The sequence below is a fragment of the Phascolarctos cinereus genome, unplaced genomic scaffold (genome assembly GCF_003287225.1).
Source record: "Phascolarctos cinereus isolate Bilbo 61053 unplaced genomic scaffold, phaCin_HiC Scaffold_1;HRSCAF=81, whole genome shotgun sequence".
Classification (NCBI taxonomy): Eukaryota; Metazoa; Chordata; class Mammalia; order Diprotodontia; family Phascolarctidae; genus Phascolarctos; species Phascolarctos cinereus.
In genome coordinates, this window is record NW_027555514.1 from 217,278,222 (window position 1) to 217,419,127 (window position 140,906).

The 140,906-nt window shown below is 47.5% G+C and overlaps 4 protein-coding genes and 1 long non-coding RNA gene across 11 annotated transcripts; 2 read left to right on the plus strand and 3 right to left on the minus strand.

The window, feature by feature from the left end:
- The first annotated feature begins 6,370 nt into the window (after positions 1-6,370).
- Positions 6,371-27,933, plus strand: COPZ1 (coat protein complex I subunit zeta 1). Its single transcript, XM_020966251.2, has 9 exons — positions 6,371-6,478; positions 17,417-17,485; positions 18,921-19,002; positions 19,615-19,706; positions 21,271-21,326; positions 24,265-24,342; positions 24,764-24,815; positions 26,848-26,886; positions 27,653-27,933. The coding sequence occupies exons 1-9, from the start codon at positions 6,461-6,463 to the stop codon at positions 27,698-27,700; spliced, it is 534 nt and encodes a 177-aa protein (XP_020821910.1). The 5' UTR covers positions 6,371-6,460; the 3' UTR covers positions 27,701-27,933.
- An 11,818-nt stretch (positions 27,934-39,751) lies between these two features.
- Positions 39,752-41,804, minus strand: GPR84 (G protein-coupled receptor 84). Its single transcript, XM_020966247.2, has 2 exons — positions 41,646-41,804; positions 39,752-41,156 (listed from the first exon to the last, which is right to left on the minus strand). The coding sequence occupies exon 2, from the start codon at positions 41,122-41,124 to the stop codon at positions 39,937-39,939; it is 1,188 nt and encodes a 395-aa protein (XP_020821906.1). The 5' UTR covers positions 41,125-41,156; positions 41,646-41,804; the 3' UTR covers positions 39,752-39,936.
- A 2,858-nt stretch (positions 41,805-44,662) lies between these two features.
- ZNF385A (zinc finger protein 385A) lies at positions 44,663-73,921 on the minus strand. Of its 6 annotated transcripts, XM_078145619.1 has the most exons (10): positions 73,829-73,895; positions 67,097-67,167; positions 64,997-65,133; positions 55,117-55,227; positions 52,691-52,853; positions 49,316-49,348; positions 47,267-47,509; positions 46,578-46,747; positions 46,197-46,292; positions 44,663-45,997 (listed from the first exon to the last, which is right to left on the minus strand). In XM_078145619.1, exons 3-10 carry the CDS (start codon positions 65,081-65,083, stop codon positions 45,767-45,769), a joined length of 1,134 nt encoding a protein of 377 aa, XP_078001745.1. In that variant the 5' UTR covers positions 65,084-65,133; positions 67,097-67,167; positions 73,829-73,895; the 3' UTR covers positions 44,663-45,766. The 6 variants fall into 6 exon arrangements, with proteins under 6 accessions (XP_078001745.1, XP_078001740.1, XP_078001756.1 ...); XM_078145614.1 differs by lacking the exon at positions 67,097-67,167 and having other exon boundaries at positions 73,829-73,920; XM_078145630.1 differs by lacking the exons at positions 67,097-67,167; positions 73,829-73,895 and adding an exon at positions 65,267-65,620.
- Positions 73,922-76,472: 2,551 nt separating this feature from the next.
- LOC144454209 (uncharacterized) lies at positions 76,473-85,989 on the plus strand. Its single transcript, XR_013482531.1, has 3 exons — positions 76,473-78,389; positions 84,869-85,071; positions 85,362-85,989. It is a non-coding gene; the product is annotated as an uncharacterized LOC144454209 (long non-coding RNA).
- On the minus strand, positions 78,497-112,156 carry ITGA5 (integrin subunit alpha 5). Of its 2 annotated transcripts, XM_078145610.1 has the most exons (31): positions 111,664-112,156; positions 109,130-109,195; positions 105,401-105,531; positions 103,370-103,482; positions 103,148-103,268; positions 102,669-102,730; positions 102,528-102,573; positions 102,235-102,360; positions 101,449-101,493; positions 101,265-101,308; positions 99,426-99,482; positions 99,217-99,269; positions 98,512-98,720; positions 97,875-98,066; positions 97,042-97,087; positions 96,748-96,849; positions 96,461-96,516; positions 94,575-94,729; positions 93,909-94,046; positions 92,926-92,993; positions 91,748-91,898; positions 91,516-91,608; positions 91,047-91,126; positions 90,811-90,891; positions 90,608-90,713; positions 87,540-87,686; positions 83,987-84,067; positions 83,721-83,834; positions 81,040-81,141; positions 80,732-80,854; positions 78,497-79,635 (listed from the first exon to the last, which is right to left on the minus strand). In XM_078145610.1, the coding sequence occupies exons 1-31, from the start codon at positions 112,062-112,064 to the stop codon at positions 79,552-79,554; spliced, it is 3,393 nt and encodes a 1,130-aa protein (XP_078001736.1). In that variant the 5' UTR covers positions 112,065-112,156; the 3' UTR covers positions 78,497-79,551. The 2 variants fall into 2 exon arrangements, with proteins under 2 accessions (XP_078001736.1, XP_020821813.1); XM_020966154.2 differs by lacking the exon at positions 109,130-109,195 and having other exon boundaries at positions 111,664-112,155.
- Between the last annotated feature and the right edge of the window lie 28,750 nt (positions 112,157-140,906).

The window sequence follows — 140,906 nt, forward strand, 5'->3', positions numbered from 1 at the left end:
TTAAAAATGATTACATCAAAAAATACTCTGAAAACACATGTACTGCTTCACACCTGTGGGCCTTCTCTCTTTGCAAAGTATTAAGATGGGGATGTCTTCTCATATCTCTTCTTTGGTGTCATACTTTGTTCTTTGTAATTTTGCAACATTTATCTTTGCTCTCCTAATTTGCTTATGACATCACCCTTTATGTCTAAATCATGTACCCATTTTGACTTTATCTTGGTACATGGTGTGAGATGTTGCTCTATGCCTAGTTTCTGTCATACTCTTTTCCAGTTTTCCTGGCAGTTTTGTTAAAATAATGAGGTCTTATCCCAGAAGCTGGAGTCTTGGGGCTTATTAAACTGCAACATTTATTTCTGATTGTTCCTATTGTCTTTCAAGTCTCAGCTATTGCCTTCAAGTATCAGCTAAAGTTTTACATTCTGCAAAAAATCTTTCTTGGTCTTAATTTTAGCGCCATTGGAGAGAATGTATCCACAATTTATCCACTACATATCTTGTTCAACATAGGTATTTGGTTCTTGTCTCCCCTAATTCGATGGGGACTTCCTTGAGGGTAGGGACTTTTTATTTTCTTTATTTCATTTTAATTTTCTTTGCATCCTCAACCCTTAGCACAGTGTCTAGCACATAGCAGGCACTTAAGAAAAAGCTTGATGATTTGACTTCATTGGAGATTGTTTTTCTTTTCCATTTACATTATTATTGTCAGCTGCTATGTTGTTTTCTTGACTCCACTTCACTCTGAATCAGTTCTCACAAGTCTTTCCATGCATTTCTATACTCATCATATTCATCTCATGTGTTTTTTGTAGTACAGAAATATTCAAGTACATTCAACTCAATTGAGCCATTCATTCTCCAATTCATAGATATCTACTTTTCCTCCAGTTCTTTGCTACAACAAAAAGTGTTATTTTAGTTTATATGAGCATATTCTTGTATCAATGACTTTCTAAAGACATATATACCCAGTAATGGAACTTCTAGATCAAAGGATATATCAGTAAATTTATTTGGATAATTCCTCATTCACACTTAAGTTCCCAAATGTGTGAGACCCTAGTAGCTAAGGAGTTGGTCAGTTACTAGTCTTGTGTGCTATAGAAAGATGTGACCTTGGATTGGCTGAGAAACCTCTGATCCCATGACTCTAGATGTAGCGGGAGGGAAAGAAACGAAAGGATCAGAGAGAAGTGGTAGATGAGAGGTAAAGTGAAAACTTTGAATGGTAGAAGAAAAACTTCATAGGAGTTCCCTACTTGTGGGGGGAATGGCTTTCCAACACGTCCTTTAATCCCCCGGCACCAACTATCCCAGAGACTACTTAAAGAAACTATGTCCAATGATTGAATTGAGATCTGATCTTGATTCTGAGTCAAAGTAATCATTTACTCTTGTGTATTCTATCATCTACCATAATCTTTATCCTGCTTGTATGGGAAAATATATTTTCTCATTATCAGTGATTGTGTTTCCTGTAACAAGTACTTTGTAGGAAGGAGCTAAGCTGTCTCAGTGCAAGCTTACCTTACTGTTGGGCTTGCACCTTTCTGCCACAAACAATGAGACAGGAAATTTTATTCTGAACCCCAAAATAGAGATTTCTGAAGAAGTGCTGGTCAAGAAGGGGTGTTCTAGGGACAGCTAGATGGTGCAGTGGATAGAGCACTGACCCTGAAGTCAGGAGGACCCGAGTTCAAAAATGACCTCAGATCAAACACTTGACACTTTACTACCTGTGTGACCCTGGGCAAGTCACTTAACCCCAATTGCCTAAAAAAAAGGGGGGGGATGTTCTGGCCAGGAGTTAAAGGGATGGTGAGTGGCAATTCATTTACATTCCCTTTCCAGCAATATCAATGTTGATTTGATTGCTGCTTCCATAGCTAAAAGTGGGAAGGATAGGGAGCTGAGTATACATGTTGCGGCACAGCATGAGGATAACTGGAAACCAGCAACATGGTAGGTATGAGGAGGTTACTATGGCAAATGCACACAAATCAGGAGGAGGAGGGGAAGAAGAGAGTTATGTGCTTGGGTGATCACCACCTAAAGCAATCACATAGAAATTTCTAAGAGTAGTTCCTCCCCACAAGCATCAGTTTTCCTGCTAGCTAAATTTTAACTTGTTTTGTTTTCTTGCATTTAAGTAGAAATCCTGATTCTTGCCTTTCTTCTGGTCAATAGTTTAACAGGGAAAGATAAAATTTATGTTCAATCGTTTCCATAGTAACCATCTCTGATTCATCTGCTTTCCCTTACATACCTATCTTCTTTTAAAGAGACCCTAGCCCTGTCTAGCTATCACTGTTTAAAAATATTGTACTATATAGGCAAATTAAGAATTTTTTTCAACAGTAATTTTGACTATATGTGATTTTTGCCTTATAAAAGATGCCAATTTTTAAAAAAGAATTATGTCACAAAAGCTAAAACCCAGAATGAGCAAAGACTTATGAAAATCATAAAGAATACCAAAAGGGCTTTTAAAAAGCAATGTTTGAAGACTAGAGAGAGACAGAAAGACAGCCAGAGAGAGAGAGAGAGACTTTTTGTTGAGCAAAGAACTAGAAATAAAGTAAGTGCTTACCGACTGAGGAACTGCTGGACAAATTATGATATATAAATGGTGTAATTTTATTGCCCTGTAAAGAAATTTGTGGGATAGTGACTTAAGGAAAATGGATAAGGATAAGGTTTGCTCAAATGAGCAAATAGCTCACTAGAAAGTCAACTGGTAAAGAATTAAAATATTGCTGGACAACAACAGGACCTAGATGATATTACATTGTATGATTTATAGTGGATCCAATCCACTATACATTCAGTGTGATATTGAGACTTCCTCTAGCAGTGCCTAGAATCCTTGGGCAGGGACATAAAAAGGGGATAATTGAGGTTTCCTCTTGATGGGGATTAGCAAGGTGGATACAACAGGATCAAGACTGCAGGATGCCCGCAAAAGCTGCTGCTTCTGCTGTTATTGTGGATTCTTTGTTTTTGAAGAGGAGCAATGATATCATGGGGTGATGTCTTGATGTGCTCATGAACTGAATTTAAGTGAGGCAGAGTTAGCCTCATTCTCTCTTCCGAAGTCATGGCAGTTCAGCGGCAAGACAAAAGCCAAGACAATTGGCAATAGCCCAGGATGCTCTGTTAAAATGATTGACCATGATCTTTAAGGTCTCTTCCAGTTTTAAAATTCAGGTTCTGTTAGTCTTGATTTGGATCTTCGAATAGGGGCAAGACACCTCTCTTACACATTTCAGAACATTTTCCTGGAGCTCAGCATACTGCTGCTTTTCCTCTCCAAGGAAAACATAAGCACAACTTACTTAAATGAAGATATATAAGCTATTGACATCCACATAAAAACATACTTGAATTCTATGTGAGGTCTCTCTATAATGCTAGAATCACATCTCCAATGGCCCACGAGACATCTTCACCAAGAAGTAGCACTACTAGTTCAAACTCAGTGGGTCCCAAACGAAACTTATTTCTACCCCACTCCATCTCAATCCCCTCCTTCTAACTTTACTCTTTGTTATGAATATAGTTATCCCTTCCATATCTCAGAGGTTAGGGGCATGGCATCCCTCTTACCTCCAGCAATCTGGAAAATCCGAGTAAAAGTTTTTTGGCTCTCCCTTCGTACCAAAAATAAAGTCTGATTTTTTTCTTTCTTTTATGGGTTGTTTATAGTACCTTATTGTAAAATTTGGGTTTAGTATTTGGTTATAGGTTCTGTGTCATCTGTGGCTTCTGCAAACTCCCCCGAAATTCCCATTTAATATCTTATGCCAACCTGAGATTATATCGAAATTGGAACGGGAAAGTCAAGATATGGAAGGGATAACTGTATCTTATTTATAGTAACTGTTTCCCAAGTTGCTCATGCTTGAAACCTCAATGGCATCTTTAACACCTTTCTTTCTAGAACCTTTATTGTTAGCCACCAAGTCCTAGCAATTATTTTTTTTAGACATTCTAGTGGTACTGTGGCATTTCTCTATTCTACAATAGTCAAATGGCCTGGGCTCCCATTCTATGGTCTCTCTACTCCCTCTGTGCTGTTCCACACCATCCTACATAAAGTAGTTTAATCTATGAAGATTACATTTTAGAAATTTTTTGTTTAAGGCAATTGGGGTTAAGTGACTTGCCCAGGGTCACACAGCTAGTAAGTGTCACATGTTTGGTCTGAGGTCAAATTTGAACTCAGGTCCTCCTGACTTCAGGGCCGGTGCTCTATCCACTGCGCCACCTAGCTGCCCTGAAGATTACATTTCAGAAGAAACTTTTTTTCAAGGCACTCCTCTGCTCAAAATTTTCATTGGTTCTCTATTAACTTCAGAAAGAAGTTGTAACTAGTTTGCACTCTGTAGTTACCTTACCAGATTTCTCTCCTACTATTTCCCTTAGTGAATCTTCTGTTCAAGTCAAGCTTAGTGTTCCTTTCTACAGTTTGTACTCTCTTTTCCATGCTTTCGTTCATCTCATGTTTCTCACTTGACATTCTCTTGCCCTTCTTTGCCTATCCAATTCCTACCAACCCTTTAAAGCCCAGCTCAAGTATCACCTCCAGCCTACAATGACCTCTCCCTTCTCTAAACTCACAGGACAATTTTAAAAATCATGAAATGCTAAAGCTGAAAGGGAATAGAGAGTTCATTTATCCAGACTTTCTCATTCTACACTGCGGCCTCAGGAAGAGAATTGGCTCAAAGTCGTTTGGTTAATTAGTCACCAAGCTCAGATCTCCTGACCCTTAGTCCAATCATCTATCATACTACACTGCTGACTGTTTGCTCTACCCACTAGTAGCCACACAGCCCATGAAAAGGGATGGGGCTGTTGCCATCTGGGGGTGCAGGGAACCCCAAAATTCAAGGGCAAAAGGTGAAGGCCCTGCCTCAAAAGAATTCAACTCAAGCCTTGTCAAGAAAGTCATTGTCCACAGTGTGTATGGAGGGGAGTAAAGCATAAGAAGCCTGAAAAGGTAGTGAAGGGCTTTAAGAAGAAGGGTATTTTGTATTTGATCTTGGAGGTTATTAGGAAGCCGCTGGAGTTACTGAGTCAGGAAATGACAAGATCACGTCTCTAGAAAGATCTTTGCAGATAAGTAGACTGGAGTGGGGAGAGACCCCAGTGGGGGCAGGGAGATCACCCAGCAGTCTCTTGCAATAGTCCAGGAGTGAGGTGATACAGGACCTGTACCAGGACAGAAGCTGTTTCAGGGGAGAAAAGTCATTGATGAGAAGATAATATACCCATTTTAATATTTATGTGAAATTTGCCCTGTCATTCTGTGGTCATTGTGGTTCAGTACAAAAAACATGGAACTTTCCTGATGAACTCAGAAGTTACAGAAGGGGAGTTCACTTTGAAACTCTGCCATTTACTACCTGTAGGACCTTGAGTAAGTCACTTATAACCTCTCTGGGCCTTGGTTTCCCTGGGGAAGTGCTGCAGGGTTCTGTCTTCCACCAGCTACTGTTCAACAATTTTTTGGACACATTGCTTTGTCAAATTGACTTATGATATGAGTTGGGAAGAATAGCTAAGACATGGAAGACAGAACTGAGAAACAGATCCAGAATGGCTGAATGAGTAGAATCAGTTAAGTTTAAATTTAATAAACGATAAATGTAAAACCCTGAAACTTCCTTTTTAAAAAAGTTTTTAATTAATGTCTTTTTTCACGTTACCATGATTTTCCCCAGTATTCTTCCCCTTCCCCGTCAGAGAGCCACCCCATATAGCAATATTTTAACAATGTTTTAAAGACAAAACAAATAAACAAGTGAATGAAAAGAAGAAAAATAATCAGCCTACGCGATCAAGACATGGAAAAAGCATGAAAATATGTGCAAAGTACACCGCTCGTTGCCCTCCCACCTCTGCAAAGGGCCTGGAGGGGGAGGGGGGTGGTCGAGCCATATTTTAAACTTTGGTTTTGTTTGTTTGTTTGAAATCTACAGCAGAAGTGCAGGACAACAGGAGGATTATGAGAAGGCCACAAAAGGCCAAACAGAAGTGCTCAGGGAATGTTTCCGAGGAGTCCACCTTAGCGAGGAAGTAGGAAGTATTAAAACTTCTCAAGTTAACACCCCCTGGGCTGACTTAGAAGGAAATTGCCTCATGGAAATCACGTGGCGTCACTTCTTCCAATTGAAATTTAGCTGTCGCCGCGTTCCCTGATCCCCATGGAAACAATCACCGCCCCTTCCCGATCATCCCGCCCCCTCGGTGGTCTGCGTAGGCTGTGCTATTGACTCTTCAAGATGACAATCAAAAAATCCGCGCTCGTTTTGGAAAGACCTGGCTGAAAGCGCTTCCTTCTCTAGGGAAGCTCTACCTTTTGATTCGTCAGGAGAGCCGGGGCCTGGAACCAATCAGCGGCTTCGTCGGCTCAGCGGCTCCACGTCGGCACCATCTGCGGGGCAAGATGGAGGCGTTGATTCTGGTAGGAGTTGGGGAGGCACCTGGGACACTGGGGTTCCTGGGGAGGCCTGGAGTCGAGGCCAGTCCTAGTCATGGGGAGATGGGAGCGGGCGGTGGGAAGGGATGGTCAGGAACCTTCTCTAGGGGACTGGCATCGCCTCGTATGCTGCACGGCATGTGCGGCCTAGTGCCCTGGCCGAAGCCTCGGACTCGAGTAGAAGGCCCAGCCGGGGAGGGAGCGCGCTGGCAGGAGGGTGTGGATAGGTCTGGAGCCGTGATGTTGCAGGGAGAAGCAGGAGGAACCCCTGGAGCAGCTCTGGTCTTCAGGGGACCAGGATTAGGCTCCCCCCACCCACGCTCCCCGCCCCACTCCTCCACTCCCTAATAGCACTTCTCATCCCGGGGGGGGGGTGTCTCCATGTGACTGGGACTTCTCGGAACTCCCTCCCCAGATTGTGAAGGGAGAAGATCTTGTCATCATGGGCTCGCTGTTGTTCTTCATGCCCGGGCCAACGGCGTCTGGGTCTTCCTCATTTCGTGGGTTTTTTTACCATATGGAGTTTCTGCATCTTTCATACTTAAGGCCTTGATTTCAGGCTTCTTCCTATCTTTATTCTCTCCACCCCATAATATCCTTTATGCTTCTCCTCTTTATATATGAAGGGCCTATCGCTCATACACGAAAATTGGCTCTTCTGCCAAAAGTGCAGTTAGTACAGGTAGTCTAGACTTCCAGAGCTGTTTTTTTCTTTGTCTCATTCCCCATGATATTTGTAGTTTCCAGACAGATAACCAAGCCAACATCTTTCCTCTCCTCCAAGAGCTTGAGTGTGTTATCATGTACATATGTTGGGAATTTTCCTTTTAGAGCTGAGCCACTTCCCAGAGAAGCATCAAGCTATAATCTAACCTCCAGTAAAGAGAAAAACTAATCTGTCTGATCATCCTTGGGTATCAGAACACCACATTTCCACCCTTTTTTCCCCAAGGTATTTAGTCCAGGGGATTCCTGTTTCTTTTCATGACATAGCTGTGAAACTTAGAGTTTGATGTTGGAAGAGTCCGAGCAGAAAATTTGAAAATTGAGCTAGGTTTTTTTTTTAAAGACTTTATGCTCCTTGAGATTTGAAGGACATCTTTGTTCTTAACTGGTGAAGGGGTTAACTTCTTTCATAGAGATCTTTAAATATTAGTTGTTTTCCTGTATTACTTTTTAGAAGATGTCTTTCTTGAAGGACAGGTGAAAATATGATACCTAGAGGGCCCTTTCGAGAGTGTATATGTGGTGGTTGAATAAGAAGGCTGAAATTATTGTTTTTTCGACTCTGACTTTCCTCAGTACCTCTCAATTTGTTGTTTTTCTGATATAGCCTTCCTCCTGATCTGTATTTCAGCTATTCTAGTATCATAGTAGCAGTAGGTGTCCCCAGCCCTTACTCTGGAAATCATTCATCTTGTTATTCATATATATACCTATGTGATAGAGGCTAAAAGAGAAAACTGAGGTATGATAAAGAGTTTATCTAAGGAACACAGTAAAAATAAAATTATGAATTAGACCCCAGTTTTACCGCACACCTTCCTTTCCTAGAGCTGTATTCTCCCTTTTATTTAAATGGTCTTTCCTTTGAGTACCAGTACGTCAAAGTCATCCTCTCAAAACATGAGTTCTTTTGGAGCTCATTATTAGCATGTGGTGTTCCTGGGCATTGTAACAGTTTTCTGTTCATTTGGTCATTAGTTTCTTCAGTTTTTACCAAATTTTCCTTTCCTTGGATTAGAGATTACCACAATATTCTGCTCTTTGCATTAGGTTTTAAAGTTTGAACTCCCTTTGGAATGTTCCCTCTTCCTTGTTCTCATAGCCAAGGTTTTCCTTTCCTGTCAGGGAATATCCTCCCTTTTTTGCCCTTAGTACTGCCATATACTTAACAAAATTAATTCATGTTTTGCTTTTTTCACTTTAGAATCCCTTCATCAGATTCTTTTGATTATTGAATTTGATTCAAGAAATATTTACCAGTAAGAGTAAGGCACTGTTTTTTCTCACTGTCTCTAATGAGCAGCACCATCTGGTCTTCAGAACGCTCTTCTGGATCAGTCTGTGGTGCTGAGCTAAATAACTGTCTTACCTGGGTAGTGTTTGACAGGCCACACTACCTGGAAAGGGCAGATTGCTTTCTGAACTCCCTCTGCATCTTACTCTTTCACATTACTTCCTGGTTTGATAGTTGAGGGCCCCAACCCAGCATCTGGAGAAACCTTTGGTTCTTGACCTACGTATATCATATCCTGTCTGTACTCCTATTAGCACAGTTTTTATGTGGTTGTTCAGTCATTTCAGTCATGTCTGAAAATCTTCATGACCCCATTTGAAGCTTTCTTGGCAAAAATACTGGAGTGGTTTGCCATTTCCTTCTCCAGCTCATTTTACTGGTGAGGAAACTGAGGCAGACAGGGTTAAGTGACTCACCCAGGTCTTCCTGATTCCAGGCCCAGTGCTCTATCCACTGTACCATCCAGCTGCCCCTCCACAGTTTTTATAGGGTTTGCTCATTTGGATGGACTCTGGACCTAAAGTCAGCAAAGGATCATTGGGCAAGGTGCTGTCCTGGTTGTGGCAATTTCTGATTTGAATACACTCCTATTATTTAGGATTCTATCTGTGTTGCCTTTCCTTATTAGAATATTAGCTTTTTGAGAGCAGAGACTATCTCATATTCCCAGCACTTAGTGAGCACTTAATTGATGCTTTTTCATTCATTCATTGTTTTTATTCATGGAAATCAAAGCTTTGTAGAATCCTTGAATAACAGGGTCTAACCTCCTCATTCTCAGTAGGAGTGTGTCTAACCTACACTAGATCATCTTAGGAAGGAAAATCCTCCCCCATTTCTGGTTCTTAACAATTCTGTTGGCTAAGTCAATGTTGTGATTAATCACTGCTTGCTCAGCTGCTAATGCAATCCTTTTCTTTTTGTTCTGATTGGAAGAACAGGTTTCTGTCTCCCATTGATAACCCTTCAGACCCTTAAAGATGGCAGTTCAGTTTCCTCTTCCTCTCCCTCTCCTTCTAAGCAGTGAATCATCTTTCTCATAGGATCATTGGTTTAGAGTGAGAATGTACCTTAGCGGTCATATAGTCCAGTCCCTTCAACTTGCAAACGAATAAACAGGTCCAGAGGGCCTTCCTCTGATTTACACAGGTAGTGAGTAGCAGAACTAAGATTTGAACTTGGGTCACTGGTTGCAAATCCAGCACTTTCTATTGTACCACACTATCTTTTGGATTCTTGTATTTAATCGTTACTCTACTCTTTTTAGTATCAGTTTCTAGACTTCCAGAGCTATTTACTCTTTCTCTCCCCATAACAGTACTATAGTCAAACAGTTAATAAAACCCAAGGTTTGTTCAGAAAATTAGGCCATTTAAGGTCAGTGAAGACGTGTTATATAGGGAGGAGGGGAACTGAAAACAACTCAGTGAACTTAAGGGTTGATGTTAGTCTATGCACCTTGGTTCCTGAATCATCTTGATGGGTTTTTTGTCTAATTCCTTTGGCACTAACAGTGGAAGTACTTGGCCTAGAGGACCCCTTCCCCTGATCCAGCAAAGGTATCAATTACATTAAGCCCCCAAAGCATTCCCATCTAGTTCCTGGCAGCTCCCGGTACCCCTCTCCCAGCTGTGTCCTTGCTGCTGCCGGGCCTTTCCATTTAGTTAGGAGAAGTAATCTCGTCGCTCTCGCACCGTGGAGATATATTTCTTGGCTGGGGCGAGAACGGTGCCAGCACTGCCCCCGGTGAGGTCCCTGGCAGCCATAAAAATTTTTATTGTGATTATGCTGGTGTCAGGGTGTCCATCTGGGTTATTGCACACCTAGTTTAATTGATTGAAGTTTAATTTATTGACACTTCAAATTAAATGATCAGAATAAACTGTGCTGTTACTCTGACCGGCTTGTTTTAATGGTTGATTGCTGGAAGCAGACCTCAGCTTGAACTAAAGCCCCTGAAGAGCAATTGATGCAGCTTCTAACTCTCCTCATGCCTTGCCCTCCGAGAAGACCTCGTTATAGATTTCCGACGTATTTATATATTTTGTTCCCCTCTCCCTCGCTGTGGTGGGAAGGAGCCGGTCCCTGGCAAGGTGTAAATTACCTCAAAGGGCCAGGGAAGTAGTCACATAGTCAGAGGAGAGAGAGAGAGAGGCCTCTAGATTGGAGAAAAACCGACTCCGAAGGGGCCAGATCTACTAGTAGAGGCAATTATCTGGTTAATTAAGACAGTCTAATAGCTTTGTCTGAATTATCCTGGGTTGGTGGGAAAGGTATTGGAGGCGCCACTAGTTGAGAGAGAACAGGGAAAGCCAAGAGAGAGAAGGTAATTAAGAAAAAGATTTGGGCTTGGAATTATCCCCATGCTTACCGCTGCTTTTCATTTTACTCCTCTTATATAGATATGATCATTAAGAGTTACGGTTTTTAACAAGGAAAGTTGGGGGGTAGTCAGTGAAGTGCAGTATTAATAAGTGGCTGTGGAGAGACAATGAATCAACCCCTCCTATCTGCCCATGTTAGTTTCTGTCTCCAGTAAGAATGACAGAGGGCTGGGCAGAAGTTGGAATGTCTCATGGGGTAGTTGATGGATTTGGCTCATGAATGCATGCCAGCCATCATATCCTTGGGCTCATAGGGCCCCCCCAAATCATCTTATTCTTATCTGCAGGTAGAACAGCTTTAGTCTAGATCTCTTATTTCCACTCCATTGTTGGACAGACTTTCCCTTCAAAATATCTTCCTAGATCACCAACTTATCCAACCTAAGTCACTCCTGTTGCAGTTGAAACTACTTTTCTCCTACTGTTTCTCCTCATCGTTTTCGACCACTCAGGTTTATGATTCCATGCAAATTTATGATAGTTGAGATGTTTAAGGTGATCTCACTACCTACGCTGTCCATGGCAAACAAGTTTTCGGAGAACAGCTCTTACCTCTGTTCTTTCCCTAGCCATCAGGAGTCATCCGAGAGCCCGTGTCCCTGTGGGAAAGGGAGCCACTAAACTCCCAAGCTCCCAGCTCTGGTGCTGTCTGATTTGGGCCTAGGGCTGGCTTTTGCTCCCTCGGCTGTCTGGTCCTCCATTTAGTCCTCATTCCTCCTGTTCTTCGTTCGGCAGACTGTAGACATAATTCAAATTGTGGGGCCCTTTGAAGTTTACCAGTGCTTTTCCCAACAGCAGCCCCGGCCCGTGTGATACATAGTAAAGTATTACTCCCCTTTTCCCAGTGAAGACATTGAGGCTCAGAGATGCAAGTTACTTGTTTAGGGTCTCACAGCTGAGGCTCAGGTTTTCTGAGTCCCAGTCACTATGGTGACTCTTCTACTATCTCACACTGCCTCTGCAGTGACAAATAACACAGAGTCCCTTCTTTAGAAGAAATTATAATCTAGTAGGATCATTGCTTTAGAGTGGCAAGGGACCTCATGCAGTCCAGTCCTTCATCTCATAGATGAGAAAACTGAGACCTACTGGGGTCCAGGTGAAGTGACTGCCCTGAATCGTATACACAGTAAATAGCAGCACTGGGATTTTAGCTCTTGATAGCATCCTCTCTATAGTTCCTGGCACATAATATTCACTCAATGAATATTTGAATAAATGAACACTATTTTCATGATGCTTCTTTCTCCTGACTCTCTTCCTACATTTCTGGTTGCTCTTTGGTCTCATTTTCGGGATCTTTTTTGCTTCTCCTGGGTCCTCTCCCTCTCCCTTTCTCTACCCTCTTCCTCCACTGTTGGTAATCTAATCAGCTCCATTATGATCATTTCAGTTATCGTCTGTCTACATAGATAATTCCTAGGCTATATATACACAGCTCCAGTGCTATATCTCTAGTAAGATATCGCATAAGCATCTCAAACTCAACAGTCCTAACAGCTGCCCAGATTTGCAGCCTCAGTTTTACCTCTCTTCCCTTCATGGCTTACCAGTGCTGAGGCTTGTCCTTTCTGCCTCCACAATGTATCTGACATGTGTCCCCCTTATTTCCATTTATGTACTCACAGCCATAATTCAGATGCTTATCATTTCTTTCTTTTTTTTGGTGAGGTATTCAGAGTTAAGTGACTTGCCCAGGGTCACACAGCTAGTAAGTGTCAAGTATCTGAGGTCGGATTTGAACTCAGGTCCTCCTGACTCCAAGGACAGAGCTCTATCCACTATACAACCTAGCTGCCCCTGCTTATCATTTCTTGCCTGGACTATTGCAATAACCTTCAAATTGGCCTTCTTGCCTCTATTCTCACCCCTTCCCAATCTATCCTCCAGACAGTGTCAGAATGATATTTTTAAAACACAGGTCTGACCGTGTTACCCCTGCTCAAGATGCTACAATGGCTCCCTCTGGCTCCTCAACCTGGAGTGCACTATGGCTCCAGCCTGCCTGTCCATGTTATTGTCCGGTACTCTCCCTTACGCTCTTAATCACTCACCCACCTGGCTTGCTAACGTGTGTGTGTGTGTGTGTGTGTGTGTGTGTGTATGTGTGTGCGCTGTGCCAAGAGACAGAGAAGCAAGCACACGTACATATATTTCCATCCCCCACCTCCCCACCTTTGTACAGGCTGACCCCCTGTGCCTGCAGTCTGCTACCTTCTCAGCACTTGTCTCATAGGTTCCTGTCAGGTGCAGCCTCTTTCAGGAACCTTATCTTTGCCCTTCCCCTGAAAATTACTTTGTATGTATTTTGTATCTGATTTTGTATTTAAGTATAGTTTCCCATTCCCACCCCAAGAAACACAATGTAAGTTCTTAAGGAAAAGGGCTCATTGATTGTTTTCTTTATCTCTTCATTAACTAGCACAATGCCTGGCACATAGTAGGTGCTTAACAAATACTGTGTGGTAAGGACACTCACTCTCAATTCAGAGAACCTGGGTTCAAACCCAACTCTCCCACTTCTTGTGTGATCTTGGACAAGTCATCTTATCTCCTTGGTCCTCAGTTTCTGCCCCTGTATAATGAAGGGATTGAACTAGCTAACCTCCAAGGTCCTTTTCTGCTCTAAACCTGTCATCTGTGACTACAGTCAGGTCTGCTCGCCTTCTGGGAAGGTGTCTTCCCATTGGATTTTCTCACAGTGTTCTCCCCAGTGTCCATTTTCCTTCAGGCCTTTCCTTACTTTCCTTTTCTTGCCAGTTTTTGGTCTGATCTAAATAGATGTCACTTGAGGAAGATGTATGAGGCCTCCCACTTCTGGGCTCCCCGTGTCTGGACAAGGTACTGTTGTGTGTGAAATCTGCTCCTGTCTAGTGGCAAGCAAGGACTGAATTTGGAGGAGCTCCAACTGGGTAAAATAAGAAAGTAGGAAAGAAAAACATTTGGCCTGGCCACACAGGACTAGGATCAGAGCTCAGAACTCCCCACCTGTCTCGTGCACATACTTTTCTTATTGTTTTGACAGGTTTAAGTGCTCATTCATCTGCAGGGAAAAGGGAAGTGGTGGATGGTAGTATAATGTCCTCACTGGGGGTCCTTTCTCTCATGGCAGGTGAGCTCTGTGAGTGGGACCTAACTGCCTTCATGGGGTGGGGGGGAGCCAGCTTGGCCCTCCTTCCAGTCCTCACTTTTTCTCTACCGCCATTTGGATGGCATCCCCACATTTTCCAGTCACTGCTCTCTCTTCTTCTCGTGGATAGATCAGTTAATTAGTTATGGACCCTCAGCTGTCACATCAAGGTCCTTTCTCAGCAGTGTTTTCTGAATACTTACAGCATGAAATGAACTTAAATCAGTCTTGAGTGTGCTTCTCACCAACACTGCAACTTTAGGCAAGTCAGCCTTTAGGTGCCTCTTCTGCAAAATGATGAGGTCCGACTAAATGACTTAAATATCTCTTCAGATTTCTCTAATTATCTTATATCTCACAGCTGTCTCCTCTTCTGCTTATTGAAGCCTGGCAAAGAAAGGGTTAAGAAGTGTGGTTGCAGGTGGGCAGCGAGACCCATAGGGGGCAGCATTGGGAATGCCTGACCCACTGGCCTTATCTGTACTGCAGAGGGCATATGTGGAAGGTGCTGATGTTTTCCACCAGCCCTTCAGTTGAGATCAAAGCCTTACTTGCTCGTTCTTTCAGCTCTGCTGGAGAGAGCATCCCAGTTGCTTCCAAGAGAGGGACGTGCTTGTCTGAAAAGCTCTCTGACTCCTGGGCTCCCCCTCAACTTCCTTCCACCCACCATTTTCCAGGCATCATTAGCATTTGAGGTGAAGTTCTGTTATACACTCAGACTGTGGCTCTCTGAAAGTCAGTGCATCACAGAACTTTGTCTCGAAAGCTTTCAAGCAGCTGTCTTTTTTGGGGGAGTGGAGCAGAAGGACAGACTTCTGAATTCTCCAAACATCTCCACAGGCCAGTAGTGCTATCTCAGCAGCCATCCCTTAGCCTCTGTTCAAAGGTCAAGCCTGGTCCATTGTGCAGGAAGTACAGTCCTTCCTGATAACAGGCAGTTATTTATAAACCTGTCCTTTTGCAAAAATTTCATATGAAATGACATTATCAGTAATGACTTCCGAAGGCTTTAGACCAGTCTGTTTTATGGCAGGAGAACCCTGGGTCTTTCTGCTGTTTGAGAGGTAAGGGCGCTGCCCCAAGAGCCCACCAAGAAAGAATCAGACTAGCACAGGGAGCTGCTTGCTTCAAAGCATAGTTGAGAATGAAGGTGGGGATTGAGTCACTGGGGAGACGTTTTGCTGGAATTACCTGGAGAACTCAGTTCCTTGCTTTGTTTCAACCTCTGTTCGGTTTGAACAGGCACACTGACTCGTAGGACCTTCTCTCTTTACAGAGCTTTGGAGAGTGACATTCTTTATCCTCTGCTGTCATTACCCTTCTCCTGTTGTTTATAGTAGAACATAAAGTGTATATATATAATTTCGTATGTTCCATTGCTGAGACTTTGCAGTGAGCTTAAGAGCCAGGTGAACAGCTGGACTTGAGTACCCAGACGTCGTGAAGATTGTGGTTGACTCTGCTAGGCACAGCTGGCCACAACACTTTGCCTCCCTTTTCTTTCAATGTAGTCTCTTAATTGGCCACAGAGAAACAGCCTCTTATAAGAGAGGAGCCACTTAGGCCCTTTTCTCCAAGGTTGAAAACAGTGGGCAGGGTTCGAGGGTCCTCGAGGGCAGTGAAGAGTGGGTCAGGACCATAAGATTTTAAGAACTCTCCAGTCATAAGTTCCCTGTATCCTATGCCCATAGGGATTAGTGTTTGGAAAGTGGCTGTTAAGGGAGTTTTGCAAGGGGTGGAGAGTAGTTGCCTTTTCTATATAGTCAAAATTGGGATTGATGGTAATGATTTGATTTATCTAGACAAGTAGATTTGCCCAGCAGGTTCATCTAAATTTGGAGATTTAGGTGTAGAAGGATTGCTTAGATCCCTCAGTACTCTTCCTTTTACTGAGTGTGTCTTGATGGATGCTCTTTACTCTCCCCCAGATCATTCCTATTCCCTCGGGTCAGGCATGTTGCGGAGGTGACCCAAAGCTCCTTAGAGTCCTGTTTCACCAGTTTACCTTCACAGAGGCCTTAGGCTCTTGGCTGTCTTTTCCTCTCCCTTCCATTAGGTTATTGTTAGCCTCTGACAAGAGCCAGGTTTGTTGGGAGGATGGGCCTGGCCCCTTCTAGTACTGGGTGGGGATTTACTAGGCTAGGCCAGGCAATATCTTTTTTTTTTTAACTTAAAGTTTTATTGAATCCTTTTGTTTTCACTTCATAGTCATCATCAGCTTCTTCACAAACACTGGGGCATCTCCGTGAAGGAGTGCTGATTAGAGAGGGAAGTAGTAGGAATCTAGGAGCCCCTTCCTCGGGTATACTCTTTGCTTCACCCCCCAGTGGGCCTGTTTCCTGAAAGCTTCAAGGGAGTCGTCTCAGGCGTCCGTGGCTGTGGGGCGTTGTGGGGCAGGAAAGGAGCTGTATTATGTTTGCAGTAAAGGAGAGAGGGGTTCCTTGAGTGCCTTCCTTCACAAAGAAACTGGTGTACTTAAAGCTTGGCAGCTCAGAGTGAGAGGAAGCTCCCCTTCTGACTGCCTCTCAGTCTTCCTCAGATAGGTCTCCTCTTTGCTTATAATCCCAGAACTGCAGGCCAGCTTGTGTACCTGCATTTTTGGTAGTGGTGATCTGAGTCCCTAGTTAAAGATTGGGATTTTTAGGGGAGGCCCAAGAAACTGACACAGGAATCCCAGGTAGCATTACAGTTAGAGGGGGAGGGTGGGGGTAGGGGACACTACCATCAGAGGAATGGGGGGGGAGATGATGTGGCAGCACACACACACACACACACACACACACACACACACACACACCATCAGTTCAGAATGGAAGTGGCTTTGTTAAGGGTTTACTTTCCTCCTCCGCATTGCTGCCGCATTGTAGGTCTGCATTGCTGCTGCAGCCAGAGCATACTGAGTATGCTTATCCTCATCCCTAAATTGTTCCTCTGCAGCCCTTGTTAATCCCACAGCAAAGAATATTTCTGATTGACATTCGGTGGTTATATGCAGGTGGTGTGTTGGGGAGGCCCCTTGAATAGGGGTTCAGCATGTTTATTGAATAAAATAGCCTCTCTGATCTGCCTTGTCATTGCTCAGTGGTGACTGGGACCTGTCTTGGGCTTTTCTCTGGGGAAATGTGCTTTTCTAATGCTTATTGAGAACTTTCTGCTAAAATGGTACCTCACAATTCCCAGCTCTGCATATACCCTTCAGTCATGCTCAGTTGCTTTTGAGCTCCTACTCACTGTGATCTGGGGGCTTTTAGCTGAGATGAACCTGGGATAGGGGACTTGCAAGGACACTAAAATCCTCCATCAACAACCCAGTAGGGGAGAGGGGTGGGATCTGGGCTGTCAGCATTGGTGGGAACCCCTGCAACTAAAAGCAATCCGTGTCTCTTCAGGAACCTTCTCTGTACACAGTCAAAGCCATCCTGATCCTGGACAATGATGGAGAGCGGCTCTTTGCCAAGGTGAGAACACAGGCAGATTTATATGCCTCAAGAATGCTGCCCCTGCTGTCTCCCCTCCACTCTCTCAGGAGTCAGAGCTTTGGAGCGTTTTCCCTTCCTTGCCTTGTAGGCCTCCAGATATTTCCTCACAGGTGCTCTTCTTCCACCTCATTTTCTCTGCCCGTTAGTCCCCTCCTTTAACCTGTTTATTTTCTCCTTTCACACTGGAGAGAATGCATGCTGCATCTTTGATGGTTTTTTTTTTCCAAATGGGGAGATGTATCACAATCTGAACAAAAATCATCTGTAGGGAAACAGAGCGCCCAGAACCTCAGGGTCCCTGTCCCTTCCTCCCACCCTTCATGTGTAAGCCCAGGATTTCAGCTTTGTGTCTAGAATCACCATTGGCCCAATTACCCTTCAACCACCGCAGCATAGTGTTTTGGATCTGGTGAATGAGAAGGGAAAGGATGCTGCTTCCCCTTCCCTTGTTCCACCCCCAACCACCTTCTCCCCCTTCTGGAGAAATTCCTTCTGTCCCTGGTGTATTAACTCTGGGTGAGCACAGCATAAATCAATCAGCAGGTAGAGATTAGTTTAGAATTCACCAGCTGTTCCTCCCTGTAATTGGATGTAACTATGCAGGACACCTTTTGAAACAGTTATCCAGTTACTAAATGCCAGATCTGTCGTAGGTCTTCAGCTGACTGCGACGGATTGGCCCCTAAAGAGCAGAACGATTTAGCAGTCCGGGTCCCTGCCCCCTTGTCAGTGGGCTCAGTAATGTGTCAAATTGGCTCCTGATTCAATTGCTCTTAGAAGTCAAGATCTGGAGAAATGGGAAAGAAAAGAGAACGGTTTGCTTCTCGTTTGGGAGGTTATCAAAGCCTTTCCCTAAGCTTTAGCTCCCCGTAGCGATGAGTGGGAACTCAGATCTGAGAGGGACGTGCATCACTGTCTCCCAGGGTCTTTTGTGCCTGTTGGTGACAAAGGCACAATGTTTATTGAGCTCCCTGGAAATCAGAAGGGGCCAAGCTGACATTTCTGCCGGCACTGCAGTAGCTCCCAGGAAAAACTTGACTGGAATGGTCCCAGGAGCTCTTGCTTGGGGTGTGGAAAGGAGCCAAGCCTTTTCAGCTGCCTTCTGGTGGGACCCCTGGCTTGGGGGCTTTGTGGGAGGGCTCTTCTCCCTCTGCCCTTCAGCAGAAATGTACAAGGTTACCCTGCCTTTTCCTCACCCCTCATACTTTTTGGTTAAGTGTCTATTTCTCTCTGTTTTCAATGTCCTCTCTTCTCTTTGCTGCTCCTGTAGAGGTGTGGGGGGCATGTGACAGAGGAGGACTGTCAGGTGTTAAGATGGAGAAGCAAAGCAGTCAACACTCAGTTGTTTTTCCCTAGGCACCCTACCCACCTCCCTCAGTTTTTCTCACTGCCCCTTCCTCTTCCCTCCCACCAGTACTATGACGACACCTACCCCAGTGTCAAGGAGCAGAAGGCTTTTGAGAAGAACATTTTCAACAAGACCCACCGGACTGACAGTAGGTTGTTTCCCTCCCCCCCTCTGGAGCTAGGATGGGAAGCAGGGGCGGAGAGGTGGGGCTGCCGCACTGGAGGAGAAGAGGAGGCTGCTGCTCAGCCCCCTGGTTTTTTCTCTCCCCCCCCATTCCTCCCCAGTAATAAACTCTTCAGAAATGGAATGGGGAGGTGAGTGTACCTCACTCGGGAATACTGTACTGGAAGGTTGGCTGTTAGCTACCTGTCTGCTCCCTGGATTTATGAGCCTCACTTGACAAATTTAACTGCAGCTCTGCTTATTGTACCGCATCCATTAGGGCAGGTAAATGGAAGTCTGTAAAGGTGACCGCTCTGCATTTTCACCTCCAAAGGATTGACTGGAAGGAAATATGGGGAGGAAGTGGGAGGATCTGGCTAAACTCCCCTTGGCTCTACCCTTCCACCCCTAACCCCTGTCTCCAAATGGGAGAAAGAACTTCATTTTAGGAGCTTATCCCCCCTGCCTTGCCCAAGCCCTGGGAGGCCACTGTACAACAAACCATCTTTCAGTTGTTTGGGTCCCTGCATGTTGGCTCCTCTTAGCTCCTCCCTTCATTGCCCTGGGCCCTCAGGTCATCCCTCTATCTGTTCTCCAGGTGAGATTGCCCTCTTGGAAGGCCTGACTGTGGTGTATAAAGGCAGCATTGACCTCTACTTCTATGTGATTGGCAGTTCCTATGAAAACGAGGTAAGGTCCCTCAGTCCCTGGATTGTTGACTAAGTCCACCTGTTGGACCATCTCTCTTTTCCCTTCTCAACCCAGAAGACAATTTGGAGCACTTTCAGTACCCTGTCTACTTTTAACAGGGCCAATGAAGTCAGTATTTACAGCCAGTCTTACAATTTCTTCAATACTTTGAAATGTCAGTAATTTCCCAGTTGCAAGTACCCTTCGCCAGTTGAGATGATCCTGTCTCCCCCATCCTCCCTTACTAAGAGAGGCAGTGAGGTCCAGGGAACAGAACTTAGCTTGGAGACTGGAGACCTGGGAGCTGTCTTGAACAGCCACTAGCTGTGCAATCCTGAGCAGGTCCCTTAACTTCTCTGAGCATGGTTTCCTCATCTGTAAAATGGGGCTAATAATATTGATATAATAATATCTACCTCACTAAATTGTTATAAGAAAAACAGTTTGTAAACCTTTAGAGTGCCATAGAAATGTGAGCTCTTTCTTATGTTAATAGTTGCTGTCTGTTCTTCGTTAGTTGCCGTGGCCAACCTTCTGGTAATGAGCCTCTCCAAACTTAATTAGCCAGGTCCTTGGATGATGGACTATTTTTCTAGTCTGGTAGGACATCCTTCCCTCCCCAGGAGCTTGTGCTCTACTAGCATAACCTTTGCGGGGTCATCTCCACACCCTGAATAATACATTGGAATAGGCCTTGATTAGTAACTATTATTATGTCAGCTTGAAGGTTGATAAAGTATTTTGCATTCGTTCTCTTATTTGATCCTTGGGAAGTGTAAGAATGCTAGTAGTATTTTCTCCATTTTATAGATGAGGAAATTGAGCTCAGAGATCACCTAGTTAATAAATGGCAGTCAGGATATGAACCCATGTGAATTCCTTGTCTGGTGCTTTTTTTTATTATGCCACATTAATAGAAGTTAGCCTCATAAACAAATTCAGAAAATGGACCAGCCAGAAAGATCTTCCCAAAACAATCTGTCACCACCAAGTAGGAAACATTGTTCATATTTTCACCATTTACTTCTGTGTACAATACACAAGCTTCTTGGTGGTGAGTGGCCATCAGCATGCTTTATCGGGATAAGGAAGGTAAAGTGATGAATGAGTCTTTTCCAAGCTTTGAAATGGCCAACCTTGGATCACATTTGCTGGAATCTGGGTCATTTTGTCCACTCCTTGGTTCATGCTGGTGGTGAACCCTCCCCCTCTCGTTGCAGGATGATGTTTCACCTTAACATATCATCTCATGGGTGGAGGGGACATGTAGAAAGTAGTTAATTGTTCCTCACAGGCTGAGGTCAGACCTTCCATCCAGTCACCTCAGTTGAGGGCCCCCATGAAGGCAAAGGCATGACCAAAGGGTTCAGACTAGACGTTCTGGGTAAGAGTAGCTAACGGTCACAGAATCCTCTCCCTCTAATCAGCTCTTTCCCAACTTTGGGGCTTTTCTGTGTGGACCATTTCTGTCTTTCAGCAACATTAGAGGATTTAGTTCTCAGAAAGAGCTGATGGTTTCTAGGCCCCTCACCAAACCTTTGCCTTCCTCTGTTTGCTCTCACAGCTGATGCTAATGGCTGTTCTGAACTGCCTCTTTGACTCTTTGAGCCAGATGCTGAGGTAAGTCAGGCCATCTCTGGGGGTTTGGGGGAAAGCATGTGACTGTCCTTTAGGACCCAGTGCGCCCTACTGGGAGTTGTTTCAGCTGAAGTTCCTAGGGATGAGGCAGATCTACCCCGTCGATTCAGATTGTGACAGAGTGCCATCTCCTATGAAGATAGTCTTCCATTTAAAGATAGGTACAGCAGCGAGCCGAATCTGCAGCATCCTTTGTACGTCCCAATCAGAGAGCTCCTAGTAATTTAAAGAATAATGGCTCACATTTCTGTAACTCTTTACACTTTACAGAGTGTTTTACATACATTCTCATTCTGTGATGCTCTAATGAGGTAATATCATTAGTATCCCTATTTTACAAACAAGGAAAATAAGGCTCAGGTTATGAGATTTGCTCATTATCCCAGATATAGGTCTCTGAATCCATATCCTCTGTTTATCAGTTCAGTTTTCTTTGTATTACCTGCTGCCTCTTCTTCCTTAGGTCTCAGTCTCTTCCCTGTGGATGTCAGGGGAAAAGAAGAAGAAAGATTGTTACAGAGAAGTCATTAATGGACTAGTGTTTGATACTTTGAGCCTTGACCCAGTTTGGCTGTGTCATTTCTGCCTTCTGACACCCAGTTTTCCCAGTTAGTGGAATAGGGGTGCCCTTTGCCCTGCTCTTCTTACCTAGCTGAATTCATGTGGAGGATATGGATCTGCACAGGAGTACAAGAAACCTTTTAAAGGAAGAACAAATATAAGGCTATGGTGTGGGGTAGTAAAGTAGAAGCTCCAGGACTTTAGGAGGGGAGGATGGCAGTGACCTGATTAGAACCCACAAATCTTTGCTACCCACTACTGGTCTCTCTCCTCGATAGACAGCCTCCATTTCCTTTCAGCCCCAGATTATATTATCCATTGCAGATGGGTAGGGATAGACATTGGCTTCTTTTCTTAAAATCTCTAGTTGTTATTCTATAGTTGTCCATTATAGACAAAGCGGGGAGGTGTATAACTCCCTTTTGTTCAGCAAGACGGTGATTTAGCTTCCAGGTGAAAGAGTAGATCAGGGCTAAAGACAGAATTCAGTGGAGTGATGCTACTGGCCAAATACACCCAGCACCCAATTCAGTTCAGTCAGGGGGCCTCAGCTCAGGTGTTACTTGGGAGTCCTCACTTCATATCTTGTGAAAACCTGGCCAGTGTGCTTCAAGGCTCATTTGGAGTTCTGAGATCCTACTTTTAAATAAGGTCTTTGGGGAGTTACATGTGGGAGGTAGTATAAATAGATGATCATTTTTCCCCCATTCAACTTGGATCTCCTTTATTTCCCCTCTGTGCCCACTTAGGGTTTTAGGTCACTGCAAGCTCACCATGAGACCACAGTGTGATCTGGCAGCTCAGAGGTTTAAAGTGATGGTAGATGATGGTGACAAAAATATCAAGTCCAGAACAAGAGGATTACGGGGCCACCTCAGTCTTCCCTAGTCGGGTCACATCTGGAACATTGTGTTTAGTTCTGAGGAGGATGCTGACAAACTGGAATGTGTAATGGGGGAGGGTCATCGGGATGATTATGAGTCTCAGAATCCTGTCTTAGGAAGATGAACTGACGTCCTGGAGGTGTTTAGTTTTGAAAAGCAAAGAATTAGGAGTACTGTGTGTGCGGATAGCGATTTGAAAAGTTGTCCCATGATAAGGGATTCTCTGGGTAGCTGTAGAGGACACAGGTAGGATTGTTGAACAGAAGTTGTAGGGAGGCAGATTTGGGGTGGCAGAAGGAACTCGAATAACTGGAGCTGAAATTAGTGGGGCTACCTCAGGCTCTTGGAATGTTCAAGCAGATGCCAAACAACCATGTTTCAGAAATATCCTAGCAGGGATCTCGAGAGATGTCAGTGTTTATGGAGCACAGAGGGAAGAAGCGAGGTTGAGCTGCTCAGGAACTGACCTCATCTTCAGTAGCACAGGCTTGATAATCCCTGATTCTGTGTTAGGAAACAAGCATGGGAAGGTAAAGAAGAGAAGGAAAAGCAGGGGGGCATTGTGGAAGGAGCACTGCATTTGGATCCTCATTCTGTTACCTAAAACCCTGTGTGTAAGAGGCAGGAAGACTCTTAGTAGCTTTGGGACCCTAGGCAGGTCCTTTTACCTTTCTCACTCAGTTTCCTCTTGGTAAACTGGGGATGATAATAGTACATACTTCTTAGAGCTGTTGTGAAGAGCTAATGAGGTAACCCTTGTTAAGCACCTTACAAACCTCAGAGTGCTGTATACTGATGACTATTACTATCTGAGGCATTTGACCTGGGGCAAGTTGGTTACCTTCCCCTGGCCTCAGTTTCCTTATCTGTAAAATGAAGTGGTTTCTAGCTCAAATTTATTAGGACAAGAGCCATTCCCCAGTTGATGAATGGATAAAGGATATGAATAGGCAGTCCTTAAGGGAAGAAATCCAAGCTATCTCTCTAGCTACATGAAAAAAAATGCCCCAAATCACTAATTAGAAAAATACAACTCTGAGGTTCTACCTCACTCCCATCAGACTGACAGAGTTGACAGAAAGGGAAAATGACAAATGTTGCAGGGGCTTCAGGAAAACAGGCACATTCCTGTACAGTTGGTAGAGCCATGAATTGGTGCAGCCATTCTGGAAAGCACTTTGGGACTTTGCCCCAAGTGAGGGTCTTCAATTGTATGATCATGAAAGTCCTTCCCAGCTCTAAGTCATATGATCCAGGTGTCTGAGGAAGGGCGGGAGAACTAGGTGCTAGTTTGCTCAGCTGTGAGAAGGTACATTCTCTTTCTTATCTTGCCCCCATCCCCATCTGGGTGTGTTGTGGGTGAGGGATTCTTGGTTTATCCTGAAAAGACTGAGTAATTCTACAGGCCATTACAGTTAGTGTCTCCAGATTCTTCCTTCCTATGACCTGGCTTCCTTCTTTTCTTTTGGTCCCAGGAAGAATGTTGAGAAGCGAGCACTGTTAGAGAACATGGAAGGACTCTTCCTGGCTGTAGATGAGATCGTAGATGGAGGGTGAGTCTTGTGGGCTGGCTCTGGATTGGGAAAGGAGGGGATTGCTCTGATTCTCTCTCTCTCTCTCTCTCTCTCTCTCTCTCTCTCTCTCTCTCTCTCTCTCTCTCTCTCTCTCTCTCTTTTGGCCTTTTTGATGAGGCAGTTGGGATTAATTTACTTGCCTAGGGTCACACAGCTAGTAAGTGTCGTGTGTCTGAGGCCATATTTGAACTCGGGTCCTCCTGACTCCAAGGCTGGAGCTCTATCCACTGCGCCACCTAGCTGCCCCTGCTCTGATTCTCAAATCCGAGAGTCCCCCCACCCCCACCCCCCCAGTTCTCCTCTAATATAAGGCATTGTGTCAGTGGAGACATCCTTGTCTTTCCTGGGTGGGTCTTGTCCTGGGTATGGTGGGTGCAAGTTTCCTGTTTTATCTCCACAGGGTGATTCTAGAGAGTGACCCCCAGCAAGTGGTACACAGAGTAGCATTGCGGGTAAGTACCTTCCTGCCCTGCAGGGCCAGACTCATTCCACACCTGAATGCTTCTGACTTAACTCTGTCCAAGAGCCTAGACTCAAAAAACCTCCCTTCCTGCAGTCACATTGAAGGGGACAGGAGGGAGTTTCTCTTTAATGTTTAGCAGAGCTAAGGCGCCTTACCCATAGTAGTTGCTCAGTGTTTGCTGCTGCTGTTGCTCTTCCTTCTTGCTGTTTGTTCTTCATTCTCAAAGGGGACCATGGCATCAGGGAGGGGATGCCATGACATGCAGGTGAATTGGATTTAAGTGAGAGAGAGCTGTGCAAAGTCATCAGCCTCACCCTGTCCTCCGGAGCCATCGGAGTCCAGTGGCCAGATATGGATCAGAACAACTGAAGATGCAATGGAGGGCCTTGGCCTTTTCAAGCTAAGGCCTTTAACATGTCTCAGTTTGACTGAGGCAGCATTTCAATGATTAAGGCTTAAAAAAAAAAACGAGGCAAGAATGGTCTCTTTAAAAACAAAAAATTAGATCTGGGAGGGGAAGACCCTCAGGGTTTCTGACCAAAACAGAAACGATTGTTATTACATTCATTCTGAGCCAATCAGGGCCCAAACAGTGACCACCAAGTAGGGCTTGGTCTGGGACCAGAGTGATTTGGGGTTAAGGTTGGTCTTTAAAAGAAGACAAAACAAAACAAAAAAAGTTTCAGAGAGTAAAATTTACATTCCCTTTGATCAGAGCACCAACAGGTAGGGGTGGATCAAGAAGAAAGAAAAAAAGAAAGAAAGAAAAGCAAGCTGTGTTGCCCAACTCGAGGTTTGGCCCCCAGTTCCTTCTCTGCTCACAGAGGTTGCAATGACATGAAAGTGAATTCTCCACTTGTCCTGATCCATATCTGGCCAGTGGACCCAGAAGGCTCCGGAGAGAAAGTGGGGCTGATGACTGCACAACCCTCCCTCACCTAAATCCAATTCTTTGCATGTCATAGCTGCTTAATGAATGTTTAAATGATCAGTGGATTTATAGTATTCAGAGTTTTGGAGCTAAAAGGAACTTGACAGGTAATCTCAGTACTCAGAGATGGGACAGCATTCCAACCATCCCAGATGGGAACTTTCACTTTGTTTTCAAATCTATTGAGTTAGAAACTCAGTCATCTTCTGAATTACCTTTTCTAACCTTTCTAGCAAGAAGTCTTTCTCTGCATCTTTCCTTTTGGTGGAAATCCTGAAAGGGGACATTTAGGGTAAAGAGGAAGCATACTTGTATTTAGCACTGGGGGCAGGTGCAGGAACATCACAATAGCAAGTTATAGTGAAGGAATGAAGGAGTTGGGGGAAGCAAATTTGACTCCCCATTCTAGGAATGTCCCGACTCTGACCTCCACAGAGCAGAAGCTGACAGTGCTGGGTAATGGGAAACGTCTTCTCCCTTAACTGTCACAGGCTCCATTTGCATAGTTTAATCTTCTTCTCTAACATATGTCTCCATGTGGAAAGAGGGAGGGTCTTCCCCCACCCCACCCTCACTCCCCCCCCTTCCCTTCTTGGGCTGCTGTTGCAGCAGTTTATTCAAATTAACATGCTGTTGTTACCCATTAGGCCTTGCAGGATCCATTAAACTATACCCCCCCACCCCAGCCCTCCCCTCATCCCTTCCCCAATGAGATTGATATTCATGGAAAAATTTTCTCTGACTAGGAAGTCAGCACCCCCCTCCCACCATAGGCTGAGGGAAATGGAGATCAGAACACCCAGGTGGGCTGGATCTTTTTTATAAGGTCATCCTGCCCCTAAAGCGGGGGCTGGGTAAAATAAGTTCCTTAATCAGATCTGTGCCTGTGAGAAGGTACAGCCTATTTTATACCCCTTTCTCTGGGGTGGGGGGAGGGACAGAGTTGGAGTTATCTGTCTTCTAACTAGATTTCAGTTTAAGGAAAATCATTTTTCCCATCCCTCTTCCCCCCACCAAAGCCTGTTAGGCTGCTTTCCCTCAGGAGATTTTTGTTCTAGCTTTGTACTCTGACTGCCTTTCTCTATTATAGGGTGAAGATGTCCCCCTTACAGAGCAGACTGTGTCTCAGGTATGTTCCTGACTTCCCTCCTTTACCTCTACCTAGTACTCACCAGTCCAGGGGAGAGATGGGAGATGAGGAATCTCTGCCCTAGAGTAAGACAGCCTCCATCCTCCACTCAGCCCCCACCATTGCAGAGACCTGAGATGTGCTTTCCACTGGGATCGCCCAATCTCCTTCCCCTCCAACCCCACACCCCAGTTTTCTGTGACCGATAGCTCTCAGCCTTTCTCTGTACCCTTCAAACCCTCCCAGCCTGCAGCCTCATCCGGTGATTTACTCCCCAGCAGAGGCTTGCCTTAAGCAGATGGTCTTTGTGCTGCCTCTCTCTTATTATTCAAATGAGGGCAAAGCTGGGAATGCACATTCCAGAATGTGCAGGTTTGACACATCCATCCTTCCTTGGTTTTAGCTATCACTTGTCTTACCTGATACAGGGGAGGGACTTTGTTTTCTGCCTGCTGGGAATTTTTATCAGGAATTGTACCTTAGAGCCCATTTTTCTTGGCATTTTCCCCAGCTGATATGTTCTTTTCCTTCAAGTTTTTTTCTTTGAAGGATTCAGAAAACTAACAGGCTATCCATAGTTGCCCTGCATCTTAGATTGGATGTAGCTTCCCATAACCCCCACAGTATTTTCAATATCCTTTCATAAACTAAGGAAACTAGACTTTGGAGGGAAGTAAAGAGAGTAGGAAACTCAACCCCAAGAAAAATGGGAAGGCCCCCATTTCCCCAACCAAGCTCTCACTGTGGGGTGCTTCTGTGTCTGCAGGTACTGCAGTCCGCAAAGGAACAGATCAAGTGGTCACTGCTTCGGTGAAGACTCCATTACCCCCCCTGCCCCCATCATCCCTCCCAAAGCCATTTGTCTACTGTGATGCCTCCACTCCCCCATCCTCACCCCTCTTGCACTGCACTGATGATCTCAGGGCCTTCAGGGGAACAAGGGCCTTCTATTCTCACCACTTTTTTTTGTCTTCTCTCTTCTTTTTCCCCCTCTTCCCAAAATTATCCTGAAGACCAAAAACTAGGATTAAACAAAGAGAGAGGTTATGTCCTTTCCAGCTTTCTCATCTCTCCTATCATTCAAGCAGTGAGGTTTCTGGAAGTGGCTCAGGCCCTAGCAGAGCTGGGAACAGAGCAGGGGACCAGGATGGTGCCCCCAGATCAAAGTTTTAGAAAGAGTATGCTGTTTTCCTCTTCTGCTCTCGCCCTGCGTGTGCCCTGGCGCTCAGCCCAATACAGGGAGAAGAGGAATACTTCTATCCAGATGCCCCCACATTTTATCAGTCTCTCATGTATTTCCTTTTACTCCTGCTTACTACCCCCAGCCTTCTAGAGAAAGGAAGAAAGCAGCTTAGGGAAAGAGAGGCAGGCAAGACAGCTCCTGACACCACTCATAACTGGGATGGGATGGGGGTGGGGAGAGGAGGGCGGTTAGTAGAGGTGGACACTGCTTTTCCTCAGTGATTCACTCTAGCTCTCCCTAACCCCCATTCCAGGCCTGATTTATAGGCCCAAACTGTTCTGTGGCCTGGGAGAGAGTACATCTTGGGGGTCTCTGTTGCCTACTCAATCCTTGGTCAATCTCCAAACATGGGGTCTTGTATACTATGTTCCCCAATTCTGGGACAGAGCCAGTTTCCTGGATGAGAAAGCTCAGCCTCCAGTCTCTGGAAGTTGGGTTTTCTGCTGAGAATTTGGGTGGGGGCCAGATTTATGTCTCCCATCCTCTGGGTTTCTCAGCCCCCATTGTAGCCCTGTACATTTGAGATACGTGTTTCAGCCTTGTGTCTATAAACCCTGATCTTAACCCTTTCCCCATCTTGCTGGCCTTTCCTCAGGCCTGCTGGGCAAAAGGATATGGGATTCTTTTGGGGTTGGGGTGGGGGGTACAGCCAGTGACAAAAAGTTAGAATTACCCTTATGAGACTCGGGTTGGGGTAACGTGAAGATTTATCTGCAAGGACACCAGAGGGGGCTGGTTTGGAGCTTTGTTCTCCCATGGTGAAGCCTCTGTCAAATACAGTCCCCTTCAGTTAAATCAGTGAGCTTTGAGGTTCCCTGGGAAGGCAGAAGATCGACCACCACCCTTTGGTGTGACCTTGCTCCTTGATTCCCCATACCATAGGCTCCCCTAAGAAGCAGACCTCTGTTCCCTCTCCTGCCGTTGTCCTGAGTCTATGAAACATTCACAGCTGCCCACCCCCAATTTGCAACATTCTGAGCAGAAAAGAAGATCTGGAGAAGGAGATGGCGACAGGGGCAGGTGCGTGGGAAATGGAGGGCAGCTGCCCACGGACCCTACTCTGCACAAAAGACTGGCAACAAAGCATTTTTTTTCCTGAATTGTCTTTGGTGTATTTTTGGGGAGAGGTGCCCCTCTTTTGGATAGCTACTGTGCTCACTCTTCCAGCCTTCTCTAACCTTTCAACATTTCTTCCAGCTCAGGAATTTCCTTTACCCCTTTCTCGAAACATAATTTACAGGGTTTTTTTTTTCTTGGCATCCCTCTGTCCCTTCACCTAGAAATGAGCTTAAAGGGTGGGGTGCAGGTGGTGTTTTCTCCTGTCTGGGGTCTAAAGAATTGAATTCTTCCTCCCACCTTCCCTTCTCCTCCCCCTCCCCCCAGCTGCCTCCTTCCTGTGCCATCAGTAACCAGGAGACATGCACCTGCATGGGGGCTGCTACAGCAGACAGGCTCCCCTTCCTGCACCTCCTCCCCTTCCCTGAGCCCACTACCCCCCCTAAAACGGTGCTGAGCGGGTTATTTATCGGAGCCAGCACTGCTCCAGAAGGTCAGGACGGTGGTGTAAATAACCTCTTCTCACAAGCTCCCCTGTGCCTCCTGAGCCCTGCTTCCCCTCCTCGACAGCCCCCTCCCCCCACCTTTATTTCGCGCAAATGAATGTGGCTTGGGCTGGCGCGGAGCCTGGCCCTGCATGTTAATGGGGCGGTGAGCTCACAAGATAGATTTAGCTGGAGGTTTTATGGTTGCCTCGGTGACAGAGTAAGCTTTGTTTCTCTTCCCACTCCTATTCTCCCTCTTCTCTGTTTTTGGGGGGGGGGCGGCGGCGGAACTATCCCCTCCTATCGTACTCATTTAGTTGTAGAGTTGGATTTTCCCCACTCAGGAACTATGCGACTGGCACCGATAGTACGCAAAGCTGGCTGGATTTAGGATTTGGGGATCTTTGGGAAACGGCAGTAAGAGAACCCCGGGCAAAATCTGCTTTTCGGGGGTCCTTAATTATTTGGCCTCGCTGCTTTCTGTGCAGTTGACTCTGCTCCTTCTGAAGCCTCAGAGCTGGGCCAGGGGGCAAGCTGAGGAAGCCTTAGGAATTGGACCAATTCCCATTACCCTCCCCACCCCTCCTGCATCTAAAATGTGGGGCTCACGATGGGGTAGTCGCTGCTCGGCGGGGCTGATGGTTAGCTACCAGTGCCCTCTCCTGTCTGAGCTCAGGAAATGCAACTTCCCTCCAAACCCCTTCAACCCCGACTCTGATTTGCCCTGTTTGCTAAGAGGGCACCCCGCTTCCATCCCCCAAAAGCCCTGAATTTATGCCTATAGACATCTGGATTCTGATCAGACCCATCCCCAGTTTCCCAACCGAGTCAAACCTCAACTGTCTTCCTTTCCTGCCTCCACTCCCTCACCAGTACTGGAACCCCAGTATTTGTCACCTATGTCTTACTTCTAGCTGTCAGTATTCCCAAATAGGTCTATCCATAGTGGATTGAGGAAGGAGACTGGAGAACAGAATGCCTGGGTTCCAACTCACCAAGCTACTTTCATCTTGAGTTTATCTTTGTCTGACTGTTTCTGTCAGGTTTTTTTTTTCTTTCTTTCTCCATCTCACTGCATGTCTGCCTGTCTCTGTGTATGTCTTCTCACCCCTCTTCAATTCAGCTTTATAAACTTAGCCTTCATCAACTCTGGCAGGTCCTCTCCCCAACCCCAGCTTTTTTGGCTGGGAAATCAACTGCAGATTTAATTGTGCCAAACACCTGCCTGCCAGATGTGGCAATTCCCCCATTCATCTCCTCTCCCCCCAGTTCTACCCTTTCCCCATCCTACTGAGCACAGACAGGGTGATCCCCCCCACAGGGTGATTTAGTGCTCCCTAAACCCCTTAGATCTCTTTCCTCAAGTTCCCCCGCAGCCCCTACCCCTCTCCCCGCAGTGTCCCTTAGCCCTAGGCCCCCCCTGTTTCCAGTGCTGCTGGCCCCTCTTCCTCTTTACCATTATCCCCCCAAGGGCTCCCCAAGCCCCTGCTCTTCTCCCTGGTGAAGTCTTTCCTCTGCCTTTAGTTCACCCCAGTGATGTGTCATCAGCAGAGCCAGTGGGCCACTGGGGGCAGAAGCAGCCAAAGCTGATGTCATTGCGGTGGGGAGGGGGAATAGGGCAAGGGGGGAAGTCTGGGAGGGGACAGGCAGCTTTAGTTTCTGTCTGCAGAGGAGACAAGGGTGTCTGGAGTTTAGCCAGACCCAGCCAAAACCTGCCTCTCTTCAGACCTGGCATCTGGCTCCTAGCAGAGTCTGAGTTTGTGTTCTCTATTTGTGTTTGTCTACCTAGATCTCAGTCTGGCTCAGAGGATTTCTCTCAGCCACTATCTCCAGGGGACCACCTCCCACCACACTGGACCCTGTTCTGCTTCATCTCTTATTCTACTCCTCTTTCTTACCCCTCTCTAAGTTTTCTGCCTTCAACACTGGCTTTTCCAGTCTCTTTCCTCCCTCCTTTCATACTTTAGTCTCTTCCACTAGGACAAGTATTCTTAACCAAGGGTCTATGGACCCTTGAGGAGTCCATGGATAGATTTCAGGAGTCCATGAATTTGAATGGGAAAAAAAATTACATCTTCTTTTTCAATAACCTCTAACTAAAATTTAGCATTTTTTTCAATTGTTTAAAAACACGATTCTGAGAAGGGGTCCATTGGTTTTATTAGACCACCACATAAAGAAAGGTTAAGAATCTCTGATCCAGACTGTGCTGGCCTGAACCCTTTATATGACTCAAACACAAAAGTTCTCCTATGGTACCTGATTCTTGGGGTCTCCCTGAAGCTGTAGGTGCTAGGGTAGAGGAAAGGGGAAAGGGAAGGCTAAAAGGGGCTAAGAAGGAAGAGGTTAGGGGGATGGTTTGAGTAAGGAAGAGGCAGGCTACCAGATGGAGAAACAGGAAGAAAGGGGGTAGAGGGGAGAGGAAAATACAAAAGAGATTGAGAAAGGAATAGATTGAGAAGGCATAGGGGAAGTCTGAGAAAGGGGACAGAAAAGATACTATTAAAGAGGGGCTCGAAGGCCCAGTGGGAAAGGTGGGTCTCCTGGGGCTGGCTAGTTCTGATGACCCATAAATCCTATGTGTATTTTGGGGGAAGGCGCAGCACATTCCCACAGTATTCCCATTATATGGTGACCTTCCTTAGCTTTTTTGCCTCAAGCCCACCCCTCTCCCCCATCTCCCTGGCATTCTTCATGCTGTGGATGCTATTCCCATGTTTTCCCATCTCTTCCCAGAAATTTCGGGCTGCTCTTTTGGAATGTTGGCAGGCCAAATGCTGCAGCCTGAATCAATGAAGCAGAGAGGCCCCATTCCCCCCGGGAGGGGGTGCACTTCCCTTTCGCCTTCTCCTCCCTAGCCCCTCAGTGCCTGCCCACCAGCTGTTTCTGACCATCTCTCCCTCTTGTTCCACCTTCCTTCTTTTGCTTCTGTTTCTCCTACACACACCAACCCCTCCCCCTACACATACACACTCACTCCCAACCTCTGACCCCCAGCCTACTGGGGCGGCTGGGAGAGAAAGACAAAGGCAGGATTTATTGTTGGGGGTGGGGAAGTGGACTGCAGGAAAGGGTTGGGGGCAGTGACCCCGACTGGGGTTGGGGAAACTGGTCAGGATACTGGGAGACTAGATGCCTCCTACTCCCTTCTAATAGCTCACTCCTTCCTGTCTAATTCCCTCCCTCCCTCTCTTGCTCCTGAAGTCTGGGGGAGCAGGGTGGGGAGAATGACTCAGTGGTGTGTAAGAAGCCAGGCTAGAAAGCCAAAGGTGCTAGAGTGATTTCAGACTGGGGTGGCAGAAATGGAGGGGGAGAGTATTACCATGACAGCCACTGGCTTTCCAAAGCATAGCACCAGTGGAATGTGACAAGGAAGGAGACACTTTTCTCCATCCCCATCCAGGGCTGGGCAAAAGAAATCAGGCTGATACAGCAGTGGGAGAAATAGAAGTTAGTTAGGGGAGGTGTGGGGTGAGGGGCTTCATGCCACAACCAGGAGTGGAGAGCATGAGGGGCTGAAGCAGCAACAGTTTACCCAGAGCCCCTAAAAGCTGAGAAATAGTCCTTCCTGGATACTGGCAAAGGGATAGAATTGGCCTTGTTGGGGCCAAAGCTTAGCCACCTTGAAGCAGCCCACAAAAAACCAGCCCCCCACCCCCACCCCAGACCCTAGGCAAGTGGGAAGGAGCCGCTGGAGTGTCTGTGCCTTTACAGTAAATAGACTGTTGGCCTGAATATTCTCTTGTCAGCAGGCTGGGTGGGGGGCGTAAGGGTGGGAGTGGGAGGGGGACAGAGAGGAGGGAGATGGGTTGGTCTGGGAGTTTCCAAGAAACTGGACTATATATCTCTCTCTGGACGGCTCACGCCTTTTCCGAGCTGGCTCCCAAATCAAACCAGCCTCTAGAGTCCCTCCCACACCCTCCAGAACTCGAGAATGGAAATGTTTCACACACACACACACACACACACACACACACACACACACACACAAAATCACACACCCCTTTTCCCTCCTTCCCAACCCTACCCCCCCCCATTGCTTTTGTGATTGAGCAGACCTGAGGCTCCCTGGCCCCTCTATACACAGTCAGCTTCCTGAAGACTCCTCCCCCTTTCCCTGGCCCTTGACCTTGGGGGCCACACCGTTTTTTCTCTCTAGCCACCATAGTGGAGCTATGGAGAATCTGGGGGCTGAGGGGAAAGGCTGCTTGTGATCCAGCCAAAATGGCCTGAGAAGAAAGGCATTGGGAAACTGAATTCACCAGCCCCCCCACCCCACCCCAGGCTCTTCAGGTTCCTCTTCTCAGAGGAAGAAATTATCCTCACCTCCCTTTTCATCTTGCTGTAGACCTGCTATTAGCCAATTCTCCCTGCAGTTTACTCTCAAACCCTTCTACTGTAAATGTTCCCTTTGCTTGGAGACTGGGAATTTCAATGGATGTAGGGTTGAGTATGGATGAATGTGTGTGTTAGTGGAGAAGGTTGGGAAAAGACAAAGGAAGTTGAGGGGAAGAGGGAGGAGGATAGGAAAGGAGAGGGAGAGGGAGAGGGACACGTGTCTGGTCCCCTCCCCAATCTAGGCAGCAGATTTACAGCCCTGGTTTGCAGTGGGGTGGGGGTGAGCATAAGGAAGACAAATTTGCAGTTCTGCCCTTAGAGTGTCTGGGTACTTAGCTTTAGCTCCCCCATTAGCATCAATCCCCATCTTGCTTCCCATCTATCTTCTGACATCAGCTCCTTCCCTTCCCTGTAGCCCAGGCTCTCTGACCCTAAGTGGCTCTTAAAGGGCCAGCCCAGATCCCAACTCTCATCTTCTATTCCCCTGTAACCCAGTTTTCTTGTGTGTACTGACCTGCCTCAGAGAGCGAGGAGGTTAGGATTAGGGATGAATATGATCATTTTCTGGAACAGTAGCTCTCTTTGTAGGACCTGTCTGAGTAAGATGCCAGACATGGCTGAAAGCACTGGTAGTGGGTCACTCTGGGCTCTTTCTACTCTCTTTGCACCTTTTCTCACCAATCTATCCACCTCCTGCCACCACCATTTGCCCAATCCCAGAAAAAGCCCTATTTGGGTTAGAGGGCTAGATTGAGAGAATCAGGGATACCTGGGCACAGAAACAGAGGTGGGGGTGCGGATGAGATTTGAACTAGGGCTAGAGAAACATAACTTGGCTCTCTGATATACTGGTACCAATGGAAAAACCTTTGTCTTTTTCCATTCTTTCAGTCAGCAGTAGGAGATGATGGGGGGGGGTGTTTCACAAGGCTAGAGGGGGGAGGTAGAGACTTGTAGAAGATACATGCCCTGGGCCCCACATTCCCATCCTCTTTTCCCAGGGACCAGACCATAGGAGGGTGTTGAAGGATAGTGTTTCAAATCTTCCTCTCCATAGGAGACAGCAGAAAAGGCCATGGCTGTGTTTCTAACCTCTTCTCAGCTCCTCAGCAACCACAGCGCCGAGGATAGAAAGAAACTGGAAAGCCTAGGATCTCTGAGTCATCAGCCCCTATCCTATAGACATGCTGAGGGAACATGAAAAGTCTCTAGCTCTACCTTCAATTTTGCTGCTCCAAGAGCTCCCATGTCCCTCTGGGGAATTTCCTGGAATGAAGAGCCCTCATGCCCCACTTCTCTCCCATAGTTCCACAATCCCCACAATGAGCCAAGTCACATCTCTGGCCAGTGGAAGAAGGGGCAAGCAGCTAGGTGAGGAGCCCCTACCAGGGACTCCCACAATGGCCTCCTATTTCTTTCCCTCCAGCACTGCCCACTCCCCCCACCCCACACACACATTCAACATACAGCTATTATCTTAGAGGTCTCTCTTTCTTAGTCAAACTCCCTGAAAAGGCCATCTGCTCCAAGTACATCCACTTTCTCTCCTTTCACTCTCTTCTAAACCATCTTCGATCTGGCTTCCTACTTTATCACTCAAACTGCTCTTTCCAAATTACCAATGAACTCTTAATTGCCAGATCTGATTGTCTTTTCTCAATCCTCATCATTCTGGGCCTCTTTATAGTATTCAACACTATTGATTACCTTTTCTTTCTGGACAGTCCCTCCTGCCTGGATTTGCATGACACCACTCCCTCCTGGTTCTTCTCCTACCTGTTTAACTGCTCATTCTCAGTCTCCTTTGTTAGATCATTCCTGATATGTGTGAGTATACCCCAAGACTCTATCTCAGGCCCTTTTTTCTTCTCTTTGAACACCTGGTGACATCATCATTATGATCCTCTTTATGCAGATAACTCTAGTCCCACGTTACCTATTGGACATTTCAAAATGGGTGTCCAGGAAGCATCTACAGCTTAACATGTTTAAATTATTTTTTCCCTCCAAAACCCCTCTTCTAAATTTCCCTTTACTGCCAAAGGAATCACCATCTTTCCGGTCACCTACATTCCCAACCTTGAATCAGGGTATCCAACCACAGAATGCCAAATCTTTTCATTTCTAATTCTACAACATCCCTCCAATATAGCCTCTCTTTTCACACAGGTATCACCCTAGGTCAGGCCCTCATCGCCTCTCACTTAGACTATTTATTACAAAAAGGAGGCTATTTTCCTATTTGGCCTCTGGGGTCTCAAGTTTTCATCTCTCTGCCAGGAAGCTGCCAGAGTGATTTTCCTAAAGTGCGGATCTGACCACATCACCCTGCTCTTCTGTAACTCCGGTGGTTCCTGTTACCACTAAGATCAGATAGAAAATTCCTCTGTTTGGTCTTTAAAGATGATGCCCCACCTCGCACCTCTCTGCCTTTGTACCAGCTGTCCCTCACATTTGGAGTGATTTCCTCCTCACTTCTATGTCTTGGGAATCCTGTAAAACTCCAGCATTTCCTGACCTCTCCAGCTGCCAAACGCCTCCCTTCCCAAGCTACCTTTTATTCATTTGGTATCCATTCTGTATGCTTTCATCTATGTACGTGTTGTTTGCCCTATTTCCTACCAGCTCCTTGTGGGTGAGCACTGTTCAAACTTCGAATTCCTAACTCTTAGTATTGGGGTGAATAAGAAATGCTTGTTGATTGCTAGAACCCAAACATTCCCAAATCCTGAAGACTAAACTTGAAGTCATAAATGTGACTGAGAAGGGATCGGAACAGAGGAATACCGGGGTATGGTGCTAAGACCCCTTGGCCCTCACCAGGTCTCCTGGTGTCAAGGGGTGCGGAAAAACCCACTAGGTGTCTTTGGGAGGGAAGGAGGAGGGAAATTGTTTGGGGGTAGGGAAATTCTCCTCCCCAGTGCTTTTCCTTTAGGGTCTGACATCTTCATATCAAGCTGCTTTCCAAACCTAACCAATTCCATCTTTGCGTCTCTCTCTTTTCTTGTCTCCCCTGCTACTCCCTCCTATTTCTGTCTGGGGTATATCTGACTCTTGTTACCCAGGGTGGAGGGTGTGTGTATGGAGAACAACAGAGCTGAACAAGAAAGTCCCAGTCTCCCAGTCTATGTCTAGGCGGGTAATTAATTCCTCAGCCCTCTAAATCCCTTTTCTCTTCCTCATCAGTTCCCGTAATCTCATCCTTCCCCAAGCTAGCTCTCTTCATTCTCCCCATCTTTCCTCCTTGGTTCCCTTGCCTCTTCTCTTTAACTTCCCCATATTTCCTTTCTAACCTCAGAATCCCTATTTTTCCTTTTCACTTCCCTCATCTTTTTCCTTCAGGCCGCCTTTACCCTTCCTATCTCTGCCTTCTAGCCCCCACCTCTGTATTCCCCCCATCTTGCTTCCTAAGTCCTTCCATCTTTCTCCCTGAGAGAGAGGAGGAGGGAGCTGAGGAGGGGGGTTGTGTTTGAAGAGGGAGGGAGAGGAAAGAGGAGCGAGGCGGGAGAAGGGAGGGGGGAGGGGAAGAAAGGAGGAGCATCCTCTCTCCAGCCCCCCTCCCTTCACCCCCCACTCCCCCATCCCCCAGCCATAGGACCATAAATCAGAGCCTGGGAAGCTTAGCCAATGGCAGAACAACTCGTAAATCGGCCTGTCAGGCTCAACCAATGGGGCAGGGCGCTAAATCAGGCTCTGTCAGAGCTTAGCCAATGGCAGCCCCTGAAATGACCATAAATCTGCCAGAGAGAGACAGAGAAAGAGAGAGAGAAAAAGCAGCAGAGAGAGGGGAAGAGGGTAGAAGGGAGGGGGAGAGAGAAGAGGGAGGGGGAGGGAAAGGAGGGGAGAGAGAGAGAGAGAGAGAGAGAGAGAGAGAGAGAGAGAGAGAGAGAGAGAGAGAGAGAGAGAGAGATGCAGAGACTAACAGAGAGAAACATACATATGCTGAGAAGAAAAGGAAAGTGAGACAAGGCAGGAGAAGGAATCTGATGAAAAGACACAGAACTGCAGCCCAAATAAGAAACAGAGACAAAGAAGTATTAACATGCACCTCACAAAAAAAACCTTGTGCCATGCTCCCAACACAGAAACACACATGCACGCAGAAGCGCTCGGAACTTAATGAATTCATCCATTATCCATCATGCTTACACTTGGGCATACATGCATACATTCACTGCCATCCATATTTTCACTCTGATCACATAGGCTGCAGCCATTTGAAGCTCAGAAGGGTGCTGCTGCTTCCTAGGCACCCTCTTCCGGAGTTTACATGAGTCCTTTCATCCTCTTACCCAAGAAGGGGTGGAAGGGCTATTGTAACCCGTTTAATTTACTTTCTTACCCCGTATTGGTTTCAAATTCTCCCTGCCAACTGAGATATCTTTTCTGGAGTCTAACCCCAAAGCCTATTGCTGCAATGGAAGATCATGTTCTCTTGTTTCTACCGATTACCTCTGTGGAGACTTTATAATTATCCTGCCCATCTTTCTCTTCTCTCCCCCCTTCCCTTTTCCTCTTCCTTTTCTCACATCTTTTCCAAGAGTGAAGATTCTACTGTGTTTATGAGTAATTTATTTTGAGAAGGGGGAAATATAGAAGATTAGATTGGGAGGTCACATCCTTGAGTCCCCTGAATTTCCTATATGTGATACTGTCCATGTGTTTGGGGGCAGGGGTGGGGGTGGAGAAAAGAAAACAGGAAGATCTGTGTCTGTCTCCATTTCCCCCTGAACTGGCTTCTCTCTATGAGTTCAAGTCTTCTTAACCCTGGGGGGCCTTGGCAGTGTTTAAAAGAGGTAGATCTCAGTGTCTAACTTTGCTTTGATTATAGGAATCACCCTTCTTCATCAGTTCCTCCATGGCTCAGAATGGGAAACTTCTCCCTCCAGTCTTTGGGAGATAGGAAAAGAACTGAGGAAGGTGATAGAACTTCTGAGCAGATGCCCACCCCCACCCCCACCCCCATAGGTGGGAAAATGTGAAACCAGCATCATCTAGTGGCCACATGTGGTCCATGGACACACTACCTTCCCACTTCCCTCTTCCCAGCATGGGGAGGCCCTGGTCCCCTGTATGGACTCCCCTGGCCCCTCAGGTTCCTTCCCTGTCGTCCCAACTGTTCCTTTTTCACAAGGCAGGATGATGACTGCAGCTGATGGGGGTGGGGTAAACAGCAATGTGAAGGCCAGAGTAAGGGCTGTAAGCTAGGCATTCTAGCTTCTAACCCTAACATGCCTACTCCCAATATCTGTACCCAGTCATTTCTTGATCAGTTTCCTAGTCAAAGACAGAACTTAGACATTCTACCCTCAAGTGATGTACTACTCAAAGGTGTCTCTGAATAGGTTGTGACTAGGACCAGTGACACTAGAGCTCCTGCATTTCCGGGATGTGTCCATTTATCCAAAGAAGCTGAGGGACCTTAGGAGAAAAGGAGTTAGGGCTACAAGGTGGGGCATTCTGGAAATTTTAACCAAAAAACTTGCAACTACATGCAAATGGATATGCAAAATGGCTTTAATTAGTCTTTGAAATCTTCCAGCTATGAATCCTGGTTATCTTTCCCTTACCCTCCTAAGATTATAGGATTTTAGAACAGGAAGGGACCTTAGAGATTATATAAATGAAAGGTAAAGTGATGGTCTCAGGGTCAAGCCTAAAATTCAGGCTTCCTAACATTCAGCCCAACTTGAGCCCCAGCCCTGGTTCCTCTTTGTCAGGACCCAAATTAGAGAGACAAATATCACCAAGCCTGTTTATTAATAGTAATGCTAACACAAGGGTAGAGGATGGGGAAGCTAAAGAGATGGGCACAGAAGAGACCCAATCCATGATGATGTCCACATGTCCTGCTGGTGCCCATGGCCATGATGCCCCCACTTCGTTGGTAGTGTAGGTGGGACCCATTTCCTGCCGGTGCCTAAAGTGTTACCGGAGTCTTCGGAAACTCTGGGGTCCCCGTCTCAGGATGCACCCATATGCCTCACGGAACTGACGGTTCATGGCTGCATAAAGTACAGGGTTGATGCAACCATTGAGCCAGGTAAGATTGGCAGCAAGCATGTGCAGGATTCGTGGGGCCTGAACCCGAGCATCAAATATATTAAGAAGCAGAAAAGGGATATAACTGAGGGAGAAAAAGAGGAACACCACAAAACACATCCGAGTCACCTTCCCAAACTCCGATGGGCCATCCTGGGCCTTCTTAGTTGCTTTAGCAGGTGGCATGCGGGTAGCCACCCCTTGGCTGCTCTTTTCTGCCCTAGATACTCTGTTGTTTTCCTGGCTTCCTGTTTTAGATGAGTCATTCTCCAAGGTGTGGGTTGTTGCAGTACTGCCTGGCTCAGATGATGTCCCCTCACTGGCCACCCCTGATGCCAGACCACTGTCCAGCTCTTGAAAGTGTCCAGGTAGGGCTTCTCCAACTCCAGCAACATTTCCAGTTCGGAAGCTGGCCTGGCGAAGTTTGTACTGGTCCAGTGCCCGGGCTGCCCGCCTCACTTGACGGTGAATGAGGCAATAGAAGATGCCAACAGAACTGAGCCCAAGCACAAAGTAGATGCCCATTAGGATGGTGGTGTAAGGACGACCCCGGATTCTATCAAAGCTACATGTACAGACGACAGGCACCAGGATGTAGATGGGCCAGAGTGGGGCAAAGCTCACCACACCCACCACCCATGTACTGACCAATGCCAGTGCCACCCTCTTGGCTGTGAAGATCCGGGGGAAGAGGGTAGGGTGGGCTATGAGAAGGTATCTGCCAAAGGCAATGAGGCAGAGGGTAAGGATGGAGACAGAGTTGGTGGCAAAGAGCAGGAGACCAAAGATCCGGCAAAAGATAGCCCCAGTACGCCAACGAAGATAGAGGTAGGAGTCCACAGAGAATGGTTGAAGAAGAGCACAGTAGATGAGGTCGGCCAAAGTGAGGTTGGCAATGAGAAGGTTGAAATGGGTACGGAGCTTGGGCTGGACACCCAGGATTATCAAGGTAAGCAGGTTGCCAACAGTGCCAGTCACTGCCACCACCACACCCCAGCTCACAGCAACATAGCGATAGCCCACTACTGATGGGTGGTAGCAAGAAAAGTTGGCATCATCAGAGGTGTTCAACATAGTTGAGAGTCCAGAGGGTCAGAACCGGGTATCTGCAGAAGGGAGAAAAGATCAGAAGTTGGAGGCACAGGCTCTCATCTTGTGTAAATCCCCTTTTTGCAGTTCAGTGACATTACTCACCCAAATTTTATCCAAATTTTACAACTCAAAAATTCCCTCACACCTCTTCCTAGGCCTTTTCACCTTTCTTCTCCCTTCCTAATCCCTCCCACAATCCTTAACCTTCTCATTATCTTCCCAAGGACTCTCTTTATCTTCAAAGACTGTCAAATTAACTTGTTGAACTTCCAATGCTTTCTTCTTCCCTCCCTCAATACTGCATCCAATGGAATGGGGGTCAGGATGCCCTCTAACCACTTCCCTGGTTCTGTCAGAACCTCCAGTGCCTCAGTGAACCCAGGTCTGTCCCTCCTTGGGAAATAAAACATAAAATAGAAAGGATATGTAGATCTTCCCTGGTTGGCTCCCGTACCCCAGTATACTTCCCCTTTTTACAATAATATAATGCAAAGCCAACTTACCTAACTTATAGGCAACTGGTGGTTGACAACAGTGAGCGATGTCTAGTCTTCAGCATCTGAGATGGATTTTATACCCAGAAAGTATCTAAAAAGTCCAAAGTTGCCAAATTCTCTGGTCACATCCTTCTTCCTCTTCACCCATCTCTGGCCTCTTTTCTCTATTCCGGTATGGCTGATGAAGTGCTGGCTGGCTCCTCTGTTGAAATACCTCTACCCACTTCCTTGCTCCAGACCCCTCCAATTCTTGTCTGTTCCCTTCTTAGAAACCAGATTCTTCATTTCCTCAATCTCCATCTTCTCCCCCCACTCCAACCTCATGAAGCAGGACTCCTAAGTTCAATCACATCTCAAAGTGGCAGAGGCCATCTTGTCTCACCTATACCTGTGTGGGAGGCCCCTCTATATCTCCTCTCCCAACATATGGTCATCTTCTAGAAGACCTCTAGAAAAGGGAGCTCACTAGGTGTCTTTCCAACATCAGATGGCCCTACCCCACCCCATTTTATATATGAGGAAAGAGAGGTCCAGAGAAGTGAATTACTCAAGGTCACAGAGGTAATAGGTGGCAGAGTCAAGATTTAAGACCAAAATGATGGCTGCTTGGTGGCATAGTGGGTAGAGTGCCAAGCCTGGCCTCAGACATTTACTAGTTGGGTGACTTTGGACAAGTCACGTAACCCTGTTTTCTTTAGCTTCTTCATGTATAAAATGAACTGGAGAAGGAAATGGAAATCTCTTCCATTAGTTTTGCCAAGAAAATCTCAAGCGGGTCATGAAGGGTCAGACACAACTGAAAAATGACTGAACTGATGCCTCCAAATCCAGGTCTTTTCCCATTATCCAGAGATATTATCATAAGTTCCTCTCCTGAGGAAGTGTTGACTTCCATTTCCCTAAGGCCAGGAGGCAGCTGAAGTTTCTTTTTGTTTTTTTGGTTAGGCGATGGGGTTAAGTGATTTGCCCAGGGTCACACAGCTAGTAAGTATTATGTGTCTGAGGTGGGATTTGAACGCAGGTCCTCCTGAATCCAGGGCTGGTGCTCTATCCACTGCACCACCTAGCTGCCTCCTGAGGTATCTTTTCTAGTAATCCCTCCTGTCCTAGTAAGGGAGACCAGGTAAGATGGTAAACTGAGACAAGATTCAGGCGTCCGGGATCTCTCTCTGCAATCAGCCAGCATTTATTAAACATTCAGCAGTGTGCTCTATACTTCCACAGAAGTGCAAGTTCCGAGCCAAGTGTCCAGAAATGTCCTCTACCCCCACTGCCCTCACTTCAGCCTTACTTTGAAGTGTCCCACCATCTCTCCCCAGGATATTTCCAAACATTTGCCCTCTGCTTCAATGGCATTTCTCCAGCCCCTGACTTTCTCTCCTCCAGTATTCTCTGTCCTTTCTTTCCTCTCTCCATCCCCACCCCAAAGCTCTCCAGCCCTTGTCCTTCCTTCTCCCTTCAGCTGCTTCCTATCTTTCTCCAATGTCCTATTTCTCATTGAGACTAAGGCATGAGTAAAGGAGCATTTGTGGGGTTCTGAGTTAAGCTCTCTGTTTCCAATCTCCCTTCTCAGTGTTTAGGTCAGGGGTTCCCAATCTATGGTTGGAGTATCCCAAAGGGGCGTCAAGAAGCTTATCAAAAGGGCTCAGGGAATATTTAGTAACTCACTATTGTCTTACTGGAATTAATCTTTTCATTTTACTTGTGTGCATATGCATGGTAGATTCTAAAACGTATTCCTTTCATATTGAATAGAGGATATGGGAAGATTACTGAAAGCCAGGATGTAGACAAAAATGTTGGGGAATCCTTAGCAGTGGTCCTCAAAGTGTGATCCTTGGACCCTTTCAGGGAGTCCTAGAGGTTAAAAACTTTTTATAATGATGCTAAGGTTATTAAAATATTCATCCCTTTTCTAACTACATATCTGTGTGATTTTCTTCATATATTACAACCAAAATAACACATTGCAACTGATTGATTGCAGGAGCAAATATGAGGAGCTAATCCAACTGTCTTCTAGAAAGCCAGTCATTAAAGAAATTTGCAAAAATATTTTTAAAACAATGCCGCTCCTCCCAGTAATTTTTTTGTTTTAGAAAATATAGTTATTCTTCATAAAAATGTTAACATGTAATGAATTTATTATTGCTCATTTTTAATGACAATAAATATTTTAAATTACCAGTCTTCATTTCTAATACAGAAAATATCGATAGATGTAACCCACATAAATAAAAGCTCTTTTGGGGTCCTCAATGATTTTTAAGTGAATAAAAGGATTCTGAGTCCAAAGAGTTGGAGAACACCTGGTCTTCTAGACAAAGATGGGACCCGTTTAATAAGAGATTGGGGAGGAGAACATAGGGCTGAATTCTGAGGGAGAACCTGGTTGAAGACACGACTAGGGTTCTCTCATACAAAATCTGAATGTGTGCACGTGCGCTTCTTGTAACATGCACACACACACACACACACACACACACACACACACATGTCTCAAAGTGTGTTGATTGTGTCAGGTAGAGATGAATGTGGGTCCTCGTGGATCGTTGTGTGTGATCGTCTCCCACAAGAAGCTCAGTCACTCGGGTGTCCCTATCCACGCATTCGGAAGTTGCGCATCTCTAGAGGGATAAGAAGCTTCAGCTAGAACTGGGGAAGTACTGTTTTACAGTGCTAACTACGCTTCTCCACCCGCCGGTGCCTCTGAGGGCTGGAGCTAGCCTCTATTTGTGTGTCTCTGACGCCGCCTTGTGGAATCGCGGTGTCTCTGAAAGCAGGCAATTGCCTTTCCTGGATGGCTGAGCTTAAGTATTAGAAGTTGTGGGAGGAGGAGGAGAAAAGCGGGGAGGTGTTCCTCACTCAACTGCTCAGCTGGAGATACCAACCATTTCCACCCCCTCCACCCTCTGGCTCCCGGTGCCCCCCCCCCCGACTCAGTAGCCCGTCCAAGGAACCAACCACTCAGGGGAATGGTCACCGGGGGTGGGGGGAAAGAGAAGGAAATTGAGAGACTGAGATTTGGGGAGGGAAGGGCAGAACGGATCTGGACTTTATTGTTGGGAGGCGGAAGATGCTACATCATCAAGCAGAAACAGGTGATGGTGGTGGTGCAGATGAGGGGCCGCCTCCCCAGGACTGCAGGAATTAGACAACACCGAGGACACTGAAACACAGAGGCCCCGCCCCCGCCCAAGTTGTGCAGTTGAGGGAGCTGGAGGGGAGGGGAGTGAGGTAATTGGGCTAGGGGTCAGGGAGCAGGGCTGCAGCTCTGGGTGCGAATCCTTCAGCGGGGAGCAGGGGGAAGGGGCTTCTATTGCTTTTTGCTCGCTCACAGTTTTGCGGCAGGCAGGGCCGGGGTGGATTCGGATTGGACGGACACCCCCTGCCCCCCTCAGTACCCCCACGGACCATGGGTGCTGGTGAGAAGACAGTGGAAACCCGGGCTGGAGGAGAGAGTACAGGCTAGGGATTGGGTGTGTGTAAAGGGGGAGGGCGGAGGTGTCACGGGATGTGTCCACCCCCCACAAAAACTGCCCCCAGTACGGGTTGGTACAGGTGTGGGGGTAGGGTGAAGGATGGGCCAGGTGGACACAGTGAGGCTGCAGGCCAAAATGCCAAAGTGCTTGTGAGGGACCCCGGATCCCACCTGTCCCCGCCATGGGGATGTTCACGGAAGCGCTTCGGTTTAGGGGTATGAGATCCGGAGTCCCAGAGTCCGATTATTGCCAAGAAAATCCGTTCCTGACCCTCACCCCTGACCCCGACCCTGGACATGGCTTGTGAACCCCGTTTTTGTGCTAGGTTTGGGGGTAGGGACTGGATGGACATGGCTTTTGGGAGAGGGGTAATCTCCAAAAGGGCTAGGGATGAGATGCCCCCCCTTTTATGAGGGAGAGGGAGGGGCAGGGGTGGGGTTCCCTGAGATCTGGGGTGCCCCCCCTTCTGAAGCCCCCCTCCCCCGCTTCCCCCTTCCCATTCCTGGAACCCCGTACCTCGGGGTGGTCTGGGGGAGGAAAGAGAGACCCCTTCCCAGGAAAAGCCAGGAGGGGGCGGGCTTGGGGGGGCCCAGAGCCTGGGTCCCAATAGGAATGGGGGGGGAGGTTGGAAGTTCAGGGTTGGGGTCAGTAGGGAGAGAAAAGGATGGGTCCGTGCGCAGTTCGGATGGGCCCAGGGGCCGGGTGGAGCAAGGGGTGAGTGAGAGGGGGCCCCTGGAGGAGCGGCGCAGCCGGGGCTGGGCGCAGGGACAACGGGGAGCCAGCCGCTGCCGCCATCACTGCGGCCACCGCCAGGGGGCTGGGGAGAAGACCGCCGGCCAAGGACTTAGGCAACTCCTTTGAGAAAGTCAGTGTGCCCTGCGGGAAGGAGAGGCAGGGGTTACCCCTTGCCTGCTAGAGCCCTGGCACCCTTTCCCCATCCATTATCTACCCCCAGAACGTCCCTCTCCACCCTCAGGCCTCGGAACGCCCCTCTGCCCCTCCCCTTAGGGACCTCTTCCCCTCAACCCCTCCCATTACTCTCATCCTCTGGCTCTGTCTGAGCACCCCGCCTCACCGCCAGTTCCCCAACGCCTCGTGGCTTCTTGTGGCGGCTCAGCAGGGGGTTAGGTTTGCCAGCCATGCCGTCCCGGTGCCGCCGGCTGGAGATGTGCTGAGGGAATGATGAGAGGAGTGTATATGGGACGGGTCAGAAATTCAAAAGGAAATTGGGGTGGGGGTAAGAATGAGGGAGGAGGGAGCTTTGGCCCGGAATGTTGGGGTGTGGAGAGGGTGGAGTTATCCACTCATTACTCTTTAAGGAAAAAAGGTACTCGCCCTGGAGGATGGAAACCGAGGCCACCCAAGATCTACTTCTAGGGGCTTTAATCCTTCCTAGGAAGCACCTCTTCCCCAACCCTGGGGGAATAGACACCAGACATCGGGAAGGCTAACTTACCTGTTTTAACTGGATCTCAGAATTGACCTTGACATTGCAGATTTCACAGTGGAAGGTCCGGTCCTGGGAAGGAGCCTCAGGTTCCCCAGGGGTGGGGGGGCCCAGCCTGGGGTACGCTTTGATGGGGCCCAGCCCACTACGTGCCTCCAGGATTGTCTTGTGCTTGGTACCTGCATTTGAGATTGGGGGGGCAGAGGTGGAGAGAGGAGACTGGAGGTTAGATTCCCCTTGGCCCCCTGCTTTCTCCTCTAATCTCCCAGCTCCTAAAGTTCCAGGGAGCACCGGGCCCAGAGGCTCCTAATGAACACCTCAGCACCTCCCTCCAGGCCCTAACTCCTTAGGTCCCTCAATTTTGAGACTCTTGGGGATGGGGAAGGGGAGAAGGGAAGGGCCACACTGGGGTTGAGGGAACACAATGCCTGGCATATCTTAGGCATTTAATAAATGTTTATGGACTGACTGACCTACTGGAGAGAATTCAGAAAGCCAGAGTTTGTTGAGGGTTAAGAATGAGAATATAAGACATTTCAGGGTCATAATAGAAGTGAGGTGGGGGTGACCCAAGGAAGCCTAAGGATAAGGCTATATGATGTGGTGACCAAGGTCCAAGGCTGGGAGGAGGGTCCTGGAGCAGGGTCAGCTGAGGTCTGGGGATTGGGAAGGTCAAAAGGTTGGTGGAGACTCATTACCTTTGTTATGCGCCTCAAGCTGGGACAAGGAGTTCACAGCCACCTTGCACAGAGCACAGTATAGCAGCCTCTTGGCCTTTTCCTCCTCCTCCTTGCTGCCCCCTGGCAGTGGGGCTGGCGCTGGAGTCCTCCCCTCACCCTTGGCCCCTCCCCGTCCAGTTTCTGGGACATTGGGTGGGGAGGGGACACCAGGTTGCTTCTCAGGGGATCTGGGGGGCAGGCTCAGCCCGTTCTCCACCACAACTAGGAGGATGGGGAAAGAAACACAGGGGTTACAAGGATTTGCCTCTGAAGAAAAGGCTCTGGTACCAGGGAAAAATTGAACTTCCATTCCTTACCCTAAATTTCTGCAGACAAAAGAACCCAGTCTCCCCACCTCTGGGTGGAGCTCCCAGCTCTCTAAGGTATGCACCTAGCTTGCATTTCAAGGTTTCTACCCTACTAATTGGTAATGACCAAGTGGTTCCCCTCTCCCCTCCACTGTTCTCCCCTGCAGGGAATGAGCACATCCCTCCCTGCTTAACAGAATTCTGGCAGGCTGCCTGGCTAGGCTGGAGAAGCGCTGCTGATCCGGGACCCGCCCGGCCTGGCCTCTCTCAGCTCGGCTTGGGGCCTGGTTGATCCCTAGGGCCCTGCCCCACCCCCATAGAGGAAAGCTAGAAGGAGGGGGGGCAGGAAGGGGAAACGCATGGAGAGGCATTGAGAAAGGGGGAGATGGGATCAAGGAGATAGCGATGGGATCAGGGATAGTTAGAGACTGAGAGACCTGATAGACAAAGATAGAGAGAGTGAAGGAACAGGGACCATGGCTGGGCTGCTCTATAATTCATGGTTCCATTAAAGATGCACAGGGTCTAGTCCTGGGTCTGGGCTTCAGCCTCTCAACTCTCAACAGGGGGAAACTCCAGCTCCTACAGATGATCCAGTTTCCGGGTCAGAGGGAGGCCGGGGAGTGGGGGTGAAGGAGGTTGAGTGAAGGGAACCAAAACCCTGCAGAGCCATCCAGGGCAAAAGTCTGTCCGTCCAGCCTACTGTTTCCTCTCTTCTCTCCCTGTTGTTGTCTCATCTAATAATAACGATAACCATAGCTGACATGTGGATCAAACTTTACCGTTTTCAGAGCTTTATTTCCTATGATCTCATTTGATCTCCACAACAGTGCTGAGAGGCAGATAGACAAAGAAGGCATCGCTCTCCCTCTCTATGTCCCCCGCCACTCTTTTCTTTTTTCAACAGATGAGACAAGATGAAGCCAAGAGAGGTAAAATGAGGTTCAAGGTCATGAGGCAGTAGTAAAATACAAGCCTTCTCTCTCCCCCATTTTGGTATCCCTTCTTGTCTAAGCTCCAATCCTAGTTCCCTTCTTCACATTCAGCTTGGGGATGTTGAGTCAAGGAGAGGGAGGAGAAATAGGGATGCCTGGGTTCCTTCAGATCAGATTGTGACTGATAGCTGATGCTGTGATATCAGGATAATGGTGGAAGGATGCCCAGTCCACGTGTCTCCTTCCCTCCACCCATTCCGCTTTCTCTCAGATTCCTGACTCTAAACTGGATTTGGAATGGGCAGCTGGCAGGCAGAACTGAGAGAGACCTTCGCAATCATGGGATCATAGATTTAAAGCTGGAGGGGACCTCAGAGGCCATTTAACAGATGAGTAAGGTGAGGTCCACAGACAAGTGACTCGCCCAAAGTCACACAGCTAGTTAATTGAAAAGCCAGATCCAGAACCCAGGTCTCCCAACTGCCAGTCTAGTTCCCCTTTTTTCACTGTTTCTGAAGAGAGAAGAGTGGGCTACAGAGGAAAGACAACTCAGGATTCTTGAACTTCCCCTCCCCTGTGAAGGGGCCTCTCTTCTTGGGGAGGGGAGCCAGGTCAAGACATTGCCAATTCTACCTCCTTCTCCTCTGAGTCATTGGGCTGGGCTTCAGGGAAGACAGAAGGGACTCTGTGCTGAGAAAAGCTGGAGTGGGGTGTGGTGGGGCTAGGGGGTGACAGGATGGAAAGTCTAGATCACTGGGGTCTCTGGGCTTAGCTCATGGGCTTACCTGGGTAGGGAGTGCTGGGAACAGAGAGAGAGACTGAAACAGAAATATAGAGAGGATAAACCACTCATTATGTATGTGCAGTGGTGTGCAAATTACTTGGGACAAGCAATAATTTTGATACGTTTTCATTTTGTGACAGAACTGATCATTCTTGTGTGCTTCCACTGGCTCTAGGCTGCCTTAGGATCCTGACCTTGATCATGTGAAACCAGACTGAGCTGGTTTCCCCATCTTTAGTTAATTCTGTCAACTCAATGCTCGATTTCATATTACATATACATGTTTTATTTCTATTTTTTGTTGTGTTTTTAATTCTATGTTTTTTAAGAGTGGATATCACTCCAAGGAAACATGCAAAAGTGTTGCTCTTAATAAGCACACTTCAATAACTGTTAGAGATATTACAGCAAGCTGTTGGTGTGGGGAAGCCAAGCATTTCAAGATTCATTCAAGCCCACAATGAAACAAGATCAGTTGCACTGAAGCACAAAGGAATGTGAGGTCAACAACAAAAAACAATGCCAAGAAATGGAAAAACTATTGCTGTAAAACAGCCTAATTAATTCTCAAAAAACAAGCAAAGACCTTCAGAGAGACCTGGCAGCTGGATTGGTTGTTATTGATTCCTCTATAGTGCATTGAAGGCTTCTTGAACTTGGGAAAAAAATGAGAAGACAAGTTAAAAAAAAACCAGTTGCTAACCATTGCTATGAAGAAAAAATGCTTGTCATGGACAAGACATTACAAAGACTGGATTACTGACAATTGGGAAAAAATGGGATTTTTACTGACGAAACTCACTTTTTCATTCAAGGATGAATTCATTCACTGAATTCATTCATTCATTCAAAATTGTTGTCAGAAGTCCAAGTGAGCCTGTATGACCTAGGCTTCTCCATTAGACTGTAAAATATCTACCAAATTTTTTTTTAACTTCTAGTGGCCCTGAAAGTCTTTTCCCCATTAAGGGAATGATGAGCTCTCTATTAAATATATTGACATACTTGAGAAGTACAATTGTTCTGGAATTCTGTAAATTCTTAAATGGAGATGAACTACCTCCACACAACTTTGTGCCATGACACGTCCTGAAAAGATATGAAATTTATCCTAGAGATGGAGATAAATAGGCCTCAGTGGTTTGGGAACTCACCTGATGGAAACTCATTGAAAACCCATGGCCTATAATTAAGGCTCAACTTAGAAATATGGATTGTTCCTCTTAAGGCAAACTTAATGTCCAATGTGATTAAAATGTAGTTTTATAATAAGAAATTAAAGAATGTGTCAAAATCTTACAAACTTATTGAAAAGTCATGTAAAATCAGTGATTATGGCAAAGGAAGGTCATATTAAAAGTCTTTTAAAGATGTAAAAAGTTGTAAGGTTAAATGTATAAGTCAATAAATTTTATTATTTTTGTTTATCCCAATTTGCACACCACTGTACATACAGATATACATATATAGTGTTTTCCTCTCTACATCTATATGTGTATTTCCTATCTCTTTTTATGTGTAGATATGTGTATATTTGAAAAGAGAGACAAAGAAGGGAAGGGAGAGGGAGGGAGAGAGAAGGGAGGAGAGAAACAGAAAAAAACAGGAACAGAAGAGTAGAAAGAGAGGAGGGGAGAGAGAAAGTGAGAATAAGGGAAAGAGAGAGAGAGAGAAAGAAGGGGAAGAGAAATAGAGATAAGGGGGTGAAGAGAGAGGAGGAAGGGAGAGAAAGGATGGGGAGAGAAGCAAAAAAGGGAGAGAAAAGAGAGAAGGGGGAGAAATAGAAGGGAGAGAGAGAAGGAGAGAACAAGAGAGATGGCGGACAGAAAGGGAGAGGGAGAGAGGAAAGAGGAGAAGAGAGAGGAGCTGGAGAGAGGAGGGGGAAAAGAAACAGAGAGAGAGAGAGGATGGAGAGAGAAACAGAGAAGGGAGAGAGGAAGAGAAGAGAGGAAGGGGAGAGAAACAGAAAAGAGAGCAAGAAAGAAGGGGGCAGAAACAGAGAAGGAAGAGAGAGGAAGAGAGACAGAGACAGAGAGAAGGGGGAGAGAAACAGAAAGGAGAGTGAGAGGTAGACAAAAAGAAGTAAGTGAGGGGGGAGAGAGAGAGAGAGAGAAGAGAGAGAAACAGATAAGGGGTGAAGAGAGAGGAGGAGGGAAAGAGAGGATGGGGAGAGAAACAGAAGAGAGAGCAAGAGAGAAGGGGGGACAGAAACAGAAGGAAGAAAGAGAGAGGAAGAGAGACAGAAGGGGGAGAGAAACAAAGGAGAGAGAGAGGTAGATAGCAAGAAGTAAGTGAGGGGAGAGAAACAGAAGGGAGAGAGGGAGGGGGGAAGCAGAAACAGAAAGATGAGAGAAAAAAGGAGAGAGACACACACAGAGTGAGACAGAGAGACAGAGAGAGAGTTGGAGGTATGGGGAGGATAGTGATAGAAGCTAAAAGACAATGCAAAGAAATAGAGGCAAAAAGAACCAAGCATGACCAAGATGAGAATTTCAGAGCTGGACCACCTAGTCAAACTCATCCCCCCCAAAGAATTCCACACACCCAACACGTGGTCATTTATCCTTTCCTTGAAGCTGTCCCAATGAGGCGGAAAACCATTCCTTCCCAAGGCAGCCCTTGGACAGCTCTAACAATTAGGAGTGCTTCTTTGTAACTTCCACCTATGGTCCCTAGTTGTGTCTCCTAGGACCAAGCAGAACAAACGTAATCCCTCTTCCTCTTGACAGCCTTTCAAGTAGTTGTAGACAGATATAATATCTCCCCCCCCCAACTCCCCCCCCCCCAAATCTTCTCCAGGCTAAATGTCATCAGTTCTTTCAAGTTATCCTCATGTGGCCTAGACTCAAGGCCCTTCATCATCCTGATTGCCCTCCTCTGAATCGTCTTCAGCTTATCAACCTCCATCCTAAACTCCATTACCCCTGGAGATACAGTCTGGTGACAGCAGAGTACAGTGGCACTATCAGCTCCTCTTTTCCTGGAAGATAGGCCTTTCTGAATGTAACCTGAATGTAGTTTTTTGCCTGCCAAATCACATTGTTGCCTCATATTGTGCTTGGAGTTCACTGAAGCCCCCAGATCTTTTTTTTTCCCCCAGATGAAATGCTGTCTAATATGTCTCTCCCTCCTTGTACTTGGGACATAGAGATACAGAGGCAAGTAGAGAGGGACAGAGAGATAATCAGAAAGATGCAGAGAAACATATATGTATATGGAAGATATATATATGTGTGTTATAGGTATGTGTATATAATATGTATATATGTGTATTATAAGTATGTGTATATAATATACACTATGCACATACATATCATGTATGTAAGTATATACAATGTGTACGTGTGTGTGTTTGTATCATGGGAATGACACACACCTGGCCGAAGGGCCCCTCCATCCTCACTGGGAGGGCTGTTGCCTGATGGTGCTGAGTCTCCAGGTTCCTTGATGCCAGGCTCTTTGCCCCGGGTTTTGGCGGCCTCAATGCCCTTGACACGTCGGGCATGCCGGTTGCCCTTGTAGTGTGCCTCTGCTTGGCTCTGAAGAATAGGGGAACCAGGAGAGAGGTTGAGAATCCATTGTTTCCCTCCGAGCCAAGTCTCCTGCTCACCCTGCATCCCTTTCTGCACACAGACTGTCCATCCCTTCCCCCAGAGGTCTCACTGCTGGCGGACTGGGGGAGAGAGGAAGAGAAACTCATTTTGACCTTTGTATTTTCAAATGATTGCAAATCACCCCACTTCTTTTGGGGGTGTTCAGATGATGGAAAAGAAGCAGGAATACTTCCTGTATGTAGAGATTCATTTTCTCAGGACCTAGAACAGAAGCTCTCAACCTTTTTTGTGTGTCCTGGGTCCCCTTTGGCAGGCTAGGGAAGTCTTTGGACCCCTCCTCAGAATCACATTTTTAAATGCACTAAGTAAAACACACAGAATTACAAAGGAAATAAATTATGTTAAACAGTTATTAAATAAATAAATATACCAAACATATGTATGTATACATATACATATACGTATATATGTGTGTATATGTATATATACATATATGTATTTTTAAAACACACATTGAAGGACCCCCAGTTAAGAATGTCTTTACCTAGAAGTTAGTACCACCCTAGCCCCATATTGCTCCTACCCCACCCCTATACCCTGGCCGGCCTCAGTAGCCTGCTACCAGTAGACTACTAGTGCCTCCCTAGTCCTTGGAGAGGGGGGAAGGGAGTACATGCCTCCCCAAGAGTAGAATGCTAATCCATTCTTGGGAAGGGCCTGGATGTCACTCTAGCTGCTACCCTCCGCAACTCCCAGATATCCCCGGCCCTCATGCCTTGTCCTTTTTCAGCATAAGATTCAAGAACTGGGTCTGGGGCATATATGCCTGGGTCCCTGTCCCAATTGCCCTGGGTTTTGTTTCCCCTGAGGTCTCCATGGCACAGACCCTGGAGGACCCTGGCCATAGGCCCTGTGGATCAGCTTTCTAGCTCTAGCTGAAAAGACAGATACAGAAACAGAGACAGCTGTCAAAACAGAATCCACAGTAGGGGGTGGGAGGGTGAGGGCGAGGTAGAGAAGGCAAGGAGGGGAAAGGGGAGTTGTTTCCCCACTGCCTAGATCTCCCCATACCACTGGTGACCAGGGCAAGGGGTTCAGGGGAATTGGATGCCTAGGTCCTGCACCCGGCTCTGAGTGAGTGAACCACCCACACCGTGGACTTTCTCTGCCATTCCCTCTATCTTCCTCCCCTCCCCCAATACAGCAACCTCCTGCTGGGTGAACAAGATCCCAGGAGCCACAAGGTCCCTGGGATAGAAGTAGGAATGTAAGGGGTGGGGAGGAGAGAGCAGACTGGTGATAAGAAGACAAAGCCCAGCAGCATGAAGACAGAAGAAGAGAAGAAAGACAGACAGAAACGAAACATTCTTTCTTAATATCCACTGTTCAGATATTCAGTAGAATGAAATTTTGCTGTTTTTCCCCTAAAAGATCTCAAAGCACTTAGATCCTACAAAAATCCCTTTTCTGCCCCACATAGCAGAAACTCAGAAAGGAGATTGTCAGGGCAGATCAGACATCTGGGTAGCTCTTTCTGGGTCCTTGGGGAGGGTGGTATATGTATGTGTGTGTGTGTGTGTGTGTGTGTGTGTGTGTGTATGTGCGTGTGCATGTTATGTATTACTGGGTTTGAAGAGGTGGTGGGGAGAGGTGGGGAGTGGAGGAAAGAGAAAAGGAAGTAACATAGGGAAGTCAATCAGAGGTCAGACTCTCCTTGTTATCAGACAGGAAGACCCAGTCACCTCTGGAAGGGTCATCCTGGCTATCCCCCTGCCTTTACACCACATGACTCCTCCTTTTCTCAAACCTAATCTCTCCTATTCAGGAAATTCCCCAGGTCAAGGACTGTCTCAGCTTTGCATGAAGATTATAGCTAGGGGGTACTGAGGGGTGATCTTTGGAAGGGCCATCTTGCCTGAAGAAGGCCTAAGAGGTTTGCCTACAGGCTTTCCAGGACCAAGAAATAATGCAAGTTAATTGGCACAGTCATTTGTGTATCAAAGGTGTACTGTCAACTTCTTGTCCAATGTAAAGCGATCCTTGTCCCTCTCTTTTCAGTGTCCTCCCAGTCCCCTCCTTTCCTCCAGTGTCCCCTCAGCTCCCACTTCTCTTGTCCCAAGATCCCCCCACTGTCCTTCCAGACCCCTCTGCTCTCCCACCAATGTCCCACCAGCCTCCATCCTTATCACCCTAATGTCCCCTCAGCTCCTGCCTATCTTTCTCCCTTTAGCTGATTTGGGCCCCTCACCTGGGAATTAAATCGGATCTGACAGACGTTACAGGAAATGATTGGCCGCTTGGTCTTGAGTAGAGGTCCCCCAAAGGTGTGGGACAGCACAGCCTTCTGCACGGGATCCATCTGAGGACAGAGTCAGGGGATGAGTCACGGACCCTAGCAAACTGCGCCAGTCTCCAAAGGCCAAAAAGGGATCTCTTCTTTCAGTATCTCCATACTACAATTTCCAGCCCCCCCAACTAGGTTTGACCTCAGGACTCCCAATTTCAGTGCCCTCTCCTACTTTTAGCCCTATTATTCCCAACCCCAACATCCCCAACCTTGTCATTCCCAGCCCCTCATCTCATCCTTTCTGCCATCAGCCATGGCTAGTGAACTTGCAGACCAGTTCCCACTGAACCTAAGTGAACCCAGTAAGATCCTTCTCCCCAGTCTCATCTCACTCTGGACCCTGCTCTAGACAGGGAATGCCTTGGGGGCCTTGGATACATGGTAATAGAATGGCAAAATAAATTACCAATGACCCCATCTGAGGCTTTCTAGTTTCAAGGATACACTTGGTAACCAGAGAAACTTCTAAAATGTAGCTGTGGCTGGAATTCAGCAAAGGGACTGGGTTGGGTGGGAAAAGCCAGGAGCCCCAGCTCCTCCTCAGAGTTCCCTCTGGCTAAAGGAAGAAAGTTAGGGATCTTGGGAGCCATCTCTCTCCCTGAGCAGCAGGGCCCCCAGGGCCTGGGCTGTTGAGCTGGTCAGGATTTGAAAAGCATCTCTCCCTACCCTGGGAGAGATGGGCCAGCAGATGTCTCTTCAGCTGCCTGCCAAGAGCCCACATGGGAAGGGGAGGAGATGGGAGTTCCTATGAAGACTTCTTTTGCCACAGGGGGCCAGGAGAGGCCAAAGGATGGAGTCAGGGGACCCCCAGCACTGGACAATAGTTTCTCCTCACTGCCCCCATTTCTAGCCCCTCTCTTCTATAGGGGGCCTGGGAGTGGCAGGCCTGGAATGCAGCTGGGGATGGGGAGGAATGGGTGGTGACAGGGACCACCCATAGGAATGGGGCCAAGCTGGGGTTGAAGCATAATCATCCAGATGGAAGGGTCAAGTGAGGGCGGGTAGCTCAGGGTTCCAAGATCCTCAGCTCCACAGCTGAACTCCCCTTTCCCTGATTTCACTCTCTCCAGAAAGACTCTGGGTTTGAAAAATCAGGGAGATGATCTGAGAGAACCCAGGCAGCTTGGCTCCCACCTACCCATCTCCAGTAACTGTGCCAGAAGAGGAGGGAAGAAATTTAATGCTGGAATAGGGGCTTTGGGAGCACTGGAGAGAAAGGTCACTGATGGTGACCACCACTCAATGCCTTCCCCTCAAGTTTTGGTAATGGTAGTGCTAATAGCCTCAGCTTCACCCAGGAAAATAAATGTCTGATTGACAGGTGTCAATATCTACCTTCCCTACCCCCCTGAAAGACCAAGCCCACATTGATAGAAAAGCCAACCAGTGGAAGGGGGTGTGTGTGAGTATGTATTAAGCATGCCGTGGTGAGTCTTTGTGTATGGGTGGGACGTGAATGGGTATCATGTGCTCTTTATACGTCAGCTGCTTATCTGCATCTATCTCTGTGTGTATAGGGCTTCATGGTTGATCGGCTGTGTTGTATAATCTACATATGTGTTTATCTGCGTATATGTATAATGTGTATTTGGCATTCATGTAAGTGTATGCATTTACGTATATGTGTGAGTGTGTGTGTGTGTGTGTGTGTATGTGAGAGAGAGAGAGAGAGAAAGAGAGAGAGAGAGAGAGAGAATATAGAAGTGACACAGACTCTCTTGCTAGACTTAGGCCTTCAGAACTGAAACCATATTACCCTGAGACCCTAAACCCTTCCCTTCCCCTGTCAGGTGTGACCCAGCCCCTTGGCCCCCTGAGTCCTCTGCTTCTTTACATTCTGGGTGGGGGATGGAGATTCAGCCCAACCTGAAACTCAATATGGGCCAAGAAACCCAAGTAGGATGAGCTGGGGCAGAGAGAATGGTGTGTGTGTGTGTATGTGTGTGTGTGTGTGTGTGTGTGTGTGTGTGTGTGTTGGGGGGGAGAGGGGATGGAGAGGGAGAGAAGGAAACAGGATGATCCCACTGGTTCCTGCCTTCTACCCTAGATGCTAAAACCCCACCGTACTGACAATGATTTCAACACTGTCCTTTCTTCGTCTCTTCCCAGCTACCCTCCCTTGACCTTTCTTGACCCACAGCTGGTCCTGTCTAATTCTCTTTCTCCCCTCCAGGGTGACAGAACCTTCTTTCCAGAAGCTCCCCCATCTTAATCTCAGGTTCTGGGAAAGGTCTAGCTTAACTCTGTAAATGCCAGATTGGGGCAGGGGGTCAGGGGGAGGTGGAGAGGGAAGGTTGAGTGATACACAAGTCATACAATTCCCTTCTGGGTATCTTCCTTCCTAGGAAACTGGAATAAATGTTAGCCTTGGTGTTAAGAATGCCTGGGCCCAATTCTATCCACAGAGAAGGAATGGTTCAGGCCAAGGTCAGGGGGACTTCAGTGCCCTAGCTCCCAGTTCTAAATATTTCAAAGCCCAATCCCACCCCGGGTGTCTTTGTGAGATACAGGGTCCTTCTCCATGGGGGCTCCCAAAATATATTCCCCTAGATCCTCTCAAAGATTAAAAATCAAAGTGGATTGTCTTCTTGAGAAGCTAGGGAGGAATAAATCAGGAAAGGTGCTATGTGTGTAGGGGGGGGGAAGGGAAGAAAACAGGGAGAAACCAGAAAGAGAAATTGAGGAGAGGGGCTTTGATTACATTCCCTTCTATTGCCTTTTATCTGATAAAGCCAGGTGCTCCTCTAAGGATTTCTTCACCCTTTTCCCAGACCAAAACCCCCACAGAATTAAAAACAAACAAACAGACCAGAAAAGAGGTTAGACAGGAAGGGAAGAGAGAAGGCCAGAGATCGGGGGCCTGGAGGAGAAGGACATCCAGATTTGAGATAAGGGAGGATGGGTGAGGGGCTTGTCTGAGAGAAGCAGGTGGGAGACTTGGAGGGGTAGGAAGGAATCCTGGGAGATGCAGAGGGCACAAAGAGGGCAGGTTTGGGATGAGAATCTGGGATGTGAGAAAAGGAAGATGCAGTGGGCTCTGAAAGGCATGGGAATCTGCAGAAGGGTAGAGAAACTGGTGATGTGGTGGGAGCAGCCTGAAGATCTGGAGTGCTCCAAAAGAGATCTTGGGAGGACTGATAGGGAATTCAGTGTGGAGGGGGCAGTTTGAGCGGGCTTCTTTGGGATCAGGGGATCTGATGTGGGGGTGGGGAGCGATTCAAGGCTGTGGGGGCCTGTGGGGGAACCAAGGGTTCAATGGATGGGAGAGGCAGCTTGCAGGGGAGGGGCAGGCGGGGGCTGCGGCAGCCGAGGGGAGCGGAGGGGGGCGGGGGGTCCGGGGTCGCTTACCCTGCGGGACCCCGGGGGCCGCGACTCCATGGCCCGGGGTGGGAGGACCCGGGCGGAGGGGGGCCGGGCCGGGCCAGGGACGCGGCGCTCGCTGCCCGTGCGGCTTGGGGCTGTGCGGCCGGGCCGGCCGGGGTAGAGGGAGGCGGTACCGGCCGGGGACTGAGCCCCGCCTCGGAGGAGGGACTGAAGGCGGGCCCGGGCCGGGGGCGGGAACTGGGACCGCAGAAGCCCCGAACAAGGGGATGGGGATGCAGGGTCTCATTCTCCTCCCAGATCTCAGCCAAAGAGGGGTCCACTGCAGGCGGACGGATCCAGGCACCTCCGCGCCCTGCGACAGTGACCCTTCTCCGTCTGATCTCTGGCGTCCATCCTCCTTGCACTGCACTCCCCTCTGACGTCCCTGTTTCTCATGCTCGAACCTTGCCCTTCATTCCTCACCATGATCATCCTCCCCATCCATTGTCCTGCCCTGACTCTCTTTTGGGGCGGGGACGTAAGTCGCGGCTTCCCTTTGGGGGTCCCTTTGCTCTCCCCGGTTAAACTGGAGGAAACTGAGGCACAAAAGAGGAGCGCACCATCCTTCACCTGTAGGCGAGGAAGATGGAAACGGAACTCAGGTATCCAGGTCCCCTGCCCCTCCCCGAGCCACCCCATGTCGGGTAGAACTGGGGGAGCCACGCCGCAGAAGACACAGAACAGGCTAGGGCTCCCCTCTCCTGGCTGGGTCAGCAGCCAGGCTGAAGACCCAACCAAGCTTCTGGATCTGTGCAGGCGCTGCCCTCTGGCGGCCACTTGTGGCAGGGGACAGGAGGGGAGTGGGGTGTTGGAGGGAGACAGAACCAACAGAGGGTAACCTCAGATCACCTAAGACCTCTTTCCCTCCCCCAACGCACATCTCCAGACCTGCACCCCGCCCATCCCACCCCTCCCCCCTCCCCCCTAACTCTATCATAGAGTCTCTCTAACCTGTATTTTTGGATCTCATTTCATCACCTCTTAAAGCTGGGACAGAGGAAAAGCAAGGTTAGGAGTTGGAAGATAGCTAGTCTTTGGGAAGGGCATGGAGTTAGGCAAGGGGTGTCAGCACAAGGTTCTCCGTCAGGTGTACAGGGAAAACTGCGGTGAGTCGGTCAGGGAAAATGAGCAGACAGTGCGGTGCGGCACTTCACAAACTCTTTGGTCTTACAATTATTTAAAAACTGTTGAGTATCCTTCAAAGAGGTTTTGTTTATGTGGGTTCTATCTACTGATTATATTAGAAATTAAGATGTCTTAGCATTGTCATGAAAATGGCTGTGACCTCATCACATGGACCCCCTGAAAGGGTCTCCAGACTGCTGTTGTAGCGGAAAGTTAATTGGATTTGGGGGTCAGAAGAACCGGAAGCAGACTCCAGCTGTGCAACTTATTTACCTGTGAAGGTAAGCTCCTTGAGGGCAAGGACTGTTACATTTTTATCTTTGGATCCTCAACACCAAGCACATAGGATAGATAAGCATAGGGACTGAACCTGGTTTAGAGATCTCCCAGGTGAAGAAACTCCTTTTATCAATGCAGGTCAACCCCTTCTCTGCAGAAGTTAGTCTTAGAGCTGTCCAGAGAACTAGGAGGTTAAGTGCTCTTGCCCAGGGTCATACGGACGAGTAAGCCTCCGAGGAAGGATTTGAACCCGGGTCTTCCTGGTTTCAAAGTCTGTTCTGTATTTACTACACCAAGGTACGTCTGGCACATAGTAGGTGTTTAATAAATAATAAATTGTGTGACCTCCTTATGTGTCAGTGACCTGGCAAGTCACTTCCTCTCTGTAAGTCTCTGTTTCCTGATCTGTAAAATGATCTTTCCTGATCCCTTTCATCAATGGAAATTTATAGCACATTCACAAGGTACAAGGGATTCTCCAAAAAGCTTTGCCTCTCAAATTATGACTTCTTTTCTGCCTCAAATTTTTCATGAACAGCAAATTTATGGTAGGTTAACATAACTGACCATCCTGGGTCCCCCTGCAGTAGCCACTGTGTTTTGTGAAAGGCCTAAGGTGCCTTTCATCTCTAACCCAACACTGGTGTATTCTACTCAAGAGCTGACTACTACTGAGGAGGAGCTGAGAGAAAAGAGTAGGAAAATCCCTACTGTTAAAGCCACTGATCTTTCATCTCCGTGCAGCGACACCCCCTCCCACTCCTCCCCCCCTCCTGCAATCATCCCTGACTTCTCTGGGGCATCTGATACTGCTGACAATACCCTCCTTCCTGAAACCCTCTCCTCCTTGTCTTCTTTGACCCTCCTCTCTTCTGGTGTTGCCTCCACCACCCATCCACCCCCACCCCTCAGCTTCTCCTCTGTTTCCTCTCAGCTGGCTCTTTTTTCCTATTTCCATCTCCTGTTAAGTGACCTGCTCTGGAAGGCTCCCACTCTATGTTCCAGGCATTAACTATGCAGTTTAAATCAATAATAATTCATATGTCCATAAGTTTAAAAGTTTACACCAATGGTGTCAAACTCAAATAGAATTGGGGGACACTAATGCCCCTATTGACTTGGTTTTAAAATATATTATCTATATTTTATTGTATTTTTATTTATATTTTCCAATTACATTTTAATCTGGTTCAGGCCACTCAGCAGTGTCATGACAGGCTACATGCTTGATGCCTCTGGTTTATATAACTTTTTTTTTTACAATATTTCTACAGAGTAGATAGTGCTTGTATCCTTTTTCCCATTTTACAGATGCAAAACTGAGGCTCAGAAATGTTAAATGATTTGCCCAGAGTCACAGAACTATGGAGCTTTAGAGCACAGATTTGTACTTAGGTCTTTCCTGGCTCCAGATCTCTTGTTTATTCCATTAGACATTTGTGACTGGTTCTAGGATAATAGCTAGCTCTTCTGACTTATGAAATAGTGAGAAAAGCAGAGGATCTGCTGTCTGAGGACCTGGGTTTGAATCCTGGCTCCCTTCTTTGCACAGGTGGGGACTATGGGTACCGAATATTGTATACACAGTACTGTCTAACTTAATTAATACATTGGTCAGTTCTGCTGAGATGCTTTTCTTTTTTTTTTCTTTTTTTTTTTTAAGGCAGTTGGGGCTAAGTGACTTGCCCAGGGTCACACAGCTAGTAAGTGTCAAGTGTTTGGTCTAAGGCTGGATTTGAACTCAAGCCCTCCTGACTTCAGGGCTGGTGGTCTATCCACGTGCCACCTAGCTTCTCTGAGATGCTTTTCTTTCTTTTTTATTTCATTTTTATTCCTTGTGATAAGAAAGAGGTAGCTCTCTAAGGATGGGAGGAGAAAGAGAAAGATTTGGAAATGGAGAGGAGTTAAAAACAAAATACATGAATGATAATTGTGTGGTAATTTTTTAAAAAAGAAATCTTGGCTCTGTTGGACCTAGTATCTTAATCTGTAAAATGAATGGTTTGGTCTGCATGATCTCCTAGCTAAAGGACTCGTGGTCTTTTGACTTCAGAGTGAAGACATCACACAGCCTCTGTAGTACTGTCCTCAGTCCTGAACCTCGAATGGTCTTCTGGGTCCTTTTAATTTCCATGTCTTTCCAATGCCCCAAACTCGGTGTGCCTGAAACTAAGCACATCATCTCTCCCCTCACCCCACCCCCCACCCCGTACCTACTTCCCAATTCCCTTATTTCTATTATTGCCACCTCCATTGTTTAATTCAAGATGGAGACCAGTAATCAGTCATCTTGGACACTTCCCTCCCTATCACTTGAACAATTTAACTCTTATGAAGTATGAACTCTGTCTGTGCAATGCAGCATTCTAGGGGATGATGATACAAAGATAAAATAAAACATAGCACTACCCTCAAGGGGTTGAGGAGTATTTATTAAGCGCCTAAGCACTTTACCAATGGTCTTCACAGCAACAACACTGGGAGGTAGGTGCTATTATTTATCCCCATTTTACAGCTGAGAAAACTGAGGCAGACAGATTAAATGACTTGCTTAGGACCCCACAACTAGTAAATTGAGTCAGGGTTTGAACTCAGATGTTCCTGACTCCAGGCCCATTAATTTAAGTGGCCTCTAGCTGACACGTACAAAGATAAATATATAAGTAAACTCCTTCTACAGTAGCCTTCACCAGCTTTAATACACAAATACACAGTCTGTGGTTTCATCCAGATAGAGAACTTGAGATATAGGAACTCCTTCAGGAATACACAAATGTAGATCTTAATAATAAAGCTGGGAGAATTGCCTGAGGCATACAAAGGTTAAGTGACTTGGCTAGGGTCATACAGGGTCAGCAGTCAGGGAATTTGAACCCGTTTCCATGATGTAAATATCATACATATACATATATGTGTGTGTGTGTGTATGTGTGTGTGTGTGTGTGTGTGTGTGTATACTTATAGTCTTAGAGTTTTCTGAGGCTTTGTGGTTAATTAAGTGACTTGCCCCTGGTCACCCAGCTAATTATAATTCAGTCCTGAACTCTAGCCAAGCTACCTAGACATCATGCAACTCACATTTCTAACCCATTAAGGGTTACAAAGTGCACAACAAACAGTTTCACCCTCATTTTGCAGATTAGAAAAAGAGCTCAGAGATAGAGGTTAAGTAATTTCTCATTGGTAACACAGCTGGTAAGTGCTAGGGTTTTGAACCCAGATCTCTTTGTCCACTTATAGGATTAGTAAAGTAACAAAGAGAATTCTGTAACATGTGGGTCTTTACTTTCAAGTGTCACAAGGTATTGGGGTTGAGTATCACTGGTTTAACACACTGGCCACTCTGTGGGTGGGAATTTCAGGCCACAGCAGCCATGCTGGACATTTCAACCCTTACAGCATCTTGGAGTTTAGAACCAGAAGGGCCCTTGAACATCGTCTAATTCAACTCTTTCATTTTACAGAGCAGGAAGTGAAGATCCAGAGAAACATATGAACTGGGATTGTACAGAGGGTCACAAAAGTCTTAGGGTGGTTTCAAGCTAATTAAAGTTCTCCCTGGGCATTACATAACCAGACACCAATGTAAAAAATGTAAAAATGCAAAACCTCCCCTTGTAGTCTGGTCACCCATTTAAATTATAGTTTCTATGTAACTGTTTCCTGTAATATGGTTGGTACCAGCATTAAGCTTTTTAAGAATCTCAGTGTTGGGAGGGCTCGCAGAGGCTGTCCAATCCTAGTGGTATCCAACCAAGAATCTCATCTCCCACCTCCTGAACCAATAGTAACCCAGCCATTCTTTGAAAGCCTTCCTCCTCTAGGAAGTCTTCTCTGCCTGCTCATGATTTCCTCTTTCCTTTGAACTTTTTCAGGATTTATACTCTGTATCACAAAATTTGGCAGGCAATTGAATACTGTTTGCTCTTAATTACATGCTGGTGTTTCATTTAAATTAACTATATCTCTTTTACTAGATTATAAACTTTTGAGGGCAAGACCTATTATATCTCAAATCAAAAGGGTCAAATGAGATATTTGTTTAAAAAAAAAAGTAGTTAGCACAGAGCCTGGCACATAGTAAGCTTTACATAAATGCTTCTTCCCTTCCCTTCTCTTATAATTCTTTATATCCTTCCCAGTGCCCAGCACTGGGCTGGGTACAATTGGAAGCTTCTTTTTTTTTCTTTTTCTTTTTTTAGGCTATTGGGGTTAAGTGACTTGGCTAGGGTCACACAGCTAGTATGTGTCAAATGTTTGGTCTGAGGCTGGATTTGAACTCAGGTACTCCTGACTTCAGGGCGGTGCTCTATCCACTTCGCCACCTAGCTGCCCCTGGAAGCTTCAAATGGTAGTAATAGTACTGGATTTTAAATCTAGAGAACTGAATTCAAACCCTAAGTCCTACATGTATACTAGCTCTGTGCTTATGGGCAAATTACTTAACCTTCTTAAATCTGTTTTCCCATCTGTTAAATGGTGACAGTGATACCTTCCTCTCAGAGTTGTGAGGAAAGCATTCCGTAGACCTTACAGTGGTAGAGAAATGGGAATGACTATTTTTAATACAGAAAGGAGACCTGAGGAGAGATGGGCAGTGAAGGAAGAAAATATGGTGGACTCTGAAGGAGAGAGTGGGGAATGAGGTCTGGGGAATTAAGTGGGGGTGTCACATTTCAGCACTAAGTTTTAAACTGCTTTAGGCTAGAGATACTATCATTTATTTTTTGTAACTTTATTAAGTAGGTCTTTAATGAAAGTAACACTGAATTGAAATTGAGGGGAAAGTATGCCTTGGTCTAAGGAGAGAGTGTGAATGAAGCTTGAGGGGGAGACGTGGGGATTAGAATCTAAGGAGAAGGGGTGGGGTCTGAGGGCTGGCAAGAGTGGGAGGTGGGAGGTAAGGGGAGAGGAAGAGGTGGAGTTTGAAGAAAGAGAAGGGGGTTAGAGGTGGGGACTAAGGGGTGAGTGGGGTGGGGTGAGGGTTTGAGAGAGGGCGCAGGGCCTTCCTTACCGTGCCGAAGTTGCTGAAGAGGCTCAGGGCAGGGGCTGGCTCCATTGGGAAGGGCAAGATCTGCTTGAGGTCGAGGGGGGGCTGCATGATGGGGGGCGGGTGAAGCAGAGGGAGGGGCCCCGCTCGGCTCAGGCTTCCTGTAGCAGGGAGAAGGTAGGTTATAGGGGGAGGGGGGAGGTTGAGTGGTGGCAGTTGTGGACTCTGCTCTCCCCAACTGCAGCCACCTGGTCTGTCCTGTTCATCCACCCCCCCACCCCCACCCCTCCATACACATTCCATGGGGCTTCAGCTATAAGTGTGCTATATATGATGACGGAAAGAGGGAGGGTGCAACTCTTTCTTTCCCCCCAGGGCTGGTTTCACTTCTCCCTTCTCCAGATCTCTCCCATCCCCCAAGATCTCTAAGCACTTTTCAGACCCAGAAAGAAACCTCTGTGTTTGGTAAGCATGGGACTGACATGTCTCTTATCCCCAGCTCTAACCTCCAGGAATCTGGAACTTTTCCTCCTCCCTGAGGATCCTAAGCCCTTAGCACCCCAGAGGAAGAAAAGTCATGGACTCTCACAGTTGGAAGGAACCTCCAAGGTCATCTAGTTCAACCCCCACTCAAATCATGAATCCTAGTTACAATATCCTGACAAGTGGTCATTCCAAGCTTCTACTCCAGGACCTCCCATCATGAGAAACTCACTGCATCCCAAGGCAGCCCCTCCCCTCTGCCCCACTTTTCCAGGATCCTGATTGGCTGATTCTCTTGGCCGGGCTTGGAGAGGGGGGAGATGAGAGGACAGGAGAGGGAGGGTGTCAGGGGCAGGACCCAGGAAAAGGAAATTTGTCAGGCTTGGGGTCCTGGGGGGGGGCAGTGGGCATAAATCCCCACCAGGTATAAGAGAAGGGAGAAGAAGCCTGGAAGAGGGAAGAAAGGAGAAATGAAAGAAGGTCCTAGCCCAGGTGACCCTTTCCTCCAGTGAAAGGGAGGAGGGATGGGCTATATGGGGATACGAAGGGGGAGGGAGAGGTGACTCAGTCCTTCTCACTTTGGGAGAGCTCTAATTGTTGGGAAGTGTTTCCTTCTATGCAGCTGAAGTCTGATTCGATGCACCTTCTGCTTATTCCTCCGCATTTTGCCTTCTGGACCCAAGAAGAGCTAGTCTAACACCTTTTCCCTAACGGCCTCCTTGTGGCATGGTTTTGAGCCCCTTAAACAGTCTCTAACTTAGCAATATATCCTTTCTAAGAACATCACAGAACGGAACGCAATAGTCCATGTGTGATGGGAAAGGGCACTGATTTGGAATCAGTGGTCTAGAGTTCGAATCCTTGTTCTGCTCATTTCGGCCACTGTGTCCTTAGGCAAGTCATTTTACCTTCGGAGGCCTCTGTTTCCTCAGTTATAAAATCAAGGCCTTGGACTCAAGGACCTCTAAGTTCCCTTCCATCCCAAAATTCTATGATCTTAGCATCCTTCCCACTTGAAAAGGAAGGTTGGATCTGACTAGGCAGAAGGCAGAAATATCCTCTCTCTCATTTTGTACTTCTATTAAGAAAACTAATTAGGGAGAGAGATGGCTCTGATTCAGCAAGCTGATCCAAAGGAGAACTAGAAGCTCAGATTTGGGGGGGGGAGAAGAGGGGCAGAATCCCTCAGTAGCCCAGAAGAGCACTTAAGTAATGTCTAGGTGGCACAGTGGATAGATAGATCCCTGGGCCTAGAGTCAGGAAGACGTGAGTTCAAATTCAGTCTTTGACTTTTACTAGCCATGGGATCCTGGGCAAGTCACATAATCTCTGTCTGCCTCAGTTCCCTCAACTGTAAAATGGGGATAATAATAGCACTCCCCTGCCAGGGTTGGTGTGAGGTTCAAATGAGATAGTATTTATAAAGCACTTAGCACAGTGTCTAGCATGTGGTAGACACTTAATAAATGCTTGTTCCTCTCCCCCTTCCCTCATTACAAAGCTTAACTACTGATTAGTTACTCTCAAATCTACAAAATCAGGAAGATAAGGTTCAGAGAAGGGTATGTCAGTAACACCTGGGTCCTCCCCCCTCCCCCTGCCTCCCTCCCTTCCCCCAATCCCATTTGCGTTCTCTCTCACCCAGGCATCTCCTGCTTCTCTTTTGAAGGAGGAAGCATGTTCAGGGCAATCAGAATGGGGAATGCCTAAGTCTGAACCAAAGGAGGAAATGAAAATCCCAGCCCTCCCAAACCTTGCCCCTCCACCCCAGCCCAAAGATTCCCGACTGAGGCCCACCAAGGCAGCTATGCTGGGGAGATCTGCAGGGCCTCCATCTGACCTGGGGGAGCTGCAGGGCATTTACCGGCTCACTGACCACCCCCACCTGCCTTTTCCCAGGAACAAATGTAGAATCGAGAGATTGAGGGCTTGGCTCCTGTCCCTTCTCTCTTTCACAGGAGGAAAGGGTCGCCTGGGTCTTTTTTAAACTCCTCCTTTCCTCCCTCTTCCAGGCTTCTCTTTTTTCTTATACCTGGTAGAACTCCTGCCCACTGCCCTAGGGCACTGGCCCCAGCCCCCCACCCCACCCCCGGGCTCTAGGCCTGACAAATTCCCTTTTCCTGGGTCCTGCCCCTGACACCCTCCCTCTCCTATCCCCCCCACCCCCCCAAGCCTGGCCAAGAGAATCAGCCAATCAGGATCCTGGAAAAGTGGGGCAGAGGGGAGGGCGGGGGAGCAGGGATTAGGGGAAGCAGAGGAGAGAGGGAGGGGGTGGGGGAGGACTCAGGCACAGCTCAGGGTAGGGGGAGTTCGTCCCTGGAGTCCCGGGGCATCTCCTCCTCTCTGAGCTAGGACTGTTTGGCCAGAATGCCTGAGTCCTGGTGCTCCATCTCAGAGGTGCAGGGGGAACAGGGAGCTACTAGAGGCTGGGGTCAGGCTTGGGGCCAGGCTGAAAGTGGATGGCTTGGGACCTCTGAGTTCTCTAGATTAGCCGCTGGGGATCGGAACACTTGGGTTCTATGCCCTCGGCTACCTCAGATCTGAAGAGAGGAGAAAAAAAAAGAAAGGGATGGGAATGCTCAGTGGCTGGAGGAAGGGTTGGGGAGAGGGAGAGAATTTGGAACTCAAAATATTTTTAAATGCTTAAAATAAATAACAATAATTTTTAAATGAAATAATTGGGAATGGATACAGGGAAAGAGATTGACAGAGACCAGAGAAATGGTGACAGAGGAAGACTGAGAGAGAAAATGAGAGGTTAAGACATGGGGGCACTTTGGTCACTTCCTCCGCCTATTTTGTGCTCTCACGCCCTCCCCCTCCCCCTTATCCCTTGGTACACCAGGCCTGGGCAGCATTAATGAGCCCAGAGCGGCAGCAGGGAATGGTGCTAGAAACCCGAGCTCTCCCAGAGCCCCCAGCACCCTCCCTCTCCACCCTCTGCCCACCACAGATGGCTGGGAGCTATCACTTCTACTCCTCCCTCTCAACACACACGGACACTAGAGGCTGCCTCTTAGCCACTGTGCCCATTGCCCTGACTTCCAGAACTTGAATGAAGTCCTCTCAGTTATTCCCCCTCCCACCCCTACCCCCACCCCCATCCCTAGAATGGGAGGCTCAGAACAAGGCCGGAAGAGCTGAAAACCTGCACCCACATCCACACCACTCCCCTCACAGCAGGGGCTTGAACCCTGAGCTTTTGAGTTCTCCAGCCAATCTTGCGGAGAAAGGAAGGGGATGCTTTCTGAATGTTTGAGTGCCCAGTGCTTTCCCAAGGAGGGGAGAAGGAGCCCTACCTATCCAACAGCATTTCACACCCCCCCTTTTTTTTTTTTTTTTTACCAGACTGCACTCATGCCATGATGTGTTTGTGTGGGATGGGGACAAGGGAAGGGGGAGTTAGGGGGTGAATAAAGACAGAGAGAGAAAAACATTGTGGAAGGAGCATTTGGACTTGAAGTCATGAGACCTGGCCTCTGATACAAGCTGTGGGATTATCTAATAATTGTCATTTAACCTCTGCGAGCTGCAGTTTCTTCATCTGTAAAGAGAGGGAATAATAATACCTAGGCTCCCTCTTGACCAGGATTTGTGAAGAAAGCACTGGACTGGCCATGTTATAGAAACAGGAGCTATTCTAAATAAAGAGGGGTGGGGCAGGGATGCTTGGCCCCATTCTCTGAGATGCCTCCCTTTAGATAATAGAGTTGGAGGGGGCCTGTGAGATCACCTCTAGAATCTAGGTCCACTCCCTCAGTTTATAAATGGAGAAACTGAGTTCCTGGGAGGCTAAGTGCCCAAGGCACTAGTGGTAAAACTGGGATTCAGAGCCAGGTCCTATTGCTCTAAAACCAGTATTCTTTCTACCACTCCAGGACTTTCTCTTCTGAGCCTGCTCCAACCAGGACCCCCAGGTTTGGTTGGGGGTGGGGGAAATGAGAGACCCGCTTTCCTGGGGACGGAGGACTGCTTCTCTTTTTCATGAGGACACTGGGAGAAGGGAGGTAGCAAATCCAGGATTGATTTTGAGGAAGGTGTCCCACCTAGTAAGAGTTTAATGTTTGTTGAATCAAATTGGATTTGATTGGATTAGATCAGTTTGAGTGAAAAGGCAGGAAATTAGGTAGGCAACCCAGGCGTCCTGGTGTCCAGCTGGGTGGTTGAGAGGAAGGTTTGAGTTTTTGTAAATGGAAGAGGTTTTGCTGCTAAAGGGAGGGACTAGATCAAGGCTGAGGCAAGGAAGAGACGCTCATTAGAGTAATTGCCCTCGGGGAGAGAGCCCTGCCCTTTTTGAAGAGGTAGCTAGGTGGTGCACTGGTAGAGAGCTGGGTCTGGAGTCAGGAAGTCTCATTTTCCTGAGTTCAAATCTGGCCTCAGACACTTAATAGCTGTGTGACCCTGGGCAACTCATTTAACCCTGTTTGCCTCAGTTTCCTCATCTGGAAAATGAGCTGGAGAAGGAAATGGCAAACCATTCCAGTACCTTTGCCAAGAAAACTCCAAATGGACCCATGAAGTCAGACACAACCTAAACAACTAGAGCTTGTAAAAACTTAATCTCAATAGTCAATACCTGGAGGTAATCTCAGAACTTTTTAGATGTCTGTCTTCATCCCCAGCCTTACTCCTACATTTTAATTTAGTTTCATTTCTACCTCTAGCTTCAAGATTCATTTGGCCCTCCTCATCCCATCTTCATCTTGAGTCTGATCCTCAGGGATCTGTTTGTTCTTGTTGAAACCCACCCCTTAGCCCCTCTCACCTAGGAACTCAGGAATTTCTAGATCCAGTTACTCAGGCCCTATCCCTCAACATTTTCCCTCATCTCTTAGACAGATACCCCAGTTCTGGGTCAAGCCCATTCATTCCAACTGAGAAAAGGTGGGTTGATGCAGTCTTGGGTGGGGAGGGGTAGGAAAGAGGAAAAACCTAGTGGCCATGTGGACACCAAAATGAGTTAGCATTAGGAGCCAGAGAGAGAATAGGAATAGAGAGGGAATTAGGGTAGGGTCATGCTCAGGTTAGAGTAGCATTCAAGATGAGATTAGGATCAGAGAGAAGGAACTGAGAGGTTAATTTTAAGGGTGGGGGTGGAGCCCAAACCAGGGAGAAGCAGAGGAAATATTGAGATTGGAACATTGGAGTTAGGGTCTCAGAAGGAGCACAGGACAGAGTCAGGTTGCAGAGTGAAGGTAAAGGTTGAGGTTGAGGTCAAAGGCTTTGGGCAAGGATAGCACTCTAGTCAGTTCAACAAATATTCATAGAGCCTACTGTATATAAAATCGGTCTGCCAGGTCCTGAGGATTAAAAAAAAAATTGGCATCAAGGTGTTTATACTCTGATAGTGGGGAAAGCCATGGACACAAATAACCAAGAACTAAGGGGAAATGTGAAAAGGGTTAAGATAAATTTGAGGAAGAAGAAATCAATTTTATTGAAGGGAGGGCAGGGGCAAGGGGAGAAGAGTCAGAGAATCAGTTCAAGAAAGACTTCATGGAAGAAATATCAGCTGAATTGGGCCTGGAAGGAAGAAAGAGACTTTAAAAGAGGAAGAGCAGTGAGTTTGGTGGGGGTAGCTCCTAGTAGCCTTGGAGACCTAAGGAGGAAGACCCCTAAGGGGACAGTTACCATCTAGGAGACTTGGCAATAGGTGAGGTAAATGTGGGGGCCCAGGTCTAGGATGCAGGTCCTAGGGGATTTGAACCCATTTCCTGTTTCTGCTCTCTTTCCCCAAGTTTTCTTATTCCTACCAAAGAATTGTGTGGGAAGGGGTGGGGTGGGGGAAGCAGTAAATTCTTGGGTCATTCTTTCTTTGTCTGAGTTCCAGAGGGACCTCTTCTTTTCCTCAGTTTCCCTTTTCCAGGAAGGAGACAGATTAAGAGCTAGAAAATGCTTTGAAGTCAAAGATGAAAGGGATAGGGGGGTGATTATGAGCAACTATTTAAACCATCATCTGTAATAACAGCTCCCCTTCCCCCTCCCTGCTACACACACACACACACAACACACACACACACACACACACACACACACACACACACAGCCTGGGGACAGGGAGATGGGGAGGCTGGAGGGATGGCCACCAGTTTTAGAGTCCTCTGAAGGGAGGGGGGAATCAGGCTAAACAGTGAATAGCAGAGGGGCCTCTGGACTCCTTCCGTCAGCGAATTAGAACTCAAGAGCTGTCAAAGATTTTAATTTGTAGATTAGAGTTAGAAACAGATCTGGACCCCAGACCTCGAATCTCTAGCTCTCTCAGAACAAAACAAAACCAAACTAACCCGGAATCTAGGGCCCAGAATATAGGCTTTAGATTACAGAGCCTAAAGCCCAGGCTTTAGGGTTTTCCTTCTTCCTTTCTCTCTCTCCTTTTCTTCCCTGCAGGTGTGGCAGCCTCACCCCACTACTCCTCTTCCCTCCCTCTTTTTCCCACTGTTGTTATGTTTGGCACAGGGTAAGGGGTTATTATGGTGTCTTCCTGAGAGATGTGAGGAAAGGGAGCTCTGAGGATATCTGGACCCAAGCTACTGCCCCAGGTTTTATGCCATTCTTGAGCCCAGGTATCTCTCCCTAGGCTCTGTTGGGCATTAGGAAAATTTATCTTGGACCTGAATTTTGTTGTCACTGAGTCCCTGGGCTCCCAGAGTAGCCAACGGTGTGTGGGGTCACATAGGCCTGAGGAATGCTGAGCCTCTGGGCAGGAGGCCTGAGCTTTGAGGAAAGGGGTACTCCTAAGAGGATGAGGAATTTGAGGTCTGCTGACTATGACAGTCCCTTCTTCCTCCACTAATGGAGTCCACAGAGAAGAGGAAAGGAGAGACAAGGTGAGAAATGGAGAGAGATATGGGAGACAGAAAAGGAAAGGGAGATGATGGATCATGAGAGAGAAATGGAAGAGGAAAATGATAGAGGGGGAGAGACAAGGGAGAGATGTAGGCAGGAGAACAAGAGGAATAAAAGGAAAGAGAAATAGAGCAGGTTAGAGGAAGAGAAAGACAGGATAGGAAGCAAGAAAGAAGAAAAAAAAAGAGCCAGGGAGGAAAAAAGGAAGAGGCAAGGTTACCGCTAGAGAGGAGGGCAGCTGTTAGGCCCGGAGCAAAGAGTCCAGGTGTCGTCAAGGTAGGGGGTAGGTTAGGGAGTGAGAGTTACAGGTGGCTGGGGAGGGGGGGGGGGTATGTCTCCCTAAATGGGGGAGGATCAGAAACCAGCCTGGTCAGGGTGAGATCAGAGGTCAGAGCAGGGCCTTCGGGAATTTAGAGGAAGGCAACAGAGTAAAACAAAGTCAGAAAGAGAAATAAAGAGGAGGACCAAGACTGAGCCAGGCTCCCACCCCACCCCCATTCCCAGGGCTCCTTTCGATGTAGGTCACCAGGGATGGGGATGTTGTTGGCTATGGGGCTGTCAGAGGCCAGACAGAGTCCCCTCCCCCTTCCCTCTACCTACTCCCCCTAAAAGCCAGGATTCATCCAGCCCTGGGCAGCACTGTAGGAAGAAGAAGAGGAGGAGGAGGAGGCGAAGGGGGGTGGGAAGGTACAGGTTCCCAGCTCATGGAACTAGGAGTGAGTGGGGCAGGTTCCAGCCTGTAGGACCAGGACGGTTGCTGAGACAGGAGCAGAGGCAGGATCCGAGCCGCCCAGGCCTTTGGGATAGGCAGTTCCCCACCCCTCCTCCCATTCCCTACAGCCCTACCCCACAAAACCCTCCAAGCCCTGGTGACCCCTTTCCCAGCCCTCCAAACCCTGCCCCATCCTCCCCGCAGCACCCAGGCCCCAGGCTCATTACTCTTACTCCCTGTTCCCCCCCCCACCCCAGTCCCTCTTTCCTTACTATACCCATAGTCTCCCCAGACTCGATTTTCTCAACTCCAATCCAATTTCCTCCTTTCCCTACTCTGCCCTGTCTCCATTAGGTCCAAACTGTACTACCCCCCCAACCCCCCCTTTTAATCTCCCTTAATTTACCCTTGTTCCCAGACTCCTCCTTTCCCCCTCTACTTTGGCTCAGGCGGGTATGGATGTGGGTTGGAGAGGTGGTAGAGGAAGTGCAGTTCTCTTACGCCCCCCCAAGCCCCCAAACAATCCCCCTCCTCAATCCCTGACTGCCTTAATAGAATATTCATGAGTCTCATGAATATGCAGCACACTCATTATAGGAGTCTCGTTCTCCCCTACCCCCATCTCCTCTAGTAGTGAATGGTAGGTAAAAAGGGGACTCTTGCGAGGGGTCACAGATGTGGAGCCAGATGTGGGGGGAGGGGGAGCCAGGCTCTGACAGGAGACTGCTGTCACCGCGAAGCCCAGGATCGGGGGGAACGGAGATCCAGAGGGGACACCCAGGGGTCCGGAGACTGGAGCTACGGAGGCCACTCACCGAGGATCATGCTGGGGACCCAGGCGTTCGGGGCTCCGCGCGGCTCCGTCCCGGGGGCCGATCTGGCGGGGTTGGGGGGGGGAGGAGGAGCCAGGGGAGGAGCTAGTGGCTGGGCTGGGGCGGAGCGGGGGCGGGGCTGGGACTGAGAGCAGGTGAGGAAGGGAGGGAGGAAAGGGAGGAGGGGGAGGGGTCCGGGACGTGGGAGGCCGACCGAGGAGGAGGTGCTATGTGGGAGGGGGCTCCAGTGCTCCACATCCATCTCTCCAGGCGACTGTCTCTTTCTCAGACTATTTTTCAGTCTCGCTCTGTCTCTCAGGTTTTCTCTCTGTTTCTTTCGTGAACCCTAAATCTGGGTGGCAGGAAATCTGGATGGGAGGAGGGAAGATCTGAGTCTGGGGGATGGGATGCACGGTTCATAAAAAGAGGTCTGGGCCTGGGGATTAGAATACCTGGGGAGGTGCGGAATAAGGCCAGGGACAGGATGAGACCTGGGCCCTTGGGACTGTGTAGGTTGGAGTTCATAATAGCTGGTTCCTGAGATGGCATTTGGGAATAATGAGCAAAAATGTACCTGGGTCTTGGGGGCAGTCTAAGGACTGAGCAGAAGGGTACCTTTAGTGTATAGACTTGGGACGAAGGAACAGGATATTTGGGTCCCGGAGGGAATTTAGGCCTGGAAGACAGGACACCTAGGCCCTGGGGGTGGGGGGAGTGATGAATTAGTTGAAGAAAAAGATACCTAGGTCCTGAAAAGGAAAATGGGCTGGAACATAGATAGGATAATTGGGTCCTGGAGTAAGGGACTTAGGGGAACAGGCAGTGTAAACTGGGTGATAGAGATACTTGTGTGATAGAACACCTGAGTCCTGAAGGGAGATCTGATGCTGACTGGAATCTCAGGGGTGTAACCTGGGGCTTGGGGATGAGACACCCAGGCCTTGAGTTGAATGAATGGGTTGAGGAATGAGATGTCTGGGTCCTGAAGGGAAGAATGGACTGGGGGATAAGATAATTGGGTCCTGCATGAAGGGATGAGCCTGGGGAAGAGAATACTGTGGTGTGTGCCATGCTGGGGTGTATTGGGGGTAAGCTGGGTAGACAGAGCACTTGGGTCCTGATAGGAGATCTGGGCCTAAGCATACCATCTGGATCTCAGTGGGGGTGGGGGGCCCAGACAGCATCTGGAGCTGGACTCAGTACACCTGGGTTCTGGTCAGAGGGAGAGGCAGGGGGAGAGAACAGGTGGTGGGGTTGGGAAGGGAAAGGATCAATACCAGGGTCCTGCATTATAAGCAGGAATTCAGGGAGGTGGTAGAGAAGATGGGTGAAACTAATCCTGCCTGGGACTTGTTACCTGCCCTTAGTAAAGAAGAGCAGGGAAAAAGAGAGACCATGTAGTCCTAGCCCCTAAATTTCAGAATGCTGAGCCTATTCTTTGGACAACTTGAGTCAGAAAGCCAGAGGGAGAAGGTTCAGCTGGGTTCTGTGGGATCTGGGAAGGGCAGAATGAGTCTGGGGGAGGGTGACAGCAAGGTGGACAGATTATGGAGGGGGGGAAAGGGCTAGAGGCCAAGACTCCTGGGTTCTTGAGGAGGGAAGGGCATTGGGATCTCAAGACTGTAGTAATCACAGACTCAGAGCTGGAAAGGGCCCAGAGAGTTGATCGATGGGAGGTCAGATGCTCATGTTCCCATCTTTGGGACACTTTGATCTCCTCCACCATGTCCCCTCTCATTGATCTAATGGGGGAGGGAAAAAGATCTATTTCCCTTCCCTGATAGGCGGGCTCGATTTCAAGGACAGGAGGACAGGACTGGGAAACTGGAGTCCTGGACAACTGGGTTCTGTCCTGCTTCAAGGAGAATGAAGGAGGTTTCAGGACAGAGACTTGGAATCTAGGCTCCCAGGTGTTGGAGGTTAGGGGCCAGAGGGACCTCGGAGAATCTGGTTCTTATCTGTGAGCCTGACAAGGTTATCTAGCCACAGTCCTCACCTATTTCTGACTTCTCCTGCTCCTGCTCTTGCTGGCTGGCCGGCCTCCAGGAAGAAGTACATTTTGGTTCCTTATCTTTCATAGGTTGAAGAAAAGGGAACTGTCAGCCCAGACCTGCTCTTCCTTCCTCCTTCTCCCTCACCCCTATCAGAGTAGCCTTAAAAAGGCAGGGTGATATAATGGAAAGAGCACTGCCCTGAGTAAGAAGACCTAGCTAGCGTTTGAATCTTGGTTATGTCACAAGCCCTGAGTCTCAGCTTCTTAATCTGTAAAATGCGGATAATAATATGGGTGCTGAAAGGGAGAACATTTTTTTTAAACATTAAAGTGCCATAGAAACATGAGCTATTGTTATATTCTAGAAGGGAAACTGAGGCACAGCATGTCTAGGATGGTTTGTCATGGAAAGAGATGAATTCAGAGACAGAGACAGAGATCTTTGACCCTCATAACCCATGCTCACTCCATACCTCATTAGAGTCCCTAAGATAGGGGGACAATGGAGAAGGCTCTTGGAGTGGAAGGGCATCTGACTCTAGGGAGAAATGATTGTTAGGGGGAGGAAAGGGTGGAAGTGGGAGGGGGTGATCTTGGTGAGTGGCTGGGATTGGGGGGGCAGTATGGGAATGGATCTATTATTGATGAGTTCTGCGCCCCAGGCTGCTAATGAGCCTGGCTGGCTGCTCTAATTGATGTTGGGAAACCCGAGACCCCCAGATCAGCTTCCTGCTGGCCAGCTGGCGTTCCCTCTGCAGCACCCCCCCCCTAACATTCAGCTACTCAGCTTTCTGGTCTCTGTTCTTCCTCTAGTCTCTGGCATAGAGAGGGTGGGGGCACAGGCATCCCAAACTCCAGCTCCTCCCCTCTCTTAGGTTCTCTTGGTTTACTCAGGCCTCTGGAAGAGAAGCCCCACTCATTCTCTAAGTGCTTGGAGATCTTGGGGAGGTAAGGTCTAAACCTAAGATTTAGGGATGGAGCAATTTGTACCTTGAACTGGGTTAAATTTTGCACTGTTTCTGATTACTTGATGTAGTGGAAAATTCCATAGGACCACAGGAGCCAGAAGACCTGAATCTTGGTTTGAATCTTAGCTCCTCTGTTTACTACTTGTATGACCTTGGGCAAATCATATCACCTCAATCTCCTTATCTATAAAATAAGGAAGTTGGACCAATGATCTCTAAGATCCCTTCTAGATCTGAACTCTAAATCAGTTATGATGTGCTATGTGTCCTTGGGAAAGACCCAGATCTTCTCTGGGCTTCCTGGTACACATATCCCTTATAAATGTGTCATAGATGCACACAAACAGGCATCCTCTAGCACTCTCGTGTCTGCCTATCTCCAATCACTTACCCTCACACACAAGACAGCTTGGATCTGCCTTTAGGAGAGAGACTCCTCGTTTACTAGACAAACACTCATGGGACCTGGGAGGCTGGGGGCAGGGAGTAAGGGTTTGGGTTACTTAAGAACGCACATTTGGGCTCTCTCACTCCTCCGGGAGGTTGGTCCCTCCACTTCTCCTCCCCCTACACACTTTGGAAGATTCCCGAAGAGAAGAGGGACTAGGATGGACTGAATGAAAGTAACCTGACTCTTCTTGTTCCATTTCCTCCCCATATACCTCAACTGGCAATTCTTCTTCATCCCCAGGGGCTCTGAGAAGGAACTTCTGAGTCTGGTAAGTGTTGGAAAGTATAGGAGAGGTGAAGGAAAAGAGCATCACATCCCCCAAGGGATGTTTGGGAACCTACAAATACTGCTGGGTTGGAGTGGGGAGCTGGGTCAGAGACCACAGGGCAACTTGGTGGGTAGGGCCACCATCGCATGGGTTTGTGACTAAGCTGCCCTCTTGTGGCTAAATCCTGCCATTGCAGCCTGAGTCTAAGAAGGACATTTGTTTCCTAGTTCCTTCTACCTGCCTGAAAATCTCTGGGCAGTGGCCTTCAAATGCACACATCATGGAAAATCCTTCCTCAAGTCTAATCTCAACTTCATTTTAAGGTCATTTTCTCTTTTCCTGCTACAGGCCAAAGGACAGATAGAGAAAAGAGAAGAATCCCTCCCCCTTCAACAAGCTGGTGCTTTAATAGGAATGTGAAAACTGTGGCCTGGAGGCCACATGTGGCTTTCTAGGTCCTAGGATGGGGCCTGTTGACTGAGTCCAAGTTTTACAGAACAAATCCTTTTATTAAGAGGGTTTGTTCTGTGAAGTTTGGATTCAGTCAAAGGACCGCACTTGAGGACCTAGAGGGCCACATGAGGCCTCAAGGCCACAGGTTCCCCACCCCTGCTTTAGAGGACTGAAAGGTCCAGTAACCCCCTCAGCCTTCTCTTCCCTGGCTTGACATGTCCCAGTACTCCCCTGGACTTTTAGCATCTTGTTACCACCAATAGATATTCTTCTGATGTTCAGCACCGGTCCCTTTCCCAACCTGGGTCCTTCTAGAACTGAAGCTTCCAGTCCAAGAGGATTCCTGCCCTTTCTCCTCATGTCAGTTTCTCTCTCTCCAGGTACCTGGGCCCATAAGCTCTTGCACACTAAGTCCCATTCTCAGGGAGAAGGTAAGACAAGAGGTCAAGGCTAGATAGTGAGACCAGGGCCCCTGATAGGACATAGAGGTTGGGGGCAGTGGGCAGAATAGTGGAGGACAACAGAGTTGGGCCTGTGGTCAGTGGTGGCCCCTAGCCAAGTTTATTGCACTTGCAAGAGTTTAAATAAGTTCCCGGATGTCCCCAGGGCCAGGAAGAGGGGCGGGGAAGGGGAGGAGGCAGCATCAATACAGCTGTAAGAACACTCTTGCTTGGAGAACTACCACCTGGCCCAGGGTAGGCAGGCAGGCAGGCCCTCTTGCTCCTAGGCCCTGGGATGAGGCCAAATTGAAGTTCCAGATTGGCAGCTGCCTCTATTGGAGTCCCCATTAGGGCCCTGGGCATCCTGGGATTCCAGCTTCTCCTGAGTCAGGTCCTGGACTTGCCTCCAGGTGAGCTGCTACATCAGTCTAACCTGGAGTCCTAGCCTGGCAGGAATCCTCGAGTAGTCCTAGAAAGCCCTGGGGTTCTAAGTCAGTGCCAGACCACTTTGGAGATCCGTCTTCATCTGAATTCTGGCTCCATTTCGAGCTGGGTGCTGAGTCCACAGAACGGGCCATCCCACTTCTAAACCAGCCCCTGGGCTCACTCTCCTAGGTCTGTGTTCCTTTTTAACCCAGGGCTGGGGCTGGCTCCAGAGGGTCCAGAGCATTCACTCTCCACACAGTTCCAGGCTTGCAGGCCAGAAGGTTCTCTGGCCCTTGGGTCTCTCACAAGGCTAAGGACAGGACTCCCCTGTTAGGGGACTTGAAGCTGGAGAATTACAGCTGGTCCTCAAGGAATCTGGCACTGGATTTCCCAGCTCTGGTTCTGGAGCCATTTCCTAAGAACTTTGTGTCCCAAGTCTCCAAAGGGCCGGGGTTGCAGGGTCCTATGTCTGTCCCCATAATCTGGGTCCTTCACAGTGCATTGGGGAGAGGGTCCCCTGCTTTCCCACTCCCAGCTCTGACTCTTCAAGTATGTCTGTGAGCCGGGGTGGGGGAAGACCAAATTCCCCCCTCCCTGACCATAAGCACCTTTAGGAAGCACCTACTCCCTCCCCCTGCCCCAGTGAGCTGAGGAGGGACAGGGCCTTTGGGATTAGGAATCCGGGGCAGGGAGGTCTCAGGCTTCTGAGGTGGCAGGGGGGGAGATCTCAGGCATCTGAGGTGGCAGGGGGCTTGAGTTGAGCCTTCTCCATGGCGGTGCCGTACGGGAGGGAACGTTTGAAAAATCCGAGCTGGGGACATGGGAAGAGAAAGAAGTGAGGCCTTCTTTGCAATGCATCCTTCTAGTACCCCTTAGCTTCTCCCCTTACTGACTCCAGAATGCTGCCTGTAAAAGTTAGGAAGGGCCCCATTGGCCTGGAGGGGATGGAGAGTATGGGGTAGGGGGAGTTGGGAGCCTATAATGAAGGTCATGAAGATGAGATGGCCTTGGCAATGTATGGGGTCACAGGAAACACATCAATGAGCTATCTGAGGCTGGAGGCAGGTTAGCTGGGTCCTAGGGAGAGATCTTAGACTGAGGATGGAAAGCAATGAATTCAATCCCCCTGGGATCCCTAAGCACCAAGCAACTTCAGCATGACTCCCCCTCCTCTTGCCTGGACTAGCTGGCAGGATTATCTAGGTGGGGAGTTCTCCTTGGTTTCTTGAAAGTTAGAAGAAATATCTCGTGGGCAGAGGGAGAGGGGCAGACAGCCACAAAATAAGTGGTGAGATTCTGGTCATACCCTTCCATCATTTTCCTCCTGATCCTCATTTTGTTAGCACAAAGTCCCTGTCCTCTACTCCCAACTCCCAGCTCCCCCTCATCCCGCTGGAGTCCCCACCACAGGGGCAGTGACTCCCAGTATGTTCTGCATAAGTAGAGCACATTCTGGGACAGGACAGAGCACCTGAGCTGACCCCACTGCCTTTGGCGATCACCAGGAACATGCCCGGTGAGCCCACTGGATCATCTCACACTGTTGATTGCAATCCTAGGATCACAGATTTAAGGCCAGAAGGGACTTCAGCAGCCATCTATCTAGTTTAGCTCCCTCATTTTGTAGATGAGGAACTGAGGCCCCAGTACATCAAGTGACTTATTCAAAGTCATGAAGGTAGCAAATCACAGAGTCAGGATGTGAATCCAAGATCCTACTTCAAAGCCTTTTCACTGTTTTTTTTTCCCCAGATGTTGCAGTTGAAAGCATGGCCATGGCCCCCACAGGGACTGCTAGCATAGTTGTTGTGGGGGAGTAGTCATGATTGAGGCTGTTAGATTATTGCGGGGGAGCTGGGAGGTTCTGCCTGGGAGGTGGAAGGAGTTTGTGTGAGCTTGCCGCTGACCTTGTAGAGGACGTAGATGAGGAGGCCGAGGAGCAGGAGGCCAAGAAGCACAGCAAGGATGATGATCCAGAGTGGGACCCCCTGGTTGCCTTCTGCCTTGGTCCACTGCACTGCAGTTGCCACCTGGAAGGGAGGAGAAAAGGGTCTCAGGGGACTCCAGGCTTCTTCTCAACTTATATCTGGATCCCAAAGCCCTCCCCTGGGCCCTAGGCCTGGGACATGAGCCCACCCAACTGCCATGAGTCAAGCCCTTCTCCTCTACTTTCCTCCCTCTACTTCTTGACTTGAAGTCTGGGTCCCTGACTTGCCTGAAGCTCCTTCTGGGGCAGCTGTCGAGGAGGAATACGATACGGCATCTTCAGTGCCTTGTATACTGCTTTGCATTGCAGGCTGACTGGCTGGTGTTCCCACTGCCAGGGGAAAAGAGAAAGTCAGGACCAACCCTATTCCCCTACCCCATAAGCTCAGGATCTGCCAGGGGGTAGGGGGAGAGATCTCTTGTTTCTCATTTTTTTTCTTGTGGTTTTGTGACTCTCTTCACATCATCACAGGATGAAAGGGGTCCTTAGAAGTCATCTAGGCAAACATTTTACAGATGAGAAAACCGAGGCATTGTTTCTGTCCTTCCAGCCTTCTGTCTCCCCTTCACAGTATCCTCAGTCAACCCATCCTTTAAAATCCATCTCCAAAGCCATAGAGCCTTGCCTGATTCTCTCAGTAATGACCTTTCCTCATCTCAGGTCTCTTTCAGAACTTTGCCTGACCCTCTCTCATGCATTTTAAGTTGTACCTTGCACCACAATTGTTTACCTGTTTGGGAGGCAATTGAGGTTAAATGACTTGCCCAGGATCACACAGCTAGTAAGTGCCTGAGGCCAGATTTGAACTCAGTCCTCCTGATGCCAGGGCTGGTGCTCTGTGTACTGTACTACCTAACTGCGCTCACTCTGTGAGAGTGCAAGATCCTGTCTTATTAAAGCTTTGTATCTGATGCCTTCATCACCCCATATCACCTTGAGTCTTCTTCCTCTGGCACCTTATGGTAGCATGGAGGTAACCATGAGCTCTGAAGGTCACGTCCAGTGGAGAGCAACCTTTGACAGGTCCTACCTGGAAACCTGGAAAGGTTCTGATAGAGGGACTGCCTATGTCATCCATGGACTAGCTTGGCTACACGGTGATGAAATTTTGGACAAAAAAGTGGCCATCTACTGAGGCAGAGGAGAGTTGCTGCTAGTTGGGTCAGGAAGAACTCACACCAACAGAATCTTGGGTCCTCTATATATTCAAATATTCCCTCCAGGACCTAGCAAAGTGTTCTGTGTACACAGTCGGTGTTCAATAAATGTTGATTTGCACTGAATTGTCTCCCAAAGCATGTCTGCCTCTCCATTCCTCTCGTGCCTGTATCTTTTTGTCTGATTGGGTGATTCCCCCTCCATCTCTCTCCTTGCTTTGAATTTCTGTGTCTCTGTCTATCCCTTCTGAATTTCTCTCTGGCTCTTTGTCATTGAAGAGGTCAGGAAGGAGAGGCTGCCATATGTATTTTGCCCACCAGGTGGCAGCATGGACCCTTAGCTCAGACAATAGGCAAGAGAAGGGGGGGAGGTAAATATTGGGGCTGGGAATTTGAAGAAGGAGAATGAGGTTGAGGATGAGGATGGAAGATGTAGGGTGGGGGGCCCTAGGTAGGGGAAGTGGGGTTAGTTGGAGGTGAAAAGTCAGGAGTTGGAATACTGGACCATATTTCCTTTTACTAGAGAAATGGGGGTTATGAGGACTGAATGCTACGCATTGCCAGATAAAACCACCTTGCCCGTTGGTTTTGACTATCTACCTTTTTGAGGGGCTACAAGAGGAAGTTCAGTGTAGGGAGGTGTATAATGGGAAAATACTGTGATGCAAGAAAAAATACATCAACTTTGGGGATTTGCCTTGGACCCTTTATTTCACCAGTTTACGGGATGCCAAATATTCCTTATCCTGGCAACTCAGCTGTAATTTATTGTCTTAGGGATCAGCCTGTGGCACTCCAATGCTAAAATGATCTGACCATGATCACACAGCTAATATGTGTCGGAAACAGGACTCGAACTCAGGTCTTCCTGACTCCAAGACTGCTCTTCTATCCATTATGCCGGTGCATCAATAAAACTTTTTACTAATGATAAAGGTTGGCATGGGGCAGTAGATAGATAGCTAGCCTTGGAAGACCTGCGCTCAAGTCCCTTTGACCTCTCTGGGCCCCAGGCAAGCCTCTGGCAGGGTAAGTGGCAGAGAAAATGCCAGTCTGTCATTGGTAGAGAAAGTTCCTGCCTGGGAGCTGAACCTATGAAATCACAGGAAGAGGGGGAGGGGGGAGGGAAGAGGAAGGAGAAGGGGAGGCAGAGGGAGGGGGAGACAGACAGGAACAGAGAAGGAGGGGAAATGGGAGAGGAAGGAGAAGAGGTGGCAGAGAGAGGGAGAATTAGACAGGAACAGAGAGGGAGGGGGAAGGAGAAGGGGAGCAGGGGGAGAGGGAGACAGACAGGAACAGAGAAGGAGGGGAAGGAGAAGGGGGGCAGGGGGAGGGGGAGACAGATAAACAGGGACAATGAGGGAAGGGGAAGGAGAAGGGGGCAGAGGAAAGGGGAGGCAAAGGGAGGGGAAGGAGAAGGGGAGGCAAAGGGAGGAGGAGACAGAGAGGGAGGGGGAAGGAGAGAGGAATGAGAAGAAGAGGCAGAGGGAGGGAGAGTCAGACAGGAATAATGAAAGAGGGGGAAGGAGAAGGGGGGCAGAGGAAGGGAGAATCAGACAGGGAAGGGAAAGGGGATGGGAAAGAAAAGAGTAGGCAGAGGGAGGGGGAATCATACAGACATACAGGGACAGAGAGGGAGGGGAAGGAGGAGGGGGAAGGAGAGAGGAATGAGAAGGGGAGGCAGAAGAAGGGGAAGACAGACAGACAGGGACAGAGAGGGAGGGTGACAAAAGTTAGGCATCAGGCTCTCACCTGCAGGAAGGTCTTTGCCCACACTTGGAAATGCAATTGTAGACTTCGGCTTTCCTGCCTGTGTAACTGTTCTAGCTCACAGCGCAACTCGAAACAGTCTGCTTCAGGACATTTCTGAGGAAGAAGTAAGGTGTCCAGGATCTGAGAGTCTTGACATTTAGCTCTTATTCTAATTCCTGGCTCCATGCCCTCCAGCAACTCTTAGGTCCCAAGTCTACTCCTCCAGACACCCCCAAAACCCAGGGTTCCCAGAATTCTAAACTTACCAGAACTCGAGGCCCAGGGGCTGGTCCCCGGCTTAAGGCCTCCCACCTCTGCCGCCGATGCTGGGGCTCCTCAGGATCCAGCTGGAGGGAGATAAACTCAAGTTAGATTCCATCCCCCTTTCCTTCTAGAGATGACCCAATTTTCAGGTCTGGTTTACACTGGATCTCTGTTCTAGAAAAGCCTTGTTCGAGTATCTCGCTGAGCACAAGAGCTTCTTCCTTTCAGTTCACTTCATAGATAACTACTTTTGTTGCCTCTTTCCAGCAAGTATCTACCTTTTTTTTTTTTTTGGTTAGGCAATGGGGTTAAGTGACTTGCCCAAGGTCACACAGTTAGTAAGTGTCTGCAGTGCTTATCTTCTTTCCCCTTTTCCTACCAGCCTCACTGGCTTCTCCCTAGTGCCTCTTCCTGGAATGTCCTTCCTTCCTCCCTTCACCTTCTGAATTCACCTTTTAAATTCCAGGAAGCCTTCCTGGATTCCTCTCTCTCATCCTGTAAAGACTTCCTCCAGTACAAAGCTCTCTGCTTGTACTTCTGTTATGCACTTAACTATAGGACAGAATGAAATCCATAAAATCCATAAAAGTGTCTAGTAACTTCCTGCCTTGCCTTAGCAATAATTTCATTCTTCAAAAAGTGGAGGAGCCATAAAGGGGAATCCTCCTTTGGATATAAGTCTCACTAATAGGGAGGAAACAGTTGCTAGGGTGGGAAGGATGGGAAACTGGGGGGGGGGCCCAAGTGACCACTCAAACCTAGAGATAATGATAGATGGGAGGGGAATAATCTGATATATAAAAACCCTAGATTTTGAGAAAACAGACTTTGTTGGGTTCAGAGGAAAGACAAGTATGATCTCATAGACTAAAATATTTCCAAAGTCAGCCCAGGAGGCCTGAGAGATGCTCAAGAAGGAAATCCTGAAGACACAAGCAGAAATAATTCCAATGAGGAACAAAAATGAAACTTCTCTAGAGAGCAATGTGGACGCACAGGAAACTCACGAACTCATTTGGACTTTTAAAAGAAATGTACAGTAAAGGATATTAAGGCCTGGTAACAAGACGAACGTAAGAATGTAAATGTAAGTAAAGTACATGTAAGTGTAAGTCCCGTAAAAAGTATTAGAGGGAGCTAAGGTTCTTGAGGGAAGCTAGGGATGATAAAAATAACTTTTTAAGTTATCTGGGGAGAAAAAGGAGGATCAAGGGAGGGACAGGGGATAGGATGATAACTGATGCCAGAGGGAAAGCAGGGCTGCTCAATTCTAGTTTGTTTCTTTTCCGGGAGGGTGGATGGGATGACGATAACTGATGACTGGGAGAAGGCAGAGCAGCTCAATTTTGATTTTGTTTCTGTGTTTTTTTGTCAAAGGAGAATGACCTTTTCATCGGAAATGACAGAATAAAAACGGCAAACAAGGATTTGATACTCAAGATAAGTAGATGGCAAGAGAGCACTTAGTCACCTTTGATGAATTCAAGTCAACTGACCCTGATGGATTACATCCCGGGGTCCCAAAACAACGGACAGATGGCACTGGGAGCCACTGTCAACAACATGTGGAAGATCGTGGACAAGAGGGGAGGTCCCACAACTTTGCAGAAGGGCAAATGTTGTCCTAGTTTTTCATAAAGGGGAGAGAATAGTCTGCACACCACAGGCCAGTGAGCTTGATGTGGATTCTTGGGGACATTCTAGAAAGGTTGTCTAATATCTAGAAAAAGAAGTGACAATGGCAAATAACCAACATGACTTCATTGACAATATGTCACGGTGAGTGGGGTAGCACATGCTTCAAATCTCTGCTACTGGGGGGAGTCTGAGGCTGGTGGAATTCCTGAGTTCTGGGGTCTGAGCTAAACTGGCCTAACCCAAGTGGCCTAGGTTGGAAAATGGGCTAAAGCCTCCTTATTGATCAGCAGTGGCATTGGACCTATGAATAAATGCTGTACTTCTAACTAAGGTAACTTAAGGAGACCCAGCATTAAAAAAAGTCATGGCAGACTAATTGCATGTATTTTTTTTCAAGATTACTAAATTAGCAAACCAGGGAAATGCTATGGATATAGTTTACTTCAATTTTTAGCAAATTGTTTGATAAAATATGCTCTTTTTTTAAAAAATGCTCTTTTTTGGGAAAATATGGAAAGTATGGATTAGACGACAATGACTCAGGACTGGTTGGATGGCTAGACTCAAAGAGAAGTTGTCGATGGCTCCGCATCAGCATAGCAGAAAGTCTCAAGTGAAGGGCTCCAGGGCTCAGTGCCTGGCCCTGAGTGGTTTAACGTTTTTATCTGTGACTTGGATAAAGGCCTAGATGGTAACGCCCATCAACTTTGTGGATGACATGAAGCTGGGAGGGGTAGCTAACACAGCAGATGACAGAGTTGGGATCCAAAAGCATCTTGACAGACTGAATCTAATAAGATGAAATTCTATAGAGATAAATATAAAGTCTGGCACATGGGCACAAAACAACACCTCCCCAAGTAGAAGATGAGGGAAGCACAGATAGACAGAGGTTGTTCTGAAAAGGATCTTGGGGTCTGAGTGAATTGCAAAAGCTCCATGTAAATTAGCAGTGTGCTGTAGCAGCCAGAAAACCTTAGGGTGTCTTGGGCTCCATTATGAAAAGAGCAGCTTCCAGGAATAGGGAGGTGATAATCCCACTGTACTGTCCCTGATCAGACCTCTTCTGGAATAGTGGGCTCAGTTCTGGGCACAAGAAGGACATGGATAAAAGCTGTCCAGGGTCCAGAGGAGGGCCTCCAGGATGGCAAAGGGCCTGGAGGTCAAGATAGATGGACCTGGTCAAGTTTAGTTTGCAGAAGATATGACAGCTGTGCTCAAATGTTTGAAGGGCTATCATGACTCATCTTTCTGACTTCACATCTGGCCCCAGATACTTATTAGCTGTGTGACCCTGGGCAAGTCACGTAACCGTATTTGCCTCAGTTTTCTCAACTATGAATTGGGGATAAAAATAGTACTTATCTCACAAGGTATGTAAAAATCAGGGTTGTGAAGCTCAAATGAAATCATATTTGTAAAACACATAGTAGATGTTATACAAACACTAGCATTAGTATTACTGAGTTGCACAGAAGCACATGTAGATTTGATGCCAGGAATAACTTCCACACAATAAGTGGTACGCAAGAGTGGGGTTAAGTTCCTTCAATGGGTTGTAGACCCTTTCTTTGAAACGAGGTGGACAACCACTCATCTGGTATGTCAGAGTGGGAATTCCTTTGTGGATGGTTTGGATCAGATGGTCACTGAGATCCCTTGCAACTTCCAAATTCTGTGATTCTATGATATATATCTATCATATCTCATCTCAAGCCTCTAAGATCCATGGGGGCAAGGACTTCATCTCACCTAAACTTTGTATCTTCCCCAACAGACAACAGGCAGAATAATAAATGATCATGAAGTAAACGGAATGGGTCAGTGTCCTCTGCCCTAGATCTCTTCCCCAGAGCTCAGATCCTACATCCCTCCCCATCCCCCATTTCCCTCTGGTCCCAATGCCTATTTGTTTACCTTCAAGTCCTGTGGGTTGGGACTAAATGTGCAGTTGCTAAGCCCTGAGATTTTGGTGACATTGAGGAGCTGTTGACCATCTAGGGCCAGCGGGCAGCTGAGCTCCAGTATCCCTCTGCTGATGGAGCTGGGACCATCGTTGACAAGCTGAGGAAAGGAAGAATGGAACCATTAGTGGGGGACACTTCAGTCCTGGTACTGACCTCAGCTCTGGGTCACCTTGATCTTGGCACTACTGACCTGTACGTATTTCTAAGTCCCTCTTTCCCCACCCCATGGTTACTTATTTCTCAACTTCTTGCAGCCTGACTTCTTCACATTTTACTGAGATTAACGTCTCCAAGGTCACCAACAACTTCTCGTGACTAAATCCAATCACCTTTTCTCAGGACTCATCCACCTTGACCTCTCTGCAGATTTTAATACTGCTGACCATCCCTCACTACAGAATACACTCTTCTTCCTTAGCCTCAGGGATGCTGCTTCTCTTGATTTTCCATCTACCAGTCTGACTGGTCCTTTTCAGCCTCCTTTGATGGTTCATTATCTATCTCCTACTCCTGAAATTTAGGCTTCCTCAAAGACTTTGTCCTGATCCCCTTTCTCTTCTTCCTCTACATTCTCTCACTACTGAGCTCATCTACTTTGGAAGAAAGTGTCTTCTCCACAAGGTAACTCCCAAATGTTTATATCCAATCTTACCCTCTCTCCCAAATTCCACATCATCAGCTGTGTGCTGGTTTTATGCCCCTTCGGCATCACAAATTCAGCATATCCAAAACAGGACTTTCCGCCTAAATAGACCTTGCCTCTAAACATCCTTATTTCTGCTGTGCATAGTAGCCCAAGCTACTTGGGAAGATGAGGCTGGTGTTTTGCTTGAGCTCAGGAACTGTGAACTGAAGTGGGCTAAGCTGAGAGGAGGTTTCCACCAAGTCTGATACCAAAAACAATGAACCTCAGGAGAGTTGGAGGCATCAGGATGCCTAAGGAAGGATGAATTAGCCCAGGTCAGAAATGGAGCAGGTCAACGCTTCCCTGTTAGTGTTTAGTGATGGAAATACGCCCATTAGGGGCCAGTGCAAATCCAACTTTGGTGGAACACTGAGACTGGATCTTAAAAAAAATCCTATTTCTGTTGTGGGTGTACTATCCTCCCAGTCTCCCATGTGTGTGACCTCAGTGGTTACAGAATCATAAAATTAGAGCTAAAAGGGAGCTTAGAGGTCATTTAATCTCAGCTCTAAACTTTACAGCTGAGGAAACTAAGAAAGTCTCAAAGAGGTGAAATACTTGTCCAAGGTCATGCAGATTATAAGTAGCAGAGCCAAGATCTGTAGCCAGGTCTCCTGAGCCCAAATCCAATGCTTTTTCCGCTGGATCATGCTCTTTTCTTTGTCCTATGCAATGCTGTTCATGCTTTGTTTTCAGAGGACCAATGGCATTGCAGAGTGATGTCTTGACCTCCTCATGGATTAGACCAAAGTGAGGCAGAGTTGTGTAAGTTATTAGCATCACTCTTCCAGCAGCAGGACAAAAGTCAGGATGACTAGCAATGGCCTGGGATGCAGTGGATGACACTGGCCTCTTTGTCTTCAACGTCTGACCAAGCTCTAAGTGTTCCACAGTGCCTGCTTCAGCCGCTTTCACGGCCTTTGGAACAAATTGTTCTCATCTGCCCATTCTGCTAGGGGGAAGTCTTCACAGGCTTGGGACAGATATCCCCTAACTCCGCAACAGGTTTGAGGGCAGTCAGCTACTCTCAACCTGGTTTAGCCTGTTTGCTGAGGTGGTTTACCGGGGTGTGGCTGCTGTGCATTCTACAGCTTCTTGGAGCTGGAGGTGAGAGTTGGGTCATTGAGATAGACACCAAAGGTGGATAAGCAGCCCTGAAAGGGGCTCAGGGGCCCTCACACCAGAGGAGCTAGTCCTCAGCAAACACCTGTCTACATCTCTGAGCCTCAGTTTCCTCAACCATAAAATGGGAATAAAATACCTGGTATGCCTAGTTCTCCCAATTGTTTCCAGAAGCTCAAGTGAGACAATGTTTCTGTGTTTTTTTCTTTTTTACTTTGCAAACTTTAAAGCACTACCCAGGTAATTACTGTGATCTTTGTTGCCTTCTCTCTCATGCTCCCGGCCCCTGCAATATACCATCAGTGTCCCAGTCATGTCCGTGACATTCCTGGCCTCTGTCTTCTCTGCTCCACTTCCAGGGCCACTTCAAGCCAATTGAGCTAAATCTCTTCCTTGCCCTAGCTTGTTCCCCCAAGGAAGGCCACAGTTTCTAATGTCTGACCAGCACTCACTAGCCCTTTCCTTCCCCTTTCCCTGTCGTCCACACCACTCCTTGTGTCATCCCCACTCTTCTGTATGCCATTCATAGGACCACAGGGTTTAGAGCTATCAGATACCATAGAGATCGTCTCAAGTCCCATACTTTCATTTTAAAGATGGGCCTCAGTTTCCTCTTCTGTAAAGTGATAGGGTTGGATTTGGACGACTTTAGAACCCTGACCAATGCAAAGACCAATGCAGAGGACTGATGATGATGTCTCCTGACAGAAAAGGGGTAAGGTTCAATATGTACATTTTTGGACATAGCCAATATGGGATTTTGTTTTCTTTGATTATATGTATTTGTTACTAGAACTTTTTATTTTTCCTTTTTTTTTTTTTTAATACTAGAGGAGTGGGACAATAAGGTGAAGAGGGGGAGGGTCATTCAGATTTTTTTTTTTTAATGCAAAGAACAGAAGAAAGGCCAAGAAGAAGCAGAGACAAGCAGAACAGCTTTGAATGCTACAGGTTGAACTTTTATACTTAAAAAGAAGAGGTACTTAACAGACACTTGAAGTTTCATGTACATTCATCTTTTTCTGTTCTGCATATATGGAAATGCCCATTTGACATTTGGTGTTTGAGTTCAAAATAAAAAGAAATTTTAAAAAAGAAAAAACTTGAGAGGGTTGGACTAAAAGATCTCTAAGCTCTTGATTTCAGCTCTTCCCCCTGGCTTCTCTTCCCCTCTCTACTCCTCCTTCCCCCTGCTATTTCTCTCTTCTCACCTCATAGACGTGGTGGACCTCAGGGCCAATGCTGTTCTCTTCTTGGGGTGGATCTTGGGGTTGCCAGCCACTTATTGGGAATAGCACTGTCTCTGGCTTGGACACCCTAAAGAGAGAGAGAAGGGTCAGTATGGATCCCAGATACCTTTGGAAGGTTCAGCGCATTCCCCCAGCTGGAACCCTACCCATGTCCTGTGACTAACCCGTTCAGGGAGACGTGGGCCTGAGCCTCTACCGAGAGCAGGAAGGAAACCACTTCACTCTGAGAGTTATTGAGGTTCTTGCTGTAGGAGGGCAGGATAAAGAACAAAGAAGGGAAGGGAAAGAAAATAGAAGATTATGAGCCAGGGCAGAGGGGTCTTTGGTCCTGCAGACACCCTCTTCCCCTGCTCGCTCCCTCTCCTCTCCTCACGCCCACAGGCCCTGACCCCATCCCTACCTGTGAATCTGGAAATCAAACTGGATAGTTTTCTTGTTGTCCCGGAGATGAGGGACAGTGAATCGAAGGCCCCCCCACAGCTGCAGCCAGAGAGAAGGAAGGAGGGGTCAGACTGGTCAGGCTCAAATGAGGGAATGGATGTAAAACCCTTTGCAACTCAAAGTGCTGCATAAATGTCAATAATGTCCAGCCCAATCCCTTTTCTTTCATCAGCCTTCCTCTCCTTCCTGTCCCTCCTCCTCCTCTTTTCCCTCCCTCAACTGCTCAGGCCTATCACTCTCTTTTCTAATCCTCCCCCCCCCCCCCCCCGCTCTCCCCTGGCCCTGTTCCACTCCCCCGACTAATCAATCAGCAAACATTTATTAAAGGAGGCCTGCCTGAAGAATACTGTGCTTCCCCCTTCCCTTGACCCCTCCCTGGTCCTAGCTCTTGTCACCTTTGCCCCTGCCCCTAACGCCTTCCCACTCACACTGGCTCCAGCTTTCATGGGGTTCCCCAGGTCACAGACAAGCTGACGGCTCTGGTTCACAGCAAAGTAGTCACAACTTAGGCTGGAGAAATTCTAGGGGGAAAGAGTAGCAGCACTAGCACCCTTGGGGGTCCCCAGGCTGTCCCTCCAGCCTCAGTTACCCTGGCCCCTTCCCAGTTCAGGCTTTCCCAGTTAGGCATCCCACAGCTCCCTTGCCTTGAGCCCTGCTCACCCCGGGGTGTCGGACGAGTCCGGAGTACTCAGCCTCTGGGGGGGCAGTGACCCGAAGCTCAGCCTCGTAGGCCCCTCCTTCTCCCATGTTCTGGGCATGGAAGGTCAAGTTCAGGGCGTTTTTGTCACCCAGGTACACTTGAGTCTGCTCCCTGGTAGGATGAAGGGTGTTACACATTGGGGGTCAAGTGGAAACCCCCCAAATCTTGGCAAGAGACCCAGCTCCTGCCTCACAGTCCTTCCTGGAGGCATGAAATCAACTCCACTCTCTCTTTATACAAATGAGGAAAATTAGGCTCCACGAGGGGAAAATGGCCTGCCCTATCCACCATGAGGGGAAGGTCTGGGACTCAAGAGTCACATCTAGGGCAGGTCTACTTTCTCTTTGGATGCCACACCCAAGGGTGTTTGTCTCAGAGCATTCCCTTCACCCAATGACATGCCCCCTCTACCACCCTTCCTCCCACCAGGGGTGAGGAGGAGGAGGCCAGGGATTATATGCAGTGCCTGTGGAGCATAAGGCAATAATTCTCAAACTTTTCACCCTCAGGACTCCTTTATGGTCTTAAAATTAATGAGGATCCCAAGGAGCTCTTGGATTATTATGAAAATAATACTTTGAAGACCCCTTAAAAGGGACCCCAGACTTGCAGGGGTAAGAGGACCGCCCTTCAAGAGCCACTGCTCTAAGGGAAGGTTTCCCCTTCTCCCAGCACCACTGCACTCAACGGGAACACCTTCTTCTGAGTACTGAGCCCCCCACCCCCAATTGAATATGCCCTGGGGGCCAGAACTCCTATGTAAAGGGCTGTTGAGACTAGAATCATATACTGCATGGAAGGGACCTCAGATGTCATCTGGTCCATTCCTCTCATTTTACAGATGAGGAAATTGAGGTCAAAAGAGGTGAAACAGCTTGCTCTGGGTCACAAGTAGTAGAGGCCAAACTTCAAATCCCCAAAACAACACCCACACCATATTCACTCTTCTTCCCAAACCCCAGGCCCCCAAATACCTGAATATCTTGCCTTCAAGCCCTTCTAAGCCTCCCAGAACCCCCTTCTTCAGTCCCTGCAGCAGGGTGTTAGAACTGCACTATCCTCTGCCTTTCACCTTCCAAGTCACCTTGGGCACAGGGAGCCTTGGGCATCTGGGCACTCCTGGTCCAACTCCACTTACCCAAACACTTCTAGTTGTAAGTCAGGCACACAGATGTTGTCTTCTCCACAGTCCAGAAGGATCTGAGCCTAAGGAGGACAAGGAAGAGGAGCACGGAAGGAGAGTTTAGGATATATCCTTCTAATTTAGCCCCTCCCCAGAAAAATCCTGCCCCATCCTCCCAAGGGCTACCTATAGGCTCCTTCCCCCTTTCAATGTGCCAGCCTCCTAAAGTCCACCTCTTCCTTCCTCATGGCTCTCTTCCATGTTATCATCATATCATCATCATCATCATCACTCACCACCAACACCACCACCACCATCATCATCATTAAAGTATATGTCATACAATTTATAATAATCACATATAATACAATGCATAATATAATGTAGTATGTAATATAACCATTATAAGTATATGTTATATGTGATAATACCATTATCATAACTATAAAATTATCACCTTAACATTATCCATTATATTAATGTTATATATTATAATAATATTATATCATACATTATATAATATAATGCTATGGCATAGTATAATTGTAATTATGTATTATAAGATTAATTCCATAATTAATTAGTTATAAAAATAATAATAATAATGATAATAGTAACTGACATTTATATGGCACTTTACACAATGCTTTACCTATACAGGGTGTCCCACAAGACTTGGTGCTTAAAGTTTCAGTAGCTTACATCTGCACTAAGCCTTGTGGCCACTCTGTATTATCTCATCTGAGTCTCACAACAATCCTGTGAGTTAGGTACTATAGATATTACTAACTCTGTTTTACAAATGGGGAAATAGTAAGTTACATAGTTAGTAAGTAACTATGTAGTTAGTAAGTATCATAGTAAGTAGTAGTCAGAATTTGAACCCAGATCTTCCTGACTCAAGAGACCATGTCCCTCCATTTCCTGCCCTCTTCTTCCTACCTGCTTTCTATGGAGGCTCTGCACCCCCCCCCCTTAATCCCCTAATCCCCTCTCACCTTCTCCTCAATTCGGTTCCTGCTCTGGTAGTGCAGAACTGGACGGAGGCCATGGGTGTCTGGAGGCGCTTTGGAGTCTAGCGAAAAGTTTAGTGCAATGTGGATTGGAGAGAGTTTGTCTCGAAATTCTGACTCATTCTGAGGACCAGAGAAAAGAGATATGTGAGTTTTGGCCCCAGCTCCTGGTGACCAGGAATAGTACCTTCCTTCCCTCTCCTCTTCTTTTTCCCTCCCCATGCAGCCTGACGTGGAGCTGAGAGACTGGAGGCCTGGCTCTGTGTAGGGAATGGTTCCAGTTTTAGAGACTAGACCTTAGGGTCTTTCCCTTAAGCATACCTACTCTATCTAGCCAATTGCGAATATTACAAGGCCCTTGGAGACTTGGCCAACGGTCTACTCTATTCCAATTGAAGAGATATTTCTTCTCCCAAATCCAAGGATCCCAGATACCAGTCTCCTACTCCCCTAATCCCTTCCCACTACAGTAGTTCCTCCCCATCCCCACCAACTGCCCCAGGTGCCTCCTGGTCATTTCCCTTCCTCCTTCATGCACAGGTTATTTTGCATCCACTCAGTGACTCTGCCCTCCTCAGAAGGTTGCCTTAAAGCATCCATCTCCTCCAGCTACCCCACTGTGAGTTGGATTCTGAATGGGTGTGGCCATACCCGAAGGTAGATCTTCATTTCCTGACATTCCTCATGGGCCCCATTTTGGATGAGTAGGGTCTGGGTGTAGGACGCCTGTTGTGAGGCCAAGAATAGTGCCCGACGAATGCCCCCTTTCTGCTTCTGCCAGTCTAGCTGGAGCTCCACAGTGAAACCTAAATCAGGTGGGGGAGGGGCAGTCAGTGGGACCCAGGAGTTCAGCCCTTTGGATACATCTCTTCTCCCTTCCTTCCCTACTTGGAAGCCTGGTCTCTGCTTCTCAACTTTGCTAGCTGATTTTCTTTTTCTTTTCTTTTTTTTTTTTTTGGAGGTAATTGGGGTTAAGTGACTTGCCCAGAGTCACACAGCTAGTAAGTGTCTGAGGCTGGATTTTAATTCAGGTCCTCCTGATTCCAGAGTCTGTGCTCTGTGCACTTCGCCACCTAGCTGCCACCACCAATGATTTCTTAATTGCCAAATCTAATGGCTTTTTTTTTTCAATCCTCATCCTTCTGGCCTCTCTCACATTGTCTATCACCCTCTTCTCCTAGATATTCCCTCCTCCCTCCTCTCTCCTGGTTCTCCCCCTGTCTCTCTGACTCCTCCTTCCCCATCTTCTTTTCTGGATTTTCCTCTGGGTCATGTACACTCCTTGTGAGTGTTCCCTCAAAGCATTATTCTGGGTCCTCTATACCATCTAACTTTGTGATTTCAGCAACTCTCACGGGTTCAACGATCATCTCTCAGCAGATGATTCTCAGATCTATTTATCCAGTCCTAATTTCTCTCTTGACCTCCAGTCTTTCATCACCAGCTGCCTATTGGACATCTTGAACTGACTGCCCCATGGACATCTCAACCTTAGCATGTTCAAATCAGAGCTCACCTTTCCTCCAGAACATTCTACACTCTCTGGTCTCCCTATTAATGCTGAGACTACCACTACCCTACTGGTCACCCAGGCTCACGACCTTTGTGTTATCCCCTGCTTCTCACTCCCACTCACCCTATATACCCAAACTGTTGCCAAGTCTCGTCATTTCTACCTCACAGCATCTCTCATCTATGTCCCCTTTTCTCTCTACTTGGCACAACCCCTATCACCTCACACCCGACCTAGTGCAATAGCCTGAAGGTTGCTTTCCCTGCCTCAAGTGTCTCCCCATTCCATTCTCCACTCTCCCCAATCCACTCTCCCTCCATTCAGATGACAAATTGATCTTCTTAAAGTGCAGGTCTGATGACCCTGTCACTCTCTTACTCAATAAACTCTAATAGTTCCCTATTACCTTCAGGATCAATCAACTATAAAGTCCTTTGCTTGGCTTCTAAAGCCTTTCATAGTTTGTCCCCTTCCTACTTTTCTTATGCTTTACTTCCCTCTACATATTCTGGATCATAATCCAGCAATATTGGCCTTCTTTTCCACCAAGCAATAAACATTTATTAAGCACCTACTATGTGCCAGGCACTGTGCTAAATGCTGGGTATACAAAAAAGAGGCAAAAGTTAGTCCCTGCCTTCATGGAGCTTACATTCATCTCCTCATTAGTTTCTTTGCACCAGCAGTTCCCTCAAGCCCAGAATGTTCTGTCTCCTCAGTCCTTCTTCTGGCTTCTTTCTAGACAGCTCAAATCCACCTTCTATAGGTCTTTCTTGGTCCCCTCACTACTACTGCCATTCTTCTGAGTTTATCTCCCATTTACACTGTATATGTCTTGTAGACTAACAGTTGTTTACATGTTGTCTCCTTCATTTGAATGTGAGCTTCTCAAGGACAAGAACTGTGTTTTAGCTTTTTTTTTTTTAATATATATCCCAGAACTTATCACAGTGCCTGGCACATAATCAGTGTTAAATAAATGCCTGCTGACTGCCCACCCCTCCAGGCCCTAAGGCACTCTCACCAATGGAGTCTGGGACGTGCTTTCCAGAAGCATTGAGGCAGAAACTCAGGTTGATGCTGGAGAGAGATGGAAAGAGATTGGTGTAGAAAGATGTACTCAGTCCTCCCCTTTCCCTCTCAATTCTCTCCTGGCTCCCTTCTTGTCTTCCCAATTTCCAATGGCACAACACTGACCCAGGAACTCTACTTCCAACTCCACCCCAAGACACAGACCCAAATGTCTAGTCCCCAGAACTGGTTTGACTCCCACCCCAAGCCCCAGTGGGATCTGCTCCCCTAGCTGCATACCAGGACATGGGGTTTCCCTCCAAGCTGCAGCTTCGTTCCTCAGGGTTGAACATGGAGGGGAAGATGGTGAGGGAAGCACGGGCTGAAATTATCGGGCGGCCCCTGATTGGGGTTTCAGGGTCAGGGAGAAGAAAAAGAGGACCATCAGACCTCTAACTTGCTCCCCAGGCCCCTAAAAACAGGGGTTCAGAATCCTAGATTCCAGGCTTCTTGTATTCCAGCCACCTCCCACTCAGTCACCTGGATTCCCAACACTCCCAGAGTTTTCTGGTATCCCCCATCTCCCTGCTATACCTGTACACAACAGCTTTGTCCACACCAAAGGCCCCCACAATCAGGTCTGCAAGAAAACCACACATGTACACACAGAGGGTGAGTGAATCCTGAGCTAAAATCTCTCACGGGTAAACAATTTACCATTTACAAAATAATGTAACGGAAAATAACAAAGGACATCAGAGTATAGCTCCACACATGGCCCACTCATGAATTCAGGAGATAGGACTCACACCTTCCACTTTCAGCAGCGGGGTGGTACGCTATGGATAGGGAACATAGCATACATTTTCATACATAAGCAATGCATTGATTTGTCTTGCTTGGGATGGAGACAGGTAACAGGAATCTCCTCTTGAGGAATGCACAATGCCACCTTCTTAGATATTAGAGAGTTGCCTTGAGCAGCTCGTCCAGGGTCACACAGTCAGCAGAGTTAGGATTTGAACCCGTGACCCCAAGGTATCTATCCTGTTTTGTTTGACTGTGCTTGCTAGTTAAAGGAGGACAAGGATTATGTAGGATCAGTGAGATGTAACAGTGACATAAAAATATACGTGTATTAATAAGCTTTTTACAAAGAGATCCTCAACGAAGTGATTTAGCATTCCCCCTAATCTGAAATTCTCAGTTTTCTAAACACAATGGAGCCTGGGTTGGGGGATGTGGCCATCTAGTGGCCATAGCTAGAATTGCATTGGGAGGCTGATATTCGAAGTCCGAGAGATGATGGGAGCTGGGGATTGGAGTATTTGACAAAGACTCTAAGCATTCTCTGGTAGGTGTTTGGATTCAGATAAAGGGGAGAAAAGAATCCAGTTGTCTAGTAAAGGGGGTATTTTTGCATTCACCTGGATATCCATTGTTATCCAGGTCTCGAGCCCCTCTAAGAGCAAAGCCGAAGAAATCAGGGGCATGCCCTGGTTGCCAGAGGGGAAACAGCACCTGGGAGGGCTTTGAGCCCAGCCCTTTGGAGCCCCCTGGGTACACGAAGACCACTCCTTGCTGAGTCTGCCCCCCAAATGGGGCTCCAATGGCCACATCTGAAATACATCCATGACATGCCCTATTACCACCATACATTGCTGCCCAGACTGGCCCTTAGCTGTGTCTTTTAGACCTAAATCCCCATTCTTCTGTCCCCTTGAGACCTGGGCATCTGGCCCCTAGTTCCACCTAGGCCCTCAGACTTACATGCTTGAGCTTCTAATCTCTTTCTCTACTTCCTTTGAACTCAGACATTATAACTTCTTGGATAAAAGTGTCCATACCCCTACCTTTCTTCCCTCTTCCCCTTTCATTGCCCTTAGAACCAGGTCTCTATCCACATCGGTTTGCCGCCCTAGGAAACCGAATTCCATCCTCCAAATCCCAAGCCCCTGTTCCATCCCACTCTTCACTAGATTCAGGCGTCTGAGCTCTTAGTCTAGGTTCCCTCATTTTCCTCAAATCCAAGTATCTAGGCTTTCTTTACCCCAAGGCTCTCACCATTGTAGCCATCCTGGTCCAAGTCTCCCAGGGGAGACAGGGAACTGCCGAACCGTCCAAATTCATCCAATCCTGTGAGGGTGAGGTCGGGCGTAGGCTCCATGCCTGATGGGTGCTGGAGGTAGACATAGACTCTACCCACTTCCTGAGCTTGTCCATCGGCTGTCCTCTCCATTAGGAGTGGGGCCCCCACAAGAAGGTCGTCCAACCTGGCCAGCGGGGAAAATCAGGATTTCCTGATCCCTAATTCCTGGCCATCCCCCTTCTGTCTGAACCAGGAGACGCCAGATATCCCTGGCTGACCAGGGTTTGTCCTCAAGTCCTTACCCATCCTTTCTAGGGCCCAAGACAGGAAGAAAATAGCAATCCTCACTCCCTCTCCTAACCCCCAAACTGCCCCCTCCAGCCATAACTAAGTCAGGACAACTGGGGTTATGTTTCAAGGGACTGAAATTTAGTGGCAGAGAACAGCACTTATTCACTTTCATCAGGCCAGAATGGCCCCTCTTCTCCCAACTCTGGGCTGATCTGCAAATGTGCTCTTCCTGCACCCCATCCTCCATTCCTGCTGGACCAGCAGCAGCTTCACTCATGCCAGGGTTTCAGATGGTAGGGTCCAATGTCCCACAATCTCCTACCCCCTTTTATGGTGCTTACCCAGGCCCCAGAAATAGTAATGAAGGTTCTGGTCCTTCACTTACTTACCCATCCCCGTTGATATCTGTGGCAGCAACAGCATAGCCAAAATAGGAGGCCATCTGGGGAAGGGAACAAGACAGGGTAATAAGCATGTACTTTTTCTAGAACACTAGATGGGGAGCTAAATGTCAGTAGGGATTTGGGGAGAGGGTAGGACATTGTAGGGAGTTTGGCAGCTTGGGGATGCAGGCAAAGGGTTAGAAAGCTGTCCTCACCTGTTCCCCTGAGAAGTTGTAGAGAGACTGGACGTCAGAACCATCGAGGATGGTGACCTGGGTGATGGGGAGAAATAGTGGTGTGGGCCCCAATGTACACATACTGGGACTTCTAGCCCACCCAAAGTTCCCTGGAAAGACTGGAGAACACTCATGGGGCAGGCACCCAGGCATTGGCAGGAGCCACTCTGACAAAAATAGATCTAAGCCTGGCCTCTTTCCCAGGCTGAGATCAGTATTTCCAACTGTCTGCTGGACATTTCCACCTGGATGTCCCACTAGACAATTAAATTCAGTGCGTCCAAAGCAGGGCTCATTCCCTTCTCCTTGAGACCTGTTCCTTGTTCTAATATCTACTTCTGCTAATGGTACCACCATTCTTTTCAGTAGCCCAGCTTGAAACCCAGGTCATATTTTACCCCCGAATCAATCTACTCACCAAGTTCTGTTAATTCTATTTCTACAGTAGTTGTGGGATCACAGAATGTCAGAACTAGAGGGGCCTTAGAAATCATCCGGTGCAATCCCTAATCATTTTACAGATGAGGAAATTGAGGCCCTTTTCTTCCAACAACCACCACCCTAGTTCAAATCCTTGTGACTGCTCACCTGTACTATTTTTACACCTGGTCTCCACCCTGGTTACCAGATTATAGCATCATAAATCATAGGATCGTAGATTTTGGAGCCAGAAGGGGTCTTAGAGGTCATTCATCTCCTTTTACAAATAAGTAAACTGAAGCCCACCGATGTCAAGTGACTCGCTCTGGATTCTATAGCTTAGTACATGTCTAAAGTGAGACTCAAACCCAGGTCTCTCTGACTCCAATTCTGGGCTCTCTTGACTATACCACATTGCCTCTAAGATTAATTTTTTTTGTTTGTTTTGTTTTTGTTTTTGTGTGTGAGGCAATTAGGGTTAAGTGACTTGCCCAGGGTCACACAGCTAGTAAGTGTCAAGTGTCGGAGGCTGGATTTGAACTCAGGTCCTCCTGACTCCAAAGCCAGAGCTCTATCTGCTATGCCACCTAGCTGCTCCTAAGAGTAAACTTCTTAAAGCATAGTTATTAATCATCTCACTCCCTTATCCCTAGACCTTCAATAAATCCCCTACTAGATAAAATTCAGACTCCTTCCTTTTTCACCTTTGGGATTTTATTTCTTTTTTTTTTTTTGTAGTCATGCTCTTTTTTTAAATTTTTTTTAAATTTTATTAATTTATTTTGATTTATCAACAATCACTTCCATATGCTTTTGAGTTGAAATTTCCCCCCCCCTTCCTCCCCCTGATTTTATTTCTTATTACTCCCATTCACATACTCTACATTCTGGTCAAATTGGACTATTGACTTGCCTTTCTCCATCTCTTTTCCAAAAAAAAAGGTTTATTAGAACTAACATTGAACATTAATGAAAACAACTAAACTAGCTTAGTAACCATTTACATCAAAATAACAAGACACATGGACCCCTTTTGATCATTACTCATACCATCATTCTTACCTCTACCTTCTAAACCCATCCTTCAAAGCTCCGCTCTGGAGACACCTGATAGAGATGTCTCTGCTTCTCCCAAAGGGAAATGAATTCTCCTCCCTCCTGCTCCCCTTTTTATAAATATGGCACTAATCATACTCTGCCTTCTATTGATAGATGCTTGTGTGCATTATCAATTTTTCTCCCTGCTGGACTATTAGCTCTTTGAGTGCAGAGAATATGTCTTTGTATCCTCCTTAGCCCTTAGCATGGTACCTTATACACAGTAGGCACTCAAGAAATGTTAGGGAAATGAATGAATGAAAATGGACAGGATGGGGTGAGGGCCAGTAGGGGTCTTACATAGCCATAGGTGAGGTTTCCTTTGGGTACTCCAGCCACAAAGTCTGCAAGCAGGAAAGAAACATTTTAGGTAAGCAGGGAGGGAAAGGGTATCAGAGGCCTTGATCCTTGCCTCTTCCAGGTTTGAGGTCTATGACCCTTCCCCACTCATCTCCCACAATCCTGGGCCTGGTGACATCCTTACCCTCTGTGGCATCTCCGTTGAATTCACCTACAGCCACTGCGTATCCTGTGGGACACAATGGGTTAGAGTTTTCATTCTGAGAGGTCTCCTCTGTGCCCCCACTCCACCCTAATTCCCACCTGGCCTATTTGGTCATGAGAGTATTGATTTAAGTTTTGAATAACACTCTCCTAAATATCTTGTGTAGCAGTAGTGCAGACACTATGCCCATTTTACAGATAGGAGAACCAAAGCCCAGAAAGGCAAAGTCACTTGCTCAAATTTCTAGAACATGATCCCAGGTCTCTCCTGAATCTAGCATTTTTTCTACCGTACTGAATTGTTTCCCCTGCTACTCAATAAAATAATAGCTGGCGTTTATATGTTGCTTTAGGGTTTGTAAGTTGTTTAATATGTTTTGTTTCACATATCTTTAATATAGATCCTCATGACAGCTCTAGAGTGGTAGATGCTGTTATCATCATCCATATTTTACAGATGAGGAGACTGAGGCTGAAAGCAGTTGAGTGACTTGACCAGGGTTATGCAGTAAGTGTCTGAGATGGGATTTGAACTCAGGTCTGCAGGACTCCATGTCTAACAGTTTATTCACTTAGATACCTAGCTGCCTCATGAGTAGCTCTCCAGTCAGCCAGGAATGGAGTAGGTAGAGGCAGAGGCCTATCGATAGAAGAGGAGGGGACCAGAGCTCCAAGGTTCTCATACTATTCATGGAATGGGGAGAGGAGAAGCTGGAGTTTTCTGAGCATCCCCTCTCTGAAGGCCCAAGCCACCTTCCTCACTTACCCAGGTAGCTGTCATCATAGGTAGAGCTGGCTTGTCGGGTCTGTAACTGCCCCCGAACTTCAGTGATTAGATACTCTGGGTAATAGGACTCTGCAATTTGCTCCTGGGTCGCCGACAGGATCTGCCCTGGATGGTAAGGGGAAGGTGGGAGGTGGGCAGGGGCAGGGTGGATCAGAGAGAGGAGAAGGGGAAAAAGCTAGAGGGAGTTCGAAGTACTAGGAACAGGACACAGAGTTAGACAAAGGGGCTGAGGGGTCATTGGGCAAAGGTCAGAGTTAGGGGCTGGGGCTCACCTTGCCAGTAGTAGCTCCCAGGTCCTCCCAGTAACACACGTCCTGTCTGTGCGGGCAGAAGGATGGGGGACAGAGGCTGTGAAATGAACCCAATGCCTGCTCCCACCCTGGTTGTGCCCTTCTTTCTCCCATTCTCCTTACCTTGGTAAATTCTGCACTGAAACCCCCTTGGCAGTAACCTTGCCCTGTGGCAGAGCTAAAGTCTGCAGGGAGAGAGGAGGCACAATGTAGACAGAGTTACCCAATCAGTGAAGGGTCAGAAGGAAGTAGGTGTGTCAAGCAGAGGAGGCACAAGTGAAGAGGGTGAGAGGGCAGAGAGTGGGCTTGGGGGGGCCAAGGGTGGCATAGTTGGAGAATCATAGTGTTTACAGCAGAAGGAACCTCAGGGCTCTTCTAGTTCAACCCCCTCATTGTATACAACAAAGAACTAAGGCCCAGAAATGGGAAGGAATTTGTCTAAGGTCACAAAGGTAGGTCTTTTGACTCCAGAAGCAATATTCTTTCCATTGCATCAAACTGCCTCCTAGTCAATGCAGAGCAGGAAAGGGTTTCAAGGATATGGTGTCCCAGGCCTGTCCCCCCACCCCAAGCCATGCTCTGGTTCCCCCTTCCCCTCATACCTGAGCGGCAGGGTGAATATTCTAGGAACTGGGTGAAGTTGTCTGTAGAGAGATAGCAGGTACCCACTGGGTCACTCAGGGGTTCCTTCTCTGTGCGCCAGCTATACAAGGGGGCACAGGCCTGCGGACACCAATAGGCACTGCTCAGCCAGGATTCAACTCCCTTCCTAACCCAGCCTGACTCCCACCCTACCTCCCTGACATGCCCGCTGTGCCCCTCACCAGGATGGAGGAACCATGGGCTCGGACTGTGGCCCCAAACCACTGCAGGGACTTATATTCCACAGGCTCCTCTCCTTCAGGACTGGACAAGGATGACTCCAGGGGCCGAGAGCCTGAGAGGGAAGGGTAAGATGGGCATCAGGGAGAAAAGCTTGGGGCAGAATTTCAACACTCCTCTCTATCCACTAGAAGTCTCTTTCCTCTGGCTGAGGATCCCCAAGCACCTTCTAACCTTGACCCTTCCTGAGTCACTGGCAGACAGACTGGAGGAAGAGGATCTCTGAGAGACAGTTTCCTAGTCTGACTCACCCCTACCCATTCAGAGACGGATTTCCAGAATTGCCCACCATGCTTCTCCTCCCCCAGCCTCTCCAATAAAGGAGGGGTCAGGATGCCTTGATTCAGCCAAGCTAGCTGTCCAGGGTTAGGGTTGGGAGATTCTGAGAGTTTAGAGGCAATGAAGAAATCTCCCAGGTTAGGGATCTATGCAACTGGACCCCCCAACTATTTGTGCCTATTTGTCTTTAAAATTTTGATCTTATATCACTGTATATTCATATATATTAAAATTTGTATACATACTGGGCCCTGTGGTGTATATGAAGGCAAATAAGGCTCTCTCTGCCCACAAGGAGCTTACAGTCTATCAAGGAAGATAAGACATTTGCAAATAACCAAAACACAAAGCACATGAGAGTGTTCACAAGGAGAGTGTAGAGGAGACATGGTCCAGCTAGGGTAACTTGAGAAAGTCTTCAGGTGACATTTAAACTAAGCCATAAAGGATGAGGAAGATTTTAAAAGGCCCAGCAGGAAATGGGAACAAGAGTTGAAGGTGAGGAGGGAAAAAGGGAGGGCACGAAGGACTACATTGAGCAAAGGGAGGGAGGTAGAAAAGCACAGGATGCCTTAGGGAGACAGTGAGTCTTCAGGAAGAGATGGCTGAAACATAAACCAGGTAAAGGCTAGTCATAGTAGGTAAGCCTGGACAGGTGAGTTTCAGAGTCAGATCATAAAGGGAAATGGGGAGTCATTGAAAGCTTTTGAGCAGGGGAGAAACATGATCAAATCAATGCTTTAAAAATGCATCTGAGGTGCATGAGAAAGGTTAGCATGGGGAGAACCTGGAGGCAGGAAAACCAGTTAAGAGTCTGAGTGAGAAATAATGAGAGAAGGGGGTGGGTGCAAAGAGATATTATCGGGGCAGAATTTATTACAGAGCACTCAGTCAGCATCTCTACTTTGTCTCCATCTCTCTCCCTTGTGTCTTAGGTCAGCCCTCTTTCTGTATCTCTCTCTGCCTTGCCATCTCCATCTTTCTCCACTCTTTCTTCTGTCTCTGATTCCTAACTAGTTATCTCTAGCTCTTTCCATATATGTCTATCTTTCAGCTCTTTTTGGATTTCTCCTAAATTTGCATCTCTGTATTTCTCCGCTTCCTGTTCTTATTTCAGTTTCTGTCTTTCTCAACATCTACCTCCCAAGAGTTCTCTTTGCCTGCCTCGCCTGACCTCATCATTGGTTACCTGTTTATCATTTCACTGGCCTGTTTTTGGTTGCCTCATCTTCCTGCTGACTTTCTTCCCAGCTAGCCTGGTCTCTATGGCTCTCCTTGTTGCTGTCCCTCTTACTGTCTGGGTCTCTGTCTCTACCCCGGCCTCCCTGAGTTGTGGGTGATTCAGGGGAAATGAGAGCCACATGTTTCTGAATCATGCCCGCCCCACCTCGCCAAGGCTGGGCTGGGAACACATCGTCAGTGCCACTGGCAGAAGCCACACAAGGAGCCAGGGAAAAGATGAGGGGCGGAAAGGAAGAAGGGGATGGTTTCTCCCAGCCTGACCAGAGCCATCGAACCTAGGCATCCACTGGCCTCTAGCGCCCCTCCCACCAGCACCCGCTCCCTAGGCTAGTCTGGCCCCACCTCTTCCCTCAGGCCCCATTCTCTAGACTTCATCCTCTCCTCCCCAAACTCCACCCTCTTATCAATCCCCACCCAAGACCCGCCCCCTTCTCCCGGCCCCAATCCATTACCTTTACTGTCGAACTCAATGGGGGTACATTGGGCAGAGTTGGGGCCCCAAGGGCAGAGGTAGACGGCGCCGCCCTGCAGGACCCCCGGCTGGCTTGTGTTGGCCTTGGGAGCACCCACCAGGACACTGACCCTGTGGGAAGGGGCTAATCAGGGGGTGGGACAGCTCCCCAGCGCTGGCGCCCTCCTCAATCCCCTTCTCCCTCCCACTTCCTGTCCCTTTCCCGTTATCATCTCTAGGTCTCAGAACTTTAGCACAGGAACAGATTGTTAAAAATAAGGGGGCTACAGTTTAACTTCCTTCTTTTAAAAGGATAACTCATTTCTATAATGTTTTGCCACTTACAAAATTTTTTAAATTACCCCACTTTACAGAAGAGGAAACTGAGTCCCAGAGAAAAGAAATTGTTTGCTAAGGGACATACAATTAGTTACTGGCAAGACCAGGAATCAAACCCAGGCTTTCTGACTCCTAGTCCCAGACTCTGTTCTATATACCACTCTGCTTTCTTGATCCCATCTATTCTTATCCCACCTTCTCCCATCTTATCCCCCCCTGCCCCTCCCACTATAGCCTCTCCAAGACCTTTGCTCCTTGATCCATCTCCTGTGATTCTAGACCTCATGCTCTTCTAAGGCAAGAAGAACCTAAGAGTCCAGACCCTGAGGCCGGGGAGGGGCAGGTACCCACTGGGTGGGTATTTATATCTTGGGAGATGCCACAGATGCCAGAGGCACAAGCTGGATGGAGCCAGGCAGTCCCCATGTGCCGCTGTCACTAACTTCCTCCCCTCTCCCCCCAACATACCTTCTTACATCCCAACCCTCCCAGTTCCTCGTGCACTCACTCACTCCCTCCTCCAGAATTCCCAGAGGGAATCAAAAATTCAATCCTGAAAAGGAGAAGGGGAGGGGCCGTGGTAATCAGGGTTGTGCAGGACCCACTATCCCTATGAAGTGTTGTCTTTCATCTTGCAGGACACCCAACTCTCTGGCTTCACCCAGCCATGACTGTGGTATAAATACATTGGCATCTCTGCTCACCTTCCTGAAGCCAAAACCCCTCCCAAGGCCTGGATCCATCCAGCCTCCCAGACTAGGGAGAATGGGAGGAAAATGTGAGTCCTGAAAATGGGAAAAGAGGGAAGAGAGAGAGAGAGAGAGAGAGAGAGAGACAGACAGACAGACAGAGAGAAAGAGAGAGAGACAGAGAGAGAGAGAGAGAGAGGAGCTAGGGAGGAGGGTGAAGTGAAGGGGGCAAAGAGCTGCTTCTTCCTTGCTTGATTTCACTCCTTGCTGAGCTCCTGGATTTGGGGGCTCAAGGTCCTGAAGACTCCTTTCCCGTCTCACCTCTTGGCTATATTTCCATCTTCACACTCCACTGCCATAGAGTCTTTGTTCTGCTTCTGCCCTTCTGTGTCCCCAGAGGGCCATAAATTGTACTTCAATTTGTTCCCATCTACTAATGCAGTGGGGGACAAGGGACAGTGATTGTGGTCAGAGCAAAGAGCTCCTGGGGAATTGTTCTGGATTCCCTTTCTGTACCAGGCAGGTTTTCTGTCACTATTTCTATCTCTGAAGCAGCCTCCTCCACCCTCTGCTCCTTTGGCTCTTCTTGTCTATCTGTATCCATTGATCTGCTTGTCTGTCTGTCTGTCTGTCCAGTTGTTCTGCTTGACTGCCAGTCTCTGTCTGTATGTCCTGCCTGCCTTTTCTCCTTGTGTGCCTCTGTCTCTCCATCCCCTATCTTGCCTGTCACCATGTAGCATTTGGCTTTGTCCCCCCCATCACCATTCTTTTTCTTCTCTCCCATATTTCTCTTGGGCTCTGTCATTGCACCTTTGTCTCTTCTCTTTCTCTGACTGTGGTTGCTCCCTCTCTCTGCTTTTGTTCCTCTTATTGCTTGTTTGTCTGTTTCCTCACCCTCTGTCCTCCCAGCTCTCCCTGCCTCATCTTTTTCCCTAAGGTCCCGTTGTGCTCTCAGGCCTAGGCAGTGAGTGACTCATTCCGATCAGACAGGCTACCCTCTTCCTGAAAACCCCAAAATCTCTCTGAGGGGCAAGATCCTAGTACCCAGATACCTAGTCCTGGGTCCAGAAAGGAAAGCATGAGTCCCAAGGTATGTTAGAGCTATGAATAGAACCAGGAGGGAAAGCCAGGGACAGCCATCATTGCTTCTGGAAGGGTCTAGGAGTTGGGATGGGAGCTCAAGGACAGTAATGAATAGACAGAAGGTGAGATAACTGGAGTTACAGTTTCGAGGGACAAGAAGGGGTGGGGTAAAGGAAGGTAATGGAGGAAGGGGATGTGGAGTGGGTGTTGTTAAAGGAGAGAAAATATTTACTACTGCTTGCTTCCTGTTTGTTTCCAACTTCTCACTGCTCCATTTGTCTCCCAACCTTCCTCTCTCCTCTGCCTGGATTTCTTGTGCTCTGCTGCTGGGGTGGTTGGTGGCATGACTAAAGGGTACTTTAAAATGTCTTTCAGTAGAACGCTGGAGCCCTGCCCTCTGAGATGAGTGTTGGTCCTGGCATGAACTCAGGCTCTGATTCCCACAGAGCTGACACCTGACTCTTGCCCCAGAACAGTGCGGGATGGGGTTGAAGTCAGGTCTAGGCAATACCAGGGGTCCATTGAAGTTGAAGGGTGGGTGATGAGGCTTCTGCCCCACCAGTTGATTCAGCCCCTCTACTATGTGGCAGCCCAACCAGAGAGAACTTCAGATTCATTGGAGAAGACAATTTGGGACAAGGCAGGAAAGAGGTGGGTGGGCTCCCTAGCCAGGGTGCTTCCTAGGGTAAAACCTGTGACACTCAGGGACATAAGACCTAGGTTTGGATGGACTCTTGAAGTCACAGGCAGGCAAGCCTGCATGTAATGACTGGATAACGGAGTCATTGGGAGGTCCTGGGTGTCTTTTCCCCTTTCTATCCCCACTCCCTACTCCACCCCTTCCTTACCCCAGGTCCTGCTTCTTATATCCCAGGGCCCCAGAACTCCTAAATTCCCAGGATCATAATATAGAATCCTACACTTAGAGATCTTACAGATCATCTAACCCACCTCTCCCATTCCTAATTTATATATCAGGAAAATGAAGGCCAGAAGATGAAGTGACCTACCCTAGGCCCCCCCAAGTTAGTGGTGGGGTTTTCAGGCTAGGACCCAGGGCTTCGGACTTCCAGTTCAATTCTCCTTCAAATTTAACACAAAACCATGTCTTTCCTCTCTCCCCAGACAAGCTATTGATTAACAGGCCTGTTCAATACCAGGTTATTGTTTGACTCCATTGGCCTGAACAAGGTCAGGGGACTGGGCGGTGGTCCAGGGAATGTGGATGTCCACCTCCCTAGAGACCCATCAGTAATACTGACCAGCGCTTGCTTGGGTTTGGGTCCTGGTTCTTCTAATCCCTGGAGGTAGAGTTTAGGAGCAGAAATTCTACAATTTAGCCCACCCTAAAAATCCTTCCAAAGTAAAACTAAGTATAGAGATGACTGAGGCAAAGAACAAAGGAACCCCAGCCCAGGCCCAATGGCTATCCAGAGGGGATGAAGCCAGAATCTTCATCCCCAAACCTTAGCTCTGGGACCTTCCTCAGGGTCCTCAGGAGAGAAGACCCTGGGGGTGATGGAAAGGAGGATATAGTTAAGAGGTGCTTTCACTCCCTTGAGAGGGCAGAAGCCATCTGGCTCTTCATGAGAGTCAGGGGCTCACCTGTGTGTGCGTACCTGGGCTGGAAGAAGGCAGGGAGGTAGGATGTATCGTCATACTCTGAGAAAGGGTTTAGAGAATGACTGAGAGAGAGGAGGAGACACAAGAAGAGAAATTCATTTCCTTGAGGGTCAGCCTATCTGGGTGTGAGCTCCTCCTCCTCTTCCTTTCTCCCCTGACCCCAACAGGAACCAAAGAACCCTAATCTCCAGCTCAGCCTTTTCTTCTCTCTATAAATCCTTTTAAAAACACACTTGGGAACTATGTACCCCATCCCCACCCCTTCTCCTGCTAGAAAAACCCAGGTGTCCTGCTCTCTTTCCCTCATCTCCTCCCTAGAGCTCCAGACATATAACTTCCCAGCTCCTCCATTGCCTTTCTTCCTTCGCAGCAGAACCCTGGCCACAGGGAAGTGATTCCCTTTCTCCCTGCCCCACTGGAGATGTGGGGGAGGATGGGGGTGCTGGGGGAAGTTGGGCCTGGCAGAGGTCCCAGGCCAGGGTGATGCAATGGGGTTTGGGCAAGAAGCCAGAGGGGAGGTGGGGTGGGTGTGGACCTCAACTAGCCCCAGAACTAACAGCTGGGGCCTAAGCATCCCCTCTTCTTTCTCACCCTCCTCTCTCTCCCTCCACATAGACACCAGGGAAGCCCCCATTTAGGACACCAAATGGGATTAACCCTTTTTTCCCCAGGGGTGTGTGTGTGTGTGTGTGTGTGTGTGTGGTGGGTGTACTCCATGCTATGGTCAGTGGGAAGCAGTTCTCCCACAGACTGGGGGGCCAGTGAGAAAAGAATCCATTGAAGTCTTCCATCAACACCCTTTCTCTAAATCTGGATAAGAAACCCCAGACTCTTGTCTCTCAGTCCCTGAGAGAAACCATGCTCTCATCCACACTTGCAGAGACAAGATAAGAACCCTGGACTTCTCCACACCCGTCTCAGGTGGGAGACAGGAGTGGAACACAATGGAAATGTATTTAGGGGGAAGATATCGTATTCTTTTTGTACTCAGGGTCTGGGGGCTTCATGTCATCTTGATAGGTTAGTAGTTGGAGGGATCGCTCCTCCTCATCGCCCTATTTCCCAGACCCCTCCCTTCCTGCAGCCCCTTTCCTAAACTTCCTGAGAAGACAGTTGTCTGGAACCCTAGTTTTCCAATAAGGACCCAGAAGTCCTAGCCCAAGGTCCAGCTCCCACTATTTCGCTACAGGAAATCAGCTTCTTTCTTCCTCTGGAAAGTCAGAGGAAAAGGGAAGCTGCCTCCCCCGCCCCGCCTGCCGACACATACACACTCACATACATAGACACCCGCCCGGGGTTGAGCCCGCCCCTGTCCTGGCGCCTCCCAGCGCCCCAGGTCTCCGTTGGACACCCCAATTCCTGCCCACGTCCTTTAGGGGCAGCGCTAAGACTGCAGCGGGCCAGTGTTGGAGGAAAGTGGAGGACGCTTTAGGGGAACAGGGGAGAAGAGGAGGAGGCAGTTGCCTCAGGGTCTGCCGGCAGACTGGCGGAGGGGGGAAAAAGAGGGGGTTAACGAAGGAGCCGGGCTCCCCACCCTCCGCCCGACTGACCCCTCTATCCCTGCCCTACGCCGCCGCCACCACTACCCTTCCATGTCCAGGCCTCCACTTCCTGACTCCCCCCTGAAGTTTTCCCACTCTCTGGCTCCGACCCTCGCCCCCACCCCCACCCCCAGCACAATGGCCCCGTCTAACTCCAGGTTCCCCCGCCCCGCCACAACAGTCTTCTTGGCCTCCAGTGCCCCAGCTTGGTCACCACCCCACCTAGCTGCCCCCGAACACCATTCCCTCAGCTCTCTTCCTCCCCCACCCACCATTACCGGCTCAGCCCCGACCCTCTAGCCCAGACCGGGTCAGACTCCTGCCCTGCTTCCTTGCCCCACACACCTCTGGAAGCTCCAGGCTCTGGATACTCTCTAGACTTAAATCTTCTCAAACTTCAGCCCCATCCCCTCTCATCCCTTCTCCCTCCCCATCCCATCGCTGCCCCAGGGGATTCCCAGCTCTAACCTCACGTTTTCAAACTCTTTCCTTGGTCCTTCCAAACTCGTCCCCCCATTCAATTCCAACCCCGGTACCCCCACAAACCCTAGTGCTGTCCCTCCCCTTCCACTCCCACCCCCCACTACACACACACACACACACACACACACACACACACACACACACACACACACACATCCTCCGCCGTCCAGCCATAGCTCTCCAAAATCCGCCCTGGTCCTTGATCATTTGGCTCCCACTTCTTCAACTAGAAGCCTGCCCCCCCAGCCTTAGTCCTTTCGGATTCGAGCCCTCGCCTCCAACTGAGTTCTTCCCAAAGTTTAGCTTCACTTCCTCCTCCCCAACCCCAGCTCTCCTAGCTCCGGACCCCCTTGCTTTCAAATTCCAACTCTGGTCCTTCCAAACTAATCGAATCTCCCTCCATCCTCAAACTCCAGACCTGGTGTCCCGCAGATCTCAATTCTGGCCTCACCAAACTCCTTCCACCTTCCAAGTGGGCCAAGGCGCCAATTCGCTGCCACACTTACCCTTCGGCCCCCGGCCGATAGAACTCCACCGAGAAGCCGAAGAAGGATCCCGCGGGTCCAGTGAGCACGGTTGGGGCCTCTCCGTCCAAATTGAAGCCCCCGACTCCAGACTGCAGCAGCAGCAGCAGCAGCAGCAGCAAAAGCAGCAGCAAAGGCGAGCGGAGCAGCAGCCGCTGCAGAAGCCGGTGCCGAGCCCGAGGGCCGGAGCGGAGCAGCCGAGTGTGCAACAGAAACCCAGGAGTCCGGCTCCCCATAGCGCCCAGTCTTCCCTGTCCTGGGGCCACCGACCCGGAGCCGCTTCCTAAACCTCCCAGAGACGAATGACTCAACTCGGGGAGGAGTTTGGCAAACTCCCGGCTGAGCCCTCCCCCCGCCGGCCGGGGGGGCGGGTAGGGGGGCATTCCTGGGTCTTTGGAACGCAGAGCCCACGCCCCCCCCGAGAGGTGGGGTTCCTCTTTGCTCCCCTGTTCTCTAGCTACCCAGTGGAGCTGGCCTGGTCTGGACTGGGTTAGACTGGGTAGATTTGAGTTCTTCCCCCTCCCCTTTCTTGCTTCCCCCTCTACTCCCTCCTCCTCCTCCTCCTCTCCTCCCCTCCCCTCCAGAAGTAGAACGTAAACGCACAGGAAAAGGAGTAGGAAAAAGGGAGAGGAGAATTTCCTAATGAGGAAAGGAACCACCTCAGGAGGGTAGAGGGAGCCAGGGCAGAGCGGGGTGGGGTTGAGGGGTCCCACTCTAATCTCTTCATCTAATCTCTTTCAGGGGCCTCCCTTCCCATCTCCCTCAGGAGAAAGTCCTCGGGCTGTAGACAGAAGGGAACCCCTGGCATCCAGCCAGTTGGGATTCCCTCTTTGCTTTCCGGGGCCACCAGATGCCTAGGTCCAAGCCAGCTGGGGTTGGGACCCAGGCGTTCTAGGTGCCAGGCTCTCTGGACCAGGTTTGGCAAAGAGACCGAGCTTCTCTAGATCTGAGGCTGCCCTAAGGGCCAGAGCTTCCCACAAGAGCTGAGGACCCAGGTATCTGATGCCTTTACATTTGGGAATTTCAGATTTCTCCCTTCCTGGCAAGGGAGATTGTTGAGGGAGAACAGGGAACTGTTTCATTTGAAATTACATTTGTATCTGTATGTGTATATATAAATATATATATATACATATATGTATATATATACATATACCCATGTAATCTATATATCAATTATCTATTGTCTATCTATTTATCTATCGTGCTTTGCAAACCTTACAGTGTTATATAAATTCTAGCTATTATTTTTTTTTCTTTATAAACCTAATGCCCAGAACCAAGAGCTGAGGACCCAGGCATCTGATGCCTTTACATCTGAGAATTTGAGATTTCTCCCTTCCTAGTAGGGGATGAACTCTTGAGAGGCAGCAGACAGTGTTTCATTTGAGATTATGTATTAATTATATTATACATTAATTATTAATATATGTGTGTGCATATATGTACACATATATACATGTTTCCAGTGAGCTTATGTATTTTGCTTTGCCAGCCTTAAAGCGCTATATAAATGCTATTTTTTTTTGTGGATCCTGTGCTTAGAACATAGTAATTATTTAATATGTGCTTATTGAATTGACTTAAATTGAATTGTGGACATGTTATAGGTGTGTGTGGGCAGAGGGAGTGACCTTTCAGTCCTTGTAGCACTCTACCCTTTAAAATGCCCACCCTGGGGAGTGGGTTTTGTAGGCAGTTTTACTAAAGGGCCAAAGGGATCCCTGGGACTCTTTTCCCAACATCTCCTGGCTCTTAAACACTTTGGATATGGATACTATCCCTTAGCCCCCTGTAGAAACAGAAACACACAGGGTGGAAAAGTAGAGGCCCCCTCCTCCTCACCCCCCACAGCTTTTGGCGATGATGTCACCTCGTAGGATTCAGGACTTTATCTCAACCTGGGGGTGGGGGCAGGGACCACAGAGACCAGAAAACAGCCTCACCCCTATTTATCCCTCTCAGGCCCACCTTCCCTCTCTCTTCAGGGCCCCTCCCTCTATTTCAGAAACTACCCCCAGATGGAAATGGATCCATTCTTTCAACAGATTCCCTTTGCTGGGGGCCCAGAACTAATATGGCCGGGGAACAGATCCCCTCCTTTACCCTCCTCTTCTCCTAGCTACTGAAATTTCACCTCTTATCCCAAACAGTGAAGTTATTTCAGATAGCCATTGCCTGAATCCTTCCCCAGTTCCAGCTGCAACCCAAGGGAGGGGCCAATTTGCCTGGCATGAAGATAAAGTGATTGTCCTATTCCCAGTCCCACATCTGCAATTACCAGCGCCTCCTCTTAGGAGCATAAACTGAGTTTACCCACCTGATGGGAGCCCAGAAATGGATGTGAAGTAAAGCCAGTAAGAACTTTGGAAGTTTTCAGTTACCTAAGTAGTGGGGTTTAGTTGAGATGTGGGGGAGGAGGAGGCATTGTGGAGACCCTGTATTTCAGTAAACAGGCACATGATATGCAAAATGCATGCAAATGAGCCAGCCCCATTCTATCTCCAGTTTAGGTAGGTTCTTTGGGTTTTCCCAGGATTTGGGAATTGGGGTGTGTGTATTGGGGGTGGGGGAAGGGATAAGAGTGTGACTCAACTCTTCCCAGGAGTCTTGGGGGGGGAGAGTGGACACAATGTTCTGTCCAGGTCCTCCTCCTACCCCACCCCCCACCCCCCAAGCCCAGGCCAACCCAAACAGCCTTCACTCCCTGCCCTTTCTCTGCTCCTGTTTATACCAGGAGCCCCTTAGTCATTCCCTGGCTGGCCTCTGTTCCTTTTCCCAATATCCCTCCTCTCTTGGCTTTCTCTGCCCTTATAAGTCCTCTCCCTGTGGCCCCAACACCTCCTGCCTCCCCTCCCTTGAGTCCTGCCTGGCCCTCCCTTTCTCTGCTCCTGGATTTCTCTATCTGCCCTAAGAGATCCTTCCGCAATGGGGTGGCATGTGTGCCTCCTTCACAAGGCTCGGGGCTAGCTCAGAAAGAGAGGCAAAAGAGCCTTCCTTTAAATTACAAGGAGACTGAGAGGTCATCAAGCCTTAAATGTGCTTTCAGTAGATAAAGAAAATGAGCTAAATCTCCTAGGAGAAGCCTTTCCTGATCCCCCCCCTCTCCCAAATCTAGTGTCTTCCTCTGTTGATTATTTGCTATTAATCCTTTCTGTATCTTATTTGTACATAGCTGTTTACCTGTGGTCTCCTCTATTAGACTGGGAGCTACTTGAGATCAGGAACCGTCTTTTGCTTTTCTTTGTATCTCCAACCCTTAGCACAGTGCCCGCAACATGGTAGGTGCCTAATAAATACTTGTAGGCTGACTAAGGCCCAAGGTTAAACAGTTAAATTAAATAGTGGCAGAGCCAGGATTAGAACCCAGATCTCCTGACTCCTACCTGGCCACTCTAGGCTTGCTAGGTAGGTGCTACTGTTGCTCTTCTCTCCAAGTCTTTGCTTCACCTTTCTCATCTGTGTTCCTATCTCTTTCTCTTTCTCTCTGGAGTCTCTCTCTGTTCTGCCTCACAAGCTCTCTCTGTCTTAGCTTCTAGGTGAGAATGATTAGCTATGATGACTGACACTATTATTAATCAGAGTCACCTTGGCTGGCGGGTTGGGGGAGGCCTAAAGGGCAAGGACTGGATATTGTCCAGGTTCTTGCTGTCACCAGGTTTCTAGGCTCCTGCCACCTTTGCAGAACAAAGTTCTAGAAACAAGAGAGTGAATTTCAACAGGACACTTTGGGGAGAAACTTGGTTGTGTTCTAGCTTTTCTCAAGGTTCACAGATATATTCATAGAAGATTAGAGCTGGAGGGGTCTTTGGAAATCCTCTAGACCAACTCCACCATTTTACAGATGAAGAAATTGAGGCACTAAAAAGTCATAACATCATAAGATTTGGAACTAGAAGAGACCCTAAGGATCATTTAGACCAACTGCCTCATTTTATCCATCAGAAAATGAAGGAACAGAGCAGAAAAGAAACTGATCCCAAATCACATAGGTACAGACCAGGATTCAAACCCAGGTCTTCCACTATTCTTTTCACGATGACTTCCCCTTGCTAAGAAGTGGTAGTGCCAGGATTTCAACCCACATTTTCAACCACACTTCCAATTACATACTTCTTCAGCAGAACCAGAAGTGAGATTCACCAGAATGGTGAGTTTCTATGCAGAATATTGAGGCTTAATGATGGGTGTTCTAAATTTCAGGGTTCTAGTGTCAGGAGGCTGGCCCAGAGCTCTATAAGGCATAAGAAAGCTGATAAATATGGCAGGATTTTGGTTGGGGTCTTTTGAAAAGAGCTTGCCAAACTGAAGGGTTGGAATAGACACAAATAATAGATTTAGAGCCATCTGTCCTCCAAAGAAATTATATGAATCCTTGATTTGAAGTTGGAAGACCTGGGTTCAAATCCTGACTTTATCAGGAATGGACTAGCTGATTTCTAAATGCTAAATAGTTGGTTCCCAGGCTCTTGGAGGGGGAGAGAGGGGTAGACTAGAGATACATAGAGGCTACTAGGGGACTCTGGAAAAGAGGCCTGAGATACGAAGGGAGCTTTCCCCAAGTAGAATAACCATATCCTTCTTTGATCCAGCTTACTTTGCCTAGTACCTTTGAGGCTCAGAGCTGGTAGGAATAGGAAGAAATTGGTTATCTTGGTTCTTCGGTAAGATGGTATCTTGGTATCTTTAAATTAATTAAGTAATTAATTAATTTTTAGTTTTCAACATTCATTTGCACAAGATTATGAGTTCCAGATTTTCTGCCCATCTTGCCCCTCCCCCCACCCCAAGACTCTTGGTATCTTTAGTAAGATGGAAAGGAAGGGGGGGGGGGACAGCTAGAAGGTTACTAGTGGCGACCTGAGCCTGGATGGGATAGTGGAGAAGGTGTTGGAGTCAGAAGACATGGGTTTGAATCCTGACACATCATTTACCATCTGTGTGATCTTTAGCAAATCCATTTATTTCCCTGGCCCTCAGTTTATTTGACTCCCATCTATGGTTAGAAGTGGTACATGCAGTGATGCACATGAAGTGGAAGGTCAGAGGACCTGTGACTGAGTTCTGTCTCTGCCTCCAGTCCTGACTCAGGTCTCTGCTTTGGAGAACAGACGACTCTATCATCTATGAGTCACTTCCTACAGTCCCTATCCCCACTCCCACCCTGTCTGACCCAGGAGAAACCGCTGCCTCACGTTCTAGACCTAAAAATAAACCTCTGACTGTGCTGTAGCTTACCCAGAGCCCAAGAATCAGGAGAAGAGGAAAGGCCTTCTGGGAGTCAAGATGCCTGAGTCCTCTTGTTTATGGAGAGATCCCCTCCCAAGCTTGCTTGGCTTGAGACCCTCATATGGCCAAGGGGCAGGTTTTCCAGGATGGGTCAGTTTCACCCTGGATCAGAAGGAATAGGGAAGAGCCTGGGGTTGGGGAGAAGGGGCAGGGCAGAGAGGAGAGGTGGCAGGGGCTTAGGGGGACATTGAGGGGAAAGAGGTGGGGCCTTTGGGGAAAATGTGGGAGAAGGGCAAAGGCTAGGGGTGGGGGGAATGGATGACCCAGGTGTCTAGCAAAAAGCCATTTTATGAACAGCCTTCCTAAACTTCCTTCCTTTCTCTTCCACTGCTTTTGAGGTAGCAGGATTCCATAGCTGAATATAATGACTACAAACAGGAAGCGAAGTTGAAATGGAGGAGCCCCTGGCTCCCAGGTTCTCCCATCAAACACCCCACCTTCAATTCCTGTTTCCCTTGGGTCCCAAGCCTCAGGCCTTACTTTTCTGCTGTTACCATGCATTTCCTTCTGGGAAGGATCCGGCTGGATGGGATCTCTCTGTTCAGGGGTCTGTCTGGAAGCTAGATGGAAAAACCTATTCCGGGGTGGGAGAAAGGGGTGGGGATCGCAGGCTTCCTGGGATGGCCTTCCCAGATGTGCTCACATCTGGAGCCCATCAGGGAGAGACCTGGAACACTGGGATCTTTAAGTACATCCGCTTGGGGCTGTGAAGGGCTGAAGATGATCCAACTCATTAATTTACCCTCCCCCACCCCCAATCCTCAAGCAGAGTCTCCTCCCTGGGGCAGGTGGTGGTGGGAGGGGGGTTCGAGCAAATGAAGATTAGGACAACTGGAGGAGGTTTTTTCTGGTTATTCAACTTCTCTCAGTGTGGCATAATGGAAAGAATTCTTAATTTGATGTTGGAAGACCTAGGTTCCAATCTTGACTTTGTCACTTAAATAGCTGTATGACCTTGGGCAAGTCATTTAACTTCTTTAGGACTCAGTTTCCTCATCTGTATAATGAAGGTATTGGACTAGATCACTTCTAAATCTGTGGTCCTCTGGGAAGGTGGGATTAAGGTGGCTGGGGTGGTGGGTGTGGAGTGTTAGCAGTATCCAGCCCTTTCCAAGGTCAATTATGCAGTGCCCCTGGTTGGAGATGATGCCAGCACTCCAGATCTCTTGGCTGGCCCTCCCAGTGTCTTTAGCTTCTGGGCTGGACACTAGGAATGCCTGGATCTTCTCCCTGTGCCTGGACTCCCCCTAACTCTTATGTTCCTAATTCAGCCTCCCTGAAACACATACACACACACACACACACACACACACACACACACACACACACACACACTCTCCTTCCTTGGCTACAAATTCCTCTTTGTCCATCATCACCTCGCAATGAACACACTTGTTTTCCAGGGATCCTCTGTGTAGCTAAGAATAGACTCCATTCCCCACTTAGAGGTTTAACCTCTTAGGGAGCTAGGGGACCAGGGGCTAGGCTGGAATGGATGCCTGAGGAGATCACAGATGTTCCTAGGTCACAGACCCCAAGACTCAGGTCAGAGCTGGAGTCTTGGGACAATGGGATTTCAGGGAGTATGAGACGTGCCCTTGGGGGTTGAGGCCTTAAGCGTCCCCAAGGGGGTAAGAACACAGTACTAGTGAACTTCGGGGAAATGAAAGACATTTTGAGGATCCCTCAGGTCTGACGATGGCTCCCTAGGACTCCTGAGTCCCTGGAGAAGGGGAGTTGTTTTGCATTTCATTTATATTTAGTTCACTTCTAGTCTGAACACACAAAAAACATATTTCTAGCCCCAGGGAACCGATCCTTTCCCTCCCCTGACTTTTCCTTCTCTACTTAGTAGATCCCTGAGAAATTTTTCCCCCTATCCCCACCTCCACCCCCCTCCTACCAAATTCACAGGGTCAGCTCTTATCTCCAGCCCCCGGGCCCAACTTCAAAGACTTGGGAAAGGAGACAGAGAAAACCTCTTTGACCCCTTGTAAGGACTGGCTATCACTGGGAGCTCAGGCTGGCCGGTCTGTGTTGGGGGGATGGGGAAGAGGAGTGGGGGGGTGAGTCAGAGACTTTTCCTTTCTTTCCTCTGTCTTTCATCTGGGTCTGTTGTCCTCTTAGGCCCCCAATCCTGGAGAGAGGGTCTGGCTGTTAGATTTCTGGAGATCCTAGGCCCTCAGGCCAGGAGTCGCTGGTAGTGATGATGCTGGTGATGTAAGTGGGGAAGGATACTGTGAGCCTGAGTGCCCGGGGAATAGAGGCTCTGGAGTCAGAGGTCTTGTGTCAAATCTCACTTCCGATGTTCACTACCTGTGTGATTGAAGGCAAATACTTGATCTCTCTTGGCCTCCATTAACATGAAGGTGTTAGACCAGATGGCTTCTGAGGTGCTTTCTAGTTCTGGCTCTGGGATCTTAGGACAGCCCAGGATTAGCCTCAGCCTAAGAAAGAGAACAGTTTCCTGTGTTTGGGTGGGGAGATGCAAAGGTACATCCCTGCTCTTCCAGAAGGTCAGGCCTTCCCTTTAGGCCCCGCCCAGCCAGCCACGGCTAGCCCCACCCCCACCCCCACAGCTGGCTGGGGAGGAGATTCCCCCCTCCTAGCTGGAGGATTGCTTACAGATGTTCTGGGAAGGGTGGTAGGGTGGAGGGAAGGCAGGGCTGGGGGCTCAGGAAGGGGAGCTCTGAAGAGGGGCAGGAAGGAGAGACCAGGAAAGGGAGGAATTTCTTTTTCGGAGGACGGGGTGGGTGGGTGGGTATTATGGCCAGGTGTGCTCCAGGAGAGATGAGAGGAACATGGTTCTGCCCCCTCTTCCCTCTGTGGAGAGGAAATCTGAGAAAAAGAACAGGGTAAAGAAAGACAATACAATAAGAGGCAGGGAGGAAGGGGAAGGTAAAAGAGAGAGGGAGGGGGGAAAAGAGGAGAAACGGATAAGATAGGGAATCTCCTGCCTGCCCCTTCTTCTCCTTCTGCCATCCATGCCTGATTAATCTTCCTAATGTGCAGCTCTGAACCTAGGACTGGCCAGCTCAAAAACCTTCTTTGGCTCCCCAGTACTAATTGAATGAAGCCAAACTAAATCTCCAGTCCTGTCTGCCACTACTTCTCTACCTCAAAACAACCCCAAAAGTGGCAGCTCATTTTACTGCCCTGGTTTTGCCTTAGGCCTGGAATGACCATCTTCTTGCCCAATAAACAGCTGTTTGAATTCTACCCATTCTTCAAGACCTCATTCAAATGCCTCAAAGCCTTTGCTATCTGTGCTAGCTGGTAGCCTCTGTCACTGTCCCCTGTGATTCGCCTATGGTAGGTCACACAGCTAGGAAGGGGCAGAACCAGGACTTGGACCTACCCAGATCCTTCTTACTAAAAACTTCCCATGCTTTCCAATGTTACTGGAGGGATGACATCTTAGTTTCTTTCTCTTTTGAACCCTAACTATAGCTAGATCAATGTCCTGCATGAAGTAGGCAGCCTGTGAGTGTTGAATGAATGAGTGAATGAATGAATGAATGAACAAATGATGGGTTGAAGGAGTAGGGAGGGAGAGGAGTAAAGAAGGGACATACAGAGAAAAGAGATAAAGACAGAAGCTGAGAGAGAGAGAGAGGGATAGAGGGAGGGAGGGACTACAGTGGGGGTGGGGAATGAAAGAGATGCATTGACTGAGAGCAGAGACCTGAGGGATCTTCAAGAAGTGGAGAGGTATGGGGAGAGAAGGGAAAAGGGGGTGGGGAAGAAGGGAAGGTGGCGGGGCTGAGAAGGGAAAGAGTAAAAGATCTAAGGGAAGCGGGTTGTTTTTTTTTTACTTCTTTAGGGATTCACTCCTACCACCTTCATGGGAAAAAATTTGAGTGACCAGAAGTCAAGATCCTTGGGCTTTCTCTCCTCACTGACCTCACCAACTCTCCTTTCTTCCCTTCTCTGGGACCCTGTCTACTTCCCTCTCTACTTCTGCTCAGTGTCTCCTCTCCCATTTCAACCTTCAGTTACAACTCTCTCCAACTTGGCAAATTTCTTTTTGAAACCTAATCTCCATCCTAGGTGTCTCCCCCAGATCGCTGTTTCTCCCCTGGGTTCCCTTTTCCCTTTTCTTAAGATGGGCAGGAATGGAAAGGACTAGAGATCCTTAGAGACTTATGTATCTCCTCCCCTTCCTTGTAGGTCTCCCATCCTCCTCCTCCTAAAACAGTCCAAGGCTGCTTTGCTCCTGAGTCACAATTCCCTCTGGTCCTTCGAAAACTCCCTGGATCCCTGGGGTAGTGGGGCCAAGGTGGAAAGTCTGATGGCAGCGCCCCCAACCCAGCTCAGTGCTGCTGAGCTCATCTCTCCCAACTCCCACTAAGGACATTTTCCTTGCCCTAACCTCAGGGAAAAACCAGGGCTCCAAGAATCCTAATCATATGACTAAGCCAAGGCCAGTAGACTTGGAGGTGAAGGGCCTAGGCATCTGCCTTCCCTTCCCCACCCCCATTCTCTGATGTTGTAAACAGTGGCCTGGGGGCCTAGAAGAATAGGTTTAGGAGAAACAGGTCTAGAGACAGGTCAGGGCCAGGTCAGGCTGGGGGATCAAGAACTGAATTCGTGCCTATTGTGTATCTGCCAGTCTGCCTTCCTGGTCACATCAGAAAACATGTAGAGGATGCATATGCCAATGTGATTATCATGTGTGCCCATGTGTGATGACTATAGTCTGTCCATAGGGTTTTTAGAACAAGACACTCCATCTCCTGCCTCAGAATATTTTCTTTTTCTTTTCTTTTCTTTTCTTTCTTTTCTTTTCTTTTTTTTTTTTTTAAGGCAATTGGGGTTAAGTGACTTGCCCAGGGTCACACAGCTAGTAAGTGTCAAGTGTTTGGTCTGAGGCCGGATTTGAACTCAGGTCCTCCTGACTTCAGGGCCGGTGCTCTATCCACTGTGCCACCTAGCGCTGCCCCAGAATATTTTCCCTGGCTGTCTCCCAGGCCTGGAATATTCTCCTTCCTCATCTGCCTTCTGGCTTCCCTGCATTCCTTCAAGTTCCAGCTAAAATCTCATCTACAGAAAGCCTTTCCAAACCCCCTTTATTCTAGTGCATTCTCTCCATTGGTTATTTCCTATTTATTCCACGTATAGTTTGTCTCATGTTTGCTTGCTGTCTTCCTCATTAGATTGGGAGCTCTTTGAGGGCAGGACTGTCTTTTGCCTTTCTTTGTATCCCTAGTGCTTAGCACAGTGCCTGGAACATAGATGTGCTTAATAAATGTTTGTTGACTGACCCGATTGACATGATCTTCCCCAGACTTGTGACTGTCTCGACATGAAGGAAGTTAAAACTACAGAAGCTACCTTAGGGAGGAACTGATTTTAAAGAGGACCTAGAAACATCCAAATCCACACAGGTCACAGAAGCCAGGTCTTGACTCTCAGGCTGGGAGCTATTTCTATTATCCCACTGTTTACATGTCTACACATGTGCTTCCATGGGTCTAACTAGGTTCCAGGCGGTCCCTTCCAGCTCTGAAGTCCAGTACCCCCGGGATCTTCTACATGTATGTTTCTGCGTGTAACCCAACACACAAATACCTGATGTATGCATCTATAGTTTGCTTGTGCCTGTGTTCATATATGTAATTTATGTAGTTTAAATGAGTGTGTATGTGTGTGTGTGTGTGTGTAAGAGAGAAGAGAGAGAGAGATATGATGCCCCTGTCTTTAACAGTGGGAGGGCAAGGGTGCAATCTGGTATATTGAGAAGAGCATTAGCCCGGTCATTAGGAACTGAGTTCACATCCTAGCTCTGCCACTTACTAGCTTTGTGGACCGAGGTAAATTACTTCACCTCTCTGTTCCTGCCCCTGTTTCCTAGTTACTTGTATGAGATGAAGAGGTAGTACCAGTTGAGCGCTAGCTAGGTCCCTTCCATCTAACACTCTAGGAATAATTATCACTGAGGGCAGTCTATAGGTATCCAGCCTGAGCGGGCTCTCTCCTGTCTCCTTGTTCCCACTGGACAGATGCCTTCATACTCCACAAAGAGCCAAGGTGAGCAGGAGAAGGTGACAGGAGAAGGAGAAGTGAGGCATCACTGGAGGAAGTCTGGCAAGAGCTTCCAGAAGGAGGAAGCCTCTTCTCCAGAGACCTCACTCTGGGAGGAAATCTCTGATGTCTGTCTGGCTTGTCTTAGGGGAAAAGGCAGGAGGAAGACCTAGTTCACTTGGAGAACCCCGAGGGTGAAGGATGCTGAACTAGAAGGTTCAGAAGGACCTCCCAAAGACCTGCTTTCTTCCACCAGGTTCCTCCCCTCACTTCTTACCCCTCTAGTCCCTGGTTGGGGGCAGGGGAAAGACTTGGGTGGGGGGAAAGAGGCAGGAAATTCATGATTCTTATTCCCCCTCTTTCCCGGCTCCTCGAAGGGAGCTGGGTTTCCTTCCTTGACACCAAAACTCTGCCCCCCAGCTTGTTTCTGTGTTGCTTGCCCCTGTCCCCCAATCAGCTCCTAGCAGCCAGAAGTTTTTCCGGGAAGGCTGGTCAACTGGGGCTGAGGACACCGGGATGAGATGGGCTTGGGGGGGGGGGTCTGGGTGAAAGAGTGGTGCAACAGCTAGCTGTGCATTTGGAGCTCATGCAAATGATTGCCCATCCCTCATTTAATGCTTGTCAGTATCCTTGATGCAGATTCCTTCTTGACAGGGCTAGGACCAGGGGTTTGGCTACTCAGAGCTTATCCCCCCTTTTCCTGCCCTGAGGGGCAGGGCTAGAGAGAGAGCCCCTTTCCTCCAACTCTTGCCTCCTGCCCTGCCCCCAGCCTCCTCTCTCAGTGTCCCTACATGGCCATACTTGCTCCTTCTGCCCTCTCCCTCTAGGTCCCCACCCCCATCTCTCACCTCCAACCATTGCACTCCAAGTCAAGGAACGTGTATTTTCTACCATTGATTAGTCACGGCCCCCCATCCCAGCGGGAATAGTTACTCACCCTTATTCTGTGCTTGCCACGCACCGTCCCCCCCCTCCAACTGACTGCATTCACACTGGAGGAGTCCCTCAGGCTACCTCCTCTGCCTTCTTAGACCATCCCTGGGACAGGGGTATCTCCCAGACAGTTGTTCATCTGGGGAAATGGAGGTGGAATAGGACAGAGAGAGCATCAAAAAAAGACAGACAGGTTACAACCGCAGAATATCCCCTAGAGAAGTCCTTCCTCCTCCTATCCCCTCTCCAAACACACCCATTCTGACAGACTGCTTTGACTGAGAATCAGGATGCCTGGGTTCCCAGCTTGCTCAGGGCAGTTCTTCCCTATCAAGGATTGAGAATTTTATCTCAGTTGAATCGGGAGATTGGGCAGGAGGAATAGTGATCTATATTGGTATTCTCCAGAGAAAGGTCTTCAAGAAATGGATGTGAGTGACTGTCTCCTGAGACCTGAGACCCCTAATGGGCATTGGTTTGGTGGGGCGGAGTCCCCACTGGCAGGGGGCTGGGGCCCAGAGAGAGAGCTCCCTGAACTTGGCTAGGTGCCCAGGTCTGGGTTCTGTCTCTCAGGATAGGGGCTTTTCCCAATAAGGAATATCTAAGCTCTGGGTCCCCTCCCTTGCTGCCCCCACCCCGTTTGTCTCCATCTCCCCATAACGGCTCCTCTGTCCTAAAATGGCCAAATCTTCTCTCTCTCTCTCTCTCTCTCTCTCTCTCTCTCTCTCTCTCTCTCTCTCTCTCTCTCTCTCTCTCTCTCTCTCTCTCTCCCTCTCTCTCTCTCTCTCTCTCTCTCCCTCCCTTTCCCAAGTCTGGGCCCCCAGGGAGAGGGGAGAGGTGGGGGGGGGTGCCCAGAGCCAGAGGGCTGAGTTTGGGAGAGGGTGTAAGGAGTCCTTATGAAGAAAGGAGAGGTGCTGGGTTAGAACCTGGGGGGGGGGTGTCAATCTTCTCTCTCCCCATAAACCTCTTTCTCTGTATTTCTGTCTCAACCTATTTTGGTGAATCCATTCCTCTGGTTTGTGGGGTCCCTGAGTCTCAGTGGCTTGAGAAGTACTCAGTGGTTTCAGGGGGTTACTGATATGCATTGCATCATTGTCTGAAATGCCCCCCTACTCTGAGTTTCCAGATTGAATACACCCAAAGATAAATCTATCCCCTAGGCAAATGACATGTAGAAGAATAAGCAGGGTTAGCTGCTAGTGGGAACCACTGGAGAGAGGAGTACAGAATATAAAGGGAAAACTGTTGAGAAGCAGAAGAGGTTAGGGAGAGATCTGGGGGGTGGGATAAGTGGACGTTTTATGGGCTCTGAGGGCAGGGAGAGGTTTCCCTGGGATGAGACCCATGTGCTTGGGTTCCTACCCTTTAATTACTTTCATTTCTCTGAGCTTCAGCTTTTTCAGAGCATATAGATGGACTCAATCAGGGATTCTCAACCATTTTTGTGTCATGAACCCTTTGGATAGTCTGATGCCTTTCTCAGAATAATCTTATTTTTGAAAATTTTATAATTAAAGGAAATGCTAAATTTCAGTTAGTGGTTAGTGAAAAAAAAATATATCTATATATATTTTTTTCTCATCCAAGCTCACAGATTCCCCTCAAATCTATCTACAGACCCTACATTAAGGAACCCTTGGAATAAATGCTTCCTGAGATTCCTTCCAGTTCTGACATCCTGTGAATCTATATGTGAATTCTATCAGGGAGGATGGGGGGGCTGGAGTCTATGTTCAGGGGCTAGGGAATAAACAAACAGAAAGTAACTAAGATGAGCTCAGGACCCTAGGGGTCTGGGTTGGGGGCAGCTTGAAAGGGGTCTGGTGGGAGGGAGGCAGGAAAGAGAAATCAAGAGTGAGGACCTAGACCACTTGGGGTGGGGGAGAGCAATTTGTACAGAAATTAGAATCCAGAGGTCTGAGCTTCTAATTCAAGGAGATTGGCATGAGGCATGTGCTCTGGGAGGCTAAGGGAGGCATACCCCTGAGTCCCTCTGAACCATCCTTCAAGAGGAAATATAATGTATTAGAAAGACCTCGGAGCTGGGAGTCAGGAGGCCTGGGTTCCTGTCCCAGCTCTGCCGTTAACTTCTTACTTACGTGATCTGGGGCAAGTCAAGTTAACCTCTCCCCAGGTTTCAGATTCCTCATCTGTCAAATGGGGATAATAATAGTGGCTCTGCCTACCCCAAAGGAGTTGGGTGAATGTCAAATAAAATAATTGATGTTAACTCTGAAAAGCATCCTGTAAGTATGAGGGCCCCATTGGAGAGGCTGTGCAATGGTGGGAAGAGGCAGATTTAGGCTGAGTCTTGGTGGTGTGTGACTGTGGTCAAGTCACGCTTCCCATACGGATTGAACTGGCTTTCGAAGGTTGATGGGATTCTCCCATTCTGAATCTCTTACCCTCTCTGAGATGCAGCTTCCTCATCTGCAAAATGGGTAAAATGATACTTGAACCTCCTACCTCACAGAATTATGGGGAGAGAGTTCCATAAATTATAACTGTAAAACAAAAACTAAAAAAAGTTAAAATGCTGAGTGGGGGAGGGTGAGAATTTGAACTAGAAGAGACCTTAGACGTCATTTGGGCTAACCTCTATTCTACTCAACAATCTCTCCATTTTACAGATGAGGAAACGGAGGCCCAGAGAGATTAAACTATTTAAGTATTTAAGTGGTAGGGCTGGGATAAAAACCAGGTCACCTGATTCACAGATTTGTGTTTTTGCCATGAATTAGCCAGTCAGTCAGTCAGTCAGTCAACAAACATTTATTTTTTTATTTTAATATACTTTTAATTATATTTTCTTTCTTCTTTGAAAATTAAAACGAGTTTTGTTCAATTAACAAACATTTATTTTCTCTGCTTTCTCACCTTCCTTCCCTCCCCTCAATAAGACAACAAAGCAAAATAAGACCCCTGTAACAAATAATCATAGTTTAAGCAAAACCAATTCCCATATTAGTCATGTCCAAAAATGTATCTCGATCGGCATCTTGAGTCCCCTCTGTCGGGAGGTGGGTAGCATTCTTCCTTCTTAGTCCTACGGCATCATGGTCGCTTTTTGTCAATGAGCATTTATTAAACATATCTTATGTACCAGGCATTGGTCTAGGTGCTGGAGACCAAAGAAAGTCCAAACCATTTCTCCTGCCCCACCAGTGGTTAACAATGCAGTGAGGAGAGCAGTAAAGAACTGTGTGTAGAGAGGTAATCTCAGAGGGGGACATAGAAGGTAGGGACCTCCTGCAGAAGGTGGGATCTGAGCTCAAACTTGAAGAAAGGCCGGGAATCCAGTAGGCCTAGGAGAGGCAGGAGGGCATTTTTGGCCAAGGGGGACAGCCAGAACAAAGGCTCACTTACAGAAGAGGAAGTGGTGTGTTCCAGGACCACCACTGTAGGTGGGATATATCCATTGCATAAAGGAGAAAAATGGGTAGGAAAAAGTAGGAAAGGGCCAGGTTGTAAAAAACTTTGAAGACTGAACAGAAGATTTTGTGTTAGATTGTAGAGGTAATAGGGAGCCATTACTGATTAGGGAGGTGAAACAGTGATCTGTGCTTTAGGAATATCGTGTGCTGTACCTGTTGTTGTATTATTTCTTTTCAATCCCAGAATCCTCTAGAAAGGAAGGATGCAGGGTAAAAGGGATGGGGAAACTGAGACCTGAGGTCCAGGCTGTGCAGTGGCCTGAGCTTGGGGCAGGTCTCCCTCTCTGTGTGTGTCTCTGTATGTATATGTGTGTGTGTGTGTGTGTGTGTGTGTGTTGTGTGTGTGTGTGTGTGTGTGTGTAATCCTTTCTGCTCCTTTTCTGTGTTCGGAGTAGAGAAAATCTTGTCTGCCTCTCTTTCTCTTCCCTGTCCTTCACTAAACCTTAATTTTCATGGGAGCTCCTGGGTCCTGGTCCCCTTGCCCTCCATAGAAGCTAGGGACTCAACAAGTCTGTGAGGGAAAGGGGGGGGGTGTGTAGGAGGAGGTGAGGAGGGGTGAGGAGCAGTGGGGGGAACTTTTTTGGGGGGAAGTGTTTCTAAAGGGGCAGAAGCAGAAAAGTAGAATTATGAGCTAGAGGGCTGGACAAGACAAGAATGGGAGTAATGCTGTAGCCAGAAGGATGGGAGTTAGATGTCCAGAAGGACTTTCTATTGCGTGGGGCTTAGAGATCTGGCAGGAACATCTTGCCTCCTGGAGAGGTCTTAATGGAAACTTTGTGGACTTTGGGGGCTGGTGATGAGGAGGGTGGGGTTTGACTTTTGATCAGCTGGAGGAGTCTGGGATTCTGGTGGGGGGAGAAGAGGGAACATGTGGAAAGGGAGCTGGGGGGAGGAGGGTCAGGGAAGGCCGGTGAGTCTGGGCTCCAGCCTGGGGTGAAGTCAGAGGCATAAATCACACCTCTCAACTGCCCATTTCCGTTCCGAGCTCAGCTCCAGGCCAAAAGCCGAGCGCATCTGTCCTCTAAGTTTGTGCATATATTGGGGGGCTGGGGTGGGGCAGGGATGACAGAAAGGGAGGGGCCAAGAAGTAGGCCATTCAAAATTAATCTTCCTTGGCCTGTAGGAATATAGTGCTACTGAGGGGAAGGCCTAAATTTTCTCTTTCTTCTTAGTCTAAAGATTGGGGACCAGGGATAGGGGGTAGGTGTCTTCATTTAGAAGCGAGGGTTTTTTAGAGGCAGGGATGCTGATGGGGATGGGAGACCAGGGTACTTTCCCTCAAAGTCAGTCATACATTAGGCCCCGGCCCATACCCCGTCTGGTTGAATTTCTATGTGTCTCTCATACACATAAAACTGCTGGGGTGGGGGTGGAATCCAGAGGCACAGACACTCATACAGATGACCCTCACCCCCATCACACACACACACACACACTCTCTCTCTCTCTCTCTCTCTCTCTCTCTCTCTCTCTCTCTCTCTCTCTCTCTCTCTCTCTCTCTCTCTCTCTCTTCCCTTTTCTCACTTTCCAGCTGCTGTTCTCTTCTGCAAGTAAACCCTAGCTTTTCCGGTGACTGGGGCTGGGAGAATGGGGGGTAGGTGGGAGGAGAAACTAGGATACTCACCGACAGCCCGGAAACATTGTTCCCCAGTGATCTCCAAGCTCAGGACTGGGTTTTATCCCTCCTGATCTCCTGGGAGTGGCTGTGGGGGGAAGGGGAAGTAGGGGGTCTAACTTTTTTATTCCTTTAACTATGGAGGGGGTAGGGGGATGGGGGCCCTTGGGGTCCTGTTTCTCTTTGAGGGAGGCAGAACTAGGTAGTGGGGGGGGGTAGTGGTGAGAGCAAGATGGGAGGGAGAGGGGCAGGAGTCCAGACTGAGTTGCAGGGCTGGGATTGGAGTTGGGGTGGGGGGAAGGGGTGCAGGAAACAGAGAAAGCAGCACAGACAATGGCCTTTTCCTTTGGCTTAGAGCCCAGACTGCTGGTTCCCTTCTGACCCCACACCCCACCCCTAATCACCTTCTTTCTCTTAGCTCAGCTTGAGGGGAAGGGGGATTTACAGCCTGGGAAGGGAAGGAACAGCCCTCCTTTCAGACTCAGGATGCCTTCTTGCACCGATCTCCTCTCAACCCCACCAAGCCTTGAACCACCCTTAGCTGCCGTCTTCCCTCAGCAGTCTCCTCCCAATGCTGTGCCTTGCTTTCTCGTCCTCACCTTAGGCTTTGACATGCATTCAATTCAAGCATTCCTTAAGCATTCAATGCAGCTCCCATTTTGACTTATAACAATAAAAGTATCTCTCATTTGTACATCATTTAAAGGTTTTTTTTTTAAAAAAAGTACTTTTCTGGCCACAGCCCTGTAGTACAAGAACTATTACCCCATTTCACAGATATCCAGAAACTTCAGGTGACTTGCCCAAGGATTCATGGACAGAAAATGGCGGGGGCGGGGGCGGGGCAAACCCAAAGTTTTAGCTTGTTTGCTCTTTATATGATCAGCTCAGTCCCAAGAGATTAATAAAGGCCTCTAGACCTGCGATTACCAAACTTTTTTGATGTGCTCCCCTATTTAGAAAACATTTTTGAGCTCCCACCTCAATATATGGGTTTTGTTTATTTATAAATTAAATATATATACTAGAGAGGCAGCTAGGTGGTGTGGTGTATAGAGTGCTGGGCCTGGAGTCAAGAAGACCTGAGTTCAAATCTGGCCTCAGACACTTACTGGCTGTGTGGCTCTGGATGAGTCACTTCACCCTGTTTGCCTCAATTTCCTGCTCTGTAAAATGAGCTGGAGAAGGAAATGGCAAACCACTCCAGTATCTTTGCCAAAAAAACTCCAGATGGGGTCATGATGAGTTGGACATGACTGCATAACAACAATAACTAGAGAGGCACCATGGTAGTATTGTGCTTGGCCTGGTAAGATTGCCAGAAGGGTAAGAGAGCTGGCCTTCAAACCAGGAAGATGTGTCTTGAATGTATGCCAACCATGTGGCCCTAGGGAAGTCAGTTAATTTTTCTGAATTCTAGGTAGCTCTCTCAGACTAGAAGTTATAAAGAAGGTTTTGACCTGCTTTTCTGGAGGCAGTCTCTCATTGACAGCTTTTTTTAACAATGAAATCTCCAATCTAGTTCCTATCCATCTCCCTACATCACTTTACTACTTACTGTGCTAATTATGTATCTTATAAAATTTTTTAAAACAGACACTTAAAAAGAATGAAATCAAGGCAGAATAATATTTTGAAAAGAACATTTTACTTATTAATAATACAAAATCTTTTTGCTCTCACTAAAATATGATTACTAATCACCAATTATTACTTTCACTAATTAGGCAGTGCAATGTGATTGAATATGCTTAATTACTTTTAAACATCTTGTTTTATTCCTTTGTGAGCCAGCCATTCAAAGGTCTGGTTCTAAGGTCAGTTTATGTCAATATTTGGATTTAATAGCCATCACAGATGAAAAAAGGCACCTCTCAAAGATAAGGTGATCCAGATGGAATAAGTGCATTGTGGGCTGTGCATACTAAATCATGGTACTCATTTTTCAAACCTATTCACAACTTACAAAAATTTTTGTTGAAATTCAGCTAGCAGCTCTTTTTGTGGTGGCAAAGAATGGGAAATTGAGAGGATGCCCATCAATTGGGGAATGGGTGAGCAAGCTGTGGTATATGAATGTAATGGAATACTATTGTGCTATAAGAAATGATGAACAGGCTGACTTCAGAAAAATCTGGAAAGACTTATATGGTCTGATGCTAAGTGAAGTGAGCAGAACCAAGAGGGCTTTGTACACAATAACAGCCACGTTATGCGATGACTAATATTGTTAAACTGAACCCTTCTCAGCATTACAAGGACCTAAGACATCTCCAGAGGCCTCGGGATGGAAAATGGTGTCCACATCCAAAGAAAGAACTATGGAAGTTGAATCGCTATCACCTATTTTTACTTTTTGTTGAGTTTTGTTTCCTCTTTCTGATGGTTCCTCCTATTGGTTTTAATTTTTACTTAAAACTTCACTAATGTGAAAATATGTTTAATGGGAATGTAAATGTAAAGCCTATATCAGATTGTGCGCCATCTTGGGGAGCGTGGGGGGGAGGAAGGGGGAGAAAAATTTTCAACTCAAAAGCATATGAAGTGATTGTTGATAAATCAAAATAAATTAATAAAATAAAAAAAAAAGAAATTCAGCTAGCAAATTTCCACTTTCTCCGATGTCAATCAGTTCTTGCAAACTATTCAGAATGGGCTGCATATTTTTTTGCATTTTTTTAACCCATAAGTTCAAACCCACTGAAGCCTTTGTTTAGAAGGTTTTTAAATAGGTTAGGAAATTATTTTCAACTGTTTAAAGTATGAAGATATGATAATTTTTATAGGTGATATACTTAATATAAACTTTCACAACCCAAAGAGGAGACAGGGGGAGTATCCAGGACAAGAGAGTACTTAACAGGGTCATATGCTGCAGAGAGGTCGAGATGAGAATTGAGAAAAAAACAATTAGATCTGGCATTTGAGAGGTCTCTGGAAACTTTGAGAAGAATAATTTCAGTTGAGTGAGGTCAAAGAAAATGAAGAGGTTAATAACCTGAGAGGTTGGAAGCACCATAGTGCTCTAGATAGAAATAGGGAAATCATTCAGTCAGTGAGCAGTTATTAACCACCTACTATGTGCCCTGACACTGTGCTAAATCCTAGGGATACAAAGAAAGGTCAAAGGTAGTATTCTACTCTCAAGGAGCTCACATCTGTACAAGCAAGCTATATACTGTCTCCATTTGAAATAATCGGAGGAACAGACTAGAATTAAATAGTAAAGAGGGGTGATTTGGGCAGGGAGGAGGCATTGGTGGAGGGGGGAAGATTGCTGTGACGAGATCTGTAATGAAGATCCAGTCCCATCTATGGCTGCTTATCCTAAACTCTGTCCCAGTGACAAAAAAAAAAAGGGAAGGGAAAGGGCAGGGCTCTTACCAGTTGGTGTATTAGAATGCAGAGACCAGACTGCCAAAGGGTACGCCCCAGCCAGGAGCTGATATGGGAGAGGGGAAGGATGCGAGTAGGTTGGTGACAGTAGGGTGATTAGCTCAAGCTGTCTATCTGCGCAGTTGCTGCAAAAATTCAGGTTTATATCTACCCTGGTGGTCTGATGCCCCACAGCAATGAGGGGAGCTTTGGGATAATGGGTAAAGGGAGTGGTAATTGCGTCAGAGACATACCCTGGGATCGACTATGCCGTCCATGTTCCCTCCTTGTTAGTTATCCCTTGGGATCACCCTATGTACCCCTTAGGGTCATCCCACCTGCCCACTGGAAATAGCCTCTACTCTGGAGACAGGTGTTCTCTACAATGATGATGGAGACGTCAGCAATGATGATGATAGAGAAGAGAAGGGGAGGAGTGCTAGTCCAGGGAGCAAATAGGACCATTCACTAAGAAGAGGCAAGAGACACTGAGACAAAAGAGAAAGAGAGTCTAGCATTCAGATGAGGAAAGGACGGGCTGGGTAGATCTACAATAAAGACTCATTCTCTACTCCCCATCCTTTAACCCTTGTTAAAGGGTTAGTCCTTATTGAATACCTAGCCCTTACAACAACGCTGAGAGGCAGGTAGAGTAAATGTTATTTCTTCCATTTTACAGATGAGGAAACTGAGGCAAAGGGAAAAACAGTGTAGAGAAGGAAAGCTCAGAGAAATAAGATACAAGTTTTCTACCAGCCTGAACCCTCTTTCTCTTCTCCTATTCTGATCAAGGATAATTCCATGGAGTTGGAGATCTTAGAATGCTCACAGGCCTGGGAAGAGGGAAAGCGGGGGCCAAAGCTACCAGGGCTTGGTTAGGGGTAGCCCAACATTCAGCAGTCTCCTCTGCCTCTTTCTGTCCTCCCTAGTGGAACTGCATAGGTTCTCCCCAACTGTGCCCTCTGCTTGTCTAGTCAGGCTATTCTCCTCAATGGTTCATGCGCCATGCTTCCTTGTCCCTGTTGAACCAGCTGCTTTGTCTGAGCTGCTTCTCCCTAAGCAAAGCCGACTGGTACAGCACTTCCTTTAAGGAATTCTAGGAGGGCACAAATTGTATGTTATGCAGAATAGTAAAAACTACTTGCCTTGTGTCACATCCTCCATGAAGCCTTTTCTGATTTCTCTTATAGGACAAACTCCTCAACCAATTTCATAGCATTTTTTTCAACTCTCTAATTAGTGCTATGTACAGTGTTTTAATAAATGCTCTTTCCATCCATCCATCCATCTATCTATCTATCTATCTATCTATCTATCTATCTATCTATCTATCATCTATCTGTTATCTGTCCTATCCCTCTATCTCTCTCCCTACCATCTCTCTCTCTCTCTCTCTCTCTCTCTCTCTCTCTCTCTCTCTCTCTCTCTCCTCTCTCTCTCTCTCTCTCTCTTTCTCTCTGTCTGTCTGTCTAGCTGTTGAACTGAGGATTTAGAGCTGGAAGGTATCTTAGTCTTAGAGATGATCAGATCCAGCTCCATCTTCTTATAGATGCAATTTTGCCCTAAGGAAGAAATGTCTCACTCAGTTACAAAGCTGTGAAATTGCAGATCAGAAACCAGATCTTCTGACTCCAAGCCAGTTCTCCCTCCATTCCAGCTTGATTTGCTGAGTATTGATGGTATATTATATTTATCTCTTTCGGCATTTTACCCAGCTATAGGACAGCAAACTCTCTGAGGGCAGAGATCCTATCTTATCTACATTTTCTTGCATATGGATAAATACTTAACAAATAATTGTAGCATGAATAAATGGTTAAAGGAAATTAGAACCTCCAGAGTTTCACAGCAAACTTAATCGTTTAGAAAGACTTTCCTTCCAACAATCCAGTGGGATAGGTAGAACCTATTTTACAGATGGAGAAAATGAAGTCAAGAGTAATTGACTTACCCAAGACAAAGCTACTGGTGCTTAGGTTAGAGATATTCCAACCTCAAAAATACTTTGCCCTAAATAGTCGAAAAAAATCAGGAAACTCTTTCCTAGCATGAACCTTTTGCTTCTCTAATCAGGCTAGTAAGTGGTAGATTGAATCCATGTAATCCAAGTCTAATGTTCTCTCCCCTTCCCTTGTCCAGTGCATAGTACAGTGCTCCAAACATAGTAGGGATTTCATGAACATTTGTCGAACTGAATGTTGGGTTTGAAGTCAGATGACCTGAGTTCTAATTCCTGCTCTGCTACCTTGGGTGAATTGCTTAAAGTTTCTGTGCCTCAGTTTTCTCATCTGTAAAATGAGCAAATTGGATTAAATGGCCTCTAAAGTCCCTTTCGAGTCTCTTTCTATATGATTCTATGAATTAAATTAAAGTCTCAGTTCAAGTCCTTCCTACCTTCTCCAAGAAGCCTTCTCAGTAGGTGCCCTCATAGCCTAGAATTTAATCACATGTTAATTATATTTCATTGATGTCATTTTACAGTTATTCATCTCATCTCCCTTAATAAACTGATGAGGTCATTGAGGGGAGGGATCACATCTTGTTCTGTGGGACCATGGACCTTTGATGAATATTTGTTGGTTGACTGAAATTAGGTATTGTCTTATTTTTTAATTCAGTGAAAGGGTTCTGGATTTCCTTATCTTTGATTGAATGACTCTTGGCCTTTCTAAAATATCTGGAAAAAGGGAAAGTTGGAGTAGACCATGGTGGTACCCTAGCAGGGATGCCACCCACAGCAATGGAAGAAATAATGGCAAAAGAGGAAAATCTTTCCCCCATATTTCTAGAAGAGGACTTAGGTAGACCTCACATGGAATTAAGGTTGGGGTGGAGAGAAAGGGACAGGTCTCATGTCTCAAATAAACTTTGAGATTTCTTTGCCCCCTTTTCTTTCTACAGTATGTTTGACTGAATGAACTCTGGACTTAGAGTCAAAGACCTGGGTTTAAATCCTGAATCTACCACCACTGGCAATGTAATTGTATAAGTCACAAGTTCTATGAGCTGGGTGCTGGGAATCAGGAAGATGAATCTTCTTGAATTCCATTCTGGCCTCAGACACTTGCTAGCTGTGTGACCCCCAGCAAGTCACTTTATCCTGTTTGCCTTAGTTTTCCTCATCTGTAAAATGAGAAGGAAATGGCAAACCAGTCCAGTATTTTTGCCAATAAAACCCTAAATAGGATCACGAAGAGTCATATATGACTGAACAACAACAAAAATGAGGACTAATACTTGTACACTTTACAATTCAAAGTAGTTTTGCTAAGTCCATACTAAGTGTGAGATACTGTCCTAGGTGCTGGGGATATGAAGATGCCCTGACTTCAAGAAGCTTATAATTTAGTAGGAGGAATAAGACATGTACACAAGTGACTGAAAAAGGGCAGAGTGTGATAAGGGTGAAGAAGGGTTCTAGACAAGGTGCTATAAGAAATTTTGGGGTGGGGAAAGACCAGGGAAGATTTCATAGAAGTGGAACCAGGAGGGTCTTAAAAATAGGGAAAGATTTCAACAGGTGTAAATGTGGAATTCTGTGAGTATGGAGGATGGGCTGTGAGAATGAACAGAGACAGAGAACACAAGATTCGATCTGGGAACAATAAGCAGTCAGGGCTGGCTGAAATAAACAGAGTGAAACCCATCGCAGGCTTCAGAAAGCCTTAGATGCCAGGTTAAGGAGTTAGCATTTTATTTAGATTCTCGGTAAGGGGGAGTATCTGAAGGTTTTAAAGCAAGCGAGTGGCAATAATAAAAACTGACATTTATATAGCTGTCTTTTGCTATGGTCATATCTGTGTTTTAGAAAAAAAAAACTGTTTTGGCTACCGTGAAGGATGGATTAGAGAACAGTGTGTAAGGCAGGGATAATTAATTAAGTGGCTATTAAATAGTAGAATGGAGAGGTAATGAAAATCTTTTCTAGGGTGGAAGCAATTCTGAGACTCATTTTCTTCTTCTCTAAAATGGGGAGGATAATGTTTGTATAACCTACCTCGTAGGGTTGCTGTGAGGAAAGTGCTTTGTGTGCTAGAAAGCTACATGTGAATATGTGATATTATTTATATCCCCAAAACCTGGAATCTCCTTATACTCTGGGTTTCCTCCCATGTTTCACAGAGACTCACTCGGGTAGAGTATATGAAACAAATTAGGAAGGGGAACTGTTAGGTACCTTGAGGGAAGTACTGGATCTCATTCTTCAGAGGATAAAGTAAGGATCAATCAATCAATAAACACTAATTAAGGGCCTACTATGTGCTAGTCACTGTGCTAAGCATGGGGCAAAAGACAGTTCCTGCCCTCAAGGAGCTTATAATCTAATGTATATAAAATATCATGCAAACAAATGCCATCCTTTTAGACATAGCTTTTCTGGTCTCTTTGGCATCCTGGGACTGATAGGTTAGGACCTCTTTGTCCTATCTCAGACCTTCTGTTGTGGCTATCCCATTGAATGTGAAGGATGTGGTTGGTCCAGTGGTAGGGGTGGAGGAAATGGGAGTGGTGCCTGGGAATTCTGGATCTTCACTTCTTCAACAGTCCCTGACTCGGTCCCTAATTCATGGCTCTTTCTGTCCCTGTGGGGGAGGAGAAGGAACTCCCATCCCCAAGTCATGACACAATATAGGGCTGAGTCACATGGTGGGTGGCAGAAACAGCACTTTTAGACTTTTTAGTGGCCTCCAATCATACCCAATCTCCTCCTGACTTACCACCTCCGGAAATCAGAGGGCAAAGTAACTTCTCTTCATTCAGGACTTTGGATGTCTCAGGAAAGGGTTGAGAGCTAGGTAGACACAATTCCTCTCTTGCAAGGGAAGAGAACTGTCTTCTGCTCCATGACCTTCTTTCCAAGGATGTGAAATCGGAAGGGATCTAGGAGGTCATCTACTCCAATTCTCACATTTTACAAATGAGGAAATTTGACACTTGAGTTAATTGTTCAACTTGTGGAAGATCACCTGGGTAGGCAGTAAGGAGCCTAGCCACATTTAAGACAAGGTCTTTTTGATTCTAAGTCACTCACTATTTTGTCCTGCCAACATCCCTCCAAGCCTTGACTGCTTCTCCCCTGCTGTTTCCAGGGAAGAACTAAGTCCATTTCCCCATAGATTAAGGAGGGCTGTCAGGTTTTGGGCTCCATCCAGCTCAGAGTGGGAAAAGCTGATGGGCATGGTGCCAAAAGGATGCCCTCTGGCTTGGCATGCTGACTGCATGTAAGGCTGGTGGTCTTGGCACAATGCCTACTGCCAGGCAGTGTGCCTGCCCATGCACTTGGAGGCTCGATGCCCAAAGATGCCAGACAGCTGACTGTGGAAAATGGTTCTGCATGTCTTGGATGCCTCAGCACCTGTTACTCCTGCTTTGGGTTCATTTCAGGGTTGGGAAAGATCAGGGATAGATAGGGGGTGTGTGTGACCCAATTTGGAGTCTTCCATGGAACTGAGATGCTAGTATTTTCCATGTCAGGAGTAGGACTTCATGCCAATTGGCAAACATCCCGATGGCCTAGGGTTTTTGGAATTTGGTCTTAGGAAGGAACCACTCTTCTTCATCCTTCTCAAGTGTGTTTCTTTTCAATACCAGTGGTAAATAGGGAGTGAATGCTGGATTTGCACTCAGAGGACCTGGAACTGAATCCCAACTCTTTTGCTTACTATCTGTGTGACTGTGGGCTAGTCATTTTCCCTCTCTAGGACTTGGTCCTCACATCTGCACAATGGAGTTGGACTATATCGTCTCTAACTCCTTTTTTTTTTTTATCTCTAAACCCTAGGACTAAACCCTAGTCTGAGCCCAGGGTTGCAGATAAAACCTGACAATTGGAAGGAGTCTTACCCATGAGGCATGCCTAAGGCTCACGTTTACGTTTTTGGATGCAAAAGAGGAGGAAGTAGGTGGGTAATAGCCTTGACAATAGCAGAGACCAACTGTTTACTCTCCAAAGTGTTCTGTGGACCTCTCAGAGACCCTTACCCAGCTCAGAGCTGCCTTAGTTCCCTGCACCCAGTGAAGTACCAGTGCTGTGTTGAGATTTCATCGCCATCTGCTGGATATTGTGGGGATCTACAGCCTTTCCCCAGCTTTTCTATGAGAATTAGTAACACTCAGGTTCCCTTAGGGCTTGTCCACTCTCACCCTGATTTGTACTGCACTTGAAGAAAGCTTGAATTTTACTCTTTGGGGAGCTAGACTCTGTAATTAGAGTTAACTTGAATGCTGGAGAGCTGGGTTATGCCCATGTTCTTTTGCAAGGTCTCTTTAAAAAATATTTTAACATCATTTTATTTTCATATAATAGCCAATAATAATAGCTAACATTTATATAGTGCTTACTACATCCCAGGCACTGTGCTAAGTGCTTTACAATTGCTATTTCCTTTGATCCTCACAACAACCTTGGGAGGCAGATGCTATTATTATCTCCATTTTACAGATGAGGAAACAGAGGTTAAGTGACTTGCCCAGGGTCACAGAGCTAGTAAGTGTCTGAGGCTGGATTTGAGCTCAAGTCTTCTTGACTCCAGGCCCAGCACTCTATATCCACTCTGTGCACTGCCCTGCTCAGCTTTCCCCTCCATTATCACTTTAATTTCCCAATATATCCCTCCCTCTTCCCTTACCAGAGAGCTAGGAGGAAGAAAAATGGTTCAGCAAAACTAACCCAATGTTAGAAAAATCTGAAACAAAAATCTACTATAGGAGTATATGAAGGAAAGCCATGCTTCTGGTGAGAAGCAGGCACACCGCACCCCCGTAGCACGTGTGGATTGGTATAGAAGTAGAGTCAACTTTTAGATGGTTAGCAAAATCCATACTCCTCCCATTTGAGCTGGGATTGGACTAGCTTATTTGGGTTACACTCTTCCTGAACTGCCCATCCCATGTTCCTCCATGTCATGTTAGTTTATGTGTCACATGTTAAAACATGGTGGCTATCTTGGCCCTTGGGGTGTGGCAGTTAATATTCAATAAGCTTATTAAGCAAGTGCAGTGGAGAAAAGCCTTTGCCCAGTCCTTGACCCTGATGAGTTGCCACGGGTTTAGCCTCCAGGGCTCTGTCTGAAGGAACGAGTTGTTTCGCAGACTGTCTGGGGCACTTTCTGATGGCTTGAGGGACTGTCCACAAAATCTTGGAAATCCTCCTCAGAATTCCCGTGCTCTGCTGTGGAAGCCTACCTTCTAGATCTTTTCCCACACCACATCAATCACGTCTGACTTTATAGGGTGTGTTCCACACCTACCGTCACCAACCTCTACAAAGAAGGGAGGGAAGACCATTCTCTTATCTCTTCTTCGGGGATAAACTTGATCCTTATAATTTCACAGCACCCAGTTTTGGTTTTTGTTCTTCTATCTACATTGTTGTACGTGGAGCATATTGTTTTCCTCGTTCTGTTTATTTCACTTTGCATCAGTTCATATAAATCACTAGTGTTCTTTAGATTTTTCATTTTCATTGTTGCTTAAGAGTACCACAATACTCCATTACATTTTCCTACCACAATTTGTATAGTCCAGGGGTGGGGAACCTGCCGCCTCGAGGGGCCACATGTGATCCTCTAGGTCCTCAGACGTAGCCCTTTGACTGAATCAAAACTTCACAGAACAAATCCCCTTAATGAAAAGGTTTGTTCTGTAAAACTTGGACACAGTCAAAAGGCTGTACCCAAGGACCTAGAATGACTATAATATAGCCATTCAACAACTGACAAGTAACTTTTAGTTCCAGTTCATTGACATTACAAGTGCTGCTATAAATATTTTGGTGTAAATGGTACCTTTGTATTTCTCATTATATCCTTGGGGTATGTGATTATCAATGTGGAACCTCTGGATCAAAGGGTAAACCACTATGTCTCTCAGTACATTAGCTAGCTTTTAAAAAGTGCTTCATTAATATTATCTCATTTTATCTTCACAACAACCCTGGGAGGTAGATGCTATTATTATTCTCATATTATATTTAGGAAACTGAGGCAGACAGAGGTGAATGTGACTTGCTCAGGGTGATACAGCTATTCAGTGTCTGAGGCTAGATTTGAACTTTCGGTCTTCCTGACTCCAGTCCCAGCACAATATCCACTGCATCACTAGCTGCCTCTGATCAGTGATAGAGCTGGACAGAGATCTTAGTGGTCACCTTCTAATCAACTCCCCTCATTTAAAATGGGACTGGGGCCCAAAAAAGCTAGATAACTTGCCACAACTAAAGCCCATGTGTCTTCCCTTCAGTTTCCCCACCAGTAGGAGGGAAGAAGTCAACCCTTCTCACCCACCCCACTTACTGGGAAACTATGAGCAAAGGAAAAAACCAAAAAACAACCTTAGCCATGAGAGGGCAGGCAAGTGGGTTTATGCTTGGGGCTTAGTTCACAGGGTTCTGGATTTCTCAACTATTGAACAGTGGCTGAAATGGCTGATTATCAAACACTTTACGGTCTCCCTCAAGGGACAAAGTACAAGATGTAGAGTTTCACGTCCACTCAATGTTCTTTGATAACCAATTTCTCACTCTTTCCATCCACTCCCATCACCACTGAAGACAG

Excerpts from the sequence above, each read along its gene's own strand:
- COPZ1 (XM_020966251.2), top strand. Across the intron at positions 21,327-24,264 it reads TCTTTGAGCCAGATGCTGAG|GAAGAATGTTGAGAAGCGAG; the intron begins GTAAGTCAGGCC and ends TTTTGGTCCCAG. Across the intron at positions 24,816-26,847 it reads TACACAGAGTAGCATTGCGG|GGTGAAGATGTCCCCCTTAC; the intron begins GTAAGTACCTTC and ends TCTCTATTATAG.
- GPR84 (XM_020966247.2), bottom strand. The coding sequence starts at position 41,124 with ATGTTGAACACCTCTGATGATGCCAACTTTTCTTGCTACCACCCATCA.
- ZNF385A (XM_078145614.1), bottom strand. Across the intron at positions 52,854-55,116 it reads AGATCCGATTTAATTCCCAG|AGCCAAGCAGAGGCACACTA; the intron begins GTGAGGGGCCCA and ends CCTATTCTTCAG. Across the intron at positions 46,748-47,266 it reads GCTTGAGGCGCATAACAAAG|GTACCAAGCACAAGACAATC; the intron begins GTAATGAGTCTC and ends TCTCAAATGCAG.
- ITGA5 (XM_078145610.1), bottom strand. The coding sequence starts at position 112,064 with ATGCCCCCCTACCCGCCCCCCCGGCCGGCGGGGGGAGGGCTCAGCCGG. Across the intron at positions 103,483-105,400 it reads CATTGAGTTCGACAGTAAAG|GCTCTCGGCCCCTGGAGTCA; the intron begins GTAATGGATTGG and ends CTTCCCTCTCAG. Across the intron at positions 84,068-87,539 it reads CCAACCCACAGGACTTGAAG|CTGGATCCTGAGGAGCCCCA; the intron begins GTAAACAAATAG and ends ATCTCCCTCCAG.